The sequence below is a fragment of the Podarcis raffonei genome, chromosome 11 (assembly GCF_027172205.1).
Source record: "Podarcis raffonei isolate rPodRaf1 chromosome 11, rPodRaf1.pri, whole genome shotgun sequence".
Taxonomy (NCBI): domain Eukaryota; kingdom Metazoa; phylum Chordata; class Lepidosauria; order Squamata; family Lacertidae; genus Podarcis; species Podarcis raffonei.
In genome coordinates this window covers 43,821,523-43,965,701 of record NC_070612.1, presented here as the reverse complement: position 1 = coordinate 43,965,701, position 144,179 = coordinate 43,821,523, and the positions used below count along the sequence as shown (strand labels likewise).

Below are 144,179 nucleotides of genomic sequence, written 5' to 3'. Positions count from 1 at the left end.
TACCTGCGCCCTTAAGGAATTGTTGAATTGGGGCAGCAAACATTATACTGATTTCTGTAGTATTTCCATAGAATGGACTGAAGATGTTTCAAAATGAAGGTGTAAGGTGATTTATTTATTTTTTTGCTTACTTCCACAGAAGCTAATATACAACAAAAACTGGGCAGAATTTATAACAATGTTAAAGGACTCCAACGACAATTAAAACATGTAAAGCCAACCCCAGAATGTAAGTCTTATTACTAATGTTTTTGCTAGGAACACAGTTGCAGCCCAGTTTACAAAGTCTGCAGTCCTCTGCTCACATACTAGGGACTTAATCTAATGGAAGTCAGTGAGACTTATTTTTGAGGAGACCTTCATTATATCATGCTGAAGGTCTCTTCTATGTTGGCCTGCAACGTAGAAGAGCAGGGATCTGCCAAACTGCTGTTATTCAATGAACGTTAATTCTGCTTTAGCTGCGATAGGTGGAAGTGTCATTTCGTTATGTGATCAAGCTCACTTGTTTGTGCGGTAATGATGATGATGTTAATAATAATAATAATAATAATAATAATAATAATATTTTGTACCCCACCCATCTTACTAGAACTGGATTATTATAGATCTATTCCTGACATAAATTCACTAGGTGGCTGTTGAAGGATATTTGGAACTGTAGATGATGTTTGCATTAGCAGAAATGTCCTGGTTTTATCTCATTTCCCTTTTCTTTAAATTTGGTTATTTTACAATGTGTTAGTATTTTTAAAGCATCTGGTGTGAGCAAACCTCTCTATCGTAATATATAAACATAACTTTCTCTCTATTTTGTAGTTGTTGACAGACTCAGAGAAATGATGGAAGACGCTGAAATGTCAATAAATGCTTTTAAAGAAGAACAGCGACAAAAGTATTTTATTTTTATTTAAAGCATTAATATCCTGACTGTTTTTGATAGAGCTAAAGTGGTTAATAGCAAAGTTAAATCAACATAACAACACTAGAAGCAGAACAGAGAATAAAAAGTAACTACTAAGTTTCTAGCAGTTAAAAGTTGTTCAGTTTAACATTTATGGGTTGAAATCCGGTCCTTAAAAGGAAGGTTTTAGCAATTTAAGCCTTTTTAAAATGGTTTTAGCAAGCCACTTCAAAAGGGGCATGGTGTAAGTCCTTTTGGAGAGAGTTCCAGATTCTGGGCACAGCTACCATGAAAGCCCTCTTATGTTGTACATAATATGCTCTGGTTTTAAATCTGATAGTTGTTATACTAGAAGAGCCTTCCCCAACCTGGTGCCCTTTAGATGCTTTTGACTACATTTCTCATCAGCCTCAGCCAGCATGGCCAATGATGAAGTATTATGAGAACTTTACTCAAGAAGAGGCATAGGCAAACTCCAGCCCTCCAGACGTTTGGGACTACAATTCCCATCACCCCTAGCTAACAGGACCAGTGGTCAGGGATGACAGTATTTCCCTGTTTTCAGGAATGCATGCCGCCCTACATCTACATAGATAAGAGAGTGTTTATATGACCTTTTGGCATAAATACTGTCTGAAAACTTACTATTCCAAAGTTTTGCTGCCACTGTCAGGCTCCAATTGTTGAACACATCCAATAATGTAGGCATCCTCAGTGGGATTTTTGACTTTGATCAGCTTGCCTTCCAAAACTACTTTTACAAATCTACTCAGTTTCAAACATATTTTTCCAGGCAAGCATGGTTGGTACTAGTCACATAGTTATCCAGATCTTACTGTCTTTAGGATTGTTGGATAGTTATTTTGCTAATTGTTAATGGTTTATTAATTATGCTTTTATTTAAGATATGAGGAGCTTCTGAGAGAGCAGAAGACAGCTACTAATGAGATTAATGCATTGGAGAAAAAATTTGAGCTCTGGGCATTAGGTACTTCAGCAACAGGAAATACACCTAAACAAGGCATGCTTGTAGTGGATAAAAAGACACAAAATCACCTGCCTCCTGGAGTAGTTGAGCTTGATAAATTCCTTCAACAGACAGGGGGCAAGCAAGGAGGTTGGGATGTATATGATCACGAAGAATTTTTGAAATTGTGGACAAAGCATAAAGGAAAACCATCGTACATTGATGAAGTCCTTGATCATCTTCCTGACAGAACAAGGGAGGATATTCTGCAGCATGAGAAATGGTATCAAGAATTTCTGATTTTAGAAGCACAAAAAAAGGAGGTGAGATAATGTTGCTAATTAGCATTTGCCATTTTAACAACTTTGTGTCAAAAACAATGGGACAGTTCACCCTCTTTTCTTCATCTCTAGCTCTGCTGCTTTGGCTTTCTTTTCCTTTGCTGGTAAGCAGGACATGCTAAAGGTAAAAGGACCCCTGACCATTAGGTCTAGTCGTGGCTGACTCTGGGGTTGCGGTGCTCATCTCGCTTTATTGGCCGAGGGAGCCAGTGTACAGCTTCCGGGTCACGTGGCCAGTGTGACTAAGCTGCTTCTGGCGAACCAGAGCAGCGCACGGAAACGTCGTTTACCTTCCCACCGGAGTGGTACCTATTTATCTACTTGCACTTTGACGTGCTTTCGAACTGCTAGGTTGGCAGGAGCAGGGACCGAGCAACGGGAGCTCATCCTGTTGCGGGGATTCGAACCGCCAACCTTCTGATTGGCAAGTCCTAGGCTCTGTGGTTGACATGCTACTTTTTAAATATTCAGTAGGTGGTAGTATTCTGTCATTTTATCCAGGAGAAAACAGTATTGTGCCTTTGAGAGAAAAACGTGTCCTTCATAGGGTTTTGTACAGGGCCACTCCTCCCACCTTGCAAACTTTATTGTTCAATGCCTCGGCTTTGTACTATCAGAGGGCATAACTTTGCAGCCTTAGACACACACTTCGTTGTTTCTCTAATCACCAGCTGTATTGGTATTGACCTGGAGTTTATTCCTTGTTGAGATGTTTAGCCACAGATAGGAATCGTTCTCTGCTCCCTTACACAGTTGTGGCTTCAGTTTATAGGAGTGTTTGCTGTGAGGAGACTCCATATCCTTCTGTATCCTGTGGCGCCATTGAACCTCACCCTGGTTGCAGCTGCTGTTTCTGCTGTTATCCTAGGAGCTGCCTTTTCCGCAGCATTCTTTGTTTCCTTTGCCCTCTTGCCTATTGTAGGGGCTGCTGAGATAGCTGCTGTCACTGTGGCCACCACTAAGCCACTTCCTAGCTTCTTTTGACTTACCCCAACTTCTGGTTGTGGGTGCCCACTCCATAGCTACCACTACTCTATTTTTCTGTTCTCTCCTTAGCACCCCTTGTCCTCAGCCCCTTCTCTAGAAATTGAATGGAATATGAAAGTTACTATTGCCCTCCACTAACATATCCCCAACATCTGTCTGAGCCAGTCAGATCAGGGATGTGCCACTTCATCCTAGTGGCCACTGACCCTAGTCTTAATTATTTATAAAAACAGATTTTTTTTAAAGAACCCAGCTACTCTGTCAATTAAAAAAATTAAAGATTGCTAAAAATATTTTTTCGTCCAAGGATTACATGCCCAGGTTTTTGGGTAACAAAATTGTAAACCTGATCATTTCCTGAACAGTTTACAAAGTAAGGGTCATTCTGTACATTACTTTCACTGCATAGAGGCTTCATTACATGGTCGTTTTTAATTTGTGGGGAACAGCTCAGGGTACAGGTGTGGCAGTTTTTGCCTTACTAGCACATACCTTTTCTTTCTGGAATTTTGTGCTGGCAAACATAATCTGAAATCTCTTAAATTGCAGTGGAATTTAGGCAATAAGTCTAAGCAGGTAACTTGGGAATAAGTATGTGTGGCGTTCGTACGGAGCCCCTGGTCGTCTCACGGACTATTGACCCGTGCACTACTAATCCGTTGCCACCAACCAGGTCCTCCCTGGTAAAATCACTTCAGTCTCAGTCAGCTTTTCAATTAATAAAGAAGAGTGTATTTTATTTCAGACACAAACAAAACTTACAGCATTCCAAACATTGTTGCTCTTTACTTTCTTAGTCTTATTTTCCTCTCTCTATCTCTTTTACCTCGCCACACTCAAGAACCCACTGCCCTAACTGTCTCTCTATTCCCAACTGCCTTTTCCAACTGCCTTTCCCAACCCACTAAAACCAACCAACTGCCCACCAACAACTCCCAACGAACTCCCCCCAGAACTAGTTTTATGGTCTTGACCCACTGACTCCACCCCCTGGGTCCTGTCTATGCAACCTATTTAACTATTTCCCCTCCAGCACTCTTTCGTATATGTTAACGTCACAGTATGGAGTTACTCATTCTGCCTGAACCTTGTGTTAAAGCCCAACTGTTGCTGCTTCTTTGCAGATTTGAATGAGAAGGGAGTAGTTTGCCATAGAGAAGCTTTAGGCAGGTAGATGAAACTTATTTTTCACACAATATGGGGCTTCCCCATAGGTGGCAAGAAAATAGTTGGGTTTTGTGTGTGTATGTGTGTGTGTGTGGAATTGTGATGTTGATTTGAGAACTGGCAACTAAAAGGATTAAATGCCTCCTCCCACTCAAAGTTCTCCCCTGTAAATTGTCCCTGCCTGGCCCAGATTTCCATAGGAAAATTGATGACTAGGCCAGTGGTTTTCAACCAGTGTACTATGGCACCCAGGGGTGCCTTGAATGATGATCAGGGGTGCCACAGGCAACACTGGCCTCTGTCCCTCTCTGTCTCTGCCTCCCAAAGGCTTGCACAGCTGTTTGTTGCAGCAGCCAAGGCCACAATGTGCTCCGCAGGCAAATGGTGCCTCTGGGGCTGGCCAGGGGGTGCTGGTTGCCAGGAGCTGAGGTGACCTCAGAGTAAGCAAGGAAGCAAGCAAGCAGTTAAGGGAGCCCAGGCAGCCAGCCTGCCAGCCCTTGCTGTTGGGAATAGACAGACAAGTCCCAGGTCCTTGTGGGGCAGTGTGAGGAGGCACCTCTCTTTGGGTCAGGAGGGGCAGCTCAGAGACCGGGGTGGCAGCTGCAACTGCTCGGAGGACTCACAAGGAGAAGGGAGAGGAGAGGAGGCTGAGGGAGCCCTCCACAAGGGAGGATGAGAGGCTGCCAGCTCTGCAGGCAAGGGGTACAGTGGTGCCTCACAAGACGAAATTAATTCGTTCCGCAAGTTTTTTCTTCTTGCGAGTTTTTCGTCTTGCGAAGCACGGTTTCCCATAGGAATGCATTGAAAATCAATTAATGCATTCCTATGGAGACCGCCTTCAGACCAGGTCCGGGGACAGCGGGGAAGATGCGCTGCGCTTCCCCGCTGTCCCCGGAGATTGCGGGGCTGGCGGTGGGGAGAAGGGCTCTTCTCCCCACCGCCAGCCTTCAGAAGAGGTGCGGGGACAGCGGGGAAGACGCGCTGTGCTTCCCCTCTGCCCCCGGAGCTTGCGGGGCTGGCAACGGGGAGAAGCGATCTTCTCCCCGCTGCCAGCCTTCAGAACAGGTCCGGGGACAGAGGGGAAGCGCAGCGCGCCTCCCTACTGTCCCCAGAGCTTGCGGGGCAGGCAGCGGGGAGAAGCGCTCTTCTCCCCGCCGCCCGCCTGCACAGGACCAGGTCCGGGAACAGAGGGGAAGGCGCGCAGCGCTTCTCCTCTGTTCCCAGGGCTTGCGGTGGGAGGAGGGTTTTTCCTCCCCGCCGCCAACATTCAGAACAGCATGCTGTTCTGAATGTTGGCGGTGGGGAGGAAAACCCTCCTCCCACCGCAAGTCTTCAAGACAGGTCCGGGAACAGAGGAGAAGCGCTGCGCGCCTTCCCCTCTGTTCCCGGACCTGTCCTGAAGGCTTGCGGTGGGAGGAGGGCTTTCTTCCCCACCACCAACATTCAGAATGCTGTTCTGAATGTTGGCGGTGGGGAGGAAAAACCCTCCTCCCACCGCAAGCCCCGGGAACAGAGGAGAAGCGCTGCGCGCCTTCTCCTCTGTTCCCGGACCTCCCACCGCAAGCCATCAGGACAGGTCCAAGAACAGAGGAGAAGGCGCGCTGTGCTTCCCCACTGTCCCCGGAGATTTCCCTATGGGCTTTCGTCTTGCGAAGCAAGCCCATGGGGAAATTCGTCTTGCGAAGCCGCTAAAAATCGGAAAACCCTTTCGTCTTGCGGGTTTTTCATTTAGCGAGGCATTCGTCTTGCGGGGCACCACTGTAACATCACAGGGCTCCTGAGCCCCACACAGGGGGCTGCGCTGCAGAAATAATGTAGTTGCTTAAGGGAGCTGTGGACTCAAAAAGGTTGAAAACCTCTGGACTAGGCATTAAAGAAGTTGGGGCAAAACCTGTAATTTGCCTTAAGTTAAATGCCAAAGGCATGAATGAGTCAATGCCAGCTACATTATTGCAGCGCTGTTTAAATCAAGAACACAACAACAGTGAAGTGGGTTACAGAACTGCCTCTTATATAGCAAGGCTTTATACAGACTGGTTAAGTAAATACTACAGTAAGCCCACAACTTTCTCAGGAGTTATGTTCCGGGGATTGCATCTAAAGCCAAAATTACATATAGTCAGAACACATTGAGTTCAGTGGCGGATGGGATTGTCGAAGTCATTTTATTGGAACCCTGCCTCCTTTTCACCCCCTTTAATTTTTTTCAAAAATATTTGCCACATAAAGCTGAATATGCACAGGTTAAATGCGCATAAGTTGCAAGCTTCCTATATTGGCATTTGATGCAGAGGGTTCAAAGCATTGTTAAGTGGTTTGTTGAGGAAAATCTCATAAGATTCTGTTAAGAAACCACACCTACTTTTTCACTCTACATTAAAAATAGCCAAGTTCCTAATTGACATGAGTTTCTAATAGTAAGGATTTTGAAATATATTGTTCATTTTTTATAGCCCTCAGAAAGCTGGAACTAATGTGACAATACAATCTGCTTTAATTGGTCTGTTCTAGTCCATTCAAGAATGGAAGAGAAAAAAGCTACAAGAGAGAGAGAAAATCTTAGCCCAGAAGAAGAAGAAGCCAGAGGAAGGGCTCACTACAGCTATGCTACAGAATGCAGCAGCCCAGAAGCAAAAAGTTGAAGAGGAAAGGAAAAAACGACTGAAAGAGCTTGAATTGTGGAAAAGGCAAAAAGCAATAGAATATTCCATGAAACAGGCTGCTCAGCTACAAGAAGAGGAAGAGAAGGAGAAGAAAAAGCAGAAGGAACGTCAGCGGCAATGTCATATAAAGTTGCTGTTGGAAGACTATAGTAGGCAGAAAAAGGAGGAGGAAGAGCTTTTGAGATTTGAGAAGAAAAGGAGAGAGGAAGCTGAAAGGGAAGAGAAGAGAAGAATTGCTGCAGAAGAAATTCTTAAGTTCCAAGAGCGAGTGAGTATTGATCTCTTGCATATTTACTTCACATTCCTCCTTGTGTAGCAAAACAGAACAAAGATACCAAAATACATGGTATCAAAATGCACGACAAGTTTCTTAGCAATACATGTTGATCTTTACACCTGCATTTAATTGGTGCTGTCTGTGGTGCAGCAACAAGTCCCATTGCTTACTATTACAGGTTGATCTCTTTGCCCAGGGTGAATAAGAATTGAGACAAACTTGTGAGCATTCAATTGCTGCATAACACTGGAACCAATACTTGGAGCTGCATGTGTCCTCCTCCCGGAAAAGGGAGACGGACTAGCTACATGTGTGGTTTCCAAAGCATACACCCTCCACCTTCAAGGCTGCATGCTGGGCTCCTTCCTCCTCCCCGGGCAACATTCTTCAAGTGGGCAGACAGAAAAGCAATGGGTGAGACAAATAATTCCAAAGCTTTGCATTGGAAATATGTGCCCCAATTGGCCCTCTCTCTCTGCAGGAGTGGGAAATGGAGAGAAAGAAATGCAAGTATACTGTGGCCAGTTTGTTATCTGTACTTTCTCTGTTAAAGAGGTAGTAGTAGTAGTAGTAGTAGTAGTAGTAGTAGTAGTAGAAGAAGAAGAAGAAATAGATAGATAGATAGATAGATAGATAGATAGATAGATAGATAGATATTATTTATACCCCGTCCATCTGGCTGATAGTGCTGGCTGATAGTTCCCTCTCCCCTTGATGTGCGTTGGAGAAAGAGAATGTTTCTGTATTTTATCTCTGAAATGTATTCGCCACCCTTCAGAGAATTGACACTTATTGGGCAGTTACAAAACAGTAAAAGAAAAGTGAGTATTTTTCTCGGGGTAGATAAGAATTGGATTCAGGCAAGGCAAATGTGTATCCTACTCCTGCTGTAGTTTCACTGGCTGAGTCTTGCCCCTTCACCCCTCAAAGAGACTGCTGGTTGGTTGGTTGGTTTGTGTCAGAAAGTTTACATACCATTTGCTTGTAAGTAAGCCTCTAAGTGGTTTACAGAAGTATAAAATAAATAAAATTATCATTAAAAACAGTTGTTTAAAATACTTAAAAGATTATTAAAATCAACAGTACCTAAAAGAAATAAAACACATGTAACTTCTGCATGTCTGGATAGGCTCACTGAAACAAAAATGTTTTAGCGGCTGCTAAAAAGAGTCAGTGAAGATGCCTGCCTGACGTCAGTAGGTACAGAGTTCTAAAGTAGGTGGTGCACTTTGCACAAGAACCAACTGCCCTGCAGCAGGGGAGGAAAAAATGGTTCATAACAGCCACCTCTTCTAATAGCATGTTTTACTCTCTTAATAGTATGTTCTTGTTCTTACTGATCTAATTAATGTAAGCCGCCCCGGAAGCCTTGTTGGTTGAAGAGGGAATAGAAATAGTTTTAAGTAAATAAACATTACAAAAACCCAGATATTTTAAGATAAAGGTCACTGCATAAAATAACTAAAACCTCTAAAAGTTGGGTATGTTTAAAAGAGTGGAAAAATAAAAGCTTGTTTGACTAGTGCTAAAATGAGGACAAAGTGGGTGCCAGGCAAGACTTCCTGCGGGGAAAACATTCTGCAGCTCAGATTCCACCCTCAAAAAGCATCCCCTGTCTCTGCCTGCCTTACTTGCAAAGCCTGTGACGTCTGGAAAAGAGTCTCTAGAGTAGATATCATAATGTAGGCAGAGTGATAAAGAGAAATTGATTGAGCAGATACAACCATGCAGATCCCAAAAGATGTGCACCAGTGCGTAGAGTTAAGCCTGGAAGGGAACAGTGACCCATTGAGGTTGTGGAGGAAGCACAGTGCTTAATGGCAGCTTGACATTCATGATCTTCTAGGACTTGGGGAGGGAAGTTTGTATAAATGAAAATAACTCCCTCCCTGTGTCCTCTGGGGAATAAATAGTGCAAAAGTGGTCAGGCAAGGGTATGAAGGATGGGGGGGGTGAACTCCCACCCTGATTATTTGTAAGCTTAACTTAGCAGAGGGCTTTGTGTACTAACTTTCACTGAACGTTACTCTCAAAAAGAGTTGGTTGATCTTGGTTATTTAGACACTGTTGCATAAGAAGATGCTTTGTTTTGCTTGAAAATTAGTACTATTAATTCTAAAGAGATTTTTTCCCCACTGTATTTTATTCTTTCGCTGTATTTTATTTAGGATTTATCTAAAGTTGTGTTTAAGATTCAAGAAAAGCAGGCAAAGGAAGACGAAAAAATAGAAAAAGAAAGAAGATTGAGAGAAAAGCTGAGAGAGAAGGTAATACACGAATTTGTCATGCAGCTCATCATAATCCATTTGTTCACACTAACACCCCATTTCACACTCCACCCATTCCCTCCTCCCATTGACTCCATTCAAAATTTCCCATCCATACACCACCACATGCAAATCGCAGCAGCTGAGAGCTGAACTCGGATCAGGACGAGGTATTGGGGACCTTGACACGCCTCTTCCAGCAATGATCCTAAACCATATTAAACCCTTCATACCTGTAGTTTGCATTGCTGAAAAAGGAATGAATGGATCATTTTTGGTAGTATAATCAGGAGGCATTGGTAGTCTGATCTGCTGTAGAGAGTGGAGAACTTTAAGGCTTTGCCTACCTTGATGGCCCTGATCTGACTCAGGGAGGATTCTCCCCTTAGAATTTTTTATTTTTAACTGAAAACCTTAGGGGTTCCCCCTTGAAAATGCTGATTCTTCTTCAGTTCCATTTTTGTTAGAACTCACATTAAATATTTGTTTTAATCACAAAGTGAGTCCAAGGCAAAGCAACATCAACGGAGGGCTTGCATTTTGGCTTCTACATAATAGCTACTGTTTGCAGTTGCCTTTTAGGATGATTTCTTAAGTTTTCACTGTCAACAGGTTGGAATGAATGTTCCTCGAGACCCACGTAGGCTGTTGAAGCCTACAAAAGTTTGGGAAGAACGAACAAAAGAGATTGGACCAGAAGGTTCTGGGCCACTTCTGCATATTCCGCACAGGTAAGGAAACAAAAGCTATTTGTATGTTTTAATGTAATTCATCCCAGAATGTTTACCCTTCTTTATTTTTACAGGGCTGTCCCAAGCTGGCGACAAGGACAATAGTTGGTTGGCTGCACAGTTTTATTAGAAGATCAACAAAGCATGTATAAATTTCCTGAATAATTGTTTTACTATTCCTGTTATTGTTTTTGTAAGACTTTATTATGTAATAAATGATGTATGTTTTATATAGGGTATGAATTTATGTAAATTTGCATTCTATGTCATGTATATTCTATCTTTTATTTAACATCCTTATGTAGATTACACCAAAAATTACTAGTAAAATGTGTAAAAATGCACTGTTTCTCCCTTTATTTTCCCCCTTGAATCTGTATTTAGCAATTTAGTTCTAGGCATGTGACTATAAATGAATGTATTGTTTTATAATAAATTTAATTACATTATAAATTCTTTTTTGCTGGGTTATTGAGTTGATAAGTCAAATTTGTCCCATACTATTTTACTTATTATCTTACATTTATGTATTGACTTCCTTTCAACATGGAACCCCAGATGTTGTACATGGTTGTCAGGCAAACACCTATCCAGGTTTGCTGCTAATAATCAGATTGTTCAAGGAAATTAAAAGAAAGGGCAACTCTAAAAGGATATCTCCAAATTGAGTGAATGGGCTGTAAAATTGCAAAAGCAGTTCATTGGAAGTAAGTATAAATTGATGCACATTGGAGCAAAGAATAATAATTACATTCACATATACACTCATGCGGTCTGAACCGGCAATGACTGACCTGGAATGAGACGGTTGGGTCAAAGTGGAAAGCTCGATTAAAACGTCAACCCAGTATGTGGCAGCTATTGAAGGGACAGGATACCCAAATCCTGTCTGAAATCACCCCAGGCCCTTTCCCGGGCGCAATATTTTTCCCACCCGAGGGCAAAGCCTCATAAGGCTACACTTTGAAGAAGGCAGATTCCATGCTTGGAATTATTAGGAAAGGAATTTAAAATATAACTGCCAATATCATCATGCAGTTATATAAATCTATGGTGCAACAACTCAGTTCTGGTCACCACACCTTTTAAAAGACATCTGAAGGCAGCCCTGTTCAGGGAAGTTTTTAGTATGTGATGTTGTGCTGTGTTTTTACTACTTTTTGTTGGGAGCCACCCAGAGTGGCTGGGGGAACCCAGTCAGATGGCAAGCCAGCAAACTTTCTTTCTTTCTTTTTATTATATTTTATTGAAAGAATATTTTAGAACTGGAAAAGGTTCTGAAAAGGACAGCCAAAATGATAAAAGGGCCTAGAGCAACTCCGCAATAAGGAAACATCATCTGGGGCTTTTTAATTTAGCGAAAAGTTGGGTAAGTATAGTGGAGGTATATACAATTATGCCTGATGTTGAAAAAATAAAAAGAAAGTTTTTCTCCCTTTCTCATAAAACTTGGGAGTTATTTAATGAAGTTAAATGTTGGAAGGCTCAGGACGGGGACACAACATACAGTTAAGACTACGGAATTTACTCCCACAAGAAATAGTGATGGCCACTTACTTGGATGGCTTCAAAATAAGTTTATAGAGAAATTATTGGAGGGTGGGCCCTTGGGCTCCTTTGGGGAGAAGGGCAGGATATAAGCTTAGTGCCTCTGAATACCAGTTGCTGGGAATCATGAGTGGGAAAAGCACTGTTGCATTCAGGTCCTGCTTGTGGCGTCAGAGGCATCTGGCTGGACACTGAAAAGATGCCGGACTAGATGGGCCTTTGACCTGATTCAACAGCACCCTTATGTCCTTAGGGCACCAGACTCCTCCCTCCATCAACTGTCACATGGCAGCTAATACTCTTATCTGGCTGCAGCAAAGGAGAGAACAGAAGGAATGCATGGCCACTGTATCAGTGCAGCTGAGATACCAGCAACTTTTGGTGCCTCCTGTCAGCACTTTTCCATTTAAGATGGTTATTAAAACAACTTGTAACTAAGAACTTGAAACCGGGCTTGCTTGTTTCCTTCTCCCACCACATCCACTTTCCTTTTGTGTTGTCTTTTTATACTGTAAGCCTGACAGGAAGGACTGCCTTTCTCAACGACTTACAAACTGTAAAATGCTGCTGTTGTGACTACTTTGCAGTCTTTTTAGCCGTGGACGCTGCATTGTGCAGTAAATCTTGCAGTTGAATTAAAAAAAAAAAGATTGAGGGAATCCTTCAAAGAAGATCATTTCCGTTCAGAAAGCTAATCTGGACGTTGGGTTCGAGCCATGATTGTCACTGCAGTGATGGAATAAAATGAGTATTAAAAAGCATGGCATTACAGCTGTTGCCATAGCCGTCAACCGCCCCTTATTTGGTGGGAAACTCCCTTATCCCAGCGCCGTGTCCCGCTGCTGTCCCGGATTGATGGTGTCCCTTAAATTTCCTGGGTTTAATGCTCGCCCAGCTTGGGAGGGAAGCAGCAGCTCGGGGTCCTCCGCCGCGCGAAAGAGTGAGCGCATGAGCTGCCGCGTCTCCGTCTCTCCTTTTCCCCCCTTGGGCGCATCGTGAGGAGACGGGTGGTGGCGGGCGGGCAGGCAGCCCCTCTCTTGCAAGACTTCCGCCACGCTGCCAGGGGAAGCCAGAGGCGGCAGCGGCGGATGAGGAGACAGCCTGAGGGAGGAGGAAGAGTGGGGGTGGGGAGGGATGCAGAAAGGCGGCGCTTCAGTGGCCGTGGAGGTGCTGCAACCACCTCATGTCGGGCTCACGGGCGGCGTGGGTGAGAGTCTCCCTCCCTCTACCCTCTCAGGCGGGGAAGGGCTGATGGAACTCCTCGCGCCAGGACGACACCAGCCCCGACGTGCTGCTTAGCATGCCCTCCAACCAGTGCAACATCTTAATGTAGTTATTTCCCCCTCTGCATCCCTTTCATAACTCTCTTTTTATAAATCATTTGTCCATCCATAGTTCAAATTTTTACTACAAGTTTTCTGTCAATCCTGATCGCTGAAGAATTGATGCTTTTGAATTATGGTGCTGGAGGAGACTCTTGAGAGTCCCATGGACTGCAAGAAGATCAAACCTATCCATTCTGAAGGAAATCAGCCCTGAGTGCTCACTGGAAGGACAGATCCTGAAGCTGAGGCTCCAATACTTTGGCCACCTCATGAGAAGAGAAGACTCCCTGGAAAAGACCCTGATGTTGGGAAAGATGGAGGGCCCAAGGAGAAGGGGATGACAGAGGACGAGATAGAAGCTACCAGCATGAGTTTGACCAAACTGTGGGAGGCAGTGGAAGACAGAAGTGCCTGGCGTGCTCTGGTCCATGGGGTCACGGAGAGTCGGACACGACTAAACAACTAAACAACAACATGTAACTCTTTACAATAGCTTTTCAAATAAATTACAAAATTTCCCCATTCTTTATTAAAGAGGTCCTCTTCCTGGTTTCTGATTCTGCCTGTAAGCTTTGCCATCTTGACGTCGTTCATCAGTTTTGTCTGCCACTCTTTTTTAGTGGGAGTTGTAGACCCTTAGAATCATCTAATCCAACCCCCTGCAAAACACAGTCAGTGGCAGCCAAAGCAGCATGGCTCCATGAGTGCCGGATTTCTGTATAAGCTAAGCCAAAATCCCTTATTAGTAACGTTCAAGCGCCTATACAAGAAAACGTAGAATTCTCACGTCAATGTTCCCCAAACCATCGACGCGCTTCCTATTTAAACGACGGCAAGTTTTCTGAGCTCGCCTCTGATTGGTGCCCATGCCGGCTGGCCCCGCCCCTTGGAGCCGCACGCGGGGCGCGCTCGCGCTCCCTCCTCCCTCCGGAGCTGCTTCCGCCGCCCCCAATTAGCGCCGCGCCTCCGCCGCCCCACGTGACCCGCGTGCCGCTGCCGGCGGTGACCGACGCTGCGCGCGCGCGGGGTTAGGGAGCGGTTGGCCAACATGGCGGCGTCGGAGGAGGACGGGGGCTTCGGGGACGGAGAGCGGCTGGATTTCCTGAAGGAGCGGCACGTGCGGTTCTTCCAGCGCTGCCTGCAGATCCTGCCCGAGCGCTATTCGTCCCTGGAGACTAGCAGGTAGCCCTCGCGGGGGTGGGAGAAGGAGAAGCGCCTGCCTCCGGCGGCTGGGCATCCCGTGGCGGGTCTCTTCCTCACGTTCATTCTCGCGTAGAATAGCCCTCGGAGGTTTTCCCCACAGTGTCAGGGAGCGCAACGGTGGCGGCAGCCCCCGGACCTCTGGACTTGCCCAAGGTTTAATTTCGAAATCTGATTTTCTGCTTTCCTACCCCGTCCAACTCTCGACCCCCCCCCCCAATCCATGTTGGTTGTGGTATAGCTCAAAACTGAGGGGAACTCTGTATATGCTCTTTGGGTACTTTTGCTCATGTTAAGCTTCAACCCAATTGGTAAAAGGTAGAGTTTGTTATGTATGTATGTATGTATGCATTCATTCATTCATTCATTCATTCATTTTCTATACTGCCCTTCATCCAAAGATCTCAGGGTGGTTCACAGCATAAAAATATAAACTGACTCTACCCTAGCTTTTCAGATCAGAGCACCGGTGAAGAGGTGAGGAACGCTTTCTCTTAAAAGTCCACTAAATTCATGTGCTTAAACCTAGTGACTGAACACCCGTCTTTGGTGCTGAGTCTTAACCAGCGTTAAGCCTTGGCTAAACATGACATGGTGAGGTCTGTTTCTGTTCTGCTTTCTTGTAAGATGAACAAAAACAGGAAGGAGGTACAGAAAGAATGTGAAAAGTAGAAACTTGTTCCCAGATGTGCCAGCTAAGATGATTATCGCAGCTCAACTTGTTTTGGAGTACAAGTTGAGCTTGTTTTGGAATACAAGTGGAGCTCTCCTTCATACAATACAACTTGTTTAGGAATACAAGTTGAACGCTCTTTCGGAGCCTTGGTCTCAGTTGGGAGCAACACCTCCTTTATGCAAAGAGAAATAATTTGAGTACAGCACAAATGCAAATATTTTAATTGGCTTCACCAGGATCTTTTCAGTTTCTTCCTCTTCTATCTTCTCTATTACCGCTTCCTGACCCAACTTTCAGTTTAGTTCAGTTGTTTCCAAACTGTTTTGCGCCATTGCCCTCTTGGTTCCATAAACTTGGTTCCCCAGTGTCCCCTACTCTATAAAAAGCATTATTCAGAATAGTGGTTTGCTCAACCTACTAAGGAAAGTAATAACACAGTAAAATTCAAAATAGTAACAATTACAGTATTCAAAATTGAATTAGGCTAAATAGTTTTAACTGAACAAAACTGATGAACTTGATCCAGTTCATCAAAGCTTTTAAAAGTCTGATAGTCTCTTGTTCCCCGCTCAGGGGGTGGTACCACCCGCTTTGGGAACCAGTGGTCTAGTTGGTGCTGGAGGAGATCCTGGCAGCTACAACTACATCTACTTAACCAATAAGTAAAAAAATTGTCCAGTAGCACCTTAGAGACCAACTAAGTTTGTTCTGGGTATAAGCTTTCATGTGCATGTACACGAAAGCTTATACCCAGAACAAACTTAGTTGGTCTCTAAGGTGCCACTGGATAATTTTTTTTTTTATTTCGACTGCGTCAGACCAACACGGCTACCTGCCAGAATCTATTCACCAATAAGGTTGCGGCAAGTAAAAAGAGCACTTTAGCTTGGTTGCTTTTAAATATGAGCAATGGTTCTTTTCTTCAGTTATTCTCTTGAACTCAACTCATTTTCTTACTGCACCGATGACCAACCAGATTTTTACTTTATGCCCTACCTTAAGTGTTGCTTTGGTAAAGCAATCAGGTAGGCAGGCCTATAAATTCTAACAGGGCCTACACATACTGCACACCACAGCCCCACTCCTTGTACCCTCAGAATGTGACTTAGATTATATGCCGAACATATTAAACATCATGTTTATGTCTAAGAAACTCAGTCAAACTGGGACAGTTTTTTTGAAGTGTTAGAAACAAAAAAACCCCCCTCAACCCTATTTAAATAGAAGGGCTATTATCCTACTGTAAGATTGTTGAACTTATATAAGTGTAGTCTTATGCACACTTGGGATCAAGCCCTATTGAAAGCAGTGATATTTGCTTTTGAGTAAACATCCATAGGATTGGAAACAGCTTCAGAATTGCTCTTGGAACATGAAGGTCTGGAAGGAGGGGAAACAATTTGCTAGAAAAATTTCTAGAAGTGACAAGAGCTGTGGTGAGAAAAATATTTTAAAATTTATTTAGAAGAATCCTTTATGAGTGGTTCTCATTCTGGTCTGCAATCTGTAGAAATCCCCAGTTGGGTAGTTTGCTGGAGAGCAATGCAAACATTGCAGAGAGCTGCTAAGAGTTTAGAACTTGAATATTAAAGTCATCTTTATGATGTATGAAACAGCTCAAAGAGTTGGAGGAGAAATAAAACCCCTTAGAAAAAAAAGAGGGTGTTGAATTTGGTCAGCAAGAAGCAAATTCAGTTTGAAACCTGATTTCTCTTTAGGAATGAAATCACCATTTAGGAAATAGTTCATTTTCCCCCTACTGGTCAGTTTAAAAGAAATCAATTACTTAAGTAGAAATTATTTTCTAACAGGAGGAATTTGTTTAGTTAGCTAATGGGAATGAGACCCCTCACTTAATATTTTTGTAAACGGTACAGTCGTACCTCAGAAGTCAAACGCCTTGCGAGACAAATGTTTTGGCTCCCGAACGTCGCAAACGCGGAAGTTGTTATTCCGGTTTGCGAATGCTCTTTGGAACCTGAATGTTTGTCGTGGCTTCCGATTGGCCGCAGGAGCTTCCTGCAGCCAGTCGGAAGCCACACCTTGGTTCCTGAACATTTTGAAGTCGAATGGACTTCCGGAATGGATTCTGTTCGACTTCCGAGGTATGACTGTACTATGAAAGAGCAAGGAGAAAAAAATGTTTACTTTCTATGTTGCAGCTTTTCTACCAATGATTGGGAAATGCTGACCCACTGAATATTAGATTTAGGAGAATCCTCAGGGCAGCAGCATTTTTTCCTTTAATATGTTCTCGAGTATATGGAGCCACCTATTAAAGAACCTGTTCTAATAGCTATGCAGGTAATCTGTGCATTTAATTATACCATGGCTCTCAATAATGCTGCAAGCAGTGTGATTAGTTAGTAGTCTGTGATCTGTGAAAAGCAAAACAGGTTACAAGTAACAATGGGTGTAGCAGACCTGGAGGTTGTTGCAGAACCCAGATAGAGGTGAATAAAAGCATTGTAACTAAGACTGCAAAGCAAAGTGTACATTATGCTTAATTATAAGGACTCTTGTCTGACCAAATCATTAATAACTTGAATTGCTACTGGTCTGTGTCTGGTAACTATTATTTGCCACCAAAATGTAATTAGATGACATCTCTGTTTGTAGAGAAAACTGATGTCACGTGAATCCAAGAGTGTATTGCAGAGCTGTCCAAACTTTTCAAGTTGGTGACACTTTTTAGACGTGCATCATTTGCGACACAGTAATTCAGTTTTACTAGCAAATCTTTGCTTGGCTGAACTATCCCCTTTTCAGCCCTGGGAGGAGCACGGGGAGCATTTGTGCGACACACCTACACACTGCAGCTGACGCACTAGTGTGTTGCAACACACATTTTGGAAAGCTCTGATGTACTGCAACACCTCTGTAGGGGTATTGTCAAGCTCAGTAGCAGGTGGTGCAGGTGAAGCTGCATTGCTTTTCCAACACCACACATTGGACACAGCATGGTGTGCAGTAGTGGGAGCATCACACTGGCTCAGCTGCTGCACATGTGCCAAACTCCTACTGCCTTTCTCCTTCCCCTTCCCTTCCCTTCTCTTCCCTACCTTCCCATTCACTGCTATGCACAGCGTTGGAAAGACGCTGTGTCAGACAGGTATACTATTAAAACAAAAGACGTTTGAGAATTAAAGATAAAGTCAGTTACGGAATGTCCTCCTTTTGGAGGCACACCAAGCACCAACTTTCCCCTTGTTCTATTGCAAGGTTGAAACCTAGTTGTTTTCTCAGGTATTTGTGATTTTTTTATTGTACCAGTAGGGAGCAGCTCTGTGCTTTAAGATTACTATTTATTGTTTTATCTCAGGTTGGATAAAAATCAATGGGTTTTTTAAAACAATAAAAAAATTCTATGTCATGTCAAGAACCTGAGACCTAGGTTCCAATGCAGCCATTCAGGCCTCTTCGGCTGGCTCTTGGCACACTCTATGCCATACTCCTACCCACCAATGTTTCATGAGTGTGTGCATAAACGCCTCTGACATTTGTGTTGCTGGAATGTAACCTACTGTACAAACATAAGCTACGTCCTTTCTTTGTCCACTTTTGCCTCTGGACCTGCCTGTCACTTTTATGTGTCCCCTGGATAGTGGCCCTTGGGTTCAAAAGGTTCCCACCCTTGTTCTAAGTGGTCTAAATGTTGAATTTACAACTCATTAAGAAATACAGTTGACTCGCAACTTGTGCTGTGGTTTTAGGGATTGTGTGTAAAGCCAAAATCACATATAGTAAGAACAACCCCAGAACTGTCCCTGTGTCCACCTCTACCTTTCCAAAGGCTCTGGAGGTGCTTTCTGCGAGCTTTAAAACTCTTTCCATGCCAAGTTTTCTTGCTGCAGAAATTGCTTTTAAGCTCTCCTCCTTGCTTAGCAGGCTCTCTTGCTGGAGCTTCCCAGAACCTGGTAACCAAGTATGAGAGCTTAATAGCTCTTTCTGCATCTAACCTCTCCACCTTGTGTGTGTTTAATTTGTGCAGTTGCAGCTGGCCAGCCAAACATAAAGCTGTGATCATTCAAGTTGCAAGTTGATTGTATGCAGCAAAATCAGTCTCCTTACGATTCAGAATAAGGTCTAACAATAAAATGCAAAAATATTATCCTAGTAACAACCATAATAACAGGGCTCCAAAATTAAATCTTCATCCCAACCCAAGTCCTTCAACAGCACTGCATCCTGATAGTTTTAGGCATCATGATCATCATGTTTTTCTGGACTCAAAACAAGATGGTTTGCATCGCTTTCAATAGTAGCTGGAATCAGTCATTGCATTACCGTCCCAGGCCAGGTGGGAATAGGCCCGCAAGGCAGGCCTTGCAGGGCTCACAGTTAAGATGATCTACGGTTTGCATTGTTCACACGCAACTGTATGGAGCCACATTGTAGGGACACCTGCACCACCTTTTTATCTGCGTAATTTCTAGCACCAAAATGTGTCTGATTTGTGTTTGTTACCTGTCAGATTGCATTTTTCTTCCATGGCTCTTGGTGCTGAAGACATTTTTCTTTCCTGATTTTGATGCTAATGAGCCAGTCATTTTACAGCTTCTTGAACATGTTGTTATTCTACATTTATGTGTGGTCTGCTTCATCAGTCGGAGAGACTGGTTGGTATCGGTTTTTCACTCCTTCACTCCAGGTGGAGTTGGTTAGTGAAGCTTGACAGCAACGTGGCTTTCTGCCTGCAGAGTTACATGTAAGCCAGCTCCCTGCAGCATATTGTCAGGTTGCAGCACTCATGTCTGTTTTCAGTTCGTGCTGGAGCTGACACATAACACAGGTACTTCTTTGTGGCTTAGAAGTATGACTTCTCATGCTTACAAACCATTTTATATTGATGGCGGGTAGTAATATCCTGCTTTTCTTCCCTCGCAGGTTGACAATTGCTTTTTTTGCACTCTCCGGTCTGGATATGTTGGATTCCTTAGATGTGGTGAACAAAGAAGATATAATAGAATGGATTTATTCCCTGCAGGTCCTTCCCACAGAAGACAGTGAGTGAGTTTTTAGCTTTTCTCTTACTGACATTTCATTACACTCATTTGTGCTGCTTTTAGCTTTTGATAATAGAGAGCAAACCCTTGTTCATAGAGATGCTGAGCAGTGAGCATCTTACTTGTAACAATTGAAAGTGCTTAGCAGTACTAAAATGTAGATGCTCTTAGCCAGGTCACAGAACTGTGCAGTGAAGCCTGTCAAAGAGCTATAGAGAGTTATAGATGCAGTTGTATTAAGCAAAGTATGTTAAACTTTCAAGTAGGGGACCCTCTGCTTTTTTTAAAAAAAATGTTGCTTTGATGGGTTCTAGAAGGATATGTTGAAATTCTTAATATATTGTTAAATTAGAAATATTCAGAAGGTATTTTGTCTAATCATGACAAAGTATGTTCATAATAGTTTTTTATAAAGCTGCTTAGATGGGTCAATGGTTTTGTTCCTTCTTAATTGTACTGAATTTCCTTGTAAGACTTATTAGCTTAGCTGTACAAGAAATATGCAACTAATATAACTTGCCAGAACTATTATTACATTAATGAAGGTTAAGCCAAACCCACCACTACTATAAGAGAACAATGGAAGAATAACAGGGAAACTCAAACTAATTGATAGAACTGAGTCAGATGTCAATACAGTAATGCACTGTTGCCCTACTTGTTGGAAGTCAGTGGCCTTGTACTCTTGTGCTTTCTGCTCCATCTAGGAGGCAGGCTTTCTGAAAAAGAGAGCAGTACTGGTAGTATATACCCCTTCCTCCTTAGTTCCACATCTTGAAATCACTAAGGCTGCTGGTGTGTGGTAAGATATTAGAAACATTTAAAAAAGAAATATATATATAAAATCAGGATCCTCGTGCCACTCTCTCCCTGATCACCAAAAGCCAACACATGCAAGATAAGGCTATCTAGTTACTAATCATGATGGCAGTTTACTGTTTTCAGCATATCTCTGAAGGCAAGTTTCTGGGGATCACGAGTTGAAGGAGGCTATTGTGCTCTTGTCCTGCTTGCGGGTTTCCCTTAGGCATCTGTTTGGCCACTGTGGGAACAGAATGTTGGACTGAATGAGTCTTTGGTCTGATCCAGGAATGCTGCTCTTAACGTTCTTAAGCCAAGTGAAATATTTAAAAGTCTTGTACTGCTTTCATTTGAAGTTGTGACTTGGGTTTTGGAGAGTATGGTGGAAGAAGACTGTTCCACAAGTGTTTCAAATTAGTTTTGATATAGTTCTGACTTCTTTGTACTTTTTATGAGCCAATACTGAAAAAAGCAGAAGTCTAAAAAGACTCTCTTCAGATTATTGGCAGTTTCACCGATCAGATTTATGGCTAAAATGGGATCAATATTGACACGTGTTGCAAATGGAGCAGTATTATACCACAAAAGCTTAAGAGTTATGAGGTCCATCATAATCTTGTTTTGTTTTTGAACTTACTGCATTCATGTTTGTTAGTTGTGTGGTGGTGGGGATATATTCTCTACAAAATAAGACTTCCTCCCTTTACCCCTGATTTCAGCTGAATAATTCCAGAGGGATTGTGCGTCTGTTAATAGCACACACAAAAATGAGGCTTGCAACAGCTTAACAAACATATTTTTTCTCTTTAAGGCGCCACAAGGCTCTGGTTTTGTTTCCTTAGAGTAATGATTAGTATAACTCATTGGAGTGTATTACATCTTTTTTGTTGTTAAAGCTTCAATTGTTTTCAGGAGTAGTACCATTTAAATGCAGAACAACCACTAGATGGTGCCATTCCATAATTGAAGTACTAAATCCTTCCTGTGACATCTTCCAGAGGGGTTGCTGTGCTAGCTAGTCTGTTGCAGTAAAACCAAGGGGCAAGCTACAGTTAGTTTTGTGACACCTTTAAGACTATCAAATTTATTACTGCAGAAGTTTATACTTTAATAGGTTTCCTAGACTTTAAGATGCTGCAAGAGACTCTTACTTGCTGACAACAGCTTGTTGATTTTTTGCCATAGTAAGTAAAGGATACAGCCAGTTGTGATGCCTCTGACTTCTCTTAACATTTAACAGTAGCTGATTAAAAATATTAAATGATTATGAAACTGTCCTCCCCCCATACTTAAAAATTCAGTAACATGATTTTCGAAGATGTAGTTTTATGTGGCACATATCAATAGTATTGACATATTAATAGATATGCACTCACATGAAACATCCCCACTGAAGCTAAAATACTTCTTATTTTCTTAACATCTCCCAAAACCTGTTTTTAAATTTTGGAGCTTCAATATTAGCCTTAGACAGTCTTCTTGACTAATTACCATAAGACCCATCTATAATAATTGATTCAGAACAGCTGCTCTTGTTGTTTTGAAACTGTTGGATTAACTCCTACTCAATGAATAGTGATCATGGTTTGTCTGTTAATCTCCAATTCTGTGTGGCGTTCTCCATGCTTGACTTAAGAATTGAAGGCTTATGGGACCTTTAAGGTCATCTTGCAAAAGGAAACTTAAAAGTAACAAAGCTAATGAAGGTATTTAAAAAACCAAAACAAACTCTTGACTATGATCAGTATTCTCTTGGGATGGGTAATGAGATGTTAGTGCAAGATTCAAGAAAAGCTCTTTGAGCTGAAAATAGATTTGGCTCTTCTTTCACAGCAGCTTTCTGCAAAACACAATGAAGACAGGCACTGAAATGAAAACCTGCCTGTTAATAGCTAGAACCATGTTCTGAAGCTTCTTCTGTACACTACTTTAGTGTATTTTCTGAATTGAAATACAAGAGCAAAACCAAGGGTGGCAATCGACCAAGTTTTACTCAGAGGAGATCCACTGTAATGACTAAGTTGGGCCCATTAATTTCAGTACTCAAAATAAAATTGAGTCACTTACAGTCCCGGGTTATCAATTCACAGCTGCATTCTTTTCACATATAGGTTTAGCTTTGCTGTATTTCATGGTATTTTGGTATGTCAGGTTAAAAAGAAGAGAAAAATCATCTGTAGATTCTCTATAAATATTTGCCTTTGTGGAGGACAATTCATGGGTTTAACTTATGCCATTATACATTTACTGTGGCTTTGGGGCCAATATGGGAGAGAGATGTTTTGTTGCAGTTGGGGCAGATGAAGGCATCCAGTTGTGCTGCTGCAGATGCACCAGGGTGTTTTCTTCTCTCTGTGCTCTTCCCAGAGCTCATTCCTCCTCTGGTCACTGCTATGGATACACAAGCTGACTGTCTGCAGGCACTGCTTTGCCCCCTTCCCACTTTTGTTAGCCTCCCCTAAATCAAAGAGTCTTCCGTGAATGGAAGGATGCATTGGATACAACCCACCATAAATACTGGAGTGACATTAAAAATTAATAATATGTAGGAGGACCTTCATTATTTAGTATATCTCAGATGGGAAAAAAACCCTCTTTAAACAAGACTTCTTTGTGCAGGATGAATGCTTTGTATGCTTGTGATCCTTGGAGAACCCTCTTGGGGGATCTGACTGGTACTGTTGCATGAATAATAGAGTTTTTCTTTCAGTTTTTAGACAGAGAATATACATAAAAGACAACCAATTGGTACATGAACTCTTTAATATAATTGCTGTAATAAATTTGTTCTTGTATGGTTCTATATGCCTTACTTTGGCTCAAAGTTTATATAGTTGTATGACATTTGTGTTGGAGCTGTATCTTCCTGGCAGCGGACGACAGAACCATGAGACAGGTGTAAAATAACTTCTCCTTTTGTACTCATCACCAGTTGTATCTTATCAGCCCAGTACTCACACCCAGAACTCACAGAAACAGTTCTTAAAGTTACAATCATCTTTTCTGTTTCTTTGCAGAATGACTCCTAACAATTTGTAAAACACGGTTTGTTTTTATTTAGCTGCTGCTTATTACAGCTCTTATCTCTGCAAACGTGTTAGGCTAGATCCCAGAACAGGAGCTATATTTTCCTGGAAGGTCAGTCTGAGGAGGGGATAGACTGAAAATGGCTGGCTGACCATTTCTACATCAACTACGTAGGGTGGAGTGTTTGTAGAACTGAGAAAATGATGAGTATGTAGCAGGGTGGAAAATCTAACCACTCCCATTGGCCTTCTGTGAAAAATGGTTGCAAATGCAGAGCTGCATGTGGCAGAACTGCATTGCCAGCCCCTTTACTCAAAAGTAAGTGGGTTCACAGAGTTCAATAGGAGTTACTCCAAGTTATGTTTGTAGGATAGCAGTCTGAGCTAGGGAATATGATTTGGCATTAATCATGAGCCAGAGAAAGACTTTCAATTTCAGTAGAATTGTTTAAAACAAATAGCTAGTAATTTGAAAATGAATGCACAAAGTTAAACTAGGGTTGTTTTGTTTCCTACAAAGGGTCAAACATGCATCGCTGTGGATTCCGTGGTTCTTCGTATCTGGGAATGCCATTCAATCCGTCCAAGGTTAGTGAATACTACATGAAAAAAATTACAGTGCTTTCCTTTGCAGCCTTTTAACAAATATTTACATGATCATGAAATAAGGCTCTGAGGTGAGCATTTTTTAGAGTAAAAATAGCACTCTATTTTTGTAAATTCTACTCGTAAATGGAAAACATTTCCGCGAGGCAGAACGGTGCTCTTATTAACAAAGCTATATTTTAATGAAAGCTAGAAATGGATGCACAGCTTTTTAATGTGCTTTAAGCTTTTAAAACCAATAAGAATAGAAATTGGGAAATTGTCTACTCAGAAGCAAGTCATCTTGAATTGAATGAGGCTTGCTCCCAGATAAGTAAAGTTAGGATTGCACCGTAAGTTACTAAAGTAACTACATTGAATGTATGTGGGCAGGTAGGATGTGTGGAAGCCTGCGACTTGATAATGTAATGGTTTGGTTGTTCTGTGAACCTTTGTGACCCAAGAATTTCAAGTTGATGTGAACCTAGGGTACTCTGTTCACTTTTCATAGAATCGACTGAGCAGTGAAGCTGTGCAACCTCTGCTCATATCCTACTTGAGGTCTGTTAAAACGAACAGGATCTGCTCAGCAGCAGTGCTTGCTGGAGTATGTGTTCGGTTCAGTTCTTTATTTTGGAACCACAGGTCTTTCAAGATGTGCCCACAGAACACGTAAAAATCAGTGATTTTAAAAGTAGTTCAGATTTTATTCAGGTTTATCTTGCTTTTAACTTTGCACAAATCATGGCCATTTGCAACTCCTTCGGGTCTTTATCAGATGCGAATCTTGCTCACTCTCTTTCCGTCATTCCACAGCCTGGACACGTACATAAAAAAGGTGTTAATGCATGACTTACCATAGTTTTCCATGTATAAGATGAGGTTATTTTATTAAAAAATGGTGCTAAAAATTGGGGGGTGTCAGCTGTTGGCTGTTTTGGTGCTTGCTTTTGGTGAGTGTGGAGACAATTAGTGGCTTTGTCGATGTGCGTGTGATTGGCTGTTGCGGGTGAGCGATTTCTGGCAAAACTCCCCCCTCCAAGACTGTGCAACCCCCCCCAAAGCTTAATAACTGTGGGCAATCTCCCCCCATTTTCTCAATTTTGAGTCCCAAAAAAGAGGGGATGTCTTATACATGGGGGGGTGTTATACACGGGGAAATGCAGCAAATCCTCAGATTACTGCAGCATTGCCTGAACACACATTTGAATGTCGTATTCTAAATGAGGATATTCTTCATAGGAAACCTTCACCTTTATAACATGGTTGTCTCATGTAGTTTGTGGCAGGCGCGAGAAGTGGGGTCCTTGAAGTATGAACAGCCTGTAGGATTGAAAGTGTGTTAGAAAGGGAACACAAATCAAATACATGGAATGCAAGTTCAGAGGAGTCAAATAAGTCTGCAGTGTCAGTGTGCTAGCAGGCTGGCTGCATGGACAGAAATTCCATTCCTAACATTTCTGTCTTGCTGTTATCAGGACAGCATCAGTGTGGTTCTTGTGAGGAAGACACAAAAATAGATGCCCTTAAGATAGACTTAGCATGATGGGCAGGCAAACCAACACGTGTGGGCTTTTCTTTACAGTTGTGAGAGGTATGAAGTCCTTCTTTAAAAATGACAAGACTTTCTAAATACTGCATAACACATCAGACTTACATCATATCCATATTTCCATAAGTTTTCATGGAAAAGAGGGAGAATGCACATCCCTAGAATGTAAGCCACCTGGGCTTGAGTGGCCTCTTTTTAAAATAGGGTTGCCATATTTTGAAGAGCAAAAAAGAGGATACAATGATGGCCATTCAAAGCAAATAAATGCAATTTGTCTCAAAATTTACCTCCTGAAAAAAAGGACATGTCCTGGAAAAAGAGGAGACGTGGTAACCCTGAAATTCTCATAAACAGTGTGATTATTTTTTAGGTTGTCACTATTTATATGGTGTGATCATATTTCTAAATTTATTGAAAGTGATATTAGATGTGTGGTGATAACTCATTGTATCCCTTTACATGGTGCCAGAATTTTGTAACCTGGAATCTCTAATGTAAATCCCAGAAAATACTGAAAGGTATTGTGAAGTCCTTTCTGCAGGACCAGCTTGTTAAAATATTTTATTTATTTCTCAAGCTGTTTGGCTTTCTAGACTGAACGTTTCAGGAATATTTGCAAAGGAAAGTCTAGTTTGGTCATCTATCCTAGTACAGTAGTTGAGATCTGCCATACAGGACTAAACTGGCACACTGGAAGCCGCCATCAGTTCGTAGAAATCTGTGCAAAATTCTTCTGGTGCTGGAAATGTACCCTGGTCTTAAAATAACTGTCACACTTCCTGCTATTTGCATAGCTGCTGCTATGTGTGGGTCATGCAGAGGTGGGCATTTATATATAGCCATTCAGGCAATTCTCCTGCATGTTTCTCCTGCCCAGTGTTAGAAACTGAGATATGAAAGCGAGGAGTTAAATGGCACCTTAAACCTAGGTTGTGGGCGCAACAACAGAATGTCCAGGAGCCCCTTTTTTAATAACAGGAATACAAAGCTGGAAATGATTTTTCACATGGTCTAGTCCTTCCCCTCCCCTCCCCTCTAATATTCTTAAGAGGGTCTCTTCTCCGGTCTTCAGAGAGTAGCTAGAAGTGGGGAGGCAGAAAAAGGTCCTCCTTTCCTTCCACTCTGCAGTTTAAATCTGAAATTTTAGGCTCAGTACTGCGCCCAGAGCTCAGAAACTGTTTGTGCTAATGAAAGTTCCCTGTCGCAAAATGTTCCTAGAACAATGCTCCTGCCCAAAGACACTTCAGGAAAACAATCTCTGTTTTCTGCTAAAACAAATGCTTGTTTTGTTATCCGTTGAGAACTATAAACTCTAATAATAATTCTAATTGCATTTTCTTGTGTTTCAGGGTCCCGGGATTGCTCATCCCTATGATAGCGGGCACATAGCAATGACTTACACTGGCCTTTCCTGCTTGGTTATTCTTGGCGATGACTTGAGCCGAGTAAATAAAGAAGCCTGCTTGGCAGGACTAAGAGCTCTCCAGCTGGATGACGGGAGGTACAGTGAATTCTGTGTTGCCAGGTGTTAAATATTTTTAGAAAGGAAAAACTGGATCCAAATACATAATGCACAGTACAGTAAAGGAGGAACTGGCGAGACTGAATCCAGCGTGAGGAAAGTGAGGGCTTGAGCACAGTAAGCAAGAGGAAGCTTACATACTTTGAGATCTCTTCTTGCCAGGGAAAGCAAACTCAGACTAGGGTATTCTAGCAAGCAGAGATGTCCCCTTCTTCATTTCACATAGCACAGATAGGAAGCCTGCATTCTTGCATTTAATGGTGTTCTTTCACTGGGGGTTTCAGAGCCTAGTCTTTAAACGCCAGTAACTTGTTGTCTGTTCCCTATATTGCCGGCAACTGGTCAAAGGGCTCTAGGCTACCAAAAACAGCATTTAGAGAAGTCAGGAGGTCAAGAGACTTTTGCAGATTTAGGTAGGGAAGAGTACTGTGCTATATAGTTTGCTGAATGTCCTCGGTTCTCCTATCACAGCAACTCATTAAAGGTGTACTGTATATACTCGAGTATAAGCCGACCCGAATATAAGCCGAGGCACCTAATTTTACCACAGAATGGCAAAGGCAGAGGAGGAGGAAGGAGCAGCCTGAAAGGACCCTCACTTGAGTATAAGCTGAGGGGGGCTTTTTCAGCATAAAAAATGTGCTGGAAAATATATATATGGTAATTCCTGCTGATCTCCAGAACCTCTTAATAGACCCTCATGGACGCTCAAATGCTTTTACTGCTGTTCCAGTCTGGTCTAGAGCCCTTTTCCTTGTTCCAGTGTACCCACAGACATGACTTTGATCTCTTTGGCTTGCCTTTCAAACTGAGCATTCCTCCCTCCATTGCTGAGACTGGCTCCTTTCATAGACTGCAGACTTTATATAGATGGAAAAAGTGACTCCTGAATCTTGGGTATGGCTGCAACCAAAGCAGCAACAACCATAATTTGATCTTGCTTGTTTTAATTCTTCTCCATTTAGTAGCTCAGCAATATGCTAGTTTCCATAAGTTCTAGAAAGCAGATGCCACCTGGTTGTCTTAATATATGTGGGGAGGGGGTGTAGAAATCATGAGCTTTCATGAAAAGCTGGAATTACAAATGCAGAATTCCTGCTGATTATGCCAAACCCTGCCTCTATCTGTCACCATTTTGTGACTGGCGGACCTCCATAATTTTCAACAACCTTGGGGGAAGAAAGTTTTATAACCCTTGCTCTAGGAAGCAGAAGGCCTTGCTAATAGGGCACGGCACAGAATAATTCAGTTTAGTCCCTGCTACTCAGGTGAGTGGTGGGTATGCTGGCTGGTCAAAATGGTACTTTCACTAGCTAGTGTGTGTGTGCTGGCTTTGTAGTAAATGACTGAAAGAGGTCTTGTAATCACCTGACAGGGTTCTGCTTTCAGCAGGTAATTAGATCATTTTCCCATAGAAACTGACAGTTTGAAGTAAATTATGTTTTGTTCTAAAAACCCCCAAACAAACCCAGATTGAGATTCAGTTGAACAGAGCAGTAACTGTTGCATAACTTCTATATGTTATAGTTTTTGTGCAGTCCTGGAAGGAAGTGAAAATGACATGAGATTTGTGTACTGTGCTGCTTGTATATGCTACATGCTTAACAACTGGTCAGGGATGGATACGAAGAAAGCCATTGACTATATCAGGAGGAGCATGGTGAGTTTTGCAAATCAAATTTTTTCAACTTCCTCTATTCAGAGAATCTTTTCTTAACATTTCATATGCATACATTTTGTATTACTGTGTTGAATGAGGAACTAAAGCAATAAAGCAGCTTCTTTGCCAGTTTTCCTGCATCCAAACATATTTAATGCAGAATATTATAGCATTAATGCATAGATTTGCCTTTGTAATGAGCAGCGTGAGAGAGACAACATTAGGATTAATGCTTAATGATTTAGGACACAAAGGACTTCTAAAACATGAATTTTTATGATGCTACAGTGATATACGCTACTTAGTTTTTCTTCTTACTAGAAATAATGATGGATTTCATGGCTGCTAAATAGCCTCCACTTTGATATAAATTGTTGCCTATTCTGATTGTGTACAAGAAATACTAAGTATTCTGTGCATTCATTCATGGATAGTATTAGCCCTTCTGGGCAATTCAGACTGCAATCCTTTGTGAACTTAGCTGTGAGTAAGTCTGAACTTAGTGGGACTTATTCCTAAATATGCTTGCATACGGTTGCACTGTAAGGCTCCAACATTACAATCTTGTGTACGTTTACTTAGAAATATGGTACATAGCCATAGGATTTCAACATTCAAAATTCTTATATTGCTGCTTTTTATGATGTTATTGGGACACGGGTGGTGCTGTGGGTTAAACCACAGAGCCTAGGACTTGCCGATCGGAAGGTCGGCGGTTCGAATCTCCGCGACAGGGTGAGCTCCCATTGTTCAGTCCCTGCTCCTGCCAACCTAGCAGTTCAAAAGCACGTCAAAGTGCAAGTAGATAAATAGGTACCGCTCCGGCGGGAAGGTAAACGCCCTTTCCGTGCGCTGCTCTGGTTCGCTAGAAGCAGCTTAGTCATGCTGGCCACATGACCCGGAAGCTGTACGCCAGCTCCCTCGGCCAATAAAGCAAGGTGAGCGCTGCAACCCCAGAGTCGGCCACGACTGGACCTAATGGTCAGGGGTCTCTTTATCCTTTACCTTTATGATGTTATTGGCATATAGACCTTTCAAAAACTGAAAAGCTACCAGTTCATATTTTACGTTAACGTTTTCCATACTAGTGTGATTGCAACGCTGGAATCCTGCCCTGTAGCATGGTGAAAATATAATTGCTGTGGCTAGTTGGGCACAGCTTTACTTAAGGTATAAATCTAGTTTAAGTTCAAATAATTTAAATGTTGCCTTTTGTAAGTATAGAAATACATGATTGTGTTGTGAACAGCATGAGCTATTGCCTATTATCTGTCAGAGTACATGGGTTACAGATTAACAACCCAGGCCCTGAGTTTCCTGTTCTCTTTTAGCTGAGACTATAAATGAGTTAAACTTGCACTTCAGGTTTGGAATCTACACCAGCAGACCATCATTAGCATGCCAGACTGCCACTTCCTAGGCACTGTCTCTACGGGCTTCTCCTAGAGATGCACAGTAACCAGTAGGCTGCAGTTTTGCCACCAGTTATTTCATAAAAAGAGAATCCCGCACTGCACCATCAATCCTGCACAATGCCAAGAATCTGGCATGCTGTATTTTTAGTCTTGATCTGATGTGCAGAAAGCCAGTAGCTCTTGCATAGTTAACACTTGTAGTGAGACACTAGACTTCAAGTACACTTGATTATACACTTGAATGCTCAAGTGTGCTCCAAAATACTGCTCTTGAAAAGCACGTCAAACAGATAGTCCTTTTATGTTTTCCCTCTTTAGTTCAAATTCTGCCAAAGCCGTAAGCAGTCAGCTCTCAACTGCTGTACAGGAATGAATGTGTAGATTGCCATTAGGTAAGCTGTGTCCTGGGAGGCGATTGTGGTAAAGTTGACTTTTAAAAGCTGAAACTTGAAGAATGCATCCTGAGCTGCTTGAAAGGTCAAAAATACTATTGGTAGAATAAGGAAAACAGTGAATGCTATATTTCTGAGAGAGACATATAAAGGGGAGGGTGATTACAAATGTGTTATGTGCAGTGGCGAAGCTGCATGCTCCAGCACCGGGGATGGAGAGCGGCAGGGGCGTGGCACGCCGCCCAGCGTGGTGGGGTGTGTGCGGCTCGTGTCTGGGGGATGGCCGTGATGGGCCCCCCCTTCCCAGGGGCAGTGCACTCCCCCCTCCCCCTGTTCCACCGCCAGTGGCTATGTGAATCTTCATAGAGCATAGCAGAATTTTTTTGTGTACAAGCAGAACTAGGCATTTGGCAGCAAACGTAGGAATTTGGGGCCCTACCTTTGCTTGTGACATATAAAGCAAAGGCAGTGAGGCTTTTGCAGAGAGCCTGCTGCTTTTCCTCTGCAACCTGCTCTCTGCAGTCCCCAGTTGTTGTTGCTGCTGCTGCTGTATTCTACCAGTTGATGCCAAGAAACATCAAACTGGGAGACATTTACTGCACAGCAATATCAGACTTACTCCATCCCTGTTTCTCACCTGGGATAAAAATTCACTCCTTCTGTTCACCACCAAGAAAAGGGCATGGGGCTCCCACATGTAGTTCCTAGGAAATGGGGGGGGGTCATTTGGAGAGTTTTATAAAAGTAATTAAGAAAGGTTAAGCACTCCAGAAAATGCCTCATCCCTACTTTGCATGCAAACACTTTGTCCTACCCTACCCTGTAGTGTTCCATTTCTTTTCCAGCTTAATAGGTTGGAGGATAGAGGTGAATGCTCCGATTATCAAAGTCTGCCCCTTTTTAGATTTCTGTTATACTAGCATTCTCTGAAGACAGTGATGACTTTTGCTTTGTGGTCAGTTAAGAGCAGTGTGAATATACCACATTTTCCCGTGTATAAGACAATGTTTTTTGCTATTATTATTTTTTAGTAAAAAATTGGGGGCCATCTTATACATGGATGGTAGTCTAAACCACTGGGCATCTTGGGCTTGCCAGTCGGAATATCGGCAGTTCGGATTCCCACGACAGGGTGTCCCACACTCCTGTCCCAGCTCTGTCCCAGCTCCTGTCAACCTAGCAGTTTGAAAGCACACCAGTGCAAGTAGATAAGTAGGTACTGCTGTGGTGGGAAAGTAAATGGTGTTTCCATGCGCTCTGGTTTCTGTCACGGTGTTCTGTTGCGCCAGTAGCAGTTTAGTCATGCTGGCTACGTGGCGCAGAAATCTGTCTGTGGAGAAACGCCAGCTCTCACAGCCTGAAAGCATGATGAGCGCCGCAACCCCATAGTCACCTTTGACTGGACTTAACCGTCCAGGGGTCCTTTACCTTTACCTTTCCATCTGCTTGTAAGTTACAGTGTCATTCGTGGTTTTGGCAACCCTAATTTAAAATATTGATTTCTTAAGTTTGCGTTTAAAAAAATAGGTGTCATATACATAGAAAAATATGGTATTTGTTATCTTTGTGCTTGAGATCTCTCAAAATTCCCAGCACCAGAATACATTAGTGGAGTTTCTTCATAGCAGACATGAGTCTCCTAGAAGCAAAAGTATTATATTTAGGAATTAACAAGCACAATTATTCTTAAGCTAGATTAATCTAGAACAGTGCTTTTTCTTCTTCTAGAAAAATAGGTGCTGGTACTCACCATGAAGTTGTAACAGTATGTGTGTTGCACTTTTTCACAACAACAAAAGAGTTGCTGGTACTGCGTACTCTTGAGTACCCAACTGGTCTAGAATATTTTTGCAGCACTAATATTCAAAATAGCAACTTACCTTGCAACCTGAATTTTTCTCAGAAAGGGTAATATGGAAAATGGAAATACAGGTGAAACTCGGAAAATTAGAATATCGTGGAAAAGTTCATTTATTTCAGTAATTCAGCTTAAAAGGTGAAACTCATATATAAAAGGTGAATATATGAGATAGGCTCCTCAAATCAACACAGACTGTGGAAACTTCACACTGGACTTCAAGCACCTGGCATTGTGTGCCTCCCCATTCTTACTCCATACTCTGGGTCCTTGGTTTCCAAATAAGATGCAAAAACTGCTCTCATCAGAAAAGAGATTTGGGGAGCCATGTCGTCAGCTGGTGTTGGTCCACTGTGCTTCATTAAGTCCAGGGTCAACACAGCTGTCTACCAGGAGATTCTGGAGCACTTCATGCTTCCTTCTGCAGACGAGCTTCATGGGGATGCTGACTTCATTTTCCAGCAGGACTTTGGCACCTGCCACACTGCCAAAAGTCCCAAAACCTAGTTCAGTGCCCATGGGATTACTGTGCTTGATTGGCCAGCAAACTCGCCTGACCTGAACCCCATAGAGAATCTATGGGGCATTGCCAAGAGACAGATGAGAGACATGAAACCAAGCAATGCAGAAGAGCTAAAGGCTGCTATTGAAGCATCCTGGTCTTCCATAACACCTCAGCAGTGCCACAGGCTGATCGCATCTGAGGCAGTAATTGATGCAAAAGGGGCCAAACCAAGTACTGAGTACATATGCATGCTTCTACTTCTCAGAGGTCCAATATTGCTCTATTTGCAGTCCTTGTTTTGCTGATTTCATTTAATATTCTAATTTTCTGAGATTGTTAATTTGGGGTTTTCATCAGCTGTACGCCATGATCATCACAGTTATAACAAATAAAGGCTTGACATATCTTGCTTTGCATGTCATGAGTCTATCTCATATATTAGTTTCACCTTTTAAGTTGAATTACTGAAATAAATGAACTTTTCCATGATATTCTAATTTTCCAGGTTTCACCTGTATTTCTTTTCAACACCGTATCTACGTTTCTGAGGTGCCCATGTATTTCATTGTAGTGAACTGTTGGTTTATGTACAGTTCTAGCTTGTACTGATAATGTCCCCTTTATCACAGGCAAAACAGATGCCATTGTTAGAAGGGTGCTATTATTCAAAGATGTAGTTTTTGTTTCAACATCTCCTATGTTGTCATTTGCAAGAAAATAAGGCTCGTTCAAGCTTATATGTTTTTATCATTGCAGTGCAAATTTGAATGCTGCTGAATATAATTTGGTTAGGTAGCAACACCTTTGGCAAGTCAAATATTATTTCAAGTCAGTATTTTCATAGACTTAGATTCTTTTTGTATTTCTGTACCACAGCCCATGCCATTCTAAGGGCCCCTTGACCCTCATGTATTCTGTTTTTTTCCTTGGATTTACTGGTTTGTTTAGTATTGGGATACACAAGCTTTAGCACTGTCAAAGTTGGCTCAGTGAATACTTCGGTACCAAAGGTAATGTGCAGCAAGAAATATTACAGAAAAATCCAATGACCAGGAACTGTTTTGAAAACAACTTTCTAGTCTGCTCTAGAATTGCCCAGCGTCCTAAAGGGCTGTGCTTTAGTTTTGCATAGCTATAGTTTGAGCATAGAGTAAACTTCTCTACACATTCAGTAATAAAATTAGGAATCTGTAATTAAGCTAAAAATATATATTCTGTGCAAACAGCAAAGGCTGCTGTTTGTTTGGCTTTTCACATTTCCTGTCTTGTGTCAGTCAAACATATGAGTGCAATAATTATTGGAAGGGCGGAGGATTGCAGTTCCTCCTTTAAAAGGGCAAAGTTCCCAGTTATCTTACAGGCAAGATGACAACAGTCAGTCTCAGCATCCAGATAAACCTTAGGTCAGTGTTCTGTGTTTTTTTAAGTATCACGAGTTTGGTGCTGGAGTAAACTAGGTCCTCTACCTACCTTCAAGCTAATTATTTTATACTTGGTGTGATGTTTCATTCTCATTGTTTATGACACACCTGATTAGCTGGGCATCCGGTGTCTACAAGTAGCAGATTATTTTGAGTCAGCTGATTAGTTTTTAGGAAAGGGTGGACATTGTTTGCTGCCTGCATTCTTCCCCCAACCCTGACCCACAGCAGTCACAACTGCTTGTCAATGAATTTATTGTCTTTTCATAATGGCATTATCTGGGCTCCTGTATAGAGTGGAAGAACACCACCATCACCTATTATTATTATTATTATTATTATTATTATTATTATTATTATTATTGAATTTGAGCACTGTCTAGCTGTATACATTTGGTTATAACTTTGAAGTTAGTCCAGTGTCTTTGAAAAGTCATCTCCTAGGCTGTGGGAGACTAGAAATAACTTTTGGCCAAGGCCATGTAGTTTTACTAAAATGAAGTGTACATTCAAAGGTCTGCATGAATGCTTACATTTGCCTGCCTTTTGCCTTTTCAGTCTTATGACAATGGGCTTGCCCAAGGAGCCGGACTTGAATCTCATGGTAAGAGTATTTGTTTTCTTAAGGAACACTTTATTACAGTGGTAATGGGATAGAACACTTCTGCAAGGAAGAACTGCATGCACTGAGAAACTTTATTTTTGAGCTTGGCTTCATTGCAGGTTATTGACAAAATTTGGATATCATGAATCTTGTGCTGAGAGTCCTCCTTGTGAAAGTGATAAATAAGCAATAAGGTCATTACTTCAACAAGGAGGTCTCAACACAAGATTCACGATACCCAATTTTTGTCAGTATCTCTCAATGAAACCAAGCGCAAAAAGGAAGCTTCTTGGCATGTGCATTTCTCTTTGCAGAAGTTTTTAAGTGAGCCCAGACTTGGAGGGAAATGTGCGTATGTGGGAGCCTATGATAGCATAGTCTAATCCCTTCATTCTTGTGTTACATCTGCGCCTGGCCTAAAACTACAGGTAAAGTAACACACATGCATACCGTGGTATAAGTGGGATGACAACTGGTTAACAAAACAGTAACATGGTTGAGTGGCTTACCAGTCGTTTTGTTTGAAAATTGTTTGTCCAGCTCTACATGTGCTTAACTCAGTGCCTCCTCTCTCTGCTAGGGTGAATGACAGTGCATCACGTAAAATTGTCTTTTAGATACAGTAGTTTATGTAAACTGAGCTTCCTCAGTAGCTCCATGGAAGACTGAAAACTATGTTTGGGAAACTCTGGTTTTTCAGGTGGTTCTACTTTTTGTGGTATTGCATCCCTATGCCTAATGGGTAAACTTGAAGAGGTATTCTCTGAGAAACAGCTGGACAGGATAAGGAGATGGTGCATTATGCGGCAACAGAATGGTTATCATGGCCGACCTAACAAGCCTGTGGATACCTGCTACTCATTTTGGGTTGGAGCAACTCTTAAGGTAACTTGAAAGTTGAAGGAAGACACTGTCGTTCATAATCTGCCTTCTGACTATTTAACTTCTGCATTAATAAGTTAATTTAGGTTGACCTTTAATATCAAAGGTTAATTCTAGAAATTCATTTTTTTTCTTAAAAAGTAAGAGTATACAAACTTTACAATTCTCTGTTTGTACTTTTGGTGCATGTTAAAACTGATAATGTGTGTTAACACGACAAACCTTTCTTTCAGCTTCTGAAAATATTTCAGTATACAAACTATGAAAAGAACAGGAATTACATTTTATCAACCCAAGATCGCCTTGTTGGTGGATTTGCTAAATGGCCAGATAGTCATCCAGGTAAATGAACTTTTTTTGCCCACCTACATGAGAGGGCGAGGGGGAAGGAAAGGGGGCAGGAAGAGAAACCATAGCCAAATACTTATAACATGAAAATGAAACATTAATACTTTTGGTATGGTATAAGAGAGTAGTGACATTGAACACTAACAGGCTCTTACTAACGCAAATCATTTATAAGAACTTCTTAAGCCATGATTTTCGCTTTACAGATTGTGCTAGCTGGTGTTTTGGTTACATAACCAGCAGTAGATTGGTTGAAAACAATATTGTGTGCTACATCCGTAGCGAAAAAGTAGATGAGAACAAAAGGTGAAGGAAATTGGAAGTAGATATTAGTGTTTGTATAGTGGCGCTGAAGTAGCACATTAAGAAAAGGAGTATGGTGTCCGCATTTGCGTAATTGTCCTAGGGAATGAATCTCTTTCCTATCCATTTTTGTTCTTGTGACAATGTTCCCATTTAGTTACACAACCCATTAGCATAACATCTGTTTTGGAACCATTATTGAAGATAGATATTGATGAGGGGAAATCACTTTCCACAGAGGGAATATATACTGCTTATCTCGTCTTTGAAAGTGTTAACAAATGTGTACCAAAGTTTGATCCTCTATATATTGTATACCTGCACTTCCAAAAAACCTTTGAGAAAATACCTTGCCAAAGTCTCCTAAGTAAACTTACCAGTCATAGGAACCAGTGGCGTAGCGTGGGTTGTCAGCACCCGGGGCAAGGCAAGTAATTTGCGCCCCCTAACCCATGGATTTGCGCCCCCTAACCCTACAAATCTATGCCTATGAATGATGGTCCCTCTCTCTCTCTCTCTCTCTCTCTTTCTCATATTCCAATTGATTCCCATTTCCGCCGATCGATCCCCGAAGCTCTCACCCAGCGAAATTCGTGCGTAATTACGCTTCGCCATCCCTAATCCTGCCGCTTCCACCGGGAAATCATGACGGTGCGTTTCTCCTCTCCAAACTTTCCCCGGCCCTTTGCCGGCCGGCGCAGCCCTTTTGGCTACGAGCTCCCCTCCTTCTCTGCCCGCTTCCGACCCCACCTCCCCGTCCAGCCTCCCTACCTCCTGAAAAAAGGCGCCGGCGCCGAGCAGGACACCCCCCGCGGCCATCGGAGAGAGGCGGGGCCGAGGGAGGCGAGCCAATGGGCGAGGCGGGGCGGGGTAGGTGGCCACAGGGGCGGGCGCTGCCGCAGTCCTCGGGTGGGCAAGGTAGGAGCAGGCGGAGGCTGGCCGGCCGCTCTGACAATAGGGGCGGGCCCAGGGCACGACGCGGCTGGGCGCTCTGGAATCGCGCCCCCCCCAGATGTTGCGCCCGGTGCGGCCGGCACCCCTGGCACCCCCCACGCTACGCCACTGATAGGAACTAACCAGAGAAGTTGTGTTGTTGGGTGGTATGTAAGTATTGTAAATAAATACTAATACTCTTCCTGTTACAGGTTGGTAATGGGTTGTAAAACAGGAACAAGGTAGAGGTAAATGGACATTTGTTACAATTAAGGGATGTAAGTCAAGCAGCCACAGAAGGCTCTGTATGGAGAATGGTGCTGTACAACTTACTCCTGGATGACCAAGTTTAAAGATGGCTTCACATTATTCAGGATGATAAAAATCTAAGCTGATACTGAAGAGCCCCATAAGGTGTCTCCAAATTGCGTGAAAAGCCAGTAAAATAGCAAGCGAGGTTCAGTTTCAGAAAATGTAAAATGATGCAAATTGCGGCAAAAAATCCTACTCAGATATGCATGGGGGTCTGAACTGCTGTGGCTAATGAGGAAAACCTTGGGGTCACTGAAATGTCAAACTGGTGGCAGCAGAGAAAAGATTAAATCATTCTCAGTATTGTTAGAACTGTGACCACAACATGGCTTTTACAGTATGGCTGAATTTGGAATGATGTGTACAGTTGTAAATTTAAAAATATGGCCAGGGGCCAGAAGACACTGCTAGAGGCCATTCTCCTGGAATGACAGCTTTCCTGTCTGCGAGCTCTTCATTTACACCAGATCTGGGCAAGCCATGGGCTGCATCCCCCAAAGCCCTCTAGATCTTTCTACCATTGGAGAGAGAGAGATAGAATTGACAGGCAGGCATTCGTGTGTAGATGCAGAACGCAGCATGTAGAGCAGCACTTTGGAACTCCACTCTCAACCCATCTTCCGTGTGCCGTTGAAATATGGAGGGTGCACATCACCAGTTGAAGCTTTTGTGTGCTAGACTACAAATGGAGGGCCCTATATAGTTGGGACTTGTAGCATGTGCTGTTTGGTATGGGGATGGGGCCAGTAGGTTATGCCCTTGCTTCCACACGCAGCTGTAGGCAGTTCATGGTAGTCTGCCCAGAGCTTTGGCAACCTTGCAAGAAAATTTCTTTTAGGGCTTATTTTGAGCTGGGGCTTAGCTCTGGAATGTATTTTCAAATGCTAGAACTCAGCCGTGGAACCTGTGAAGTATGGTATTAATGCCTCTGTGTTGGTATCTCCTGCTTTAGAAGGACATTCTGACAGTCCCAGCTAGCATCTTTTCCAGACGTCTGCTATTCTACAGGAAGGTAGGATAGAATCTATCACTTGTAGCTAGCAATAAGCTCATTTAACTAGTTTGTTTTTAGACCTAGAGCAATGGAATAGCTTGCTGAAGTTCTCTGTTTGAGCTAGGGCTTTCTGCTGTCATGTTTTGAACCAGAGTCTTCTGTACTATGTGCCATGCACTTACAGAGAATGGCTGAAGAGGTTGGGCTTCTGGATCAGAGGGCCTAATTTTCAGCAGTTTCAAGCCTCTGCCATTCCTTAAACAGCTGAAGGTTCTGATAGCTTCTAAAATTGCCTTGCTGAGTTGAATGAGGGGCATTAAAACTGCTTTTATCCATAGAAGTAGTTGGAAATTGTGCTCAGAATGCTGGTTTAACTAAGCATCATCATTTAACAGCTTGAGACTTGTGGGAGAGAAGGAAGGAACCACCACAATTAAGGACTAACCAGGTATTGAAACTTTGTAAGTCTTAAAGTCTAAACAGCATAAGCAGTAAAAAAATGAGGGTTTTGGTCTAGAAAGATACAGATCAAAGCCCAAATTCTCCTGCTTCCATTTCTATTCTCTTGCCTCTAGGTTGACACCCTTGTTCCTTTCTGTAAGGTAGGGTAGGGAACCTCAGGCCTTGAGAACAAGTTCAGCCTTCCAGGCCTCTCTGTCCAGGCTCTGCCGCTTCCTAAGCCACACCCTTCGCTGTCCCATGTCCCCGAGTGTTTTTGACCGGCTGGAATGTTTCCTTGAATTGTGGTGATGTCTCTTGCTTACCTGAATGGAGAGAGAGACAGGTAGAAACATTTGATTTTCATGTGGCTGGAATGTACTTTATTATCAAAGAATAAAAATCTGTTGCCCCCAACCAGCTTTTGCCCTTGTGGTCCTTGTGAGGTTGTTCATGATGGGATGTGGCCTTTGGGCTGAAAATTTTACACACACACACACACACACACACACACACACACACAGCCTTGATATAAAGAAAATGCTTGAGCATTTTTAGAAAAGAAAAAAACCAGGATAGCTTTTTCTGTCTTATTAATACTTCTCTGGAAGTGTTTCCAGACATGGGATATGACCCAGCATCCTTAGGAAAATGTCTGACATCTAGAAGTTATCCAGATTCAAAGGTGGTCTTTCATGAGCAGGAAGGAACTTCTGCTTTTGGAAGCCATCCTCCCAGGCCTCATCACACTGCGGGGGCTACAGTGCAGTGGAGGAACCAGGAATGCCCAGTTGCAGGAGTAGATTGTGTGTCTCCAGATCCAACACACTGTCTCACTTGGTTGACCAGCTGCACATTTTTAGTATTATTTGGTTGTTGGCATCAGCTCTTCAGGTGTGGTTCTGAGCACACATACAAATTCAACTTCGTAAAGTTTTGGGTGGAATGCCGTGTAACGCTAAGGAAGTCTTTACATTTGCAACATGTTTCTCCCACCACTGTGTACTCCCTAATTCTGTTTTGTAGGTTCCCTCGGTCCTTTGGAGTGGGTGTGTGGTGGGGCAAGCATAAATTCATGTGCTAATGGAATGAGTGCATCGGATACCACCATTTAAATGATCCTTTCCATTCACCAAATATACAACAATTAAAAAAGCAGCAACCACCTTTGTTACATGTGTTGTGGAAGGAGTGGAGGAAGGGATTTTCACTTTGATGGACAGATCTAGTTGTTAATCACAGTGAATTATTTCCTTGGAGCTTCAATTCACAATGATTTGGAAGAGAGAGGTTTCTTCACACTGGTGGTCATTCTCTGAATTTTGGCTCTCAGGTCAGGGCGTTAATGATGAAGTTAGACTATTTGAGTGGCTTCCTTATTTTCTGATTTTTTCCTAACAAAGAATCAAACAACATAATACAATCTCCCTCTCTTCTTTTTCATGGACGGTACTTCCAGGAATGAAGGCAGATGGTGAAAAAATGCAGACTTTTCTGGGTGGGTTAAGCAAGGCACAATACTGTAGGACAGTGGTTCCCAAACCTTTCTCCTCATGGATCGCTTGAAATTGCTGAGGGTCTTGGCAAATCACTTGTTTTTCCACCTGTTGTAGCAACTGACATGCACTGTGCTAGGTTTTTGGTTGAATTTTTATAGACGTGCTGTGGACCACTTTTTTATTTTTTAAGATTCTGCAATATAGTCAGGGTATGTGTGTAGAGCTTCAGATTTAACAGATCAAGTTTAGGCTGTAATAATAGAACTGGAACAACACAGCGGCTCCAAAACAGACTGAGCTGCTGCACACCCCTTATGTTTCTTTTGGAATTGCCATATATCTCTTTGAAGACATGTGATGACTTTAGTCTTTTGACTGTATGACCTGGTATGTGGGATGTTGTTGGGAACTTTAAAGCAAATTATTAGGCACCTGTCCTGTAGTTTAGGACCCTCTAGGTGTTCTATAGGGCTGGGCTACACCTGGTTTTCAACATCACAATATATCACCAGCTAAACATTGCGATAAACTGATACATTACAACGTTTGGAATAAGGATGGAGCTATGTAGAGGCATTGGCTGGCTTCACATTTTTTTCCACATTGTGATTTTTGCAGGACACACACACACACAAACACACACACCATAATTCGCAGTATAGTGCCAGGTCAAAAATTATGAATCTGATATCATGATATGGACTTCAAATTGGTTTTGGATGATATATAGGGTTGTCATATTTCCAAAAGTAAAAACTAGGGTACCCCAAAAGTAGTTGAGCTTTTTAAAGGAAGCCCCCAAAATTGTTGAGCTGTTTACAAAAATGCAAAAAAAAGCGATTTTTCGATTGACTTGCCTTTGGAAATCCCCCCCAGACATCAATTCCGCCTTTGAAATCCCGGTAGTGTCTGGGATAATCCAGACATATGGCAGCCCTACGATATATAAATATATTGCCCAGCCCTAGTCTTCTGCTATTTATAGTATAAAATTTGTCTCTTAAAAAATTAAGATTGAACTCTTCACCAGGCTTTTTCTCATTTCTGGAATATTGTGTGGATTCTGACAAAGTTTACTATAAAAGCAGGTATAATGTGATGTGCATGACTACATGACTGTATTTTGTCCCAGGAGGCAGAGTAAGGTCATGACCTTCAGTGGCATCCCTGTAGAACAGTGGTTCCCAACTGGTGGGCCGTGGACCCCAGGGGGTCCATGTATCCCACCCAGGGGGTTCATGGCACCATGCACATAACAAAAAATACCATAGAGATAACATTTTTTCAAAAGTAGGGGGTCCATGGGTTGGCTTTTGAAAAACGGGGGGTCAATAGCTAATTGGGAACCAGTGCTGTTGAATAATGCAAACTTTTAATAATGGCAAGTATGTATTGCTTCCAGGGGGTGGATCAGTGCTACTTTAGTGGAATCACATGCGCTTGTGTAGCTTGGAATTCCTTGGTACTTGACATCAGGGGTGCCAACTTGCAGAAAATATTGGGGTGGGGAGGTAAGCCCTGCCCCACATAATCAGTCACATGACGTAGCACACGCACACCATGTGAATGGCAATACCCATCAACTTTAGGGGGGCCTGGCTCCCTCAAACATTTTATTGGGGGGCACACCAAGGGACCTTGGCCAAGTTGGCACCTATGCTTGGCATACGTGGTCCCTTTCTCTCCACCTCCACCCCAATTTGTTGTCTCCCATAAGCTTTAATTACTACAGACAGTTTTCAGACAGCAAGAAGGAATATTGTGTGTTGATGCTATGTTTACTATTGGCATGTAGTGAGATACTTTTTTCTTGAGAAAATGGCAATTGTCTACTGCAGAATAATGCACATCCTCTGATGTCTCCTCCCAGATGCTCTGCATGCCTACTTTGGGATCTGTGGCCTGTCGCTAATGGAGGAGTCTGGCATTCGCAAGGTTCACCCCGCCCTGAATGTAAGCACACGAACCTCGGAGCGCCTGCTGCACCTTCATCAGATCTGGGCAACAAAGGACTCTAAACAGTGTTCAGATACTGTGCACGATGCCACATGACTGATTTCAGACTCCAGTTGAGCTTGGTAGCATAATTGTAGCCCAAGGTGAAAAGCCATGTATAACCAATGTGCTCTTTTTAAGTGCTGGAATCATACAATCAAGTTCATGTCACTGGCATCATTCAGACAGCAAATGGCCTTCAGCCAGTTATTCTGGATTGGAATTTTAAAAAATTGCTTGCCCCTACAGATGCTGTCTTGGTTTTAATGAATCCCTTCAAAGCAATGTTGTTCTATTATATTACTTTAAACAGTGCAATGGCAAAGTGTAATGATAATAAAAAGGATATTAAAATGTATTTAAGTATTTTCATACTTAATCCCTTGAATTTACTGAAATTTATTTGATACATTCTTCATATAAAATCTTATAAATTAAGTGTTGATTACTAAAAAAAAAAGGTGTCCTTTTAAGGTAGATGGCAATTCTATAACCTTTGTAATAAAAATAAAATAATAAAAACTATTTTATTCATTATAATGGACCCAATATGTTTGCATTATTTTTAGACACCTTGGCTGCTGCTAGTTGGAATATTTTGAGATAGCATTTGGAGTACCAGTTTTAACTGAACTTTAATGCTATTTTAAGATGTATCATGCTAAGTGAAAAGAAATAACTAAAAGAAAAAAGTATTGCAGTTGATGTGATTTGCTACAAAAAATTGGACAAAAGTAGTCCAGTCTTTCCTGCATTCTGTGATCTTATTTATCCCACACAATCTAATACTTTACTGAAATGAGTGTAGACAGCAGTCTTAACTGCCCTTTGCTTTTGTTTCTGTCACTTCATTTTGGGGCTTTTTTCTGCTTCTTCCTGTATTATTAGGGGAGTTGTCCCACTGTTTCTGTGTGCACATTCAATACCTTATTTTATTTGCCCTTTTTTAAAGCAAAGGAGCCATATTTCATTTCCTCATTTTGCAAATTGCACCACATTTATTTGGGGTTCTCTAAGCCTTCTTGGAGGGACGCGGGTGGCGCTGTGGTCTAAACCACTGAGCCTAAGGCTTGCCAATCAGAGGGTCAGCAGTTCGAATCCCCGCGACAGGGTGAGCTTGGTCCCTGCTCCTGCCAACCTAGCAGTTTGAAAGTACATCAAAGTGCAAGTAGATAAATAGGTACCACTCTGGCGGGGAAGGTAAACGGCGTTTCCGTGCGCTGCTCTGGTTCGCCAGAAGCAGCTTAAGTCATGCTGGCCACATGACCCGGAAGCTGTACGCCGTCTCCCTCAGCCAATAAAGTGAGATGAGCACTGCAACCCCAGAGTCGTCTGCGACTGGACCTAACGGTCAGGGGTCCCTTTACCCTTTACCTTTAAGCCTTCTTGGAGCTAATTCCTGCCTTCATAAACCATGGTATGCAGAGTCGGGAATGAGGGTTGGGGCCAAGCACACTTTTTCCACCCCTTCATTCCCTTTATTTTTGGAGTTTCTTAACTGGCTTTAAGCCAGCATTCCCTGATTTGAATTAACTGGGAATTGTGGCTTAATCTTTGTGCTCAAGCCATTGTGGAACAGGAATGGGTGAAGCTGGCTGTTGTGATGTTCAGAAGGGCTTTTTAAAAAAGCAGACAAGCAAAAAGGCTTGATATCCCCATGCTAAACTAAAACATGAGTGTTTTTTTGAAAGTGTCTTCACTAGAAAAAGAACAATTGTTGGGTGCAAAGGTGGTTCAGATTCTGTTAATATAATACTATGCAAGTCTGAGTTCTGATAAGCTGCAATTTAGACAACAACCTACCTTAAGCCTTCCAAAGGGGCACCAGGGATATACTTAACCTTTTATTTGCTTGTGTCTCTTTTTGCACCCAGTTCATTATATTCTCAAGCTGATGAATCTGCAAAATGCGGATTCTGGGATTTGTTATTTCTTAGGTATCTTTGAAAAGACCATTTGAAGTTTGAAATATGGAAATCAGAAACATTAAACCGATAAGGTAATTTTATTTTAAATCCCTTATCTTTAAATTGGCAGGTTTTTTAAAGCAGAGTTTGGATGGCCACCTGTCAGGGATTCTTTAGCTGAGATTCCTGCATTGCAAGGGGTTGGACTAGATGACCTTTGTAATAAAAATTTTAAGGTCTCGTATATATAATAACTGTTCATAAATGTACCAAGCAAACACATACATAAATATATAAACCACATTCTGAAGCAGCACAGGAAGACAGTTCTGAAACCATTTTGACTCCCAAACTGACCAAATGTTTCTCTGCAAGGAGGGAGGGAGGGAGGGAACCTTCCCATTGTCTCAGGAATTAAGTGATTACCATCTCAAAGGAATGGCCAGACTACCAGAAAAGGCAATCAGGTAAGGCAATCAGGTAATTTGCCAGACAGGAGATAAACAACGCACTCAGATTTCTGTTGTAGACCGCCTTTTCTGTGATGTAGGTATGATGTATCTGGGGGGTGGTCTTGGGCTACACCCCTTCTGTGATGTATGTATGATGTTTCTGGGGGTGGTCTTGGACTCCAGGGCGGGCAGTTTAAAATGTCTATATAAGGGCAGGCACACCTTTGTTCTGGGTGGTCCTCCTCTCTCTTGAATGTGAGGGGAAGCACCCTGTTGCAACAGCTTTAATAAAGATCAGGCTTACTAGCTGCTTTGATTCTCAATATTCTCTGGTTGGCCTCTGTTATTTTCTCCTACAAAGGACTCTATAAGGGCTCTTGTGTACCCCATAAGGGAATAAGGGCAGATTTTGTTTACAACACCCTTGGGGTCCCTACTGTACAATTTTATGTTTCTAACAGATGACCCTTAACTAAATAAGCATATTTAAACAAGAAATAATGTAGTGGTACATTCATTAAAATTGAATTCCTCTTTACCTAATGTCAACATTTTTCTTTTTATTAAAAAATCAAATTTGAGATTGTACTTTTTAAAAACTATTGCTGTTCTAAATATATATTCCTCTCAAGTGTTAGAGCTCATTTGAGACTACTAATAATTTGTAAGGCTCTGCTAGCACTACTTCTGCTGTTCAGACTTGAAAGGTGGGGATGCAATTATTAAATTAGCAGAATGCAGCTAAGCACTGAAAGTTTAACGAATGTTAACTTGATTCCTGATCTCTATATGATCCTCCTGCAGTTTAGCTACAAACATCCAAAGTATATTACCTTTGGTGCAGCCCAACTTAATAGTCCTTAAAATAAACACAGCTACTAAGAAGAAAGGATTTAGTAGGAGACAGATTTTAGATATGGCCTGGAGTATTTGTTGTTGTATCTGTGAGATTAGTATCACTGTGTGGCTCACAGTGCCCTAAAATACAACACAGGGATTCTTTCTAATTTTAAATACATGAGCAGCTTAATAAAATTGGAACTTCCGTTCCACTCCAGTTACCAGTTAATTATTGTTATCTTATTTGTGTGTATGCAGGGTTTTTTTCCCCCCAGCTGGAACTCGCCAGAACCCAGTTCCAGCATCTCTCAGGTGGGTGCAATTGCCATTCTAAGAGAACAAGGGAGGCGTTCATGGTGAGTTCCGACACCTCTTTTTCCAGAAAAATAGCACTGTGTATTTTCCTCTTTTTTCGCATTGCAAAGCAAGCAAGAATTACACCAGCAGTTCGGACCAAATTCAGACGTGCTGTAAAATAGAACATGGTGCCCTATGTTGTAGTCTACAAGTCTAACCCCTGCCCATTGGCCATGTTAGCTAGGGCTGATGGGAGCTGTAGTTCAGTACCAGGTTGGGGTTGGGGAACTCTTGCAAAGCTTTGGAATTGGATCCAGCCTAAGTTAGAGCTTCCCGTCAAAAGGAAAGGGACTTACCGTATTTTTCGCTCTACAACACGCGCCCGACCATAACACGCACGTAGTTTTTAGAGGAGGAAAATCCGTAGGCATGCCACCCGTAGGCATTCCCTCCATAACACGCACAGACATTTCCCCTTACTTTTTAGGAGGAAAAAAGTGTTATGGTGCAAAAAATACGGTAACTAACGTTTCAAATTGATCTCAATGGGACCCAAGTACAGTGATACCTCGGGTTACATATGCTTCAGGTTACATACGCTTCAGGTTATAGACTCCACTAACCCAGAAATAGTGCTTCAGGTTAAGAACTTTGCTTCAGGATGAGAACAGAAATTGTGCTTTGGCGGCGAGGCGGCAGCAGGAGGCCCCATTAGCTAAAGTGGTGTTTCAGGTTAAGAACAGTTTCAGGTTAAGAACAGACCTCCAGAACGAATTAAGTACTTAACCACTGTGCCGTATTTTTCGCTCCATAAGACGCACCTGACCATAAGACGCACCTAATTTTTAGAGGGGGAATGCAAGGAAAAAACTATTCTTTAAATGGAGCGCTGAGCAGAGCCTGTATGCATCCCAGGCTTTGCTCAGCACTCTCTTTCACAAGCCGCATGGAGCATGTGAAAAGCCTCTTGGGGGCTTTTCCCCGAGGAGGGAGAAGGGCAGCCCGTCATTGACCATGCACTCTTTAAAGGGAGCGCTGAGCAGAGCCTCCCGCCTGCATTCACTCCATAAGAAGCACACACATTTCCCCTTATTTTTTAGGAGGGGAAAATTGCGTCTTATAGAGCGAAAAATACGGTATAACCAACTATTAGGCTGTAATCCTAACCCCACTTATCTGGGAGTAAGCCCCATTGAATTAAGTTGAGTAGACATGGTTAGGATTACACTGCGAAGTGTGCCTCCTATCCTTAGACTCTAAACATAATCTCCGAAAATCTTTTGTGAAATCCATGGTTGTATGCCCAGGCTTTTGAGCTACACTGTGGATTCAGATGTTTCAAGTAGTCTTGGAGCCGTTTGTACAAGATGGGTGGAACTCTAGTCTGGCTACTTCTAAATATAAGTGCCTGGGATTAGGACGTCCCATTGCCTATTCCTCCACAGCTCTTGCGTGTGTATATTGCATGCCCCTCCTCCACGTACCAGCAATTTCGTTTTCAATGGTCATATTTCGGCAGTCTAAAAATAGTAGGTTTTACAATTGCACATAAACTTCACTTTTGCTGTGTCGCCTCTGACGTTTGGTGGCGCTTTGGAATCTTGGTATGTTGCATGTTGATCTCAAACAGCACATGCAGACGCTGGAATGCCGTTGGGAGATCAAGAGTTCCCACAGTTTTCCTTCTAAAAAAGGCAACCGAGTTCTGCTGCAGCTGTTGATCTGATACCAAGTCTGCATTGGGTTCTTTTTATTTGCTTTCCCTTTTCTTTCCTCCTTGCCCTCTCAGCAGCTGCAACGGTTTCTGAAGCAAACAGGCAGTGAGGAAGCTCCCCACCCCCATATTAATTCTCTCTTCTTGCTCACACACAGCAGAGGAATGGGGGACTGTGTGGCATGATGAGTGAACAGCTTCAGAGAGGCTATGAATGCTTCACCAACATGCGTAAACCGCCGACCTCTTCGGTGCCTGTCTAAGTTTGCTTTTAAATACCAGCACATCTAAAACATTTAAAAGTGTGTAGCATAGTTAATTTTTAAAAGTGTTTTAACAGTGGTGTGCCTTGTAAATAGTTTTGTCCGCATCTGCAAACATCGCCACCATTTCTCAACAGAAGAGCCAGTGCAGGGCCTAGCGTTTGATTTGGGTTAAAAACAACCTGGGTTCAAAAGTCTGTGCAGCTGTGAAACTTGCTAAGTAACAGGCTGCAAGGTGCTGCTTTGACTACCTTAATATTGAATTGCTGGGAGGAAAGGTAAAGGGACCTAACCATTAGGTCCAGTCGTGACCGACTCTGGGGTTGCGGCGCTCATCTCGCTTTATTGGCCGAGGGAGCCGGCGTACAGCTTCTGGGTCATGTGGCCAGTATGACTTAAGCTGCTTCTGGCGAACCAGAGCAGCGCACGAAAACGCCGTTTATCTTTCCGCCGGAGTGGTACCTATTTATCTACTTGCACTTTGATGTGCTTTCGAGCTGCTAGGTTGGCAGAAGCAGGGACCGAGCAATGGGAGCTCACCCTGTTGCAGGGATTTGAACCGCTGACCTTCTGATTGGCAAGTCCTAGGCTCTGTGATTTAACCCACAGCGCCACCCGTGTCCTGCTGAGAGGAAAAGTGAGCTGCAAATAATGTAAGTTAAGAGGTTCCTTCAGATGCCTAATGCAGCTGCTGGAAGAAGTCCTGTGCATGGAATTCTCTCTCAAAAGTGTCTTCTGAAAATGAGGCTCTTCACATTTGGAATCATAGAATTGTAGAGTTGGACGGGACCCTGAGGGCCATCTAGTCCAGTGTTTCCCAACCTTGGGTCTCCAGCTGTTTTCTTCTAAATTGAATCCATTGGTTCATGTCCCAACTTGCACAGCAGCAAAAAACAAGCTTGTCCCATATTCCATGTGATGGCCATCATATTCTGGATAAAACAGGGAGGAATTTGAAAGTCTGGATAAAGGTGTGGGAACCACTGCTGTAATCCAGGTGCGCTTGACTCGGATCCATGTTTCGCAACCGAGAAATTGCACTATTTTTTAAGAGACTTGGCTACTTCATCTAACCAATCCTTGCATGTTGTGGGTGTGGGTGTTTGGTGCACCCATTGCTACTGGATTAAGTATATGCTTGAGAGAACTGTGGTTGCCCCATCTGCCCAGCTCACAATGCAACCCACATTCATTAAATAAAATAATCCTGTGTGGTTATTCGCCTTCAAGCACCCACCAATATGCAAATGTCTTAAATTGCTTGCGAAAGACATCAAAGCTATAGCTGTAGGGGAATTTCAGTGCTTGATGTGCTCAGAAACATTTGCTCAAGATGCCCTTTGTTCCCAGGGCAATGTAGACAATGTGATGCCCCAAGAAGTAGGAGAGGAGATATTTATGGTAGGTAGAGCGGGGGGGGGGGGCATACCTGCTGGCCTCTCTTGTCAAGCATTTTTCCTTGATAAAAGTGTCCTTGCTGTTTCGTTTCGCCTGAAGAGTCAATGATCGCTGGCCTTTTCTATTTATAGAAGGTATTCAGTTTCCTGAATAATTCTTCTCATCCTTTTCTGCATCTTGAATAATGCTATGGTGTCCTTTGAGAAGCAGGAGATTATGTAGCTGTCGAGTTCCTCTCCAAAACGAAGTAAATAACCTGTGTTGCTTCATGCAAGGAAATATAAAGAGTGTGTTAAGAACAGGTCATAAAAACAGAGAAGGGGTGAATAAAAGCATTGGGGTGGGGGTGTAAATCAAAGAAGGCCCAATAACATAACTCTTTGCTCACTGGAATTGTGCTTCAGCGGAGAAGTCCCAGGGTTTGATGCATTTCAAAGGAAAACTGATTATCTTAGAAAAGCAGCCGAGAGACCCTTCCTTGGCCCTGGGGCACAGCTAATTGCCCAGCAGGCCACTTTCCATAAATCTTTGATACCATGTTGCTTTCTTTTGCACAATTAATATACTCAGCCAACACACATCTAAAGTCGACTCCTATTTTTAACCCTCAGTGCACCTGCAATTTTCTGACAGCAGCCTGATCCGAAGCATATGTACTCAGGAGAAACTCCCACTTATTATTATTATTATTATTATTTTTTATTACTAATATTTATATGCTGCCCACCTGACTGGGTTTCCCCAGCCACTCTGGGTGGCGCCCAACAAAACATTAAAAACTCAATAAGCATGCATAGGGCTGCAGCTCCGGTTAACTTCATCTGCCAAGAAACGGCCCCCCCTCTTTTTTTAATGCTGCTGCGTATGTATGGTATGCCTAGCTATAGAGATGGGGCTTGCTGCTTATAAATATGTAACAGCGCCCTGGAAATTATGCATGAAATATTCATATTGGTCTACATATTTAACCCACATTTCTGACATGAACTCTTCTCGCATGGGCACGTGATAACGGGGGAAAGGGTTTTTCCATGGATGAATGCCAACGTGCTGAGAAGGTTAGCCATGTGAGAAATAGGTTTTAAATGCCAGAGGCTTGACGGCTTTTTCATTACTGTATATAGAACTTGCATTATTGTATATATAGATGCACAAAAGATCTTCCCAGTTAGTATTTTGGTGCCACATCATATACACAGTTACAAGAGCTGCATTAGAAATCACTAGGACGTCAATGTGCTTTTTCCCATTGGTATCTCAGTTTCCATAAAAATGCCAGAATAACCATAAAATGTACCTTAAAAATAACCTTTGATGCACTATGTCACTAAGCATTTCCCAACATTCTGGCCACGCATATTTAGTTCTTCCACTGAGAACATTGTGGTGAATGACAAACAAAACACTTTCAAACTCCAAGCATGTCTAAGGTAATTCTCAGTAGTTACTTCTCTACACATTTCCTTTCTGGGAATTCCCTTCCCACAGAGGTGTGTCTGGCACCTTCATTATGTAGTTTTGACATTATCCTGGTCTTTGACACCTGAGATAAGTGTTTTCAGGAGTCCTCTTGTTCCTTTGATTGTAATTTCTTTAAAGTGTTTTTAATACTGACTTTTAAAACGTTGTATCCCAACCTGTGGTGACTGCTGAAGGGTGAGTGATTCATTTATTATCAACAACAACAACCAACTGAAGCACCCCTTTCAGTTCTGATAAATTTTAGTGGATGGTTATTGTTGGCGTCCATCTGTCTCAAGAGACAATGAAGTTGCCCCTCTCGGGGTGAAGTTGAACCAAACCATTTAGGGACTCCACTCTGGATTTGTGTAGCGTTTACTCCTTAGCCTTTTTTCCTCCTGAAGATAACCCACAAGGCCGCAAAGATTTAGGATCAGAGTTTTCCTCCTTCTAGATGGGTTATATACTGTATGGTTTAAGTAATTGCACCAATGCCTTGAACTATATGGCATCTGGTTGAGATACTGTGGGAAGATACTGTGGGCAAAAACACCAAACAACTACGGCTGCATTCAGATGTGGGGTTTCTTGTGTTAGTTTGGCTGGTTATAATGCTAGCATTTCTCTCCTAGTTTCTAATGCTCCTTTTACACTGCAGTATGTGCTGCATTATGGAACTATGGCTTTTTGATTGCTATACCGCCATGTCACGCGGAATTTAAAAGAAGTGGGTGCTGGGATACCACCCCAAATTTTGCCACATGAAATTACAATGCAATACTGTCATAGGGACGCGGGTGGCACTGTGGGTTAAACCACAAAGCCTAGGGCTTGCTGATCAGGTCGGCGGTTCGAGTGCCTGTGATGGGGTGAGCTCCTGTTGCTCAGTCCCTGCTCCTGCCAACCTGTTCGAAAGCACATCAAAGTGCAAGTAGATAAATAGGTACCGCTCTGGCGGGAAGGTAAACGGCATTTCCGTGCGCTGCTCTGGTTCACCAGAAGTGGCTTAGTCATGCTGGCCACATGACCTGGAAGCTGTACGCCGGCTCCCTCGGCAATAAAGTGAGATGAGCACCGCAACCCCAGAGTCGGCCACAACTGGACCTAATGGTCAGGGTCCCTTTACCTTACTCCTCATTTTTGGAGTTAACAGGTTTGGAAACAGATTTATTCCTGGAAACAACACAGAAATGAGCGTTAAACTTCCCCTAGATTTTCAGAAGTGGGAATTGTCAGGTAAGGAAACATCAGGAAAATTGAATGAAGTGCCTATGTGATCATTGCAATATGGCCTCAGATGCCACTGTTCCTATAACAGCACACTAACCAATATACCTCCATCTCCTACCAAAGGCTGAAATACCCAGACTAACAGTGGGAGCATTGAAGGATGTAGTGGCCAATGAGGAAGGCCACAAGGACAGATTTAGCCCTACCAACCAGAGAAATCTGCATTGCTGTCTTTATTCGTGTTTTCCTGAGCACACTGGGAAAGAAGAGTCTTGTTTTCTTGTGGCTGCTGCCAGTCTCCATCAAAGGCCCTCTACAAAGCCACAATAGTTTATGCAAAATTGATAAGCTACTAATGCGAATGCTCTTATGCTCCGAATGGCTTGGGCGCAGCAGCACAGAACGTTTCTCTTAATGCAGCTGGCAGAATATAAAGCAAACCCATTTCTGCACTTGAGAGTGAAATGTAGCTGTGATTAGATTCAGCTTTAAAATGCTTCACACTGTTTGTTGTTTGAACAGAAGAAAATTCCTAAGTGCAAGAAGGCTGGTTGCACTGAGATACTTTACTGCTTTCTTTGATCCACTATGGGATCCTTCTGTTGCCTGGCAATAACCTAATCCTACACATAAGAGGACAATAAAAACATTTGCTACACCATTATGAATCTTCTGCTCTTGCTTGTAGTGTTTGCCATATTTTGTATCCCACCCTTCCTCCAAGGAACTGGACTGTTCATGAGCCTTTCCTCCAGAACACTGACCGATACTGTCGTTTGACGTACAGTCCTTAACTTTCCCCTGTGCCATCTCAGGATATTTCTGGCCATAAGATCCGGTATGTTTTTTGTTTACTGTTTTTCTGAAGATGCCCAAATGAGCTTTGAACATATTGTTATGAGTTGGTGGGGGTAGGCTGCATGCCTTGAGCCCACTTCTAATTCCTAGATCCAGCACAAATTCAGTTCCTGGAACAGCCAGGCTAGCTTCCTGGTGAGGTAATGGCCCTCTAAGCGTGGGCCATTAAGGAAGTGCCTCTGTGCCAGAAGACAAAGTTATAAAGACAAAGGCTAGAGTTGGGAGTTTTGAGTGATGTGAGCTAGAAGCTGGAAGACTGCAGGCTGGGCAGCTGGGAGAAAAAGACATGCCTGTTTCTTCTTGACTCCAAGGTGGTGGCTATGGGAGAAGAATGACCCACTTGGGGTCTTGATGCTGTGAGCCCATCCTTTGTAGACTCAGTTGTATATTTTGTTGTTGTCGTTTAGTCGTGTCCTACTCTTCATGACCCCATGGACCAGAGCACTCCAGGCACTCCTGTCTTCCACTGCCTCCCGCAGTTTGGTCAAACTCATGCTGGTAGCTTCGAGAACACTGTCCAACCGTCTTGTCCTCTGTCGTCCCCTTCTCCTTGTGCCCTCCATCTTTCCCAACATCAGGGTCTTTTCCAGGGAGTCTTCTCTTCTCATGAGGTGGCCAAAGTACTGGAGCCTCAGCTTCAGGATCTGTCCTTCCAGTGAGCACTCAGGGCTGATTTCCTTAAGAATGGAGAGGTTTGATCTTCTTGCAGTCCATGGGACTCTCAAGAGTCTCCTCCAGCACCATAATTCAAAAGCATCAATTCTTTGGCGATCAGCCTTCTTTATGGTCCAGCTCTCACTTCCATTCAGTTGTATATATGTGCAAATAAACCATATATCATAAGGACACCAGAGATTCCACTGTGTCTTATTCTGAAGAAACACAAACCCTTGGCTAAGTGCCTGGGACCCCTGGGATCTCACACCACTCTGAGATTGGGGTCCAGTGCAACAATATGAAGGATTCCATATCCTCGGTTTGGTATAGGTATTTGAAATTAAAGCAACATAAAAGGGCTCCTTAGCTGCAGGAATATCCCCTCCTATTAGACATGCATTCATTCAGCTCAGATTTCATACTAGGCCCATAATTGACTGGTAAATTTTAGGGGGGTGTATTGCCTTTGAGTGTATCCTGAATAAAGGGCTGAATTGGGCAGGGACTCACATCCTGATTGGGCTGTTGGCAAAGCATGTTTGGGCAGGAGAGGAAACAAAAGCAAAGAAGAGGCAGCGCCGGGAATGCCAAAAGAGAGCAATTGGAGAGGAGGTATGGCCAGGATGGGCAAACTGCCCTGAAGATCTTTGCTTTAGGGCCAAGGCTTGCACCACCTGCAGCTGCTGCACCCATTCTGATGCAGTTGAGCATTAGAGATATTTGAAGATGGCTAGCGTATCTCCTCTCAGTCTCCACTTTTCCAGGCTAAACATACCCAGCTCCTTCAACCGTTCCTCATAAGGCTTGGCTTCTAGACCCTTGATCATCTTGGTTGCCATCCTCTGCACATGTTCCAGCTTGCCAACCACCTTCCTAAACTGTGGTGCCCAGAAATGGACAGAGTATTCCCAGTGTGGTCCCACCGAGGCAGAATAGAGTGGTACTATTACTTCCCTTGTTTGGACACTATACAGTGGTACCTCGGGTTAAGTACTTAATTCGTTCCAGAGGTCTGTTCTTAACCTGAAACTGTTCTTAACCTGAAGCACCACTTTAGCTAATGGGGCCTCCTGCTGCTGCCTCGCCGCCAAAGCACGATTTCTTTTCTCATCCTGAAGCAAAGTACTTAACCTGAGGTACTATTTCTGGGTTAGCGGAGTCTGTAACCTGAAGCATATGTAAACCGAGGTACCACTGTACAGTCATACCTCATGTTAAGTTTGCTTCATATTACGTTCTTTCAGGTTACGTCTTGCGGTGACCCGGAAGTACCGGAAAGGGTTACTTCTGGGTTTCGCCACTCACGCATGCACAGAAGCGCTAAAACGTGCTTCGTGCATGTGCACAAGCGCCAAATTGTGCCGTGCACCTGTGCAGATATGGCACTTCAGGTTCTGCTCTTTTCATGTTGCGAACGGGCCTCCGGAATGGATCCCATTCACAACTAGAGGTACCGCTGTACTTCTGTTGATGCAGCCTAGAATATGATTATTTTAATCTTGCATCTTCTGTTTACTTTTGTTGACTGTTTGACTGCGATGGCATCTTTTTATGCTGGGGTCGTTAATCAACGAGGGAGTGGGCTAGAAATTTTAACAAGCAAACAAAATGCTGTTGCCCAATATTCCTCTTGTGGCAACTTTGCCTCGGGCCCAGCAGGAACTGTTGTAAGGAGAAGAAAGCAATTTGTCACAGGTCCAGCCGCTCTGACCACTGTCATAGGTTAGAATGAGGTGACAGGACTTTAGCAGAGGAAAGGCCCCCACCTCCCTTGTGGGAGAGAACTGCATCGATCTGCTTTGCCGTCTAGGTCCAAACACAACGAGCGGTATAAAGTTACCGCCTTTATGAACGTCTTTTCCTCTGTGTTGGTTGAGGACAGTTCTTCTTTCTCTCTGTGCTCATGTTGTTAATCTGGATCCTTTGTCACAAAAAGAAAACACAGAAGACAGTGTTGAAAAAAAGTACTGGAGATGTGCCGAGAGATTCAAACAGCAAGCTATTTAGCTAATGAATTATCTAATGGAAGCGCACAGTATCTCGTAACAAATGAGCTTGATAGCTATTCATGCACTCAGTTTCCAGAGAAATAAAGGGTATATTGTGTCAGGGATAACCTGTAGAAAAGATCTGGAGTAATGTTACTACAGTAACCTTAACCACAAGAGCCTCTGAAAAGGGCCATTCTGCCATTCTAAAGTAACCTGTGGACACACTCCTTGGATAGATTTAGAGAGGTTACATAATATGTTCGGGTCAGGTTTTCAACTCCCAGTCTCTGAATAAGCTATTTTTCTACAGAAAATCTGAGGCTATGCAGGCATTCAAACCTGTTGGGAAAGTTATGGTACTGCATGTTCAGATTCAGAAAGGACAGAGAATAATGGCACTTCAGAAGGCAGAAGACACCTAGATTCTGAGCATGGAAGAATCAGAGCTGTTGTTGTTCTTTAGAAATCTACTTTTTAAAAGAAACAACATAATTGGAATGAGGTAGGTGAGGAATGAACAGTGGCTTACTGTTCCTTGTATATTTCTTCTATCTTTTCTCCCTGTGAACAACGAAGAAATATCCCCTCTAACACCAGATTCAGGAGGCTGAGGGCCAAAGCATGGGAGTCTTCCATTTCCTTTTTCATTGCAGGGGGTTGGACTAGATGATCCATGGGATCCCTTCCAGCTCTACAATTCTGTGTGTCTAAAATGCATAAAATACACACCATTAATGTATACATAAAGTTTGTCCTTCCTGGCTTATAGATACAGTGGTACCTTGGTTCCCAAACTTAATCCGTTCCGGAAGTCCATTCTAAAACCAAGGCGTGCTTTTCCACAGAAAGTAATGCAAAATGGATTAATCCGTTCCAGACTTTTAAAAACAACTCCTAAAACAGCAATTTAACATGAATTTTACTATCTAACGAGACCATTGATCCATAAAATGAAAGCAATAATCAACGTACTGTACTATAAAATAAATAAGACAGTATTGTAGATGATAAAAATTAAAATATTTTTTTCCCCTTACGTGCACTGATGATAGTCCTTGTTTGAATGGGGGGCTTTTATCCATTTCTGCAGTCAATCTGTAGCTGAACTGGGTTCCACACAGTCGCAAAAACAAGACACAAAAACGAAGCCACAAGCCACAGTCACAAAACGAAGTCACAAGCGACACTCACATGTCAGTCCCATAAAACGAAGAACAAGTCACAGTCAAAAAACGAAAAGCCACACAAAAATGCAGAACAACAACAACAACAACAAAGAAGCTCAAAATATCACTTCTGTGTTGTGGGTGCTCGGGACTCAACAGTCAACAGAAAGCCTGATTAGCAACGGGGGACTCAATTTACAAACGGAACGCACTCAACAGGAAGTGGAACATGTTCCACTTCCAAGGCAAAGTTCACAAACTAAAACACTTCTGGGTTTGCAGCGTTCTATTTCCAAGTTGTTAATAAACTAAGCTGTTCTAAAACCAAGGTACCATGGTACTGCCAAAGGGAGACTCGCCAAGGTAGTAAGGGTCAATGTTCCTTTGAGAGGGAACTGTTCCATTCAGCCTTAAAGAGCTGGTCCAGGTAAAGACTGAGTTAACAAAGTCCTTTTTGAACTCCTTTGTATCAGGCAATTTCTCCAGTGCTCCATTCTTGGGCAAGGTGCTCAGTGGTTTGGTGGCATCCCAACTCTTATTTCCTACTTCCCCGGATGACACAAATTATCTAGATTCCTTGCTTTCAATCCAGTTTCGGGTCCAGTTATGGGACAGAGACAGCTCTTCCCACAGTGATGGGCACTGCACCAGGAAGTAGATATGGGGAGTGCATCCTTGTTGGGTTTTCTTGGACCTCTTGGTGGCTTTTGATACCATTAACCATGGTATCCTTCTGGACTGCATAGCTGGGATGGAAACCAGGTGGCACTGTTTTCTGATGGTTTCAGGCCTTTCTGGAGGGTTGGTTTCAGATGGTTGTGCTAGGGAGCTTCTGGTTAACACCTTGGCTATGGACCTGTGGTCTCCCACAGAGTTTCTACTCTATCTTCTTCAAGACTTACTAACTTCCTGCAGCAGTTGAATGTAGATGTTATCTAGAGTTTGGAGCCGACCCAACTCTATCGCTCCTTTCCATCACAATCAAGGAAACTGTCAATGTTCTGAATCAACTTCAGTTAACAGTAACAGACTAGAGGAGAACAAATTAAAGCTTAATTCAGACAAGATGGGTTACTTGAAGGATTTATTTATTTTATATGAGCCTGCCCAGCTGTTTGTTGAGAACAGAAGTGTGTTTGTAGGGAATTTTGTTTGTTGTCTGCAGAACATTTGGGAGAAAACATTAAAATTGTATATCTTACCTGCAGTCTGACATGGTACACCCCTTCGTTTGTTCTAGGAGTCCATCGCCTCTAAGCTCAGCCTTGGTGATGGTTCCTAAGATGATGACTCACCAATGATGACAAGTAACTGTATTATAGGATAAGCTTTTATGGACTCGTACTCACTTTGTCAGATGCATGTGATCAGGTAGGCCTGAGTCCATGAAAGCTTACGTATGTCCCAATACATTTTCAGGTGCTACATCTGAAGAGGTGGGCTTAAGACAACAAAAGCTTAGGCCACAATAAATGTGTTTGTCTTGAAGGTGCCATGGGACTCTTGTTATCAATACCAGTGTCTTTTACCAACCTAGTTATATTTTGCTTACAGATGCGTATTTGGTTCAGCTTTGCTCTTGACGCCTGGAAACTTCTGAGTGTTGCTAAAGTGCAAATAATAATAATAATAATGTAATACTTGTACCCCGCCCATCTGGCCAGGCCTCCCCAGCCACTCTGGGCAGCTCCCAACAGAATATTAAAAACATGATAAAACATCAAACATTAAAAACTTCCCTAAACAGGGTTGCCTTCAGATGTCTTCTAAAAGTCAGAATCCCATCTGTTGCTTATAGTTCAAATCCTGCTCCCGAGTTCATCATATTAGAGTACAGTGGTACCTCAGGTTACAGATGCTTCAGGTTACAGATGCTTCAGGTTACAGATGCTTCAGGTTACAGACTCTGCTAATCCAGAAATAGTACCTCAGGTTAAGAACTTTGCTTCAGGATGAGAACAGAAATTGCGCTGCGGTGGCGCAGCGGCCGTGGGAGGCCCCATTAGCTAACATGGTGTCTCATGTTAAGAACCGTTTCAGGCTAAGAACGGATCTCCGGAACAAATGAAGTCCTTAACCCTAAGTACCACTGTAGTTGTTTATTTCCTTGACATCTGATGGGAGGGCGTTCCACAGGGCGGGCGCCACTACTGAGAAGGCCCTCTGTCTGGTTCCCTGTAACCTCACTTCTCGCAGTGAGGGAACCGCCAGAAGGCTCTCGGCACTGGACCCCAGTGTCCGGGCTGAATGATGGGGGTGGAGACGCTCCTTCAGGTATGCTGGGCTGAGGCTGTTTAGGGCCTTATTATTTACACAAACAGCTTGAATTCTAGTTCTGCAAATTTGCATGGTACTCCTTTGGATGCAAATATCTTTCAAATAAAACAAATAGAGTTTGATTTGCAAATCTGAAAAAGGGAAGAGGAAGTTTCCTCAGGGACAGGGCACCTTTCAACATAACATTCAAATACAGCTGAAGTATTGATGTAAACCCCACAACACAATGGACTTGTGTTCTTAAAGGATAATATTATGAGGAGTCATCCTTACTGTGCAGTTCAAACATATGTATCTGGACATAAGCACCATTGTATACAATGGGGCCTTCTCATAAGGTAAGTGACCAGCCTCTTTGAGATGGCCTTGGCTCAGTTCTACAGATTCCTCCTTGTTAGTAAGGAATGCCCACTGAATCAGTGCTAGCCATCCATGATAACTGAATGGCAAGTTCACAAAGAAGAACATTTTCAGCGGCTGCTCCACAGCTCCATGCTTTCTTCTCTATGAGGGTCACAGCAGCCTTAACAAACTACAGTTACCAGGATGCTTTGGAGGAAGTTGTTATTTTAAAGTGATATAACAGACCCTCCAAGTGTCCCTATTTTCCAGGGACTGTCCTGGATTTACAGAAGCCATCCCGGTTTCTGATTTGATCCCACTTTTCCTTTGGACGTCCCTATTTTCATTGGAAAAGCTGAGGCTCCAATACTTTGGGCCACCTCATGAGAAGAGAAGACTCCCTGGAAAAGACCCTGATGTTGGGAATGATGGAGGGCACAAGGAGAAGGGGACGACAGACGACAAGATAGTTGGACAGTGTTCTCGAAGCTACCAGCATGAGTTTGACCAAACTGCAGGAGGCAGTGGAAGACAGGAGTGCCTGGCATGCTCTGGTCCATGGGGTCAGGAAGAGTCGGACACGACTAAACGACTAAACAACAACAACAAAAGGCTGAACGTGGGCATTTTCTAGTCACAGTCTTGATATCTAGGGAATTCGTTTTTAAAAGCGAACTACCCACTCTGGGACTTTAATCCAAAATACCAACAACCTTGCAATTGCTTATAAGTTGCATGCATTTTGGGAGGATGAAAACACTCATTTATTGGAATGCACGGTTCATATAACCATCTGCTTGATATTGCTCGGTACACTGGCTACTTTCCCTGTGGGTCATGTACAACTGATGTCATTTGCATGCTATTTGCATACTTCTGCAAACCTGCATTCTAGAATGTTAACAGTCGTATACAAGCAACAAAACCAGTTCTGCATGTGGCAACATCTGTGTGCAACCTGCAGGTTGCAGGCAGGGAGGTAACCTATGCATCTGTTTCAAGCAGCCACCATGAGCCTTACTGGTTATTATGGGAATCAATCCTCACACACCCATTATGTGCAGTGAAAACTAAGGATGTCCTCCTCTTCTACTATAATCCTGTTCCTAGGACTGAAGCTGTAACTGAACAGATTAAGAATATAAATTAGGGCAGGGATGGGAACTTGCAGTTCTCCAGAAGTTTCTGGACTCCAGATCCCCTCATCTCTGATCTCTGGGTATGCTGGTTGCAGAATATAGGAGCAACATGTGGAAGCTCGTGGATTCCTCAACCTGCTTTATGGCATTGAGTTACAGTTACAGTTATTCTATTATCTAGGTAATTCCAGCAATGTTGCATATATAAATCTGAGGCTGCAAATTTACCTGGGGACAGATCCCATCAGTGGGATTTGCCTCTGAGTAAACATGGGTAGGGTTGGGCTGCAACACTCTTTTCGAGCGCTGTCTCCATTTTGCTGTAGTGCAGAGACAACATCATTACACCCAGCAGCAGATAATTCTATAAAAGCCATTTGCTACAGTATGTGTGCCTAAAAAAAAAAAAAAAAGGACAAACCACTTTCAGCTCCCAACCATTAAAAGATCTATTCAATCAATACAATGCTAGTTTGACTGCGGTTAAGTGCCTCGTCATTCATTGTGACCTTGTTGTTATTTACTGAATCTTGTCGCAGAGCCAGCTTTTGGGGGGTGGTTGGACAACTTGCGGCATAGTAGCCCCGCTTCTGTGTCTGTGGTGGGCAGCAGCACCATCACACACACCGCGTGGCTGAGGGCTGCATTTTCATTTCCTACAGTGCCCCAGGCTGATGCTACACCTGGGAAACTGAACAGTGGGGAATTAAAATACCAGCTAGCTTCAGCAGTCTGGTGCTGCTCAGATCACTAGGCCGCCAGTAAGAGGGGTGGGGCGCAGGACAGACATTAGCGGTGGGCCCTGGCAACTGCCCCGCTTGTCATCCTTAAACTAGGAATCCTGAGGTAATCTACAAATTCTGAACTCATCCAGAGTGTGAAAGCACGTCAAAGTGCAAGTAGATAAATACCGGTAGGTACCACTCCAGCGGGAAGGTAAACAGCGTTTCCGTGCGTTGCTCTGGTTTGCCTGAAGCGGCTTAGTCATGCTGGCCACATGACCCAGAAGCTGTCTGTGGACAAATGCCGGCTCCCTTGGCCTATAGAGCGAGATGACCACGCAACCCCAGAGTCGTCCGCAACTGGACCTAATGGTCAGGGGTCCCTTTACCTTTTACCTAGGGTGACCATACGCAAAGGGGCTTCTGCATCTTTAACAGCTGAGTCATGGAAGCCACCAAACCCTGGTTTCTGTTTTGATCCTGAAATGTCCCACTTTTCCTTAAGAGGGTCCTATTTTCATTGGAGTGTATGGAGTTATGCAAAATGCACCCACCCCCCAGCCAAGGTTATAAGTAACCATATAAGACATCTGAAGGTAGCCCTGTATAGGGAAGTTTTTTTAAAAAATAAATAAATGTTTTAATTTTTTTATATATATGTTGGAAGCTGCCCAGATCGGGAGGGAGGATAAATGATGATGATAATAATAATAATATGCCCTTTTTAAATGTGTTTTTTTTGGGGGGGGCTATTGGGTTGTTGTTTTTATTTTTATTATGTATTTTGTGCTTTTATATCTTGATTTTATTCTATGAACTGCCCTGAGACCCCTGGGGAATAGGGCGGTATATAAATTCAATAAACAATAATGCAATAGGACATCCCTATTTTCATCGGGAAAATGTTGGAAGGTATGGGGCTGTAGACCTATGCACATCCCTTACCTGGGAGGAGAGTGGCCTGATCCAATGGGGCTTCTGCACCTTTAACAGCTGAGCCATAGAAGCCTCACCGGCCGAAATTCCCCGCTTTCTTAAGGCGCCTGTTCCGCCTCTGGGCTACCCTTACCTGGAAGGAAGATCCCCCTAGACTTAAGAGTGAAAGTTGCTTAGGAGTAAACATGAATCGGATCGGGCCGATTTGGGTTCTATATAAATGGGCGCCTATAGATGGGATGCCTCGACCCTCCTCGCCGCCCCCCTCCGCTTGATCCCCGCTTGGCGAGCCCCCTGCCAGGCTGGCGGGGCAGCGAAGAGGATCCATCATCTCGTCGCCTCGAGGCGGAGCTTAAATATCCCGAGATGGGAGTTCAGCTTATGAAAATTTCACATCCCTCCAGCCTCTCGTGTGTTCCTTCTTTCCGTTAGCTCAGCCTTGACCGGCTCGCAAATAGAATCAATTAAGGCAACGGCGTCTGGTTTCCCTCGGAGCGGCCAGGGCGCGCGCGCGCTCTCTTCCGACGGCGGGGGTGGGTGGGAAGGAGAGAAAAGAAAAAGAGAGAGAAAAAGAAAGGAAGAAAGAAAGAAAGCCCCGCCAAGTGAAAGTGACGAAGGAGCCTGACTACAATATTTTTATTTTTGTGTTGGGGAAGGACGTCGGGGTTGTTTCCTAGCCGCCTCCTCGTTTCTTTCCACTGACGATGTCCGAGCCCGAGGAAGGGAGTGAGTTTGGCTACATAGTGGATCTGCTGGAAAAAGGCAAGGTAAGGCGACGAAACCAGGAACCCCGATTCCTCTTCTTTCCGAGTCGGGAACCTTGCAGGCACTCCCCCTTGCAAAGGCGGGACTGGGCGCGCGCCTTTCTTGCTGCTCCGGCCGGGATCGGGCGCATTTGTTTATTTTCTTCCAGTTTGCAATGTGCGACGGGAGCGGCAGGACTTGCCGAGTTGTTCCCCGTGTCATTTTCCCCCTCGAGGCTGGGAATACAACCCGAGAGGAGGAAGGGTAGTCTGTCTGGGTGCAAAAGAACGACTTGTTCATCGTTGTCGCTTTCGTCTTCTTTTTTTTGCCGGGCTGCAAGCGGGCGATTTGCATTTGCAAGGGGGCTGGCAGTGGGCGGCGGAACCGGGCGGGCGTGGCAGGCGAAACGGGAGCGCCGATCCCGTGCAAAGCGAGGGGATCAAGCGAGGCCGCGCTGTTCCCTGGGGCAACAGGTTGGGCGCTGCCAAGGAATGGATAAGCCGCCAGACTGCAGCCAAGCCCCGGCTGGTCTCCCTGCTGCGCCCCGCTCGGCCCAGCCGGGGACTAGACGTGCGGTGGCCCCTTGAAAGCCAAGGGAAAGGATCCGGCCTGTCGAGTTCCTTTATAGATATGGATATATTTGCATAAAATAACCTGGCGGATTGGACATTGCTCCTGGTGCATATATCCGCCAGGTTATTTTATGCAAATATATCCATATCTATAAAGGAACTCGACAGGCCGGATCCTTTCCCTTGGCTTTCAAGGGGCCACCGCACGTCTAGTCCCCGGCTGGGCCGAGCGGGGTGTGTGTGTGTGGAGCTTTGCTAATCTGTTGGAGCGGAGGTCTTGTGGCACTTGCTGAAGCCTTTTCGCTCACGGAGTTTATTCCATAAGAAAAGGTGTTCGGTCTTTAAGGCAGCCTTCCCCGACGTGGCGCCCTCTAGGGGCATTTACATATTTGTCGACTTGCCACCCCGTTTTCCATTGTTTTTGTTTTAATATTCCCCCCCTTTTCTGCACCCTTTCTTCTATCTCTTATACCATAACAATACTATAATCTCCAATCCCATCTGTTGCTTATGAACTGCTCCCTAGTTCATCTTATTAGAGTACAGTGGTACTTCGGGTTACATTCGCTTCAGGTTACATACACTTCAGGTTACAGACTCCGCTAACAAAGAAATAGTGCTTCAGGTTAAGAACTTTGCCTCAGGATGAGAACAGAAATCGTGCTCCCGTGGCACAGCAGCAGCAGGAGGCCCCATTAGCTAAAGTGGTGCTTCAGGTTAAAAACGGACCTCAGGGTGGCGCTGTTGGTTAAACCACTGAGGCTAGGACTTGCCAATCAGAAGGTCAGCGGTTCGAATCCCCGCGACGGGGTGAGCTCCCGTTGCTCGGTCCCTGCTCCTGCCAACCTAGCAGTTTGAAAGCACGTCAAAGTGCAAGTAGATAAATAGGTACTGCTCCTGCGGGAAGGTAAACGACGTTTCCGTGCGCTGCTCTGGTTCGCCAGAAGTGGCTTAGTCATGCTGGCCACATGACCCGGAAGCTGTATGCTGGCTCCCTCGGCCAATAAAGTGAGATGAGCGCTGCAACCCCAGAGTCAGTCACAACTGGACCTAATGGTCAGGGGTCCCTTTATCTTTACCACTGTATTTAAGTAGTCCGGGGGAAAAGGCTTCCATTCTTATGCCAAACAACCATCGTTAGGGTCCCTTATTTTGGCTGTTAACTTTGCCAATTCCGAATAGTCCATAGGCTATAATTCTCAACATGCTTGGCCGTTTGGGCATGCCAATAAGTTGATGGGATATGTAGTGCAAAATATATGGAGGACACTGGTTGGGGAAAGCTGCTTTAAAGTGTACCAAACTCTCTCTTATATCCAGAGCCAGCCCAAGACATTTTGCTGCAGGCAAAACGCCCAGTGCTGCCCCTGCCCCCACAATGCCCCCCATGCAGACATGGGCCCCCTCTCTCCACTGTAGCAGCCACACTACCATCAGCCTGCAAATGTACCCTCACCTGTGGATGCAGTGATGAGAGTGAAGCCCTGGTGGGGCTGGCAGTGGTCTGATGGCGAGGGTTGGATCCGCCGCTGGAGGCGGAAGGCTTCAACTCACCTCATGCACGGGCCAGATTTGGAGGTGGAGACAACCTGAAAACCGGATAAGAACATATCTTCATAATAAGATCTTCATTGGCTCCCAGTACGTTTCTGAGTACAATTCAAAGTGTTGGTGCTGACCTTTAAAGCCCTAAACGGCCCTGATCCTGTATACCTGAAGGAGCGTCTCCACCCCCATCATTCAGCCCGGACACTGAGGTCCAGCGCCGAGAACCTTCTGGTGGTTCCCTCGCTGCGAGAAGTGAGGTTACAGGGAACCAGGCAGAGGGCCTTCTTGGTAGTGGCGCCTGCCCTGTGGAACGCCCTCCCAGCAGATGTCAAGGAAATAAACAGCTATCTGACTTTTAGAAGACATCTGAAGGCAGCCCAGTTTAGGGAAGTTTTTAATGTTTCATGTTTTTCATATCCTGTTGGGAGCCGCCCAGAGTGGTTGGGGAAACCCAGCCAGATGGGTGGGGTATAAATAATAAATTATTATTATTATTAATATAATTGAACAATTCAGTTGTTGCCAACTCACAGGGTTAGTATGAACCTCGCATCCCTGAGAATAAGCCACTTAGTTTATGCTGCAGAGGTATAGACTGGGGTTCAGAGAAAAGCAGACCACTTGGATCTATTTGAGAGAGAAATCTGGGTGCCAGGTCTGCTCTCTTGTACTGGGAAGGCTTTGGTCAGAGAAAAGTGTCAAGGAAGGTGGCTGCTGTCTCTAGAGTCTTGGTTTCTAGTACAATGGTACCTTGGTAGTCAAACAGCTTGGCTCCTGCACAAATTGGCTCCCAGTTGCCACAAACCCGGAAGTGAGTGTTCTGGTTTGCGAACGTTTTTCACGGGTGACGTGGCTTCCGATTGAGTCAGGAAGCTCCTGCAGCCAGTCGGAAGCTGTGCCTTGGTTTTCGAATTGTTTTGGGAGTTGAACGGACTCCCAGAACGGATTAAATTCAAGAACCAAGGTACCACTGTATTTTCTCCAGCACCCCAGAATTATCTCATCTGAGGGGGGGGTGGAGGAAACAGCAGCGATTACTGGATAGTTTTGGGGTGGGACTGGCCTACCTTTCAATATGGTTGTTGTGTGAGGGAGGTTGCAAACAGCTTCTCCTAGCCTCTCGCTTCCATTACTGGGGCTATTGGGGTGTTAGCTACTGTACGGTTTCTTCACCTTCCCTGCTAGTCAGAGCCTGTTCTGTGCTTTTCATGCATTCAAGGGGAACTTCTCTGTTTGGAGGGACTGGACTATTAAAAGTGACAAATCAGCATGAGGCAGACTTGTGCTACTAGGCAAAGGAAGATCCCATTACAGTGGTACCTCGGGTTACATACGCTTCAGGTTACAGACTCCGCTAACCCAGAAATAGTACCTTGGGTTAAGAACTTTGCTTCAGGATGAGAACAGAAATTGCACGGTGGCGGCGCGGTGGCAGCAGGAGGCCCCATTAGCTAAAGTGGTACCTCAGGATAAGAACAGTTTCAGGTTAAGAACGGACCTCTAGAACGAATTAAGTTCTTAACCTGAGGTACCACTGTAGCTGCTTTCTCCTGGACCCATACTTACCGTAATTCCTCTGTTCTAAAGTGTTGACTGTGACTGCTGGATTAAATTAGAATTAAGCAGGAATAGATGTAGTTTATGTTGAGAATAAGTTGATTTGAACATGTCTGGGGTGGAGGTTGACAGAGAATATTCCTTAGCCCGAAGCAAACATTATTTAAATAAATCTTAGCTGGCTGAATTCTGATTAGGTTAGGAAGAGAAATTGGAACCCTTCTGCTCAGTAATTTGATTACTGCAAACTCAAGACCCACGCTAGCTAAGAGCTTTTGGCAAAGGGGCAAAGCTTCTAAGCAAGGAGGAGTCTATATTTGATCACATAATCAGAGTTGGAAGGAACTCTGAGGGTCATCTAGTCCACCCCCCGCAATGCAGGAATATGCAGCTGTTCCTCACGGGGGTCGAACCTGCAACCTTGGCATTATCAGCACTATGCTAACCAATTGGCTATTTAACTGTTCTGTGTGTGCCCCCTTTCGAATCTGACTGGCTGTGTTTACTTCAAGACACTCTTAAGACAGCACAGATTGCAGGGCTTGGAAATGCTCCCTCTCAATAGTTTGCATGTTCCTTACAAACCAGGGAGATAAGCACCTGACAAATGCATCCTTCCAACCCAGTATATCTTGCAGGTATAGGCACCAGCGGGGTGGGATTAGCCATGGCTCCTTGTTGCAGATGCACGCAGTGGCAAATGTGTATTTTGTATTGCAGGTAAGGTAAAAGGTAAAGGACCCCTGGATGGTTAAGTCCAGTCAAAGGCAAGCCAAAAACCAAAAACAAGTCAAAGTACAGTGGTACCTTGGTTTGCATACGTCTTGGTTAGCATATGTTTTAGATTACAAACACATCAAACCTGGACGTGCGTGTCCCGCTTTGCAACCTTTTTTTTGATTACAACCCTTTTTTTTTTTGAATTACGAACAATGTATTTTTAGAGCCCCATTGGCGAAAGCGCGCCTTGGGTTACAACCTGTTTTGGTTTACAAATGGACCTCTGGAACGGATTATGGTTGTAAATCAAGGTACCACTGTATTGCATAACACAGGGGTTGCCACCCTTTTAGGGCACATTTGTATAAAGCTACGCGGGTGGCGCTGTGGGTTAAACCACAGAGCCTAGGACTTGCTGATCAGAAGGTTGGCGGTTCGAATCCCCGTCACGGGGTGAGCTCCCATTGCTCGGTCCCTGCTCCTGCCAACCTAGCAGTTCGAAAGCACGTCAAAGTGCAAGTAGATAAATACCGGTAGGTACCACTCCAGCGGGAAGGTAAACGGCGTTTCCGTGTGCTGCTCTGGTTTGCCAGAAGCGGCTTAGTCATGCTGGCCACATGACCCGGAAGCTGTACGCCAGCTCCCTCAGCCAATAAAGCGAGATGAGAGCCGCAACCCCAGAGTCTGCCACGACTAGACCTAACAGTCAGGGGTCCCTTTACCTTTACTAGTGAGGAACTCAAACGATATCATTGTTCTTCCTGTGTGTGGCAGTTATTCTGTCCGTGATATTTCTTCCTGTCCTTGTAAAATGTTATGTCTATCTTTTCCTGGTTCTGCTCAAAAACCTATCAGTCCTAACGCTTCCCTGAACACAGCTTGATTTCCACAGAATATGAGGTTAAAAGGGTGTGTTGGACACAGCAGAAACACTGTTGATTTAAAACTTTTCTGGCTGGCTAAATTTTCTGCTATTTTCATGCCTACAAATTCGTCTTAGCCTGTGGAGGAGTTGTGTATAAGTTTTGTTAGCGCTTACCACTCCCAATGGAAGTTAATTATGGCTATCATGAGGATTAGTGTATGCATAAGCAATAGTCCCATGTTGCTAAGTGACACTCCTAAAAATAATTTCTCATTCTGTGGCAACAGATAGGGAATATGTTAGGGAAAAGTTGTCATCTTTCAGGAAATGATTTGTAAATGGAGCTCCAGGGGGGAAACTGAGGGTGTTTGCATCTTCTTCACACTCTGAAAACCAAACTCCTCCTAGTGTGATATCACCTATTATAGTAACTTGGGTTTTCTCTCTTCGCTGCTTCACAAAGTGTGCAACCAGCAGCCTATAAAACCTGGGGGAATTGAAGTTGCTTTCAATACTTTGCTGCCGCATCAATGCCCCTGAATCTGTTCTTGCTCCTATTGCTTGGCCAGTGAAGGGGCTCAACCTGTGGCCCTATTAACTCCTTTTAACTCTGACCATTGACTATACTGGTGGGGCTGATGGAACTTGAGAGTCCGGCAACATCTCCAGGGCCCACTCCTGAACCAAACATTTCTTGTTGAGGCTCAATCACCTCCACTGGGGCTCTCCATCATTCCCAAAGGGTGTGTTTGTCCTATGAGGGCATTCTGTGCCCTCTTCTACACTAGTTCTGCTGACTCTAGTGAAGCGTAGGTGTCCTAGCGAATGGACTCGCCTTGGTGCAGTGGTGTGTGGTCAGTAGACTAAGGGGACTAGGCAAGTCCTCTAAATGTTCCTGGTAAATTAAAGTATTAAAGCTTGGTGCCTCCTTCCCAAAGTCTGGGAAACCTGTGCCCAGCTTAGGGAGGGGGGCGCGATGCTTATGCATATAGAATAAGGACATCGTGAGGTCAGCTTCCCCCCCATTGCCCCCATAAGCTGGTTCCTCTGGCCCTAACTGCCCCCCCACGCCACTGCTGGTGAGAATGTGAAAAATGGGAGCACTGCATCCCAGTCTGAAAAGCGGTTGAAGCACTTCCCCTGCCCAGTTTAATGAACAAAGTCCATTGGTAATTGTTTGGTAATTGCTCCTTTAGTAATTACATTTTTAAAAATGAAGTTTCTTGTGGGGGGAGCCCTTTGAACATCCTCTTAAACATGCCTCAACTGCACAAATTCATGTAAAAGAGGCAGCAAGGCAGCAGGAGAGACTGTAACTAAATGGGAATGAAGCTCTCAGCTAAAATAACCAAAGTGATTTCATTTCAAGGTAGCATAATGATACTGCTGACATTAATTTCTTTGATATTTGTGTGCGCTGTTACAATCTGGCTCTATATATCTTGTCGTCTCTGTGTCCCGCTCTGAGTTGTCTGTCCATTGTCTAAAAGTCTAGGCTTTCGGATCAAGGGATTGTAGTAGATGGTGGTACTCTGTAGAGCAGGGGTCCCCAAACTTGGGTCTTCAGCTGTTTTTGGACTGCAAGCCCATTGTCCCAGACCACTGGTCCTGCTAGCTAGGGATGATGGGAGTTGGAGTCCAAAAACAGCTGGATACCCAAGTTTGGGGAACCCTGCTGTAGAGAAACTAAGACCCAAAATAAAAGACAAGCAAGGTCTTGCTTCATGTTGGAGAGAACATGTCTCTGATCAGCAGCTGCTTTGAAGCCTTAGTTTTTTGATGTTAGTCTTCAATATGAATTGTGGCTAAGAGGGCTAAGGGAGAAACCACTTCCTCAGCTTATTCATAAAGTATACTTGCAGGGAAAAAAAGTTTGCTTGTCTGGAATGTTATTTAAAATTAATGCTGCTCTTTGTGTTGCAGCAGGAGTTTAAAACGCACACCATATGATATGCACTGTCTTGTGGAATGACAGCTCATATTCCGGTGCACTTCAGGATAGAGTGCTTAACTTTGCAGCACAGAGAGCAAAAGAAAAGTTTTGCATAATGTTACCAGCAAAAATGCAGCATATTTCATTTATTATTATTATTATTATTATTATTATTATTATTATTTGGTAACTAAGATTTTACACCCACAAGAAAATTCTGTCCACTTCTGCAGGAGAGAGAAGCTGCTTCCAAGTTTTCCATATCAAGATTGGGCATGGGCTTATGGGGTTATGATGCCGGAAGTAAAACTCTTGACAAAATATTTTATTTAGGGCATGTGTTAAGCACAAGCCTAACTCTATCCAGTAGGAACCAGAAACAACAGTAGCAGAGAAGCTGAAAAAAAGTTGTTTCAAATACAGGAAGCTTGGTTAAGGCTTCTGGGCTATAACAGCTTCCCCAGTATTATGCAATCAATTTAAATATTTTTAGCGGACGTATTGTGAAATGTTGATTCCAAATATTAGAGAAATAGGATGTATTCTAAAATACTTGTGTACTTGTGAGGTTCTTGAACAAACAAGGGTAATAAACAAAAGAGCATAGTAAACTGGCTACAAATAGAAATGATGTTTACTCCCAATTCTCTGATGACATTTAGATTAATATTTCAAAATCCAGCTGAATATATGAATGCAGAATCTCTTCCTGAGTCAGAGACGCAAGATAGAGATTTCCCCCCTTCAGACTTATGTCAAAATGGAAAGTTTATTTATCAAAGGCATTTTAAATAATTTCTTGCTTACTCTTTGTGACAATATAATATATCCAAATATATAATAAAATAAAATAATATATCCAAATAAATATATTGCCTGACAGTAGATCTTGGATTTTTTTCCTCATGAACCAACACAGCTACCTTTGCTTATTGTTCCTGTAAATAATTAAGTTACAGATACAGCTCTCTTCAAGAACTTTGCAAGAATCCCTTTTCCCCTCAAATGGCTGGTGCCCTGAGACTTTTGAGTAAAGATGGGCAGATTGTGCTGTCTGTGTGTCTTCTGCCCTGGATGGAGTGTGTATTCTGTGGTTTTGTGTCTTCTTACGCCAGCCTTCCCTTCCCCCAAGAGATATAAATGCTGCTCTTAATGTAATCATTACAACAGAACAATCAGTGTATGTCTCCAGGACCTTTGCTGAATCAGAATTGCTTTGTCGAATCCCAATGGAAATTAGATGTGTGTGTCCAGGGTGGGAGCTGAACTTTAGCCTGCAATTCTGTATATCTATCTATTTTTACCTCTGAGTAAGCCCCATTGACCTCGGAGGGGCTTGTTTCTATTTGTAGGATTGCACTATTCATTGTATTCTTAAAGCTTTTGCGAGATTGTACTGACCTCAATGGTTTTACAGCTGCTGCTCTGATATTTTGTATTATTTTGGGGGGAGGGGTTATTGTACAGTGGTACCTTGGTTCTCAAACTTAATCTGTTCCGGGAGACTGTTCGATTCCCAAAACGGTTCGAAAACCAAGGTGCAGCTTCCGATTGGCTGCAGGAGCTTCTTGCACTCAATTGGAAGCCATGGAAAGCTGCACTGGACGTTCGGCTTCCAAAAAACGTTCGCAAACCGGAACACTCACTTCCAGGTTTGCTGCATTCGGCAGCTGATTTGTTTGGGAGCCAAGCCGTTTGAGTACCAAGGTACCACTGTACTTGTTCTGCTATTTTAAATTACTGTATACATCTTCCTGGGAGTCTTGTGCTGAAAGGTGGTGTTATTTATCCCTACATAACAGTTTGCTGTGGACTGGAAGATCAACCTGCTGATTAAAACCCTGAATTGGTTTCAAATATGACACTAAACAATAGACAATAGAAGTATTCCGTCAAAATGCAACCCAAGGATGGTGCCTTTGTTCTTCTTAGGGAAGTTTTGTGGATGCTTTGTTCTCCTCGAGCAAAACAGGATAATTGACTATCTGGAGCATCTGAGAACAAGAAAAGAATTTGTAACTACTTGGCTTGTGCTTAGTCTTTCTGCTGAGATAATAATGGATTGCCAAACTTTTCAAGGTATTATATTACAAGTAGCTTTGAAATTTAAATTATATTACTGCTGAAACAGTTAAGAATAGCAGATACTTACACAATAGCCCTGGTCCTAGGTGGTTTAAAATATGCTTCTGTTACCTATGAAAGTAAAATGACCTTTAATTCATTGCAGTTTTAACCTGCGTAGTAGAGCAAGATAATTGAGCTCCTTAAATCCAAAACAAACAAACAAACATATCAACAGGTTAATCCCTTTGATCTGTTAGTGACAGGACTGAGCAAGCAGTTTTTCACAAAGGAGTTTTGACAATAACAAAAGTTGGGAGGGACCGCAAAGAAATCTGCCAGTTTTATAATGAATCTACTTTGTGCCTGTGTGCGTGCAAAAGCAGCTATTGTTGCCTTGTGGTCAGTGAATAGATAGATACTGGTTGTGTTAAGGCTCAAGCAGCCTTTGTGCACCCACCCACCCTGCAGTCTAAGAAAGACTTGTTTTTAATGGTCCCTAACAACTGAGCAATGATTCTATATCAATTGATTGTTGCTGTTAACCTTGAATATTATTGGTAGCTCAAAAACTAACAGGCGGCGTATGGTATCTATGGGTACTACTTATGTACAGTGGTACCTCAGGTTAAGTACTTAACTTGTTCCAGAGGTCCGTTCTTAACCTGAATCTGTTCTTAACCTGAAGCACCACTTTAGCTAATGGGGCCTCCCGCTGCTGCTGCGCCGCTGGAGCACAATTTCTGTTCTCATCCTGAAGCAAAGTTCTTAACCCGAGGTACTATTTCCGGGTTAGCGGAGTCTGTAACCTGAAGCGTATGCAACCTGAAGCATCTGTAACCCGAGGTACCACTGTACTATGAAATAATCCCACTGGGATACTCTGGCTATTGGAATACTCTAGCATTCTCAAACTTCTTGCAAGTTCACAAGTAAGACTATATGCACCAGATTTTTGGGAATGGGCTGCTTGTTTTTCTTGAAATTAGCCATAAACTAATTTATTTTTGCATATGAAAGATTAAAACTTCGAGGCTTAATGTGGAAAGTCTTTTTCCCCAGCCTCTTCAGCCCCCTCCCCCATTTTTTTGAAGCAGTGGTGACTAATTTCATTCTTCTGAGACTGAACATGTCTCTGGAGCCAGTAATATTTTTAGTTCATCTCTTTATATGTATGTAAACTTTCAAAAACAAACACAGTGCTGGACAGGGAGCTTTGCCAAACAGACAAAATGTTAATAAGAAAGTTGAAGTGCTTTGTTGCAGTGTGGAAAATATAAAAAACTACGCCATCTCTTGTGACCCTAAACAATGTATTTTTAAAAATCATCGTCCTGTGGTCTAGGTAGGAATTGCAAAGCAATGGTGGAATCAAGTGCCCCTACAAACTTAAATACCGTACTTCACGGAGCAGGCCCTGATCGAGTGGGGCAAGGGGGGGCATTTGCCTCAGGCGGCAGGTTGTGGGCGGCAGCAAAAGCAGCATCCTGTTCTAATAGGCAGAACCCAGCTGGAATGTCGCTGAGCATATATTGCAGGCCAATGGAGTGACACTCACACGCTGTAGTGCTCCTTCACTTTCTTGCTGAAGCTGCAGGAACATAAAGGGGAAGTGAGAGGGTGGCTGGTGCTTAAAAGCGGTGGGCTGCCCCCTGCCATGATGAGGATGCCAGGCATGCAGCCTTTAATGTCTGCCATGCAGGAGGTAGCCGCCCCTTCTACCACCTGGGTCACAAAAATGTCCCACAGCCTGACAACTGTCCCTCCCAGCATCTGTCCTGTCAGGATTCCCACAAGCTCAACTGTCTTGCCCTGGTCTCATCTGTGAAAACAATGAAGGCAAGAAAGAGTTTCTGCCTTTGCCCTTTGCTGCTGCTGCTGGCAGCTTCTTGCCTTCCTTTTCCTCTTTTATGAAAGCCTGCACCTCCAGCCCTCCCCTTCTATGCTTCTTTCAGGGGCAGACGGGGGAGGGCAGCTAGGCAGAGCTTTGCTCCTTAAGGCAAAATTTGTAGATCCAGCGCGGCCAAGGAGTGTGAACAATCTGAATAGTTGTAGAAGGAAAAGAGAAAACTGGCAAAGGAAAATGCAACGCTATCAAAACAATGAATTCCATAAAGAAATATCTAAGTCAAGATGAGTAGTCAAGTCCGCTTTGTGTTAAGACTCTAATTCAACATGCTTTAATTAAGCCTTTCCCAAAAATGTGAGCCAAACACAATGGCTCTCAGTCTAAAAAGAAAATCTATCCAATGTGATTTTAGAAGCTGAACCCTATGGAAGCACAGATGGTATTTCCTTCTCCTTCTCCTGATGGAGAGACTCAGTTTGCTAGATGTAGATAAAGGAGAGGTCTGCTGCCTAGTTTCAGATAGAGTTCCCTGAATTTGTTTCCCTCTGTTTTGAATGGTTAATGATAGCTTAAGAATTAATGTAATTGAACTGACAGTGATAGAAACAGACAAGTACAGCCCATTTGCTCCTCATCCTCCTCTTTTTGGGCTCTCTGATGTTGGTAGCCCTGCAAAACTACGTATGTTTACTTAGAGGCAGGTCACTAGATACAGTAGGGATCGCTCCCCGGGAAGCATTGTTGAGAATACAGTCTTATCAGTCTTAAGTTTGTGTGACTCACTTGAACCAACTCATTACTCTTGTGCAGACACAGCACAAACTGTTATTTAAAAAGCTTCACCTTTGCCTCCATGGTTCCATGATCATTCTTTTGTGCTTGGAAAACGGGCTTGCCAAAATAATTTGACTTTATTTGCAGAGGAACTACAGCAAAGATAACCCGCCACCTGGGATGTATTGTCTTGAATGAAGGGGAACAATCCCCATTGCCCCTAAGGCAACCGAGCCCTTGTGGTGCTTTCCAGCCAAGCAAAGTCGATGGCTCACCATGCCCAGAAGCACCCATTTTGCATGGGGCTTTCAGGGCTGCGCCAATTTCCCCAAAGCCCAAACACTACAACACCCTTCCCCTTGACAAGTTTCAAGCCTAGAGACTTTCCTAGGCCCCTAAGCCATTCCGGGCTTCCTTTTACTGTAGTAGTAACGATTGCAGCTCAGTTCACGTTTATATATCGCTTTTATATGTATATCACGTTCATATATCGCAAAGCAACCTGAAAGCAGTTTATGTGGCTTGAAAAGCTCCAGCCCCCCTCTGCGTCCCAGCTCAGCTCCCCTGCAGTCAACCCAGCTGCACGTGGCGTCAACTCAAGAGGTGAAGAAGCAGCCCTCCCTGCTGCAACTCAAGGCCGGGGAGAAGCAAGACTGGCCGGCATCTTGCTTTGGCTACGAGTCGCGTGTGCACGTGCGTTTGGTGATTTGAGAGCAAGAAAGAGCGAACAAGCAACTTTTCTCCGGAGTGAACGTGATTCTGGCACTTGTTTTTGCGAAAGGGGACAGACGGGGCGGGCCGTAGCTCGCTTCCCCTTTCCCGCCACACATTTGGCGCCTGTGTGTGTACGCGTGTACACGTGTCGTCCCCGCCCAGCCTGCCTCATTTCCCCTCTCGAGGAGTCAAGTCCCTCAGCCGCCGCCAACCCGCCTCACGGCTGAGGTGGCCAACAAAGGTGCCAGGTGCCGCCCCTCCCACATTGTGTCGTGGGCGTGGTTGCCAGGCGGCCCCCGCCGCCGCCCTGCCCCCGCCCCCTCCCGCGCCAGGCCCCTCCCCCTCCCCTCGCGCCCCACCCTCCAGGCCAGCGCCGGAGTTTCCTCAGGGGGGTAGGCAGCAGTCGGGTGGCAGCTGCTGGGCGCCTCGTAGCCGCTTCTCGCGCGCGCCCCTCTCTCCTCCTCTGTCTTCCTCCCTCGCGCCGCGCGCTCCCCAAAGCGGGGAGGGCGGACCTCGCCGGTCCCGAGAGAGGCAGCGAAGCGAGCAGAGAGAGAAGCAGGCACACGCGCGCGCCGGGCACCCTTCGGGAGCAGCGGAGGCGGCGGGGGGCGGTGGCGTGTCCAGGATGGAAGGGGACCGGATGGAACCCGCCGTGAGTAACCCTGAGAGAGGGAGGGAGGGAGGGGGGGCTGGCGGGAGACGGGTGGGCGGGGTGGGGGGCACGTATGTATGTGTGTGCGCGCGTGTGTGTGAGGGAGATTTGCAGGGACTGAGGAGGAAATGCTCTTCTCCAGTTTTAGAGTAGTTGAGCTACCTACCTAGGTGCCTCCCTCAAAGCCATGGGCAAGGGGGGGGCCTCAAAGGGACAGCTGCCCTTCTACCCCCAAATCAAGCGAATAAATAAAAAATACTTAGGTTCTGCCCCCGCCCTAATATGAATCCTGCCCCCCACCCCACGACATAAACCCCAGCTACGCCCACGTGCCTTGCTTCTTGATCAGGGGTGCCAACTTGAATAAAACATGGGGGGTAGGTATGACCTGCATAATCCATCACAAGACACAGTGCATACTATTTAAAAGGGAATAATGACCATCAACCTGGGGGTGGGGGGAAGGTGCTCCCATCAAATATTTTATTTGAGGTGGGGCTGGAGGGATCTAGGCCCCTCGGAGTTGTGTTGGGTCCTCTGCTCTTGAGGCAGGAGGAGAAGCCCACTCCTCAGGTGGAGTCGTATTTTGTCAAGCGAATCTCTTCCTTGTCTCCTTTTAGTGCTTTAGCCTTCCTGGTCTGCCTGCAAAAAGATATCCCAGCCTCCTCCTTTCAGCATTTGCTTTACAGCTGCTGGTTTTGTCATATATATTTTGTCATTCTCTCCTACGTGGGACGTGACTTCTCCCCCTCCATCTCTTCTTCGATTTGACACGTACAATAAGCAGTACTTGGGTGTGTAACCTTTCGCTATATGTACCGTGCGCCCAGAGCGTTGTGCAAACTCATGCTTGCTGCAGTTGACCGCTGGGTGGACTCTGGCCCAAGGAGGAGCTGTCAGCTGCTGCAGTCTGACCAGGGGTCTCTTCAGATCTCTTAAGGGATTTCTGGGCGTGGGTGGGATCAGACAATGGTGCGCATTGGAGAGGACGAGAGGCGTGCCAAAGGTGCTCGCTGCACATGCTGAGAAGCTGTGAACAATCCCTGCTTTTCTCTGTGTGCGGAATAAAGTAGATGCATTTGTGTTAGGGTCACCTGTGGAAGCTTCGTAATTGAGAGTGGCAGGCATGGGGGAAACATAGCAGTGATAATGCAGCCTGATCTGGTATCCATGGGCTGATGTCTGTCATCCACGTTAATTTGGAATGTCCTGTACAGGCTGCATTGTCTCCCCTCTGCCCCCTTTCTGGGATGTACTGAAAATGTAGAGGGGGGAGAACACCTCAAAGAGCGGGAAAGTATTTTGACTAATGAATCCATATTAAATTATCTTGTGTACCTTGATAGATGGGTGGTAGCTTAGTAGTCACTTACAGTTGGATCTGGAATGATCAGTGTTGAACTATGACTCTGGAATGCTTCAAAAATCTTTTTAGCTAGAACAATAGTACCACAAGAGAAATGAGTCTGTGCAGCATAAGCAATGCTACTCCAATCAGACCACTTTCAGCTGGCTTAAAAACTACTCTCTCTCCAGTCAGTGTGTTACGACTAATGTTCAGCGCCATCTCTCTTCTCCCTCTTTGGATGAGAGGAAGGTGCAGCTTTTGTTTCTGAAGAATGAATGGAGGGTTGATCATCACTCACTGTGCTTTGGCAGCACAGTTCGCAAAGCCCTATTCCCCAAAGGCGAAGAGCCGGGCATTGCGGAGTCTGTCTCCTAATTTATTCAACCAGGCTATAACTTATTCTGACTGAGCTGTAACTGGGACAAACATCTCTTCTCTCTTACCTAACAATGTGCTTTTTTGTTCTTCAGAGTCCTTTTGGAAGAGAGGCAAAGCAAACTGCAGCATGCACAGTAGTGTCTATTTAAGGGGCAGTTTTATTTTAAGTGCTTTGGTTACCAAATACAACTTGCCTTGCAAGGAAATAAAATTTAATGAGATAATTTACTATAATTGCATAAATGGAATATTTGAAGAGTAATTGATTATACAACTGCTTTAATATATAAAGTTGTTCCTGTATGTAAAAACATTTTGGTAGTAACTTCTTACGGTATTTACTGACATACCATGGCATCACTGAAAGTGCAACCCTCAGAATACATAGGAATTGCTGAGATTTTCCTTTGGATATTTGTCCTGTCTGTGGCATTAAGATTTATTTTAGTGCACTCATATCCATAAGTTCAAGGGACACGGGTGGCACTGTGGGTTAAACCACAGAGCCTAGGACTTGCCAATCAGAAGGTCGGCGGTTCGAATCCCCATGATGTGGTGAGCTCCCGTTGCTCAGTCCCTGCTCCTGCCAATCTAGCAGTTCGAAAGCACATCAAAGTGCAAGTAGATAAATAGGTACCGCTCTGGCGGGAAGGTAAACGGTGTTTCCGTGCGCTGCTCTGGTTCGCCAGAAGCAGCTTAGTCATGCTGGCCACATGACCCGGAAGCTGTATGCCGGCTCCCTCGGCCAATAAAGCGAGATGAGCGTCGCAACCCCAGAGTTGGCCACGACTGGACCTAATGGTCAGGGGTCCCTTTACCTTACCTTTACCTTTTATCCGTAAGTTCAATAGGACCCTGTGTGGTCTTTCTGAACACCGAATCTCAAATAAATATAGTTTAATATATTTGCTCTTCCATTTTTTTTTAAAAAAAAGCTCTGTGGTTGAAATAGCAAATGAAATGGGTATATGTATTTTGTTTGTTTATGTAGTTGCCTCACTGCTGCTTATAATTTTTTTCATTCCTTGTTGTTTGCTTCCAGGTTACCATTAAGAATATTGAACGAGAGCTCATCTGCCCAGCATGCAAGGAGTTATTTACCCATCCACTTATACTCCCTTGTCAACATAGTATCTGCCACAAATGCGTAAAAGAAATCCTTTACTTTACGCTTGAAGATTCGTTCAATGATGCTGCCTCAGAGACCTCCAATCAAAGTAGCCCTCGCAACCGAATGCATTCCCCTAGCTTGGATAGAATTGACAGGGTTAATAGATCAGGTATGTAAAAGTAACGCTGTGATTAGTGGATTGCAAAAATTATTTGGAACAAGCCAAATCTTTTTTTTTTTTAATTGTAACATTCCTTAGTGTTCTATAGGTAGTTCTTATTATAGTCAAGATGTATTAATATTAGTATTAGATTTGCAGTGAAGTGGGCCGGATCACATATGTAGTGGTGGCTGGTCCCCAAAGGAACAGAAGGCAGGGAGACCAAAAGTAATGAAGTCAAGGCCAATGACAGGCCAATTTTGTCCCCATCCTCCTCCCTGCTGAAATTTACAAGAGCATTGCTGCGACTGGTTGTAGGTAAGAAGATAGGCAGGTAGAGACTGACTGAGGGCAGTCCATTTTGGCAGTTCCCCATTTGCCCTAATAAACCAGAGCCCATTGTATATTTCTAGTAGTATTGCAATTGGGTTTACATTCCCTATAATTGACTTTGCTAAGCATATATTTTGTGTTTGTGCTGATTTAATTTCTATACCCTTTATAGCACCTCTAAATCCATCTTCCTGGAAATAAGCCCTGCTCATCAATTATTCGAAAAAGGAGTGTTTAGGATCATGGCTTTAATCCCCCACTCATTTCTACGCTCCACTATATCTGGTTTGCCGTGTGATGCTGGAATTGTTCACAAAGCCAACTAAAATTGCCAGATATATTTTAGACATGTACTGTACTGGGTAAGACAATTTGTCCACCTGCCATTTATGTAGACAACAGTATTGCCTACTTTGATTTGCAACAGTTCTTCAGGATCTGAGGCAGAGGTCTTTCCCATCACCTGCTATCTGATCCTTTTAACTGGAGATTTCCCAGGGATCTTGCGTTCTTCCTTGTACTTTTGGTAGTTGCAGTCCTGACACACCGGAAACTAAATTTTACTAGTATTGTTACTGGGGTAGATGCCATAACTGGAATACCTTGTGTTTTCAAAAGGGCTTATATGACTGTTTGCATATGTTAAACTTTTACTTAATAAATCTATATGTGCTGCTGCTGTTATAAAGTGCCTAAGTAGGGCTATGAACTATTGGCTAGTTAACTGGTTCTGGGTTTGTGTTTGGATATAGAGTTATGAATAATCACCTTATGGTAAGTAAGTCTGAGGTTACATTGATTGTCCAAGACAATATAAATGGTATTATAATTAACCAATAATAAATTCTCCAATTTATTATTGACAACTTGATATTAGTAATCATGATAAGATGAAATCAAGTTCTCTTCCCCCCAATGCCTCATAACAATTGTGCAGCCTGATCTGGTCCTTGTTTACTCAGAAGTAAGTCCCCTCAAACACAGTGGAACTTACACGCAAGTAAGTGTGCATGCAGTTACAACCTAATCCATTTTTCTGTTCTGCAGTGGGAAGAAGGGCACCTGACCCATTATTTTAAGTAAACCAGCTTCTAAAAACAATTTTCTGTTCATTGTTTACAGCCTCACAGAGGAGGTCTCTTGGGTGCAGAGGTAGAAATGCTTCACTTTTGTATGGCAATAGTTAGTATTTGGCTTTTGTAATAAATATGTTTGCCTATACTTCTCTTAGACATCAGTGGTCAAGTCCAAGCTTAGTGGGTGGATAAAGGTAATATTGTTGAGGAACTATTACTCTCATCTTTGTGGAACAGATACGAAGGTCAACTGGATTCAAGAGTGCAACTTGGTAGCTCTTATTGCATGATCTAAAAAAATCAATACAAATAAAAGAATATCCTTTAGGAATAACTATAACCACAATGCAATTCTCTGTGTTTCTATACTGAGGAGTAAGTCCCATTGAATTTAATGGAGTTTACTGCTGGATAAATGGTATAGTATTGCAGCCCCATTGGCAAGGTCACACTTAGATTGCTGGCTAAACTTAAAATAATATTATTGTTTGTTGGACAAACTCTGCTTAATCTTAACTATTTTTAGTGTACACAAGCCAACTTAAAGGGTGGAATTCAGCATAGCACTAAGGAAATCATTCCATCAGAATGGAAGCATTTCTGCTTGCCCAGTGCAATGTCCTCCGCCAGCATGCTATATTGGGGCTTCTCCTCCTGAGCAGATCTGGGGAGGGTGCAGGGGGAGCTTGTTGCACTAACCCCACCTTCTCCACAAGAGGTCTGGAGGGTGGCAACAGGAGAACAGGCATTTTTTGCTATGGCTCTCTGTTTGTGGAATGCTCCCCCCCCCCGGGAGGCTTGCCTGACACCTTTGTTACATATCTGTAGGCAAGCACTTTTTCTCCAAACAAGAGAATTGCTTGTTTTTCAGTCTCCCCTTACCATTAAAGACTGTCAGAAGTACCGTATTTTTCCGTGTATAAGACAATGCTTTTTGCTAAAAAAAAAAAAATTGGGCAAAAATTGGGTGTCGTCTTATACACGGATAGTGAATGCAGAGGTAGGATGTGTGATTAATGGGAGCAGCAAGCAGGAGATTGGCAGCGGCGATTGGGCGGGTGATTGGTGGCTGCGGCAAGGCCTGCTGGCGATTGGATGTGGCTGTGGCGATTGGGGGCTTTGGCGAGGCAGGCAGGCGATTGGCTGTGGCAAGTGGGGGGGGGCTGTTGGTGGCGGTGAGCAGGCAGACAGTTGGTGGCTGCGGTGAGGTTTGCGATCGGCAGTGGCTGTGGCAAGCGATCGGCAGTGGCAGGCAGGCGGGCAAGCGATTGGCAGAAGTGACCCCCCCAGCTAAACAACTTAATTTCTTAATTTTGGGTTAAAAAAGCCAGGAGTTGTCTTATACATGAGGGCATTTTATACACAGAAAAATATGGTACTTTCTACTTCACTGATATTCCATGTTGTGCTTGAAAATACAGATTACAAAATATTTGACTTACCGATACATATATATTCTCCTTTTAAAGTGCATCTTGTGAGGATGAATGCATTCCAGAGTGACATGAATGGAACTGGAAAAGGGTTCCAATGCTAGATCGATTAGTAAAATTTATTAACCTTCAAGGAAAACAACATCGCCATAATGTAAATAAAGGTTTCTCAAAGTTTGATTCCTAAACTGTCACTGAATACCTGCGTATCCTTAAGGGAAATATTTTATCTGAGGAGAGCAAGCATTCATTTTTGAACTTGAATCCAGCTGACCTTAAAACATACTTTTGTTTCAAAACACACCCTGGAAATTTACTCTTTATTCTTCATTATGCTGGTGATATTGCTTAATAAAAAATGTAAGTTGAATTAAAGATGTGTTATCCCTTTTCTAGTTCTTCTGGCTTTTGCTGTAGGAAATCATGCTTTTAAACAGCGATAATGTTTTTTCTTAAGAAAAAAACACCCCCTCCCACAAACCTATTGTGGGGACAGGAAGACTCTGTTACTCTCGTAAACTCATTGCATATGTGTAAAAGAGCATGAATTGCAGCTATTAATACTACCCTTGCCATGCATGTGGGAAGAAGATTAAAGTAGGTGGTAGTAAGGACCTATTTGCAGCAAAAAAAGGTTTTTTTTTGTCAAATTCTGCATTTATATTTGCATGGAGGAAAAAAGTGGGGAGAGTACAGTTATTGCAATATTTTTTTCCTGTGTTTAAAATATGTACATAGTACTTTTCTAATCAAATTTCCAAAGCAATTTACAGCAAAATTAATTATAAAACAATAATAAAATTGGCAAAACAAAACCCTGTAAAAAGTGATTTAAAATCATATAAAGCAGAGCAAGGCAATAAAAGTAGTAGTCACTCAAACTTTGGAAAATAAAAAGGTCTTAGCTTGTTGCCTAATGATAAAATATTTGTTGCCAGCCAAATCTGTCTGCAAGAAGGGATGACATTTGAAAACTTCCTCCCTGGTTGCTACTTACTTAACCCCTTGAAGGTTGGTGCACCTGAGGATATCTAACACAGTAGCAGTACTCATAAATGTTAGACAGGTCCATACGGATGAAAACAGTCTTTCAAGTACTCCATCAAGATCCCAATATGACATGGCTTGCCTAAGTTAAAAATAGGGCTGCTGTGTTCTGAACCAGTTGAAGTTTCTGAACTCTCATCAACCAGATATGAAAAAAGTTTAGCCTTGTTTTGGACTACAACTTGCATAAAGGTAAAGGTAAAGGGACCCCTGACCATTAGGTCCAGTCGTGACCGACTCTGAGGTTGCGGCGCTCATCTCGCTTTATTGACCGAGGGAGCCGGCGTACAGCTTCCGGGTCATGTGGCCAGCATGACTAAGCCGCTTCTTGCGAACCAGAGCAGCACACGGAAACTCCGTTGACCTTCCCGCCAGAGCGGTACCTATTTATCTACTTGCACTTTGACGTGCTTTCGAACTGCTAGGCGGGCAGGAGCAGGGACCCAGCAACGGGAGCTCACCCCGTCGTGGGGATTCGAACTGCTGACCTTCTGATCGGCAAGTCCTAGGCTCTGTGATTTAATTGGCCATGCTGCCTGGGGCTGATGGGAGTTGTAGTCCAAAGTACCTGGAGGGCGCCATGTTGGCTAGCCCTGGTCTGCAACAAAAGTAATGTGATACTTAAAGAAAAATGTACCCGTTTGTTATGGCATAAGGATTTGTGGATTAATGCCCACTTTGCCATTAAGGTGTCACAGATGCTTCTGTTTTTGGATATGAAATATGATTGAAGGCAAATAAGGCAAATATAACATGAGCAGTGCATATTAACACTAAATTCTACCACCTTAATCATATCATATTCTCAAAAGCAAATAACAAAGCAAAGGAAGTAGCCAGAGGCTTCCCTACTAAAAGTGGAGGATTGCCAATTCTGGTGCTTTCCCCCAATTTTTTTTTATTAAATGGGCTCTTATGCAGCTGTGTGAACCAGAGTAAAGTGCTATGTAAAAGTTTTGTCTAAGCAAAGATAAATAGACTACATGAAAAGGGATGGAACATCTTAGATCTTTTATATTTACGAATCATCAGCATGGTGTCACCAGTATGTATGTAAAAGCATGCCTTCATTATCATGCTTCTCCTTATTTTTAATTAATTGATATAAAGGCCACATAACTGTAATCTAACTCTATATTTTAGCCTGAACTATAGGGTTCACACCTGCCAACACTTCAGAAGCATGCTACTGGCTACGCATTTCAGATTGCATTGTTTAAACTTGACCACTGCATCACAGTTCTTTATTTTTTTAAAATCGGATTCTGTTTTTTACATTTGCTTGCTTAATTGCCATTTTAAATAGTCAATAGTTTGAATATAAGTGATATTAGTTGCCTGCCGTACTAGCCAACATATGACTGCTGCTTTTAATTGCATGTTGCATGTTACATTCTTTTTTTACTTTAAAGGTCTTGAGTTATTCAGTGTCTGCAATTAATATACTGCATGTATGCCTTGTAGGGCATGTGGCTCTTGAGATTAAACTTGTTTAATGTACGGGCATGCTTTAGGGTTTCGTGATCAAATTATAATGCACTCATCACTATAACTGCACATTTGTCTATGAATCTAAGGATAGACATCTTTCCCTGGAGTGCGGTCTTGGATGAGCTGTTTTCACCTTTTTACCCTTGATAATTCACATACAGGGAGTTTTGAGTTCTGAAGTGTACCTACAGCTAATAGAAAATATTGTTTTGAGGAGTAACTTTCTACTAAAAAATATTTCATATGGCCAATTCTCTGTTATAGGGTTGGATCCAGATTTCTCTTTTTGTGTCGGGGACGAAGGAGCCCTCAAGATAAAGCCTAATGTTCTTAAAATATAGCTTTAGAACTAGGAAAAAGTTATATTGGCTTATACTCTGCATACTTTAACCAACTAATTTGGAGGTAGCCACTTTGTGGCTGTGATACTACTATGCGTAGGGGTGACAGTATGTTTCCTGTATATAGGGTTGCTGCAGAGTCACAGAAGCCAATCCTGAATTTTATTTACTTTTACTATTTACAATTTATATACCACTTTTATTTAAAGTAATGTTTAGCCGGGTTGCAACCTAGATTTAAGACATTTTAAATAAAAAACTAACACAAAAATACCAGAGAATTTACACATTATATGAGACACAATTAACTAAACAGAGTGTCTTCTTTAGCATAGAAATCAGCCGCAAAATACAAAGAAAAGTGTATATTGTAAAACATTTGTTGTTGTTGTCGTTTAGTCGTGTCCAACTCTTTGTGACCCCATGGACCAGAGCAGGCCAGGCACTCCTATTGTAAAACGTAGTAAATGCTAAATAAAGTATTTTCTAAACATCAGCAGATAGATTGCATCTGAAAATAAATATAATGTCCAATAATGATATTTAGGCAAAAGATAAATCAACTCATACTTCCCAACCACCATACGCCAAATCAGTTAAACGATTAAACAAACCAACCCCATCAAATGCCCAGCCCCATGGAATCTAAATGCAGTTTTGTCCACCTTCCTTGCAGGATCAATGGTCTTGCATCAAACACATAAACACTCGAATTCACAATTCTAGCACATCCTCAATCTGCACTGCACACCGCAACCACTACCATAATTCACTCTTGCATCCCAGAAGCAGAGCATAACAACTATGTGTCTCCTGAACCCAATGTAGTATCACCTTCATTTTCAGTTGGCTGAATCACATGATTTTTGTACAAAGTTATATCTTCGTTTTTGAGAAATGGCTCCTCATTTTTGAGAGATGGCTGCTATGCAGAAGAAGCAGAATTGCAAAGCATCTGCACTCTTCTCAGTACCTCAGCTTGCTTTGGAGAAAGATTCTTATGCAGAAATGCTCTATATCTGAGAAATATTTCCTGCCAAGTTTTGACATCCCGAGACCCCAAGTTTCATGGTTTAAGGAAATAGAGCCCTTACGATTAAAGAATGTCTAGTTAATTTTTGGAAACTGGTAGAAATGTATAAACTCAGAGTTGGTTCGACTGCATGATGGAAGACAAAAGAGGAATTATTTTAAAAATGAATGGATCCTGTTGATTGAATATATGAAAAATAGATATAATATGGATATTGAAAAATATAATAGCATCTCTATATGGTAAGAATACATTGTCAAAACTGTATTGATTATTGACTGTGATTGTGGATTTGTATATATGCTGAGTTGGTATTTATTTTTAATGTGAAATAGTGTTATATTTATTTTTTGATATCTTGAGATTTTTGTAAATTTTTTGGAAAAAGAAAAATAGAACTTAAGTGCTATGGGAAAAACCAAAGAGAATGAAAAATAGGACTCCACAGGGCTTTTGGTGACAACTTCCTGATTTATTTTCATAGTATACATCATTCATTTTAAGATTAATTTATATTCTTCTATTCTCCTATTCCCCCCCCCCCCCAATCCAAATTCTTTGAAAACCTTGATCTTGGAAACAAATTGTTTAAAATGTGTGAAAGTTGGTGACACCTATAGAAATCTGCTTATAGAATTTAGATGTTTGTAATGTGTGTTGGAAAAAGTCAGGGTTTTCTCTTTGCATAGAGAACATGTGTCAAGAGCTTAATACTGAAGAGGGCTCTGTTGCAGTTTGTTCCAAGTCACTATTATTATTGCCGAGCCAGAATGTAGTTATGAAAGCGACATATGAATATTTCTCATTTATGTATAAAAGTCTATTCTCAGTTGAGGTGACTGAGACATCCAATCATCTGGATTAATTCTAGGAAGGCAGGGAACACATGACAAGCATTTGGGCCAGCCATGTAACCCTAAGCTCATCCCTCAGTTGGTTCCCTGCCTTGACCCAGGACCCATTTTCCTTGCTGCTCCTTTCTCTCTCAGCACTTAACTATTATCTTTACTCTTTTCTGATTACCGTCTCATGGCTTGCTCATTTGCCTAGCCTACTTCCATGTTCCTCTCTTCAAAAGGAATAGTTTTTTTTCCTTTTTGCTCTGTTCCTCCTCCTCCTCTTTCCTTCCTCTTCCACAGCTCCCTCAGCCAAGCAATTAACGTGAGCTACAAAGAATATATTAAGTAAATGAAGAGTAGTGATGCAGGAAAGATAAAATATGCCTACTTCAGCCACAGTGGAGCCAGCAGCTGAGATTTTCTTTCATAGATACAGTAGGTATCAAATGTGCCTTTTCCCAGCAGATCCTCAGTGGGCCACAAAAACTTCTGAGGGCCCTTTATGGACTACAGGCTTTAGCCTTCTTCGTCTTCCTTATGGATAAATGTTTTGTTCAGTGCATGAAATAGGCAGTGATTGATGACCTTGCGTATTAGTTTGTCAGACAAGCGAAGGAAATGGGATGTCATTAGAGGTGAAAAAACTGTCCTGTTGGTTCTAAACCTTCTTCCTTCCCCCAGTAGATACTAGCAGTTCCAAAGCTTTAGGATCCCATCCACACCTATGACGCTTCATGAAGGAGGCATCTCTCCTCTGCCCTCTGGTGGTGCACAGATTTCCAACTTGTACCTGCATGTGATTGTCAAGGCTCTCACAGCACCTCCCTTTGCAACTCTGAAGGATGATCCATTAAGACTGCTGTCCCCAAAGGTCTCCTTTTCTAATGGCAGTTACCACCACTTGCAAGTTCTTAGATCTGGAAGTTCTTTTGGTCAAAGAACATTAAGCACATTTTTCAGATCTTTCAAATGGATCCACTGATGGTTAACTCTGCCTTCCTTAGGGAACAAGAGCTGAACTTGCCTGCAACCCTCTCACCTAATGGAGAGAATTTGGGACTAGCTAGGCATTAGGAGGGGCCTACAAACTTCTATTGAACAAATGCAGCCGATCAGACTTGCTCTTTGTCTCTTTCCACTAAAGGTCATTGGGGGAAAAAATATCTAGTATTGCAGTTGACCAGATGGTGCAAAACATGCATCTTTTTGCCTTACAATTCACAGCACCTCCCAAAACCTCAACATATCAAGGTCCCCTCCAGCAGGACAGCATACTCTTTGGCGACATTTTACACTAATGATCCCTACCTAGAAATCTGCTGGGCAGCCCCATGGACGTCCCCACTGCCTTTACTAAACAGTACATATCTTGGTGGTCATTGTCCCTCAATCTCCAGCTTGTATTGGGTATTCTCCTGTGAACGAGGATTCTGCACCACCTGTTTTTTCTAGGTTCACATTGTGGTTTTGTTTCTTTTTTGGTTTGGACTCTTCTCGGCACTTCTGTCTCAAGCTTTGCTATGAGATGGAACTGGTGGAGAAGCTTAGGGTGACATGGCTGGCCCAAACGTTTGTCACGTATTCCCTGCCTTCCAGGGTGATAGGAATAGGAGAATAGGATAGGAGAAATTAAACCCAGCCAGCATATTGGATGCCTGTTCAACATAACTAGAAAGAACCTTCAAGGTAAGTGTCCGGTGTTCCTTTTCTCTTTCGTAGTTGCAATTGTTTTTATTATGCTTCAGCCAAGATTTGCAGTTGGGAATGAATTTAAACTTAAGCCTGCTGAGCATGCTGGAAGAGCTAGCCTCATCTTGCTATTCAGGATATTCTTACAGTTGGGTTTACAGTGGTGCCTTGCAAGACGAAAAGAATCCGTTCTGCAAGTCTCTTCGTCTTGCGGTTTTTTCGTCTTGCGAAGCAAGCCCATTAGTGGATTAGCGCTATTAGCGGCTTAGCGGGCTTAGCGGATCAGCTGTTAAGCGGCTTAGCGGATCAGCTGATAAGCGGCTTAGCGGCTTGGGAAAAAGGGGGGGGGGGAGAAAAAAAAATCCCTGCAGGAACTCGCAAGACATTTTCGTCTTGCGAAGCAAGCCCATAGGAAATTCGTTTTGCAAAGCATCTCCAAAACGGAAAACCCTTTCGTCTAGCGGGGCACCACTGTATTTTTTGTTTAGATTTGCATCCTGCCCTGTCTTGCACTCAGCATGTGCTATAGCAATATATTCATCAACTCACCAAAACAGTAATGGATTATGGTGGGAGACAGTGAGTTACAGAGGATGTTAAGTGAAATTCAGGCTGAGCAAAAATTGAACAGAGACTTGCCATTCCCAGACCTCTCTCCCTTGAATTATAATGTCTCTTCCAGTAAGGTTCTTACTGAACAAAAAAACAACTCCAGCATTTTTCAAGTTGGTCTGAGGATTGTCAGAAGATGAAATGTCAAACATTTTGCTCTAGCTTCCATATTATCTTTCTTTTGCAAAGTTGTGCAATTTATTTACAACCTTACTAAGTATGGCAGCCAGATGGCATATGCATTAAAGGAAATTTCTAAATAAAGATCTAGTAGCTTATCGTTTATTCACCTGCCAAATCATTTTCCTTATCAACATTGCAACTCCTGCCATCTGCACAGGTTGGAAACGCAATTCCTTGACTCCTAAGACAACTACCTTCCCTTGTCCTGGATGCCGGAATGACATAGACCTGGGAGAGCGTGGCATCAATGGCCTATTTCGCAACTTCACTTTGGAAACTATTGTAGAACGATATAGGCAGGCAGCAAGGGCAGCTACAGCCATTATGTGTGATCTCTGTAAACCTCCACCGCAAGAATCCACAAAGAGCTGCATGGATTGTAGTGCAAGTTATTGCAACGAATGCTTCAAAATACATCATCCCTGGGGAACTGTAAAAGCGCAACATGAATATGTGGGACCAACTACGAACTTCAGGCCTAAAGTAAGTGAGTTTGTTTAATGTGTAATAGAACTGGCTTGCCTTTGTGCACATACAATTTGTATGCTAGCTGTTGCTGCATAACAATTACTTCAGTATTCTTGATTTTAAATTCCTGAATTTTGTCTTCTGATTCTGTTGCTATGACTGTTGATGAGCTGCATTTTAGAGAGAACTGTGTAATGTAATTTCCAAACAGAAATTGGATGTTGAGCATAGCGCTGAACAGGTTTTATTTTGAAAATAGTACACCATTGTTACTGTTGAATTATTCCTGATAACTGTCTTCAGATATTTTCAAGTTTTGTAAACTTTTAAGAATCTACTAAAAGTTTAAATTTGTTGTAGTTATTACTTATGTTGGTATTATTATTATTACGCATCTAGCATAGCATATAGTTTATGCTGAGTGGGATATTTTGGGGTGGTGATGGTAACTCTGTAATTTTAAGTATTTTACAGGTTTTTTTAACCTTATATATGAGGATTGGGCAAACTTTTTTCTGTATGAAGAGCCATATTCCCTCCGAGGTAATCAAGTGGGCCAGAGCCACATGACTCTCTTTAAGACAGGTTGGGAAACCTATGGCACAACCAGATGTTGTTGGGTTGCAACTCCTGTAATCATCTCTGACCATTGACCATGCTCATTGGGGCTGATAGGAATGGAAGTTTGAAGAGCGACATGTTCCCCACCTCTGCTTTAGGTCTTCCAAGTTGGTGGCAACCACTACTACTTATAGGAGCCAATTCCATAGTTTATGGACTGTGTGAAGAAGTGCTTTATTTTGTCTGTCCTGAGTCTTTCAACATTCATCTTCATTGGATATCCATAAGCTCTAGCATTATAAGAGAGGGAGGAAAGTGTTTCTCTACTTTCTCGGGACGCGGGTGGCGCTGTGGGTTAAACCACAGAGCCTAGGACTTGCCAATCAAAAGGTCAGCGTTTGAATCCCTGCAAAGGGGTGAGCTTCCGTTGCTCAGTCCCTGCTCCAGCCAACCTAGCAGTTCGAAAGCACGTCAAGGTGCAAGTAGATAAATAGGTACTGCTCCGGCGGGAAGGTAAACGGCGTTTCTGTGCGCTGCTCTGGTTCGCCAGAAGCGGCTTAGTCATGCTGGCCACATGACCCAGAAGCTGTACGCCGGCTCCCTTGGCCAATAAAGCGAGATGAGCGCCGCAACCCCAGAGTCGGTCACGACTGGACCTAATGGTCAGGGGCCCCTTTACCTTTACCTTTAAGGTTATCAGGCTTTGCTGCTGTCACATGGTGTTTTTAGTATCTGGCTTATGGTCTGACTTCTTCACCTCATTTGCAAAGTCAGTTGGTAACTAGCCCCAAGGCTCAAGTAATCAAGCTATGTGGTACATGACAGGGAAAGCAAAACTACCTCTAAGTTGCTGCTCAGCATTCGTTTGGGTTGGCTGACTTTTTTCCCAGCTTTGTAGTTGAGAATGCTGTGTTATATGTGCAGTGTTTAAAACTAATTTGACACAGGTCCTCCCATTTTCACATTTCTAAATGTGACAGCGTTTAACGCCAAGGAAAAAAAAAGAGAATTCACAATCCTATTTGGTGCCTCCACTATAATTGCTGTACCCCATGGGCATAGCTGGATCTTAATCATTTATTTCACTTCAGGAGTTTTCATTGCTTGTCACCTTTACTGTATTACTTTCACACAGTATATGGATATCTTTACTTGGGACCTAATTTAATGTCGGAAATGGCTTTGTGAATGAGAATGAGAATCATTCTTGCCCTAAGAGGCTGTCTCATAACGCCTGAGGTTAAAATTGGCTGTACAAAACATATAGCCTATTCAGCTTAGGAAAACAAATGAGGTTATTTGCTTTTAGCTTTATTGGGGCTGTGTTCCAGATTTTAATTCCCTGGATAGTTAACAACTTCCTTCCAATTTCCAGCTTATAAATCACTCAGAGTTTATTTATTTGTGTTTGCTTTCTGCTTTTCCCAATCCAAACATATTCTTTAGACTAAATATAGGCTTGGGTCCCAAAAAACCCCATTGCAAGGCATGGTGTGAATGCAATGGTGCTTTTCTATCCACTGAAAAGCTGAAAAGTTCTGTGAGAGTTGGGGAATTCTTCAGAATGGAGTGTGGTGCAGTGCAGGAGTTACAGTTTGTGTGTGTGTAAATTGGTACATACATTTGTGCGAGTGAGAGTGCCTTTCATTTGCACAAATAGAGCATTGTATTCAGCCCCATCGTTGTAAAATTATAATTTTAATAGGAAAACTATTTTTAAAAGAAAGCTACCTACAGTATTTCAGGCAAGATAGTGGTATTGTTGAGCTAATTCCCATCCATAGCACCTGCAGGAGAACTGTTTTAAATGGTTATTTGTCCTTTCTTCTGTGAAGAAAGAGAAGCAGATGGAATCCTGTAATTGCTTGTAATCTTGTTAAAGTGAATTAACCTTAAAATGTTAAATTCAAGGCTGCTGTGGGTTTTTAGTCCAATCTAATTATAACGTCTCTTATATTAGCTGCTATTTAAAATTGTAAACAATCATATGAATCGCTGTAACTGAGTAAGGTGAAAAAAGCAAATCTTTGTAACGTGGAAAACAAATAATTAGGTGAAACAACTAGCTTGAATTTTGCTTTACTTTTTAAAGAAAACCAAATGCAAGAAACAACATTTTCCATCCCTTTGCACAGCCAGATGGCTTGCTTCTAAAACACTTTTTTTGGCAGTTAATGCTTCCATTTATTCACCAGTTTTCCTTCACAGTCTTTTAACTAATAAGCATCCAATGCCATCAGCAGTGATATCTTTTAAAATTGTTTGGCAGAGTTGGCCATCAAATCCTTTTGGATGGCTTTTTATGGTGATTCCAGTTCTTTCTGAAGGCTTGATTTCAGAAAGTGGTGCTGAGGACTCTTGTTTGACTTCTTGGCCATTGGCCTATGGCAGGGTGTGGCAAATGTTAAGAACATGGAAACTGCCTTATACCCAGTTATATTTTATTATTATTCCATTATACATATATTTAAAAATACACTCTTTTATTTCTCTTTCGCCTCTTTTCCACCCACTCTTCCTCTGGCCCTTTCCCCTCAGGGGATGCCTGCCTCCCTCACTCTGAATTTCAGATCCTTTGCCACATTTGTTCAGCATGCTGGGAATTGTAATACTGGCATGGCTTCATCCAAAAGACTGTGACAGGACCAGGGGACGAGGCAGACAAGTGAGGAGGCATTGGTTGGCTGTGGCAGTGAGGCCCACCTGAAAGTGAACTGAGACTCGTTGGCCAACCCACTGCTTGAAAAATGTTGGCAATATGGCAGGCTTCCTCAAACTCGGCCCTCCAGATGTTTTGGGACTACAGTTCCCATCATCCCTGACCACTGGTCCTGCTAGCTAGGGATCATGGGAGTTGTAGGCCAAAAACATCTGGAGGGCCGAGTTTGAGGAAACCTGCCATATGGTATCTTACAGGGGTCGGTTTTGTTCCCCACGCTGCTTAGCATATATGGTGAACAACTGGAATTTTGAGTTGTTGTTGTTTAGTTGTTTAGTCATGTTTGACTCTTCGTGACCCCATGGACCAGAGCACACCAGGCACTCCTGTCTTCCACTGCCTCCCGCAGTTTGGTCAAACTCATGCTGGTAGCTTTCAGAACACTGTCCAACCATCTCGTCCTCTGTCATCCCCTTCTCCTTGGGCCCTCCATCTTTCCCAACATCAGGGTCTTCTCCAGGGAGTCTTCTCTTCTCATGAGGTGGCCAAAGTATTGGAGCCTCAGCTTCAGGATCTGTCCTTCCAGTGAGCACTCAGGGCTGATTTCCTTAAGAATGGAGAGGTTTGATCTTCTTGCAGTCCATGGGACTCTCAAGAGTCTCCTCCAGCACCATAATTCAAAAGCATAAATTCTTCGGCGGGAATTTTGAGTGCATTGCCATTAAAATGCAGTTCTGTTTCCCTTGACATCAGATTCTGGAAAAACTATTTGGATTGTATTCAACAGTGTTAGCTGATAAGGCTTCTGTCAACAGAACAGAGAAACTTTTGGCATCTCCACCTCTCCCTTGCCCCTCCACCTCCCAAATCTGCTCCAAAGGGCTGGGGAATCTCCCACAGCAGGGGGGAAATCTCTGAAGATTGCTTCTCTTTGCTGCTCTGTTGACAGAAGCCTGGCAAGTGAGCAACACCATTGGATACAACTATTCATGCTTCAGAGCAATGCCTGGGGGCATTACTAGTTGAGGGCCAATAAAGTGGGGCTTAATCCAGATAAGGATGTAAGTGCTACTGATTAGGGAATAGGGATTCAGTTTGTCTTGAAAGATGCAACACTTTCTTTGGAAAAAAAGGGGGGTTTTCAGTTTGTAGGTAGTGGGCAGGGACTTAACAGACCTGGCCTTGTATTTGGATGTCCAGATTGCAGCTGTGGCTGGGGGTCCTTTTGTCCAGTTTAGGCTAGTTTGTCATCTGCACCTATTCCTGAAAAGATCTAACATGCCTTGTTGATACATACCTTCTTAAGCTGATTTTGAAACAGAGTTCTGGAGTCCACAAGAGGGAAACACTTCAAAATCTAGTTGAGCAATTAAGGCTGGCCAAAAAGTTGGTTTTTGAGTTCTGCAGAACTTTTCATTCAGCTAGAAGTTACTCAAAGCAGGGATAAGAAATTATACTGGATGTTGAAGCCTTGATGTATGCATTTAAACTCGATCAGGAGGTGGAGATTGCAGTCTGGATTGATCTCAGCTAGCTTGTTGCAGGTATCAGGTATACCTAGGATCCTGGAATAAGAGCAGCTGATTCCCCATTTTTGTAAACACAAAGCCCATCTCTTATCCAGATTTCTCTCATGCATTTTGTGAAACACCGAGGCTCCTGGTAAGGAAAAACCACAAGTAGAAACAGCAAATTGATTTTATTCCTAAAGTTCTGTTGCATTGAGTGTAAGTAATGTCCGTTTATGTGTGGGTCTGTGGGGTCTGATTTTGTCAGTCCCTCTTCCTGCACATAGCATCCTATTCACAACCAAGCCCAGTGGATTTTCAGTGGGCACAGGGAGCTGCAGATAGAGAAATGAGGTGGGAAAGCCATGTTCTCTGCATGGAACAAATAAAAGAATCCAAACCTATGTGGCTGTTAAGAACACACAGTAGTTGTAGTATGTTTTATTCCGCTATTATTTTTTCTCAACTAGTAAATAGTTGAATTTCAATAAAATTAAATTCGCTGCTATCCTTCAAAATTCCTAGTTGTTACAGTGGGTCATTCTCTAGGCAGAAATTATGACATTCAGTTATTTATCACATATGGTTGGCTTAATTTGATTGAAACATGTTTGTATCTCTTCCCCTCCATATTGCTGACTTTTGATGGCTACTAGACTTAGCCTTTTAAAATCATGTTTCTGAAATGTTCTTTTTGCAAGAAATTGGTTGGATGACTGAGGTATGATAGCTATATGGATTCTTGACTTTGTGCTTTTTAATTAGCTTTATCAAAAACTAAATATATTTTAAAATCTTGTTTTTAAGTTACATTTCCCTGATGCTGTGTGCATAGTTTAAAATATGAGCACAGTCATACACAGAAGAGTATATATAACATACTGAATAATAAATAACCCGTGTTGCTGGGCAGTTTGTGAAAGACATCTTATATTATTTTATTCTTGTCAGATTTTGATGTGTCCGGAACATGAAATGGAAAGAGTAAACATGTATTGTGAAATATGCAGAAGGCCTGTTTGTCATCTTTGCAAATTGGGTGGCTCACATGCAAACCATAGAGTGACTACCATGAGCAGTGCCTACAAAACACTCAAGGTAAGTGGGAATGCTCTTTTTTTTCATCTTTGGTAACAAAAGCATCATGAAGTTTTTTTCCTGGTGTATTTTAACACAGACACACACACACAGATTATTTGCATACAGACTCATTTTTGCAAATGTAGGCGCCATCTGTTGAAATGGCACACTTTTCGTTTCTTTTGTTTATCAGTTTGCTTTTTATAACAAAAAGTCTCAACGCAACATGACAAGAATAAAATGCAACACACAAAAACAATTTTAAACCTGAAGTATTTTTAATCACCGATAATACGCAGTACATAAAACGCTCATTAGGATGATCAAGGGTCTGGAAACCAAACCTTATGAGAAACGGTTGAGCGAGTTGGGTATATTTAGCCTGGAAAAGAGGAGACTTGAGAGGAGATATGATAGCCATCTTCAGATATCTAAAGGGCTCTCACATGGAAGATGGAGCAAGCTTGTTTTCTCCTGCTCTGGAAGGTAGGACATGAACCCATGGTTACAAGACAAGAGATTCCAACTAAACCCCAGAAAGAACTTTCTGACAGTAAGAGCTGTTTGACAATGCAACAGTCTTACAGAGGTGGTGGACTCTCCTTCCTTGGATGTTCTTAAGCAGAGGTTGGGTGGCCATCTGTCATGGATGCTTGAGATAACCCTCAGGATCCCTTCCAACTCTAGAGTTCTATGATTCTGTGATCCACAACATGTTAATAAGAACCAAGTCCCAACCCCCACTAAGATATTTGCACCACTATAGGAGGCAGCATTAAAGGCCTGGGTACACAGAAAGGTCTTAGCCTGGTGCATGAAACATGGCAAAGGTGGGGCCAGGTGAGTCTCGCTGAGAAGGCCCTTTCACAGCCCCAGGGCTACCCTGAAAAGGCCCGTTCTCATTAGGTTACCCTTGGCTGGGGCACACTAGGAAGGGCCTGTGTTGAAAACCACGTCGGATTCTATTCTTGAGATTATTGCTCCAGTGGCAATGGGAGCCAAAGCATCCACTGGGCAGACGTCGTGTTTGTATTAGGCAGTGGCTCTGAAGAACAGTCCGCTTGCATAGCATATCCTTCCAGAGCCAGTACCTGGCATTGCCTCCTATGGCAGAAAGCACTGCCATTAGCCGCCTGGTGTCTTGTAGGAGATTTATAGAAATGGGTGATAGCATAGATAGATGGGGCTGCAGAAGAACAGATCTGGTCTCTGGGGAACCTTAAGGCCTAGGAGCAGCCCTGGCTGCAGCCTGCCCAACACATGCTCTTGAAATAGCCATGGTGGTGCCATTTTGATAGCTTTAGAGGTAAAATCGTTTTTGGTTTTATTTAACTAACCAAATTACAATATTTTTTTTTACAATCAGACATTTTTAATTGGATGTTGCCAGCCTTAACCCATAAAACAGAGGTAGTGGTTATTGCTCATAAAACGTTTAATGTTCTTGAAGCATGGAAGTTTAAATTTGATTAACACTGTTGACCATTCCTAGCATGGCTCATACCAGCTGTTCAAATAGACAAATGTTTTATGATTGTGTTTGTGGAACAAATGACATTTTAATTATTGAATTCAATTCATTCTGTAGGGACTTTTTGTCACGATGAGTTTTTATGTATGAACCATACTTTGAATAAAGCAATGTTCTGATGACAGGAGTGGATTGGTACTCCTTTATTCAGACTCTCAGTTACTCTTGTTTCAGACTGAAGCAGTTTGGTGATTACAGATGTTCTGATAGAATGAAGTGGCATTGGTTTCCATGAACGAAAGCTGGTTTTCTTCACCTGTACTGCAGTTGCAGAAATGACTTTCAGGGCGGTGCACATGTGTATCATGACCAGTTCTACCACACACCCTTTCCCATCATGCTTTAGCTGTACTTACTTGAATTATACATTGTTTGTATCTCACAGACAGTGGCAATTAGCTGTAGTAGCACCTAAACACTCGCTTGAATGGGATGGTATTTTGCACGACACTGTTGCTTGTTGAAGGGGATTTGCTTACTTATTTATTTAATATCCTGATATTCCTCTGAAAAGAGCCCCCAAATTCCCTGTTTGCTTCAGAGATTCTGCTTCAAAAAGCAGCAGAACATTTAGCCTTAGAATTCCTATGCAATGTTTTTACTTCTTTTCTAACCAGAATTGCTGCTATTTTTAATAGGAGAAACTTTCAAAAGACATAAACTACCTCATTAGTAAGGAGAGCCAGGTGAAAAGCCAGATTACAGAACTTGGTCTTTTAATGAAAGAGGCAGAGGTAAGAATTATTTATTGGCATGTGTTAAACTCTCTTGTGATGTGTGTTCATTTTTAACAGTGCTCATTTTAATGTTAATTTATGCAAGTTGGCTAGGTGTTGTGTTTTGTTCAAGGCAGTAAATAAATGATTTTTAATAAATAAGCTTTCCCTAAAAAAACCCCCCATGTATATTAGCCATAGATCAGGCATTTATATTTAAAATACTTGCATACAAATTTCTTTAAAAGTGGAGTGGTTCCTAGATAGGTACTGTATAATTGTTAAGCTGTTGCGCTAGGAGTGATGACACTCTGGTTCAGATCTCTACTCAGCCACAAAGCTCACTGGATTACTTGCAACTCAGTCGCTATCTTTCAGCCTAACTTAAGTTTACACTACAATGTATTTACACTACCCTGCCCTCCTTGGAAGACAAGTGGGGTGTAAATGCACCTAATATGAATCCATCAGCCATTCTCCCTCCGTCTTCCTCAGGTTTTACTTGGTAGTTTCAAAACTTACTTCCCTTTCCCAGTTCTGTTTTGTCACAGAGATCCAGTTATTCATCCAGTTATTTGGCAGAGTTGCCTATAAATGTGTTTCTAAAGAACATAATAAACAAATTACGTAAACTGAATAAGAATCTGGCATATTTGGTTAGTAGGTGGGTAGAGAATATTTATCTTCATTCTAGGAATTGGGGTGAAAAGATGTACCACAGTAGGCTGGCATTTATAATGCAGATTTTTTTAAAAAAGGTTGACTGTGATGAAGGATATGCCACAATGTGGTATTGCATGCAAAGTGTTCAGAAAGCAATACAAAATTGTAACATGGGTTAGAGGAAACCAATATGCATTTCTTAAAAGCAAGTAATGGTAAGTTACATCCTGAAGCAGACGAGACTGCGGGGAGAGGCTTATATTGGTGATGGTAGCCATTTTGCAACCATTTTGGCTGAAGGCAAGTTTAACATTTGGAATACTGGAATTTTGGAGTTTCTAAGTTTAAGAAAGTGATGCTTCGTAAAGAAAGAAGTCTGAAGAGTAATGTGAGACCAATGTTCCAAGAGCAACAATGACTTTAAATAAATCTTAAGGCAAGAAAATATGTAGAAACATTCTCCATGGAGCCTTTGTACAGATTCCATCAGATATTGATGTTGTTGCAAACAAGAGTATCTGATGGAAAAGTTGCATTCTCACAAGGAAAATCATTTCACCTGTGTGTGTGCTCACATGAGATATTGGAGACAATGGCGGATTTGTGAGAGGTTGTACCCAGTTTGGGATCGTGATGCACCTTTGCAAGCAAATTCCCTCCCCCTCCCTGATACCACCAATTTTGGCGGCAGTGACAAAATGATTATAATAATGTAGACACAGTGGTTGGGGGTAGGTAGAAGTAGAACCCAGAACCTGATGAAGATCCTTCATAGTCACCACCAGATCAGGCATTTGATGAGCAAGGAGGGGACAATAACCTCTTCTCAGCTAGTCTGCATTGATAAGCTGAAGATGGTGGATTGAGCTCTGTCTGTGCGTATATCTTCCTGTGTGTCCTTTGTGCATGAATGTGAGAGTGCAAGACTGGGCAGCACACATCCACTTTTGACCACCCTCCACTGTTGCCATGAGATCCCCAGAGGGTTGTCCAAGGGTGAATGTGACCATCTTGCCCAAAAAGGTTAGCCACCCCTGTGCTTAACCAATCCCTCCATGCATTTTTTCTAGTGTGAATCCACTACTTACCACCTGGTATTTGCCCTGTTAGGTAAAAAGCGTAAGTTTAGCTTGGCGGGTGGCACTGTGGTCTAAACCACAGAGCCTAGGGCTTGCATATCAGAAAGGTCAGTGGTTTGAATCCCTGCAACGGGGTGAGCTCCCGTTGCTCGGTCCCTGCTCCTGTCAACCTAGCAGTTCGAAAGCACGTCAAAGTGCAAATAGATAAATAGGTACCGCTCCGTGGGAAGGTAAACGGCGTTTCCGTGCACTGCTCTGGTTTGCCAGAAGTGGCTTAGTCATGCTGGCCATATGACCCGGAATCTGTAAGCTGGCTCCCTCGGCCAGTAAAGTGAGATGAGCGCCACAACCCCAGAGTCTGGACCTAATGGTCAGGGCTCCCTTTACCTTTACCTTTAATTATAATGTAATTTTCCATTTAGGTTGGAACCAGTATTTTCAATGAGGTCAGATACTTGCATATTTGAAAACCCTCCCAAAACCAACTCAAAACAAAAAAATTTTTTCCTTCCAGTAGCACCTTAAAGACCAACTAAGTTAGTTCTTGGTATGAGCTTTCGTGTGCATGCACACTTCTTCAGATACACTGAAACAGAAGTTGCCAGATCCCTCTATATAGTGAGAAGGTGGGGAGGGGTATTACTCAGAAGGGTGGTGGGAATGGGTGATTGGCAGATAGCTGTGATGAGCCTGTTGACGACTCTTAACGACTGCAATAGGTCTTACAGGAAAAAGCAAGGGGTGAGAAGGTGAAAAATGGCTTTGTCATGTATAATGAGATAAGAATCCAATGTCTTTGTTCAGACCAGGTCTCTCCATGGTTTTAAGTTTGGTAATGAGTTGCAATTCAGCAGCTTCTCTTTCCAGTCTATTTCTGAAATTCCTTTGTAGTAAAACAGCTACTTTGAGATCTTGTATAGAATGTCCTGGGAGATTGAAGTGTTCTCCTACTGGTTTCTCTGTCTTGTGATTCTTGATGTCCGATTTATGTCCGTTTATTCTTTGGCGTAAGGTTTGGCCTGTTTGTCCAATATAGAGAGCTGAAGGACACTGTTGGCATAAACCACAAAAACCAACTGTTTTTGTGTAACAAAAACCAACTGTTATTGAAATAGTTTTGAAATCAGTACAGTGGTAACTTGGTTCTCAAAATGGCTTGGCTCCCGAACAAATTGGCTCCTGAACGCCGCAAACCTGAAAGTAAGTGTTCCAGTTTGCGAATGTTTTTTGGAAGCCGAACGTCCGACACGGCTTCCGCAACTTCCGATTGAGTGCAGGAAGCTCTTGCAGCCAATTGGAAGCCACGCCTTGGCTTTTGAATGGTTTGGGGGTCAAATGGACTCCTGGAACGGATTAAGTTTGTGAACCAAGGTACCACTGTATCTGAGTTATTATTTTAGCTTTATTGTAACCAAAGGGACAATGAAAGTGATTTTAAAGTCTTGCATTATAAATACTGCTATTTTTTTAAAGTCCCACATCTATCTCTTGATAAAACAAAATAGTAAATTTAGGAGTTTTCTTTTAGTTTTTATTAGAAATTTATAATTAGATGTATTTTCACACAACTAACTTCAGGTGAGCCTCACTGTCACCTGAAAATGAGAGCAGCTCTTCACACATTTTGTAACATCTGACTTGTCAATAACAGCTCTTATATTCAGGCCAGGACAGCTGTGTGTTTAGTGAAGTGTTAATTAACCTGGCTTGGAAGTGGTTCTTTGTAACTTTGAAAATACAGTATGTAAGTGCACTTTGCACCAAAAGCTTAGATTTTTCAATGTCATTGTTTTGCTAAAAGCAAGAACGAGTCTTCCGGCAGACTACAAATTTTATTACTGCTCTTCAGATCCTTGAAATGTTAGCAGGTATGGCCTCTTGTTTTTGCTGCAACAGACTGACCTAGCTACCTTTGGAAATTGTTCTGGTAGTTATTGAAAAGTATGTTCCTGTTTTTCAGCATAATGGCGAAAGAGCTAAGGAAGAAGCATCTCACAGCTTTGATAAGTTGTTCGATGTTTTGGAAGAGAGGCGAGCAACTGCACTCAGGGCTATTGAAGCTTCCAAAAACCTAAGACTGGAGAAATTGCATTCTCAGATAGAAGAGTATCAGGGACTTCTAGAAAATAATGGCCTTGTAGGGTATGCCCAAGAAGTTCTTAAAGAAACAGACCAGTCTTGTTTTGTTCAAACAGCGAAACAGCTTCATGAAAGGTATGCCATTTATATTCTAAAATGTTTAGATGATGTACAGTGGTACCTCAGGTTACATACACTTCAGGTTACAGACTCCGCTAACCCAGAAATAGTGCTTCAGGTTAAGAACTTTGCTTCAGGATGAGAACAGAAATCATGCTGCGGCGGCAGTGGGAGGCCCCATTAGCTAAAGTGGTGCTTCAGGTTAAGAACAGTTTCAGGTTAAGAACGGACCTCCAGAACAAATTAAGTACTTAACCCGAGGTACCACTGTACTTCAAAACATGCCTTGTTCTTCACCATAATTTGAGTATAGAGATCTGCTTGTGGGGCAACTTCCCTCATGTGGAAGTAAAATTATTTTCTGCCCACTTTTTGTATTTTGGATCTAAGTGATATGTTTTGAGATCATGGGTCTCAAGTAGCTCCAATACACTTATAATTTCTTTGCAGAGGAGAACATCCTAGTAGATCGTGTCCCTACTTTCTTTCAAACTAGCTTATGTCAACTATGCATCATAAAGTTTCTGATTAATTGAATAATCAATATATAATAAAATACAGTGGTACCTCGGGTTAAGTACTTAATTCATTCCGGAGGTCCATCCTTAACCTGAAACTGTTCTTAACCTGAAGCACCACTTTAGCTAATGGGGCCTCCCACTGCTGCTGCGCCGCTGGAGCACGATTTCTGTTCTCATCCTGATGCAAAGTTCTTAACCCGAGGTACTATTTCTGGGTTAGCGGAGTCTGTAACCTGAAGCTATATAACCTGAGGTACCACTGTATTGAGGATTTCAATTCCACTGTTGCATAGGAAAGTCAAAGAAAAAGTATACTTTGGCAGGTGACTTGTTTTATTCATTCCCAGACATTAGCAAAAACTAAAGGATTGTATATTTTAGTATGGGTCTCTGGAAGGTATTGTTCATTTGCAAGATCTTTTCTTTCTCTCACTTATAAGAGGCTAAAGCAGTCGTATTCAAAGAGTGTGGTGCGCCAGCCACACTGATGTGGCAGTAGAAGATAGCAAGTGTGCTGGGCAGATTCAAGGACAATCAATATTATATTTTGTGAATGATTCATGTTCTTATGTAGCTGCATTGTTTTATGCTTTCTGAATGTCTTACAAGCACATATTACAAAGTAGTTGTATTATATGTTACAAATCAGACACTGCTAGAAGTTGTTTCTTTTCCTTTTCCAATGCATTTCTTATCAGTAAAAAAATTGGTGTGGCGTAAGCAAATTTTCATTCTGGAAGTGTGCCCAGAGAGAAAAGTTTGAGGACCACTGGCTAACTTGTTAAGAAAGAATGCATATGTATATATCTAGCTAGTAAAACTTTTCCACATACAGAATTCAAAAAGCAACTGAATCTTTGAAGAGCTTCAGACCTGCAGCTCAAGCTTCTTTTGAAGATTTTGTTCTTGACATAGCAAAGCCACAGGAGGCTCTTGGGGACATGTCTTTCCTTTCGAGTGGTAAGTTGGAAAGGAAGCTCTGCTTAACCCCCCCCCCCAACATAGTCTTTCCAAACACAATTTGCTCTCAGCTGAGTTTTCAAAGTTCTTGAAAAGTCAGTTGTATACCTGTAACAACTATGGGAATTTCTTAGTACTAGAAAATACCCTAATAGGCCCTGCTACTATTGGGCATTTTGGGAGAGACAGAACAGATCCTTTGTATTGAAGAAGTAATCATAGTGTGGCAAAGTCAAGTCAGCATTTGACACAGCTGTGTGTGCTGTCTGTTATGCACATGCTGGAGTTGCTTTTTCTTGTAACCTAGTTGATCTCAGAGCATATTTAGATTGGGAATGAGTCCAGGAAAGGTGTTAGCAGGAGCAGCCAATGATTTCCCTGGAGTTTAATGTATTGTTACCAAGGGATTTGGTAGACGGTATGAGCAGCACTGCTGTTGAGTGAGTGACAACCAAGGATGAATAAGGTCCAGCACGGATTCTGTAGAATTCCCTCCCACCCCAACAGCTATCAACTTGGAGAAGTCTTTGTTTTAATTTAGTGAAGTTAAAAGCTTGTTTGCAAATCTAAAAAAATTATTCTTGTATGTTTAATTCAGGTGTTGATATACCAGAAATCAATGAGGAACAAAGCAAAATGTATAACAAAGCTTTGATCTGTTGGGATCATCCACAGAAAGCAGGTTCAGCTGATACTTACATCCTTGAATACCGTAAACTGAACAGAGAAGACGCTAACCCAGCATGGCAAGAGACTGAAGTCTTCGGCAAGAGTGAGATCATCTCTGATCTTGACACTAACAGCAGCTATGCCTTCAGAGTCAGAGGATATAAAGGATCTATCTGTAGTCCTTGGAGCAGGGAAGTTATCTTGCACACACCTCCAGCTCCAGGTACAATTCACGTATTTTTGCAACTCCCAAACTGGTGGCTGTGGAAGGTTGAGGTCTTGCTGTGCATACATATATGAACACTCACATAGAAGTATATCCATCACCAAGTTATAATAAAATTCCATTAAATTAATATTTTAAGTTCCCCACTCTGCCTGCTTTAACCATGAGCCCCAATATTTAGCCCAAACATGTAGCTCTAGCAATATTTCTGAAACGCGCACAGGTTTGCTCTTTGGCAAGCTTTTAAGGTGAACTCCATAAATGGGGGCAACTGCAAGAAGTGTTTCCATATCCTATTTAAACTTGACGCAGTGATTTGTATTGTTGGAATGACACACTTGGTTGATCTTAGGAGGAGGCAGTCTTAGCTTCTGTTTTATAAACCACTTAACATTTACAAACACTAAAAATACAGCATCTCTTTGCAGAGATACAACCTGATAAACAATACCAGAGGGGCAAGGGACATGAAAACAAGCAAATACAGATACTTAATTGTTTAATAAAGCTACGTAAATGTGACCAGGTGCAATGGCTATTGAAGGAGACAGAGGAAGGACCAAAAGACAAGTATTCATAGTGGAACAAATGAAATACAAAGGAGAAGTTACGGTAGCCATTTAGAGCTCTATTAATAAAAGCGAGGTCTCTTTTGATCACAAAAGCATTAGTACAATGTGCCCCTGATGACTCAGCTTTGTTAAAAGGTGGACAGTTTCATTCCCCTACACCAAGACTTCTGAATAGTTTCCAAGGTCAGCTCAGTCACCATGTCTCAGGGTAATGACTGATGAACACCAGGGCCTCATCAGAAAGAATAGGCTGCAGTTTTCTTACCATGCGTATCTGCAGTGGAAGTGATGCCCTTGGCTGCTAGTAACATCTGAGCTTCCAGGTACAACAGCTAGACCTGAAGCACTCAAGGCTTCTGGGTGTGAGGGGCTGGGGGCAGGCGGGTGGTGAGGTTGGCACTGGCAGAACCATTCCAGCACTATCACCAGTGTGCCCTGAGATGGCCACTGTCCCTTCAGGTAAGTGACAGCAATACTGCTGTGGGGAGGGTGGCTTCGCAGCACCGCCTTACCATGCTGGTTACCCATCCCACATAAGTCTTGTGGTCTGCTAGCCAATCTTGTTTGGATTCAGTTTTGAGTTGGTAGTAACCAGTAACAAATGCAGCTGTCACTACACAACGGCAAACATTGGAAACATATTCAGATAATGTGTTTATGTCTAAAATAACACATTCTATTTGGTCAGTGTGTGTACCAATTGTGCATTCCTTCGCTGTATGTAGTAGAACAAAATCTAAACCTTGAGTGTTGAAAATTAGTCTCAATTGGTCTTCATATACTTGAATTTGAATGGTGCCTATAGATGTTCCTCTATAGGTACTTCCTGAAAGGAGATAAGTAGTGCCAAATGTAAAGAAATATGACCATCAGATTGAATCATTTGAATCTGGAAGAAAGAAAACATCCTTAGATGCCAGCCGAATATTTTTTTAGGGAGAAACGAAACGAAACTAATTATATTTAATTTAAAGAGCATAGAATGCACAAGGGATGAAGAAACAGATTACTGAAAAGTTCACTCTGCCAAAAGTTGATCCATAATAGGAGGACTGGGTTATGGAACCAAGGGAATGGTTCTCTGAATGAGAGGAAGAGCCGGAGCGTCGTACCACAGAGATTATTTATTAGTAGAAGGCTACATTAATTGTGAATATAAAATTAAGTTAGTGCTGATGGTCTTCAGCACCTGAGAGCTCATACTGCCTTTCCCTTCTTGCTAAAGAACCAAGGAGGAGATTGTAAACCATAGCAAGCAAAACTATTTAAAATATTAGAACTTCGTAGCAATCACAGTTTCTTAAAATATCAGATATTTAAGGGAAGAAGGGACAATGTAGTGCCCCAGTTGTTGGCAATTTCAAAATTACGATATAGAGAAGCCAATACCATTTGGCCCACAAAAGGAAATGAGCATAATTATGGTGTCTTAAGGAGAAGGGCATCCTTAGCATCAGGCTTATTAAAACTAAACAAAACATTGGGAGGTGACGTTAATTTCTTGCACTTTAGTAGGAGTCATGGTGCCACTAATGTGTTCTAGTAATTATGTCTGAGATTCCTTGTCCAGTCTGCTGATAGAGTAAAAAAGTGATATTTTTTATAAAAAAACTAGGAATATCTCAATCATTAGATGCTGATCTAGGATGCATATTTTTCAGTTTTTAGTTTCCTTTTCGATGACAAGTGTGGCTACAATAGCGAACACCTCATGCTGAATGCGAGGAGAAATGCTGTGGAAAGCAGGGCTGGATTTCCTTTGCTTCTGGGAGCTGAACGTATCCAAGCTGGTTGCTACACTACATTAGACTATGTTGTTGGAGACACCGGTATTGTGAAAGGGAAGCATTTCTGGGCTCTCCGCGTGGAGCCCTATTCATATTTGGTGAAAGTAGGAGTTGCATCTGATGCTAAGATCCAAGAATGGTTCCAAAATTCTCGTGATCTAACAAGCCCAAGGTAAGTAATACTTTCTTACGGCTCTTTCTTACGGCTAATGCAAAGGTTATATAAGATAAAAGCCATATTGGTTGAAGTAACAGCTGGATTGCTGCCTCAGCTGCCTTCACACGGGGAAGGCAGTCTGCCTCTTTCTCCTGGTTTTAAATTCTCAAGTTTTAAATAAAACTTGGGATTCCCCCAAGCATGCTGATACACCCTGCTTGCTTCTCGGCAGCCCTTTTTCTGGTTCCATTTCCAAGATTTCACTATTAGAGAGTGATTGTTTCTTTTTAGAGATTTTGTTTCAAGTGATTTCAATTGGAATGGGTCTCTAAAAAAGCGACATGCTTTTGATTGCTTACTCATGCACATGTCAACATGACATTTGTTCCTGCCTTTCCCCCCTTGTGAATATTGGTCACTGTAATGTACAGTTTCCTACAACTTGTGTAGGCAAGAGGAACACAGATTTGATGCTAGTACTTGTGTATCAGAGTTGGTGCTCGCGCTTGTGTATCAAATATCTATCTGCATTTCCAAGAAGCACATGGGCATAAAAGGACAGATTGCTGGTTTCGTTTTGACTTGCGTGCTTGTACAAGCCAAATTTCTATTCAGTGCAGCAGCAGCAATAAAAAAAGCATTCAGCTCAGAAGTGCGATAGAGTGTGATTCAAAAGCAAACTGTTACAGATCATTGCTCAGCACTGCAGCAGCTCACACCAGCAGGCAAGAAGCCTCCTTTTTACGGTATTGTATACATTGCTTAAATTGAGCAGAAATAATATGTGCATGCATGCAGACAGCAATGCATTCACGGCTACTCTTCTAACTCAGCTCAGACCCTTCAGGTCAGTCTCCTTTGACCTCCTGCTTCTAGCATGAGGGGTGGAAATGAGGAGGAAAGGATCTAAGCTGCCTTTTCAACTTCTATTAGCTTCTTTTCATGTTCAGCATCTGGGGAAACTAATCCTTCACTGGATGATGATTCCAATGCGGCTGCTGTGATGGGTATTTTGCTAACGCTGGCTGCCCATATTTGTCCTGAATCAGTTGCTTTGTTCATAATCCTTGTTTTCCCTCTTCAATAGTACTGACAAGTGCCGTTTTAATTTTTTTTTAAAGATTACAGTTGCGTGACACTGTCGGGGAGAGAAAAATCTTACAACATGAAGAAAAGGGCCAGAAAGAGGAGGAGGGGGGAAGAATGGAAAAAAGGTGGACAATTTTTTAAAAAATTAATACAGTTTGAAATTGCACATTTCTCAGAAGTACAGTCCAGATTGTTGCTAGTAGATATATACATCTGCCCAGCTACTTTACATCCAATGTAAAGCAAAGATGCAAAGACTGGTCTCTTCAGCATGTGTAGATGGGGGCTATTTTGACTTCCCACCTGTTGCTTGATTCCCAGGGTTGATTCATGCCTTAGGCGCAACCTCTGTATACCTGCATTTTTTGCTGACTTTAAATATCTTCCTTCATAGCCTTGGTTCTTCAACTTACAATGAACTACCCAAAGCAGGAATTTGAAGGGTTTGCCGATCTCTATTATACTGCCATCTTTCCATCCCTCAGACAATTTTCCTTCAACCTCCTTCCCTAAACCTGAAAAAAGGAATTACTATTATTTGCAGAGTGCTTTCTTCTTCTTTTTGAGAGTCTCAAAATGATTTCCTCCCCCAAATCCTGACTCAACTGAGGGTGGAGGTGTATGTTAGAAGAAGGTTCCAACTCTCTCTATATATGATTTTGTAAGGCGAGCATGGGTGCATGGGATTTTGCAAGAGAGAATTGGAAGGTGAAATGGAGTATTAATACTTTCTAGCTCTCAAATGCTGCTGCTAGTAATTACTACCATTACCGCTACACTCAACTGCAGTGTTTTCTCCTGTTGCACACTTAAAAATGGAAGTGAAGCCTGTTTGGGAAAAGAACTGGAGGCCAAAGAGATTTCATGAGTGTGGGAGGTGTTACATCAGCAAGTGTGAGCTTGGGAAAATTCGTCCGCAGGGATATAGATGGAAACTCTGTAACCAGTATGTGGGTAATAACCTGCACAGAATAAATCCATCATCATCATCATCATCTGCCTTAAGAAACAAAGAGTTGTATCCAATGGTGACTTTGCATAGAAGTGCTTCTGCTGGGGCCAACCAAGGCTAATCCTTTGTGCTAATCCCCCTTGCCAATTGCAGCCCTCTAGTCCAGGCTTCCTCCAACTCGGCCCTCCAGATGTTTTTGGCCGACAACTCCCATGATCCCTAGCCAGCAGGACCAGTGGTCAGGGATGATGGGAATTGTTGCCTCAAAACATCTGGAGGGCCGAGTTTGAGGAAGCCCTCTCTAGTCCATACCATTCTAGAGTGTCCCATAACCAGTTCTTTTTTATGGGGACGACGACGCAGGGGTACGCATACCCCTAAACACTTTGTGAATCTCTGTTTGGCCTCATTGACGGCAGTATTTCAGTATGGGTAGGAAAATGAGAGTACCCCTAAACATTTTTTAAAGAAAAAAAGCACTGCCCATAACCCTTGGGAAAAGCTTTTGGGAGTCATTGGATAGGGGAGGATCAGTGAAAATTTTGAGAGAGAAAATGTGAAGAAGTTTCGTTACGACACACAGACGCTTATAATTTCCAATTTAGACCTGGTCTTTCTGCTCTTGGCAGTTAAAGTACATGTTTTCTGGTAGCCAATATCCAATGGCTCACTTCTAAGAGTGTAGATTCTAGCATTAGGGTTTCCTGCTTGCCAAGAATAGGATCCTACTTTACCTGCTGGGGATTCCTTTGTTATTTGCTCCACCTCAGTTCACAGACAGCAGTAGCTTCTAGCTGTAAGGTTCTTGAATCCAGATAATTACTCTCATTTGTGCTCAATTATCTGGAAGCCGTGTTAGGGCTGACCTAGTTCATAGTGATTTTTTGCAGAGGAGAACTTATCACTGGAGGCCTGCATATGGTAAGTTCAGCAGAATTACAAAGGAAAGGTGTATAATATTTATAACATTTGACATAGAACAAAATGGTAAATGACACTGCAAATTTTAATCCAAGAAAGTTTCTTTGCACAGAGGAAATAGTTCAGGGGACGATGGTGACCAGGTACATGCTGTCTATCAAATAGAAAGAAACAACAACCTGTTGTTGTCATGAACTGTACCATGTCAGAGCCTGTTTGGCTTCACTTCCTCAAACATAAGAATTGTGCTGGTTAACACTGTCACTGAAATACTGTTTTCAGAAGAGGAATTACCGTATTTTTCGCCCTATAGGACACACTTCCCCCCTCCAAAAATGAAGGGGAAATCTGTGTGTGTCCTATGGGGCAAATACAGGCTTTCACTGAAGCTTGGAGAGCGAGAGGGGTTGGTTTGCACCGACCCCTCTCGCTCTCCAGGCTTCAGGAAGCTATCAGCAAGCCTGGGGAGCCTGCGGGAGTTTCCGCAGGGCTCCCTAGGATGCGGATAGCAGCCTGCCGCCCGGCGTGCGGGGCGCCCTGAAGCAGAGCGCCCCTTGTGCTAGGCAGACATCCGCAGCGTGGCGAGCCCTGCGGGACCTCCCGCAGGGCTCCCCATGCTGCGGATAGCAGCCTGCCGCCCGGCGCGCAAGGCGCCCTGAAGCAGAGCACCCCTCGCGCTGGGCAGAAATCGGCCAGCCCCACAAGCTCGGGGGACAGCGGGGAAGGCGGAGAACCGCCATACCGCTGTTCCCTGACCTGGTTTTGGGGGGGGAAATAAAGGACAATTTCCCCCCTTTATTTCCCCCCCCAAAAAACTTGGTGCGTCCTATGGGACGAAAAATACGGCACTTTAACTGTTTCAGAAGGTTAGAATCCTCTTTGATTTGTTTCTTTTGCTGAACATTGCTGATAGAAGTTACCCTGTAGCATGGTAGCATAGTCCTCTTGATCTCAGAAGTACCAAAGTTGCTACTTTACGCAATGCCTCAAACTTTGACCTTGTATACTATTTTCTCAACTGTTTACATTTGTACTTGGCCTTCCTCAGAGGAAATCAAAGCAGCATTTTAGTCTTACAACAGCTCTTGAAGCTGAGAGACAAGTGACTCTCGTCCAAATTTCCTGAGCTTGCTTCACAGTTGACTTACCTAGATTTTCATTCTTCAAACACATTTTGACTTCTTCCATCCTGTGGAAGGCACATCAAACAAGATGGGGGGGGGCAGGATGCCCTATATGCATTGTAATTGCTGCTTGCCTTGAGTCTTGGCCTTCGGCAGTACAGATCAATTTAAGAATGTGGTATCACTTGAGATGGATGTAATGTATCTCGAAGGACACAAGCCAGGATCCTGCTCCAAGGACCTTGCTGTGGTTGCAAGCCATACTGGCAGGAGGAGGGCCATTTTTCCAATGTGAAAAAATGTGGTTAACTCACATGATCATGCACGCAGTTCTCATTTAAATCTGCACACATCTTCCTAGTGTTGATGCTATGTAGATTCTCGGCACACCTTCTCGCTGCCCTCTAGCATACTATGGGACTGCATGGCAGAGAATCTGGCTTCATGCACCATGTTTTAAGGGTCTGTGTTTTATTGTGTGAAATTTACTGTACTGGACTGTGAGAAAACTTTGAAGATTTTAGGAGATATTCCAGTATTTCTAGTGTGCATCAATCAATGTTGTGTTCTTCTTCCAGATATGAACAAGACAGTGGTCATGACAGTGGGAGTGAAGACATCTTTGTCGAGTCCTTGCAGCCTTTCACACTGGTAACCTTAGGCATGAAGAAATTCTTTATTCCTAAGGTTTCTCCTGCTCCAGCTGCTTCCAAAGATTCTATGAACAGAATTCTTCCCCTGCCATCATGCATTGGAATCTGCCTAGACTATGACAAAGGCAAAGTTGGATTCTATGACGCAGACAGGATGAAATGTCTTTATGAGCGTCAGGTAGACTGTTCTGGTAAAATGTATCCAGCTTTTGCATTGATGGGGAGTGCAGGAATTCATCTGGAAGAAACGATTGCAGCAAAATATTTGAAATACGAAGATGAGGACATGTAATGCCCAAGGACCCATCTTTAGCATTATGTCTTAATTACATCATATCTCCTAAGTGCTTTTGCTGCAACCCTGCTTTTGAGTCTTTCTGTTTTCGTTTCGTTTTTTAAGTGTCACAGAAATTTTTCCATCTCTACCAGATTTCTTTTGTCCAGAAAGAGCTTTCTGGAGTCACCCCTTGACCTGCCTTTTGGCATGCCTTTGGAGCCTTCAGAAATCAAATGGATTCGCAGTCTCATTGCCTTTCATAAGCTGGAAGTCTGATGGCTATCTGGTTTTAAATTTTTACTTAGCTGATGCTTGCTGGCACTCACCTTCCATTTTAAAATGGAAATGGGCCCTGTGTAACAGTGCATTTCTTATGCTTATGTATTATGTATGCTCCTTGCTTGAAAAGGAGCTTATTTCACTACATTGCGAGTGGTTAGGTGTCCTGGTTACTATATTTGCATGGGAGCAGAGTACATTGTGAATCCACACTGCAATAGAAATTGGGAGATAGATGTGAATCACAATGATTGTAGCCAAGATGGATTTATTGTGACTCACGCAATTGACTTTTACAAACCTGTCTGTCTATCAGTGATCAATAGCAAGGTTCTTATGTGTGTTTTCAGTGTTGTTGGTTATTTCCTACATACTGTACTTCAGTATATTTAAATATAAGTGCAATTTCTCTTGAAACATCAGACCTTGCTGTTGAAAACTGCATATAGAGAGATTTAAAAAGCAGGCCCAAATGGTAATATTATAGATTTTTTTAAAAAAAAGAAAAAGTGAACATTTTTTGTTTGCGTAGTTTATACTGTAACTTCATTTTTAAAAATGGTTTTTAGTGTGTTTAGAATAAAGTGTACTGACCATTAAGTTTGGAACAATTTTGCCTTAGGGTGCCCTTGTCAATTAGATGTGTTAGCTAGAAAGCAATCCATACAAAACTGACTGAAGCTCCATATAGTCTGCTTAGCTTGTGGCAAATGTCGCTCTTAAGCAGAGGTTGGTGAAGCACTGCACTTCTGATCATCGTTTTCTTTTGGTGGAATTAAATTTGTGTAATATGTTTTGCTAAGTACTGTTTAAAAATACTGCAACAGGTTCCCCAAGGTTTGGCAGCTGCTGATCATTTGGGATCATAAAACTGTAGCCCAAAGCGTTACTTTTAGCTTGTGTTTATTTATGAGATGCTGACTAAGCCATAACTTATTTATTGTACAGTGAAGTGATATTCTGCTTTTTAAAAAGAACCCCCCCCATCATAATTTAATCAACAAGTGGATTTGGACATTTCTGCTACTTTTATGCACCATACTGTTTCAATCAGTACTGAGAATTAGTGGATCGTTTGGGACCTATTCAATATAAATGTGATGCTTACACTTCAGTTGAAGGGACCAGGGGCAAAGATACTTACCTGTCTATGCAGAGCTTCTTGCTTTAAACTAAAATTGAAAAGTTTTAAACCACCCAGGAATGTTGTGTCATGGTTTCGTTTGGTCTTTTTTTAGAAAGGGGGGGGGGACCCATCCAGTTTCTACTGAAAAGAAAGAGCACTTTACATTCAGACTAAGTGAAACCTTGTGTGGATCATTCATATATAGCTGCTATAACTAACAAACCTGTTAGGGACTACTGTGTGATCTGCAAAGCTCTATACAAGTGTACATCATGTAGACAATTTTCAGAAAATAATAATATTTGAAGCTTTAATGCAAACCGTAAGGCCTTGTTTGAAAATATTGTGAAGTGGAAATGTAACTTTCTCAAGATTTTTAAAAAATAAAGTATGTCAAATAAAAATGTCCTTATTAAACACTCTTTGTTATTACTATGATAATGGCAACTCCCTAATAACAGTTGACAACTGGATTTTAGGTGTGGGGAAAGCTGATATCGTATTGCTTTCTGGCTGCATTTTCAAAATGTGAATGGTATGAAAATGAAGTAAAGCAACTGATTTAATTAGCTCAAGACAAATTTCCAAAACACATTTCAAACTTGCTTATTATTTTGCACTGATTGTGCAACATTAATTGTGATTCATACTTGTTTTTTAAATGTGTAGAAATAAACAAGTAAAATATTTAAAACAACAAAAAATTAAGGACAATCACATACTCTCACAGCTCATAATTTCAGGGTTACCTGGAACAGTATCAAATGTAGCTCTCAAATGCTTGCGTAAACAAGACAATTTAGCAAGTTCCTCCTGAACATTAATAATGAGAGAGAGAGGTGCATATAGCCAATGAGGACATTCCACAAATGGGGAACTACCACTGATAAATCCCTGTAATGAGTCAGTGCTAGCTGAGCAGCAGCCTGTAGTGTCACCGCCAAGATGACCTCCCTTGCTGATTATAGGGCCCAAGTTCACATTTTGGGAACTGCTCTTTTGGATCCTTGGGTCCTAAGTGGTTTATGGCTTCTGAGCTGGGCTCACTGGCAGCCAATGCAGCACCTTCAGGGTCAGTGGTGCAAGATCTCGACAGGTTCCTGCTACTTACCAACCCAGCAGTTGCAGTCTGCACTTGCTGCAGCCTCTAGACTATCTTCAAGGGCAGTCTGATGCAGAATCTATTACGGTAGTCCAGGTGGGATGTACTGAGAGCATGGGCAAATAAGGTCAGGCTACTGCACAGCTGTAGCTGACAAACCAGCCTAAGTTGGGCATAAGTACTCCTAGAGATTTCAGTGCCAGTAGGAATCTGGTACTCCTAGACTGCACCCCTTTCATTCAGGTGGAATGCAACTTTCCCCAAAATATTAGGAACTCCAATTCCTGGACATGAGAATTAGCTATTCATAGCGTCCCAGTCTTGTGGGGCAGGGGGAAAGCTTATTCCTTCCTCATTGTTGGCCTGCCAGCCCCAAACCTACTGATTGGACCCATAAAAGAGATGTTCTTTACAAGTTTGGGCTTGACTTGAGCTGGAGACTATTTCTAGATCCATGGCCCTGCAATAAGGCCTTCTCTGTGCACACTGCCAACTCCAAACAGTACATCAAACCCGTCCAACTATTTATGAAAGGATTTGTTTGTTTAGCTAGCCCGTATGGTTAGACATGCCCTGTCCCAGAACTCTCAACCCCCTTCCCTTCTCCATTTGCTCAGATAATCCCCCTGGCTTGTCTTAAAGATTCTAATATGCAGTTTTATTTTGCTCTCAATGCATAAAAGCTTTTGTTTGCTAGTCCCGGTTCTGACACTATCTTAAATCATTTGCAAAAGATGATTGCACATTTCCCCTTGTCCTATTAAGAGTTGGTTTTCAAGACAATGGATGTTCTGAATTGGTGCTGGTAATGTTCTTAAAAGGGCTAAATTTTGAGAAGCTGGGTTTTTTATATATATAAAATATCCTTTTATTTGATCAACATAAAAATTCCACAAAGATGAACAATTAACAGTGGGAACATATAGAGTTGGGGAAAGCTAATAGTGATGTCCTGTCAAGTGATTTGAGTACAGTATTGGATGAAGAAAGCCCATCTCAATAAATTATCCAAACTGATTGTTTCCTGAAACCCAGCCAGATGGGCGGGGTATAAATAATAAATAATTATTATTATTATTATTATTATTATTATTATTATTATAGCTTTTTGTAGATATGCTAGTTTTCATAGATATGCTAGTTTTGTCATTAAAGCTTTCGCCCATATTTTTTTCTTAACTAACTTGTTACAATTGAAGGGTTTTTCCTTTTCCATATTGGGGCAATGCAGAATTTGTCTCCAGTCAATTGGCTTCTTATATGCTGAAGAGCTACATGTCTTATTTATTATAGCAGAGGAAACAGACACTCCCATTTATCTATTTTCCCAACCTGTGCAAAGCTGCGGAAGCGGACTTACTTGGCTTTGGGAAGGCATGAGAGCTCTGGCAGCACATTGGGAATAATGCTTGAGGGCTCTGGCAGGGTTCTAGAACCTGCATATTTCCCAAAGCTGGGCAAGTGCTTCGTGGGATTTGGGAAGGTGGTGGGAGGGCTCTGGAACATTGCCAGAGCCCTTGACCTCCCCAAAGCCAGGTAGGCAGACCTCCACCTTGTGGGGGGTGGGGTGGCGGTTGGTTCCAGGTGTTCTTGGCTTTACTTTTTGTGTGTGTACAGTCGAACCTCCGTTGTCGAACGTAACCTGTTCTGGAAGACCGTTCGACTTCTGAAACATTTGACTACCGAGGCACAGTTGCCAGTCAGCAATTAAATGGAGAAAATGGAGAAATGTGCCGTTCAGCTTCCGAGGTGCGTTCGAAAAGGGAAGCATTCGTTTTTGGGGTTTTGGCGTTCAAGTTCTGAATTGGTTGACTTCCGAATGCTCGAAAACCAAGGTTCTACTGAATATACATGGATTTCTGGAACTGAACTGTTGCGTAAGATATCTTAACATTGGGAGAGCATCGCAGAACAACTGATAAAGTGCGGATAGTCCAGTATAAACCCACCTCTAATGCACTATTATTGTGTCAATGATATGCCAAATAATATACCCACAAAGCCATCCCAGTCTGCAGGGGCACTTATAGCAAGTGTTCATGGAGGAAGAGGACAGATTTAAGTTTGGGGAGTGTCCTGTGAACTTTAAAGGCTCCCTCATCCCATGCAAGATGTTTCAGAAGGAAACTCTTCAATCTCTTCTGAGATTAAAACTGAGGCACACCTGCACAATATTTTTAAAGCACTGTGATGTCACTTTAAGGGTCAATCCTGGGAATCGCATGCTGAGTGTTGTTAGGCGACCCCTATTTCCCTCACAACAAAACTGCAATTCTCAAAAGTTCCCTGCCAGGAGTGTTAAAGCACTCTGGAAATTGTAGCTCTGCGAGAGGAATAGGGTTCTCCTGTTGACCCTAAGCATCCTTAATGAAGCACAGTTTCCAGGATTCTTTGGGGGGAATGCCATGGTAGGATAGTGCTTTAAATGTATAGCACCCCCCTCCCTATATAGCTCAGCTGCTCTATAGCATCTGCTCACACATAAGGGCTCCTTTTCAGGTGTCTGAGCTTAAGGCCTGGATATTAGGGCTAAATCAGCCACATGACAGTGGGGCATCCTCATTCCTCCTGTGCCTGAGGGCCTCCATGTGAGTAACAACTGTGAGGAGAGCTTCTGTCTTCACCTTCAAACATCCTCCATGTAACTTGCCCAGTAATATTGGCTCAACAACCGCAAGATGCTTTTCTCTGCTGTTCTTCGGTCTTGCCAGTAGATGGTGACCATCGACCATGCAGCAAGTAAGGAAGAATGATTTTCATTCACAGCCATTCCTTCTGTCTAGCAGAGTTGCTGCTTTTTGGTATTTATTACCGCACGGAAGAGAGAAGCATATCTCAATCATTTCGGGACAAACAAACACAACTGGCAAATTCTAAAGCAACCATTGGGGTTAGGTTGCCAGACAAAAAAATCATGTCCTTTAAGGTTTTTAAATAGTCTGTGGAGAAATCATAGCAACAAACAACAAAGTCTCCCCATATTTTATTTTTTAAAAAAGGCCTTTGTAGTAATAGCATTTCACTCATGATTAATTTTCAGAAGTTGACCAAGGAAACTTGACTAGATGGTTTTATGCTAGATAAGGGAGCTGGGAAGGGAGGTCAAAATCCCAGAACACTTCATAGCTTGAACGTTCCCATTTGCAAAGTTGATCAAAAGAATAATGCAATCCTATACATGTCTATGCATGACATACAGCCAGGAAACTCTGTGCACAGGACTATGCAGCTTTATAGTCTCTTCATTGGAGTCCAGGATGAAAAAGGTTTTGTTTATTTCCCTGTTTACGGCTTTGTGTGTAGTATAAAAAGTGCCTGCACAACCTCTAGTATAGGGGCAACCCTCCAATAGTTGTTGGACTGCATTGGCCTTCAGCCCCAGCCAAAATGGCCTGTGGTTGGGAATAACGGAAAGTAGTTCACAAACATCTGAGGGAGTCACACTGATTATCCTTGCTCTAGTACAACCACCACTAGGGGCAGATGGGGATTGTCAAACCCATCTAGGAGAAAGAAAACTCTGATCCTTAACCTCCACTACCTTGCGGGATATCTTTGGGAGAAGAAAAGGCTAAGGTGTAAACCCTATACAAACCCTCAGTGGAGTCCCTAAGACAACAGGATGGTGTATTGTACACCTCCCTCTGGCAACTCCTGCAGCCAAGCTGGTGCCAAAAGTATTGCTCTGCTTTCCTTTGGACCACATCAGCGAGACCGAGAGAGGGGTCTTGTTGTCTGCCAGACCAGGACCTCCATGAATGCTGCCCAGACTTGTGCCCTGGTGAGGTCACTTCAGTGCTGCTAACACAGTAGTTTGACTTCACCTCCATTGTCTCTCAAGATGGATAGATGCCAACAACACAGTACACCCACCACATTCTGAATCCTATATCCTACCAACCAATGAGATCCATGGGCTCTTTCAGTTAAACTGAGCTCTGCTCCTCACCCACCCCATCCTAATCTACAGCATCTTCACCATGGACCCAAGCAGGTGAAGAACTATCTGCTATCTTTGTGACAGCCCAGAGACAGCATCACTGTCCCACTGTGAAGTACAGTGATACCTCGGTTTACAAACACTTCAGATTACAGACTCCACTAACCTGGAAGTAGTACCTCGGGTTAAGAACTTTACCTCAGGATGAGAACAGAAATCGTGCGGCGGTGGCATGGTAGCAGCAGGAGGTCCCATTAGCTAAAGTGGTACCTCAGGTTAAGAACGGTTTTGGGTTAAGAACGGACCTCTGGTACGAATTAAGTTCGTAACCAGAGGTACCACTGTAACTCTTTAACAAACCATTTGGTGGCTTTTCTAACCTCGATCTTTCATTACATCTGGCTGCTTTTTTCCACCAAACTATTTGATTGCCTTGGGGCCAAATTTCACTCTCTGCTTAATGTGTAACATTCAGCCATCTTGTCTTGTTTTTCTTTAAGTGTGTGTGTGATCATTTTCAGGCTTACCACATCCAGGGCGGGGAGGGCACAGCCATTAAGATTGCGAGACCAAAGAACTAGGACTATTAATATTTAGGGGGAAAAACTGCTGTAAACAGCTGTGAGACTATGGGAGAAAATAGGAAACACATCAAACCAACCAAACAGCCAACAAATTCCTGTATCGTTGGGCGTCAAATCAAGTGTCCTTATCAAACAAAACAGCCAACCTGCTTAGGGCAAACTCAATTCTTGACCCACATCTGATGTCAAGCCAACTTTTTTACTTTTTGTTGTTGTTCTAAATGTGGTTGGCAGGATTCATTTGTCCCGATGTCCCTGTAATACAATGTTTGGATCTAAACGCGCCAAAAGTGGAAAGAGTAATAGGGCTTTTTGCATGCTATAAACCCCGGGGCCTTTTCTGTGCCCCCACCTGGATTATCTCTCTCATCTCAAATGCATTGGCATCTGATGAGGTTGCTCTCTTGAACCTGCCTCTTTCTCTATTGTTACACACATTGCAAAATTGGAGGGATAACCTCTGTGATCTTGTTTTCCTGCATGAATGCAACACCTATGTTTAATTTATTATTCTTTGGCTATTGCTGTTGCTTCTGAATGTGACGTGAATATTTCGCGCCACAGTATTTAAAATAGTCTCGACGTACTGAATGGCTACTTGCTTTTCTTAAATACAGAAATAATTATTGTTATTCCTGATTGGCATGCTATCTTATGCTGAACCAGGAAATGGAACTTATTTTAAAACGTCTCCTTAAACTGTGTATCTTTTCTGCACTTTACCTTTTTATATGCAGACTTATAAGACCTTTTAGTGCCTATGTTAAAAAGTTTAAATACCAGCAACTTTTCTTTTTTAAATTGTTTATTAAATTTTCTGTTTTACAATTTCAAATACTCATTTTACATCCTTAAAATATCAATGACTTCCCTTCTTCTCTTTCCATGGTTCATTTTACATATCTTAAATCCCTGCATATTTTACAAAAACTATACCAATCAGTTTTCCATTATTGCATCCATCAAAACTTATCTACATGGTTGAATTTATCTTAATGCTGTCAGCGTTTTCAGCTGTATACAATTATCTTCCATATATTCAATAAACGTTTTCTAATCTTCTTTAAACATATGTTCTTCCTGTTCTCTTATTTGATATGTTAAGTCTGCAAGTTGTGCATATATTGTCAACTTAAGTTGCCATTCTTCTTTGGTTGGGATATGGCAATATCAGGAACTTTTCTATCCTCTGTTATCACAGACCCTCCCAAGTGCCCCTATTTTCCAGGGACAGTCCCGGATTTACAGAAGCCACCCCGGTTTCTGGTTTGATCCCCTAATGTACCACTTTTCCCTTAGGACTTCCCTATTGCAATTGGAGAAATGTTGGAGGGTATGGTAGGATGTCCCTATTTGCCTTGGAGGGTATGGAGTTAGGTGACCCCCAAGCCAAGGAGATAAGTAACTGACTTCTCTGGTAGCATAAACAAAATGTCTAAGGAGGAATTTTATTCTTCTAAAGCTCTAGTGAACTCAGAGAAGAAACACTAGGGGGCACTTTAGTCCATGTACAAAACATTACTTCTGTCTCAGCTTTCTTAGTACAGGTGGAAGTGCAACCACAATTTCTTGCCACAATTTCTGAATGCAGCTCATTTCAGTTTCTGCAGATGTAAAAGGCACAAAGCTGAAATACATATCAAGAAGAGTCGGACTGAAATATCTCAATGGAACAGGAGTCCAGCATCCTCTATATCTGCTGATATTTTAAAATATTCACAAATTTACGTAAAACCACTAAGTAGAAATGTGGTGTGATGGTTATAGGGGTTGCTCGTGCATAAGTTGCCGCCACTCCTGGCTAGGTTGCCTGGTTAAACCTTTTCTGGCTGGACAGCCCTTCACTTCGTGGCTGTTTCAGTCGCTAGCAGAATCCGTCAGTGGCACCTCCCCTTTTGGCTCCACAGCGATCCCAGCCACCCTGGCCACGGTCATCCTTGGGTTTTCCCCCCCTAGACAGTGTTCCAAGCAGTAAGCTGACCCAAAGGTGACCGACCGCTGATGCCATGCCACTACTGGATCATGTAGTGCCAGCCAGCTCATCCCTAATATTATTGGGGGTCCTGCCAGTGTGGCTACGTGAAAGGCAATGGTCTCCGTGTGCCTGGAAACCCTCATTCTCATTGGTGGGGTCTGGTGCGTCACTTCCCCTCCCAGAAGTTCCCTGCCATCGATGGTGGTCACTTGCAAGGGAAAATCCAGGGGCAGCAGGTGGAGTTGGTGCTCTAGAGCGAAGTCTTTGCTGAAGAAATTGCAGGAACTGCCTGAATCCAGCAGCCCCTTCACCTTGACTGGGTGCCCATTCGGGAGTTCTAGCACCACTTCTATGGCTATAGCTGCCCTGGGGGGGTCTGGCTGGGGCACTGCTATTGGTTGCTGGCTTGGCTGCTGTGCCCGCTGATTGGCAGCCAAGCGTTGGCGTTTCCCTGTGCCTGCCCCCTTTCCCCCTCCTCCTCACAGCCAGCAGCTCCCACCATCCCTTGCCAGGCCTTTCTTTGAGGGCAGACCCTGGCAAAATGTCCTGGCCGTTGGCAGAGGAAACACTTCTTGGTGGTTTTCCAATCCTTTCCCTCCCTCTTGCGACCTTCACTGGAGTTTGAAACCTCGCGTGCGCGCCATCTATTTCCATTGGTTCAGCCGGCTGGGAAGGCTGCCTCGGTATTTCAGGAATGCTGTAGCCATGGCAACGTTCCCCTCTCCCTTCGCGCTTCTCCTGAGCGTGCGCTTCCTGTCTTACTCCAATCGCAAGCACAGCCTTGGTCAGCTGATCCATCGACTGCGGGTGGGGCACGCGGGAAAGCTCGTCCTTCACAGTTGGGGACAACCCCTCCTCAAACAACATTTGAATGGGTTCAGAGTCCAGATTCCACCCTAGCCGGTGGATCAACATCGCAAAACGCGACCAGTAGTCTCTAACTGATTGGCTCCCCTGCTTGCACCCCATCAGTTCCCGTCGAGTCACATTTTGCTCCACTTCACTGGAATACATTGCATCCATCGCCTGATAGAATTTCCTAAGGTCCTTCAAGGCAGCATTTTGCGTCACCATTAGGGGCCTGATCCATTCCCGGGCCCCATCCTGTAGATGCCCGACAATATAGGCCACCCTTTCCCCATCATCAGCAAAGTCATTATACTGCAGTTCCAAAGCGTACTCTATTTCCGTTCGGAACGTGTTATAGTCCTGGGGCTTCCCCCCAAACTTGTGTACCAGTCCCGGTACCTTCCTTGTGACGGGGGTGGGTCTGACCTGTGCATCCTGAGTCTGCCTTTCGTCCAGCCGCGCCGTCAGGAGAGCCACATGCTGTTCCAAATCTCGGTTCCTCTCCACCAGATTTTGCACTCCAGCTGCTTGCTCCGTTGCGGCGGCTTCTCCGGTTTGGCTCATCATGCTGCCTGCCTGTCGCTGCACACAAGCAACATCAGAGACTGATGGATTGCTGTAATGGCTATAGGGGTTGCTCGTGCGTAAGTTGCCGCCACTCCTGGGTAGGTTCCCTGGTTAAACCTTTCCTGTCTGGACAGCCCTTCACTTCGTGGCTGTTTCAGTTGCTAGCAGAATCCGTCAGTGGGCGTTTCTTGAACTTCTTCCAGCAAAGAAGTTCTTTGACGCCAAGTCTCCGCCTACTTTCCCTGCGCGGAAGTCTTCCGCGCAGGGTGGGTGTGGGTAGCGGAGGACCCGTGCTCTTCCCGCTGGTCTCCGGCGAGGAGTCCTGGAGCCCCCTCGCCGATTCCCCCATCTGCCCCCCTTTATCCCTGGTGTTACGCTGATTTCCTTCCCCAGCCGATGAGCTCCCTCTCTCCCTGCTGGGCCCTTCTCCAGCATCGCTTGGGAGCCTTGCCTCCGCCTCTGGCTCCGATGGCAGTTCCCTGACATGTGGTTTCTGGAAAAATGGCCATGAGAAAAAAAAAGAGGAGGACGATTGACACATAGGTGGCTGAAAACTCCTGACTAGATTTTTTCCTAAGATATTGACACAAAGGTTGACATTGGGTAATAATAATAATAATGCCCATTATTATTATTTCTCCAACTACTCTGGGCGGCTCACAACAGAATATTAAAAACACGATAAAACATCAAACACTAAAAACTTTCCTAAACAGGGCTGCCTTCAGATGTCTTCTAAAAGTCAGATACAGTGGTACCTCGGGTTACATACGCTTCAGGTTACATACGCTTCAGGTTACAGACTCCGCTAACCCTTAAATAGTGCTTCAGGTTAAGAACTTTGCTTCAGGATGAGAACAGAAATTGTGCTCCGGCAGCACGGCAGCAGCAGGAGGCCCCATTAGGTAAAGTGGTGCTTCAGGTTAAGAACAGTTTCAGGTTAAGAACGGACCTCCGGAATGAATAAAGAACTTAACCCGAGGTACCACTGTACTTGTTTATTTCCATGACATCTGATTCTACAGGGCAGGTGCCACTACCAAGAAGGCCCTCTGCCTGGTTCCCTGTAACCTCACTTCTCGCAGTGAGGGAACCACCAGAAGGCCCTTGGCGCTGGACCTCAGTGTCCGGGCTGGACGATGGGGGTGGAGACGCTTCTTCAGGTATACTGGGCCGAGGCTGTTTAGGGCTTTAAAGGTCAGCACCAGCACTTTGTTGTAGCCAATGAAGTCATTGTGCTCATGGAATGGAGGGTTAGGGTTGAGGGAAGTCCCAGAGCAGATTTGGGGGTGAGGACATAGAAGGGAAGTTTGTTTGCCTTATTACATTTATATTCCACCTTTCCTCCAAGGCCCTCAAGATGGTGTACATGGTTCCTCCTCATTTTATCCTCCCAACAATTCCATAAGATGGGTTAGGCTGACAGACTGTGCCTGGCCCAAGGTCAGTTTCAAGCCTGTGTGGAGGTATGAGCCCTGGTCTCCCAGCTTCTCACTTTAACACTCTAACCATTATATACCACACATTGTGTGAGCACTTTGACTTCATTGGATACAACCAGTTGTCTCAGTTGTGGGATTGCCCCTATCCAGCAATAGGAAATGGGTTCAAGAACTGGGTCTTGCACTCCGCATGTAAGTGGGGGAAACCCTTTCACCTGGCCTTAGGAAATGGTGCAAATAATTGTCCTATCTTAAGCAGAGCTGTGCACACCCACTGAAGAAGTGGCTGGCAATGTTGGCTGTCAAAGCACCAATCACCTGATGAGGAAGTAATGTAGGAGGAAACTATCCTGGCACTTCATCAACAGATTGACACCGCAACCAAAGCTTAGAGAACTGACCTCTTTTTCAGGGAGATTCTGTATGTAACCTGATACAGAAGTTCAGCACTGTACCCGGCCCTATATATTCAGATATAATAGTTAAAGAAGGCTCAATATTTCATTTAGACCAATATGTTTGCAGAGTTACTGGTATTTAAATAGGAAACAAGACTATAAATTCCCTCTCAGAGGACAGTAATTAAAAATGGTTGGAAATTTTTTATCAGTTCCTAGCTGGAAAAATGAGCAGCAAGAACCACCTTCTTCATCTTACTAGGTACTTGACATCCATCTTCCATTAGTGATATTAAATTAATGGAAGCTGATTTGCCAGCAGTTCACTTGCTGAGTCAAGACTCTGAGTGTTTAGTTTAAGCTTCCTTGCAAGGGATTTTGCACTGCGGTACTAAAACTCAGTCAGCTTAATCTAAAAAACCGTTTCATCTGAAGGACATGGAGCCAAGCCTATGCTCACTCACTGAAATCAACAGCATGGAGGCACTGTCTCCTCGATAAGAACCAACCACAGGGAGCCAGTGGTGTAGTGGTTAAGAGCAGTGGACTCGTAATCTGATGAACAGGGTTCGCTTCCCCGCTCCTCCACATGCAGCTGCTGGGTGACCTTGGGCTAGTCACACTTCTCTGAAGTCTCTCAGCCTCACTCACCTCACAGAGTGTTTATTGTGGGGGAGGAAGGGAAAGGAGATTGTTAGCCACTTTGAGACTCCTTAAGGGGAGTGAAAGGTGGGATATCAAGTCCAAACTCCTCCTCCTCCTCCTCCTCCTCCTCCTCCTCTTCCTCTTAGCACATGCACAATACTTCCATAAATCTCACATCTGGCAAAAATGTTGGATGGCAGAGGGGTTGCTGTACAGCGTCCCATGAAACACAATTTATTCTGTGATGCTATCGTCTGTGCTTCTGAAATCTCTGAAAACTAAAACGTCTGATGCTTTATTAAAAAGTGTGTTGCAGAGAGGCTGTTTTTGTTTTTATTTCTGTTATGTATTTTGTACTTTTATGTTGTGAGCCGCCCTGTGGCTTCGGGTATAGGATGGTATACAAATTTAATAAATAACAGCAGCAGCAGCAGCAGCAACTTGAATGGCTCTTTCCTCCTAATAATGGAGCCCAATCAAACTTGAAAGTTTTCCTGCTGAAGCACCGTGTGAAATGAATACCAGCCCATATGGCTGATCTGTACCACTCTGAAGCCTGCTGCATGCATTACTTACATGAAGGGGCTTTACCTCCCCAAAAAGGAAGTGGGGCCCTGATTCCTGGCCCCACCCCCAATCTGCCATGCTGGGCTGGTCCTGGTCTTCAACATTCACATGTTAAGTGTCGATGACTATAGCTGCTCATACCCAAGTACTCCATGCAATCAGTACCCCAAAATTATCCCAGTTGCATGGAACATTTAAAGGTGAGGAACAGCTCATGTAGATGCCCTTCTGCAGACTTCTGTGGTGAGTATGTGGAATTCCACCCTTACAAGTGATTTTGAGGTGGGCCAGGAGATTCCCTTCCATCATGCAGAGCCCCCAGTAATGCATGAAGGGGACTTGAGGGATAACCTAAATCTGCCAATCTATGCATTATGTCTTTGAATAGCATCTAGGGGGGAACAGAGGGGTCTCATCCCCTCTAAGGGGAACACCCCAATAGTCTATGGCCTGCAGCAGGCCTCACAGGGCCTACTCATAGCCTCGGCAGGCCCCGTCTGGCCTCCCTGCAGCCACAATGGGCCTCACAGCCTCCTTTGGCTGCATGATGTCACCTCACACACTCATACTGGGTCCCCCCAAAGTTGGGTGGAAGCCGGTGCCTGTGGACATCTGGTCAGCCACTGTGAGAAGAGGATGTTGGACTAGATGTTGGACTATCTTTTCTAGATAGATCCTGGATGACTGTGGCAAAGCTGTAACGGACAATACTAAGTCAATAGACTCGTGACTCAGCCATTCAAACACTGTCTCACTGAGTGGAGTGGAAGGAAGGAAGAAACATCACCTTTGGTCTATAAAGAGCTTACACTGATCCCAGTTACAAGTATTCCCACCTAACAGCATTGTTTGTGGTTTGACCTGAACGGTAGACCTTGCTTTCCCCCCACATGTAATGGGGACCATTCTAGTTTTCCAAAATAGCTCTGAGACACCAATTCTCGGCTGCTATAAGGTTTTTGTTTGTATTACGACACAATGGCAGCCATGGCTGTCTGTGGAACAGCACTTCTTTACGCAGATATGTAATTCATTCTTTCAGAGCGTTACTGAAAAGGAACATCATAATACAAAGCAATCTCTCTGCGGCTTTCTCCGAAGTGAGACGGGACTACTGCTGATCGTGATTAGCTCCCTTTGTGTGCCACGTTGAAATCAACACAACCTGGTCCATTAACTCTGTGAGAACTCTTCTTTATTGAGTCGCCTTCCTTTCAGCTGTGGGGACCACAAAACCCCCAACAACCTGGCATTCAAATAAAAGCGAGGTTTCGATGGAGCTGTGGCAATGTTGAGCAGCAGAACTTGTGGGCAAAGTGCATTTAGTCGTAATAGGAGACCATGTGGATTGAAAAATTCAAAGAAATGGAATGAGAAGAAAAGCAGAAGAGAAATGCAAAACAGCAGTGACTTTTCCTATAACAATTAAGCCCTGTTCATTGTAATTATAGCTCCCAATCTGTCCTCTGCCCAGTTCATAAAACTACTGGGGTGATGCATCCCTTCTCCTGAACCAGGCAAATACCATAAAGCGTGACAAGATGGCTTCAGGCATGTGACTGTACACATGTTGGACTGGTTACCATAATAGTTCCTGTTAAGTTGTGGGCGAACATATCAGACGACACAGCGATTCTTCCAAAGCAGCTCTTTATTTGTAAGCTGGAACAGAACTGACTGAGGAGCTCAGTCAGCCTGCTTATATAGAGCTCCAGAACAATGTAACTGTTGCCATTTTCTAAAACTATCCAATCACTGAATGTCACTTTCGATCCTTCATTTGCATACAAACTATCCAATCACTGAACGTCACTTTCGATCCTTCATTTGCATAACTATCTACAGTATCCCCCTGCTGGCCCAGGGTGAGAACTTCAGTACATAACTGTTCCCATATTTTTTTAGAGGGTGAAGAATATCACAAACTGATTCTCTGTGTCCAAGGTCTCATAGGCAGGATATCTGTGAGAAGGGAAGGAAACAACATCTCTTCTTCTACACTGGAAGGGATTTGATAAACTGGTAGTGTATGAACCTGTCTCCATAATTTGACAGATAGGGCCTATCCTATCATCCATCCATCTATATCTCTATCATCTATCATCTATCTATCTATCTATCTATCTATCTATCTATCATCTATCTATCATCTATCTATCATCTATCTATCTATCTATCTATCTATCTATCTATCTATCTATCTATATCTATCATCTATCTATCTCTATCATCAATTATTTTATACAGTTTTCATTTATTTTTGTTCTCTGGATAGCTAACAAAGTAGTTAGAAACAATAAAAGTACAATAAAAATTGAAAATAGAATTAAGCACACAGACTACCACAACAAACTAAAATAGCAACAGTCCATAAATACAGACAATAAAATTAAAAGGGATATACCTTTCGGCTCAGGTGAACCTTAACTGCTTGGGATAAACCAGGGTTGGGTGTTAGCAGTATATTGTTGCATGCCACCCCAATCTCTACAGCAGTTCGAGATTTCACAGGTTCCAGGTGCTTACCCAGGGTCCATGCTTCCTTTGGAAATGAGGCACAACAGAGTCTGTGGTGTCTTTATAATAGATGGTTTATTTGCACATATACTGCATCCAGGCTGCATCTAGGTGGAGAGAGTTCATAGCATTCACATCCCAAAAAGGTCCTGTTCCTCCCATTGCTGCAGCCTCAGATTCCAAGAGACCCAAACATGATGCCTTACCTTCTCTGCAGCATAAAACAGACTGTGTGCCCTGTGCTCTGTCCCCGCCCCTCCAGTTTGCAAAAGGGACACTGTTTCCTGTTTGATTATTTCAGGCCCACAGTAATTCTGAAACATCTCCTTCCCGACTCTGGTATTGTCTTTGCTAACTATTTGTGGCTGGCACAGCCTCTGGTTTGCAGATATCCAGTCTTGGTTTCTTAATAGCTTATCTGCCAGGGGATTCCCCTTCTGGAAAGAAAAAAAACAGAGTTAGTTGTATTTTTACACTGCTAAATTAAGGGGTGGGGATTTGGCACCAAGGAAATTATGGGAGCCAGGACACCACACACACCAATAACATTATATTGTCTTGAAGCCTGTTGCCCTGAAGAGAGAAACAGCATGTCCCACCTATGTCTCTGGCGCTGCCCTGTTTATCTCAGATGAGAAGAGGGTCACTGGAGAAGAAAGACGTCTGTGAAGTTTACAAGTGTAGATGCTCAGCAACATGTTCTCCCCGCAAGTCCACTCATCTGTTCATGCAAGAGAAGAGACACAGAGTTGCATTTAATGGGTTCATGTGGCAGCAGTCTTGCTTTATAAGAGTATGGATTGAAGAGTGGGGCTATTTTAACACTATTTAATTTGCAGTAAAAGCCAGTTTATTTGCTACCTGCCAGCACAATCAGATGTGTCTATTGATACCCAAATCCATAAATTACGCCCCTGAGAGGAGGTGAATGGAAAGCTAACAACCCCCAGAATAGATGATGGCGTGATTTGAAAGATAAAGTTTTATCTCCCCCACCCCCAGTTTATGAATAATTTTTATTGGCTATGGGATGAGCCAAATAAAACGTTGAAATAGATGTTTGGAGGTAAAACTTCAAGCATTTGGGCACAGTCACAAAGACCTCTTAAGATTGATAACTATTAAATGAATATTATCGCCACAGGCATTTATTTAGCTGAATGTTGCTATAATTAATTCTAGGTGCACACAGGCAGATGAAAGTGGGAGAGTTGGATAAAAATCAGCCAGATGCAAGACTTCTGAAACATAGATTGGCACAGATCTGTAAAAAGAATTTCCTAATTAATAGTTCGTGATCGCTTGCAGTCTATAATTATGTTAGGGAGACCTCTGTATCCTGGGCTCAGCACCAAGCTGTTTAGCTGGGGCTTCCTCCAAAACTAGCTTTGAATAATTCCCCAACTATGTTGGGCTACCTGTTTCGTGTCATCAACCATGGAGTCGGCTTGAGATATCGGTGGGTAAGAAGCTAACCAACTTCACAGACAGTTAGTGATGCATAACTGTAATGGTTATAGGGGTTGCTCGTGCGTAAGTTGCCGCCACTCCTGGCTAGGTTGCCTTGTTGAACCTTTCCTGTCTGGACAGCCCTTCACTTCGTGGCTGTTTCAGTCGCTAGCAGAATCTGTCAGTGGGCATTTCTTGAACCTCTTCCAGCAAAGAAGTTCTTTGACGCCAAGTCTCCGCCTACTTTCCCTGCGCGGAAGTCTTCTGCGCAGGGTGGGTGTGGGTAGCAGAGGACCCGTGCTCTCCCCGCTGGTCTCTGGCGAGGAGTCCTGGAGCCCCCTCGCCGATTCCCCCATCTGGCCCCCTTTATCCCCGGTGTTACGTTGATTTCCTTCCCCAGCCAATGAGTTGCCTCTCTCCCTGCTGGGCCCTTCTCCAGCATCGCTTGGGAGCCTTGCCTCTGCCTCTCGCTCCGATGTCAGCTCCCTGACAATAACCTTCTCCTCTTTGTTCAGTTCCAGATGCTGCAGGCATCACTGCTGAACGAGACCCAGTGGGCAGCCACTAGGAGCAGAATGTTTTCAACAATGGCACCCATGTTAAAGGTAGAGGTAAAGGGACCCCTGACCATTAGGTCCAGTCGTGACTGACTCCGGGGTTGCGGCGCTCATCTTGCTTTATTGGCCAAGGGAGCCGGCGTACAGCTTCCGGGTCATGTGGCCGGCATGACTAAGGCGCTTCTGGTGAACCTGAGCAGCGCACGGAAACGCCATTTACCTTCTCGCCGGAGCGGTACCTATTTATCTACTTGCACTTTGATGTGCTTTCGAACTGCTAGGTTGGCAGGAGCAGGGACCGAGCAACGGGAGCTCACCCCGTCGCGGGGATTCGAACCGCTGACCTTCTGATCGGCAAGTCCTAGGCTCTGTGGTTTAACCCACAGCGCCACCCACATGCACGGCACCCATGTTGGGTATCCCTAGAAAGGATCACCAGGCCTTGACTCTTTATTCATTCAGGCATCTGTTCCAGAAGGTTTGTACCTAATCACAACACCACCTTAACCATGTCTGCACTGGAGTAAACCCTGTTGAATTCAATGGGGCTTCTTCTCAGGTAAGGATTGCAGACTTAGTAGTCTTATATGTTGATATTTTAGCGCTTTTGCCACCCACCAGAAGGATGCTGAGTGTTTCCGTTGCATGTGTTTTTTTATGGCATTGTTGTTTTATTACTTCTGCTGCTTTGTGAAGAAAAGAAGATGCAAGTTACTAAAATAAAAGCAAAGAAAAGAACACTTCACAGGCCTAAAGTTGTCCCTCTAAAACTATGCACGATGTTTTGGGCTAACTGCTAGGGGTCGGCAGAGGATCTGTATGCAGGCTGAATGAAAAGGGTTGCCTGTTCTCCACACAGAGCAACGATTTGCATATTCCATAAGTTTTTGTATCCATTCTTCCTTCTCTGGGACTTCTGCTTCTTTCCATTTTGGGGCAAGAAGCATTCTTGCTGCTGCACTGAGGCCATAATCCAAACCTATTTACTTGGGAATAAATTCTATGAAAATTAACGAGTTTTTCTTCTATTCAAATAAGTTTAGAGTTGGGCTGAATGCTTTGGGGTTGTTGTTGTTGTTGTTGTTAAAGCAAAAATGAGCGTGCCCTGTATTTCAATGGCATAATAATTTACTCAACTGAGAGGAATTTGATTTGAAGCTCTAGGCCCACAGAATGAGAGAGAGAGAGAGCGGCAAGTACTTCTGAGGATAACAGTTAATATTTTTGAAAAACCCAAACTCTGGCCACCAGTAAGGATTTGTTTTGCTTGATCAAAGTGCTCCATTCCCATGTGGCGCAGTATTAACATGGAATGCAATTAAGAGGGAGGCCGAATTTGTTCTGAGGCGTTTCAAATCTGGAAATATTTTTGGCATTTACCCCTCCCCCCAAAAGGGATATGAGATCCCACACCATTGCACTGATTGTTCTAAACTGTGGAGGATTAGCACTCAGTTTGAAGTGGTGTGCCAGCCACTGGATTTCTTATTTGGTTCCTGGAATGTGAAGTGCGATGGCAAAGAAGCCTTGAGCAAGAACAAAGTGCTCTACATGAAGAACCTTGCAGGCTTCAGCACTAACCCAACAAGCGCTGATCATCCCTCTTAGCTCTGGGTGGCAATTTGCAAGCAGAGAGCAGGAATCCAAGAGGATTCTGTGCAAAGAAGGGCCTCTAGAAACCAGACGCCTATAAAAAATCATTGCTCCATTAAATATTGGGGTGAGGTCAGCATACTGCATACTATCCTCAAGGCACACAAAAATGGAGGCGAGAAGAGCTCTCTGTGGTGTTTGTGTGTAGCATCCTCAAACAACTTGTTGCCTCAAATGAGACAGACTGGTTTCCGCAAACCTCAACTGTCACTTCTTCACCAGGAGGTTAGTCATATGCAGTGCTTTTTTTCTGGGGGGACGCAAGGGTACGCATACCCCTAAACATTTTGTTTGGCCTCATTGAGGGGCAGTATTTCAAAATGAGTAGGAAAATGAGAGTACCCCTAAACATTTTTAAAGAAAAAAAAAAGCACTTGTTATTTGTACTTTTCTGAGGACAAACTGCTCCCACTGCACCCAAACTACATATTACGTATAAAAACATTGACCAGAAACCCCCATGACAACTTTTGGTACAGGAAAAGCTGTTTCCAGGGAGTGCAACTATGTTTTTGTGTGTGTGTGTGAGAGAGAGAGAGAGAGAGAGATTGAGAGAGAGAGAGGGGGGGGGGAATGGGTTTGTGTTCACAACCCTTTTCATGCTCCTTTCTCCTTTCCAAATCATATTCTCAACAGATATTCTACCACCTTCTTTAACGTGCATACCTGGAGGCAACTGGAGTTTCCCCTCAATATCTGATCAGATAGATCAGAGAAGTTAAAATTATTTTAAGATTTTGTTAAGCTGAATTGGGACGTGTATCTCTACTATAGCTTATAATGTGGAAATTCATTAGCATCCGCTGTAAATTTTAACTAAAGTTGATGGAGTAAAAGGAAGGCATCCATCGCTTAGAATCACAATTGACTTGGAAAATTAAATGTACACTATGCTAGCAGCATTCTTTTTAAGTGACTAATCTGTTTTGTTTAATTGAATTATCACCAACAAGGAAGTAATCATTCTTACTTGTGTATGTCACTCTGCTGTTTTAACAGTTTAGGTGACTCATTCAGAAGAAGTAGAGCAAGAGATATCCATTTAATATTGTCTCATTCAGCTGTAGCTGTAAGCCATTTGAGTTTCCTAATTTGGAAAATTGTTAGGGAGGGGGAGAGAGTCATCTCTCCTTCACTGTTGTCCTTTAAGGGGGTTGCAATGAGAGCTGATCACTTAGCAAAAAATAATCACCCATCCTCTGAGCTAGTACCAACTCTGTAGGGTGATAATAATTATCACGTTATTTAAAAGTGTTGAGTCTGTTTGCCACAACTCAAGTTTGTATCTTTAGCAGACAGAATATGAAGAAATAACACAGCGAGTGGATGTAAGACCTGGCCTAGCATTTTACGGAAGTGCTAACATAATATTTACAGTGTGCGCTTGCAAGTGGTACTTGCCATTGTTTCACGATAAATATGGCTAGGGTGCACTGATGCACTAGATAACTGGACTCTTAAATCTTTAACAGTTATACAGAAGAGGAAATTCCAGCAGGCCAGATTCTTAGATAATAAATGCTTTTTGGGGGGCGGGTTGCGGTTGGACTCAGAAAAGCTGCACCTGTTAAAATTCCTATTTTTGCAGGCCAGACTAGACTTTGCATAGCCCTAGTTAGCAGCAGAGTTCACTTGCCAATATTTTCCTTTAGAATCATGGATTTGCTAGCTTGCTTTTAAGTTAAGCTAAATCATCCCATGAACCTCTGTTTTCGTGAAGACATGCGTTGCCAGTTGAATTATATTTCATATCATCTTAGAGTTGGAAGGTCTCTTGCAGGTCCTGCTGGCAAACCAGTTTTCATATAGCAAGAGATCCTAACTCTATGATGCATGACAGATACTCGTCTATTTATTTTTCTTTTAAAAAAATCCATAGTAACAGTTTGTACACCTCCCTAGCTAGTGTGTTCCATGCCTGTCATGTTTCCTTGTCAAATAAGTCAATCACACATTTTTGTTTTGTTTTTAGATTTAGATGACATCTCATCTTTGTTTTGTTTCCCCTTTACTGTCTCTGTCTCTTTTTAGGAGACACAATATAGTTGCAGTACAAATTTTTATTTCTGCTCTTTCTCAGTGCAGGAGCCAGTAACTCAGCAGGAAAATGTAGTCACCTTTTCTTTATTGTTCTCTGGAGCTTTTGCACAGCTTTCATCTGGCTGTTTTGTCTAACTTCCTTACTGCTAATAGTACAGCAGGTACAAGAGCTGTACCACAAGAGTTGGCTTGAACCACTATCCCTAGTGCTGGGAAGCAACCTAATTTGTTTCAGATCCACTCTACGTCTTCCTGACTCATTATACAAAACCAAATTAAATCTATTGAATCTGAAGTTCTGCTCTTCCTCTATTCCCTATAGGGAATGTAAAATGGTTATACCTTTTTTGTGTGTTCTGAGCTGAAAGTTTGAAAACTTAAAACAAAACCAATGTGAACTGGGGTGAGGGGAGGTGAGAATGAAAACAGTTTGACCAAAGGGTTGATTTTTAATTGTTTGTTAGAAAGAGATTGGGAAGGAAGCCAACAGTTCACCATTCTTCTCAATTTTTCTAGCCAGATAGTTGGAAGAGAACAATAATCATGAAAAACAAACCCTTATTATTTACTTCGGCATCCCTCCCCCAAATCACTGTGATTGGAGCATCCTGGAGAAGACGCTCCCTGTGATTTAAACCTAGACCTGCCTATCAAAGTGAAAGATTTCCCCCCTTCCCCCCCTCCCCGCTGATCCACTTTGAGTTGCCTTGTTAACTGTGAAATCCAGCTCCGGCATGTGAAAACTTCACCCCTGTACACCTCGTAATTTGCACTGCACACTCAGCTGATGCACTCGTCTTCCAGATATATTGTGCAATATTATCCAAGGGATGTCAGCTGCGTTCAGCCAAACAAAGTTGTCAGCCACTTCATAAGGTCCCTCCCAGCCCAGCAGAATAGCGGTCACTGATGCATTGCCCTAGTGGTCTATCCTCACTCTGTTGGCACAGATATGAGGGCATTTGCATGGTAATAGATGAGAGTTCTCTTTTCTGTTGACCTTTGCTTATTGGATTCAGAATCCATGCAGGTATTGACAACTTAATAGATTTCTTTTCTTTTCCTTTACAAGGTTATGTATGGCTTCCTGGAAGAGGGCTCTTAACACAGTTTTTTACCCAGAGTTTTTCCTGGCTGAAGGCATGGGGAGAGGACATGTCTGAGGGTTGAGCTGTATTTAAGGGGACAATGAACTACTTCACTATGTTTGAATAAAACAGGGAAGGGCTGGGGTCTGTGTTCAGAATTTAGAAAGCAAACTTTGCCAATCTGGCGAGCTCCTGATGTTGTGGGTGGCAACTCCTATTAGTCCAGTCAGCTCAAAATTATGGAGGGTTCATTTTAGTTTTGAGTGGAGTGATAGGTAACACAGAAGATCCATCAAAACTTGCTAAAATGTATAAGACTAAATCAAATAATTCCTGGAGATGTAAATCAAATAATTCCTGGAGATGTAATGAGGCTGAGGGTATGTTCCATCATATGTGGTGGACTTGTAAAAGTGTAAAAGAGTATTGGGAAATAATTTATAATGAGTCGAAAAAAGTGTTTAAAAGTACTTTCCCAAAAACCCAGAGTCCTTTTTGTTGGGGATAATTCAGAATGAAATTCCCAGGTGTCAAAAAAGATTATTGATGTATGCCACTACTGCGGCCCGTGTTTTGTTAGCCCCCAAATGGAAAACGAGCGAGGTCCCAACTAAAGAAGAATGGCAACTTAAGCTGATGGAATATGCACAGCTTGCAGACTTAACATATAGAATAAGAGAACAAGAACATACGTTTAAAGAAGATGGAAAATGTTTATTGAATATATGGGTGAAAATAGTGTACATTTGAAAACGTTGGCAGCATTAAGATAAATTCAACAGTGTAAATAAGGTTTGATGGATATGGAATGCTGAATGGTTTAGTTTATGTAAAATACGCAGGGATTTATGACATGTAAAATGAAGCATGGAAGGAGAAGAAAGGAAGTCATCGATATTTTAAGGTTGTTTAAATGAATATTCCAAAATGTAAAATAGAAAAACTTAATAAAAATTATATACAGTGGTACCTTGGTTTTCGAACAGCTTAGTTCCCAAACAACTTGAAATCGAACTCTGCAAACCCAGAAGTAGGTGTTCTGGTTTTTGAACTTTGCCTTGGAAGCTGAATGTGCTCCTGAGCTTCCGTTTTCACTGTTGCGCAGCTTATTTGAGTCGCCCGCATAGTAAGGCTTTTTTCATCCCATTTTACACTTGCGCGGCAAATTTAAGTCCCCCCCCCCATTGTAATTAAAGCCTTCTGTTTTTGATTGCAGTGTTCTGAGGTGATATTTGGTGCTTTTTTTGCTATTTTTTTGCATTTTTGTTTGTGTGGCTTTCTCATTTTTGTGACTGTGGTTTCTTTTTCATTTTATGATTGATTGATTGTGTGACAGTGGAAATGGATAAAAGCAATGACGATAATCCAAACAATAACTATCATCATCATCAAACCTTTATTAGGATGTCCATAAGCTCCTCAAACCAAGCAACTCTAGCTATTAGAGAAAGATCCCTACCGAGATAAAGTGAATCACACTATCAGAATACACCAAGGTTTGGAAAGACGATAGAGTATGTGCGTTAATCCAAATCCTTATGTACTGAGGATGCGGTACCTGGAGGAGTGGATTGATTAAATTTTCTGGCACTCTTGTTGGAAAGACAAATTTACATTGAAGGGGGAGATAGTCACTAAGCATAGGATCTTCTATGTAGAACTCAACCACGTGGGGCAGCAATGTAGTGGGGACCAGAACATAGCCTACCACACTATTTCCTTGTGGGGAGAGGAAGGTAAAGTTCCCAGAACCTTCCCAATTTGGTGCTTTTGTTTTTGCTATTTTTTGCATTTTTGTTTGTCTGGCTTTTTCATTTTTGTGACTGTGGCTTGTTTTTCATTTTATGATTGATTGATTGATTGTGTGACTGCAGAAATGGATAAAAGCAATGACTACAATCCAAACAATGACTATAATCAGTGCAGGTAAGAATTTTAAATTTTTTTTTTTATCATCTCCAATACTGTCTCATTTATTTTATAGTACAGAACATTGATTATTGCTTTCATTTTATGGATCAGTGGTCTTGTTAGATAGTAAGATTCATGTTAAATTGCTGTTTTACGGGTTCTTTTTAAACGTCTGGAACGGATTAATCCGTTTTGCATTACTTTCTATAGGAAAGTGTGCCTTGGTTTTGGAATGCTTTGGTTTTGGAACAGACTTCCGGAACCGATTAAGTTTAAGAACCAAGGTACCACTGTATATAAAAACAGAAGATCCATCAAGAAAGCATTGTGCCTATCATCATAATGGCACTGCAACTTAAGTCCTGTTTTTATTTTTTAAAGACAGGAGAGGGACTTGGAAGGCTTTTCTTTTCTTTTCTTTTTCTTTTTATTAGTTTTCAGATTATTATGGAACCACAGAGACAAGTAAACAATAATAAAAAACTCAATAATATGTCCAACTGAAGGCAGGGAATGCAAAATCTAAACGTATTAAATAATAACAGTCAATCTAAAATCACGACACCTATATTTCTCTAGAAGGCAAACAGAGAGATACCTGTAAATCTGAAACTAAACTTCATGAAATAAAATCCCACCATACTGAACAGAGGGCACTGCAGAGCAACCAGGAACCAGCAGTAGGAAAATGGTGTTATTACGGCGAAAACAAGGTCTGAATTTACTTTTAATTTACCAGGATGCCCTGCGACGTTTTAGAATGATGTATCCAATGCTGTTCTAATAACGTTAAAAAGGTCAGTGTAGATCCAGTCTTTGTGTCATTTCACTCCCCTGCCCACCAACACCCACTCACAGCCCCTCCGCCTGTGCCAGTGATCCAATCAGGTTAGGCTACATAACTGAAAGCAAATAAACAGATTGTTCTCCTTCAGAACGGCTGGTAGAGAACAGAGAAGAAATGCATCTTCATTGTTGACACAACAGATGCTACCTAACCTGAAGCGCTGTGCTGTAATTTCATTTCTATAGCACTTCGTGACGCACCAGAATCAGTTTCCTTTCTCCGACACCTGTCATGAAAGAGGGGTCCTGTGTAAGGGACAAGCAATTCTCACTTCCTTTTGGGGGACCCCCTGGAAGATTGCTGAAAGAGGGATGCAAAAAAATACTTAGGGGAGAAGCCACCCCCTCCCCTTCTAGCCTAGCGTGAATAATAAAATTAAGATATGCTGAAAACCTTACTGTTCATTATCTCCACAGTAAAAGAATTGCGCTGAAATAATTATAGGAATGCATCAGAACTACAATCTAATGAGCTCTCTCTGTGGATGAAAAGCATCTTCTTCCATTGATGGCAAGAACATGGGACAACACCCCTTGTATTCATGGGAGCGCCATTCATCCATGATAGTGAGCAGCCAGAGCTTTGTGCGCAGTGCTGTGTATTATAGCCAATCGATTTCAATGATTAACACTGAGAAATGTGACAAAGCCTGGACTTCTTTGAATCGGCCAGCAGTATGTTTATATTTGATTGGTATTCAGCATGAAAAACGCTGGGGGAGAAGAGGGGGAGACAGCTTACTATGAAAGCTTAAATACCAAGCACTCTTTTCTGTAATTTGACTGTATTGTGACTGATCTGGACGGTCTCTGCTTGGCCTTTGAATAAAGTTCAGATTATGCAATTACAAATAGTGGAAATTGGCACAGTCTGCCCACATATTGTAAATCATAGAATTGGGCCCTCGGTTTCCATGTGTTCTGATATGCTAAGCTCTTTCTAGATAGCTGGGATAGCTCAGCCAGTAGAGCTTTAAACTCTTAATCTCAGGGCCTCATGTTGGGCAAGATTCCTGCATTGTAGGGGGTTGGACTAGATCAGGCACCCCCAAACTCGGCCCTCCAGATGTTTTGGGACTACAATTCCCATCATCCCTGACCACTGGTCCTGTTAGCTAGGGATGATGGGAGTTGTAGTCCCAAAACATCTGGAGGGTTGAGTTTGGGGGTGCCTGGACTTGGGGACCCTTCCAACTCTACAGTTCTATAATACTCTGAATCTTATGCAAAATAACTTTGTTTGCATCCTCATAAGAGGGTATGTAGCAGAGGCATCACCTTGCCAACAAAAGTCCGTATAGTTAAAGCTATGGTTTTCCCAGTAGTGATGTATGGAAGTGAGAGCTGGACCATGAAGAAGGCTGATCGCCAAAGAACTGATGTCTTTTAATTATGGTGCTGGAGGAGACTCTTGAGAGTCCCGTGGACTGCAAGAAGATCAAACCTATCCATTCTGAAGGAAATCAGCCCTGAGTGCTCACTGGAAGGACAGATAGTGAAGCTGAGGCTCTAGTACTTTGGCCACCTCATGAGAAGAGAAGACTCCCTGGAAAAGACCCTGATGTTGGGAAAGATGGAGGGCACAAGGAGAAGGGGATGACAGAGGACGAGATGGTTAGATAGTGTTCTCGAAGCTACCAGCATGAGTTTGACTAAACTGTGGGAGGCAGGGGAAGACAGGAGTGCCTGGTGTGCTCTGGTCCATGGGGTCACGAAGAGTCGCACATGACTAAACAACAACAAAACAAGAGGGTATGTTGCCTTAGTTGCTCAGCATGTGATTTTTATTTTATTTTTTAACAGAGGGGACCACAATAGCTCTATCTGCTGCTCGTGGTCCAATATAATTGCTTTTAATTTATTAATTTGCACATTGGCCTCACAAAGTATCAAAGAATTCCTGTCATCTGGACGGTAATAATCTACATCAGGAGTGGGGAATCTGAGGGTTGCCCTCCCCTCAGGGCAACCTGCCACATGCCATGTTTCTCAGGCAAAAATGGGCATGGGCAGAGGCAAAGGTGGAAGGAGCAGGAAATGTGAATGTCACTTTTGTACAGTAGGGTAGTTTCACACAAACTCACACCTCAACCCTTCAATATTCTCCATCCAGACAAGAAGAGGCATTATCAGAATTCAATGACATTTTTCAGAGTGAAACAGAATCAGTCAGGGGAGAGTCCTGAGAATCAGGTAGAGGAGTCTAGTAGGCCACGTTTAGTCATCAGTCTTGAGGTTCCAGTCTCTGGCCTAAATTATTTCCCTCATCCCAGTCAACTTTTTCAATCAAAGGGCATAGCAGTTATCCAGCAAAACATCCATTTATAATTGAGAGGCCTTTAGGTGCAAGAAGACCCAGTTTTCAGAGATCTAGTATTAGCATGTTTCTCCCACGTTGCCATAGATTATGCAAATGCATACCCTCCAACATTTCTCCAATGAAAATTGGGACGTCCTATTGAATTATTGTTATTGTTATTGTTGTGGTTGTTTTATTTTATTACTTATACCCTGTCCATTTGACTGGGTTGCCCAAGCCACTCTGGGAGGCTTCCAACATACAGTGGTACCTCAGGTTAAGTACTTAATTCGTTCTGGAGGTCCGTTCTTAACCTGAAACTGTTCTTAATCCGAAGCACCACTTTAGCTAATGGAGCCTCCCGCTGCTGCCATGCCGCCAGAGCACGATTTCTGTTCTCATCCTGAAGCAAAGTTCTTAACCTGAGATTCTATTTCTGTTAGCGGAGTCTGTAACCTGAAGTGTATGTAACCTGAAGTGCATGTAACCCGAGGTACCACTGTATATAAAAACATAATAAAACATTAAAAAAACTTCCCTATACAGGGCTACCTTCAGATGTCTTCTAAAGGTTGTATAGTTACTTATTTCCTTGGCTTGGGGGGCGGGTCACAAAACTCCATACCCTCCAACATTTCTCTGATGAAAATAGGGGTGTCCTAAGGAAAAGCAGACTATTCGGGGATCAAATCAGAAACCAGGACATCTTCTGTAAATCTGGGACTGTCCCTGGAAAACAGGGACACTTGGAGGTTCTGTGAATGCATCTCCTGTGAGCCAAGCTTTTCATAACCCAAATATTCAAAGCTTTCCGGCCGCTTCAGATAAATGAGTGTTTTGCTGCAAACAGAACCACATGAAACCATCCCATTGTAGCCCAGTAAACCAAAGAATCCAATACATTCCACAACAGCTTCACATCGGGGACTCTTTAATTAACAGAGGGCCACTTATCATTTTAAAAGCAGCATCACAAAGTAATAAATAGCTCCAGGGACTTCTGAAGGCTAATTGAAAGCAGTTTAGAACATTAATCACAAAATAGTTCAAAAGCAATTTCCAAATTGCTTCCTACAGAGGTCAAGTTATCGATATACACATTTGAGTCAGTTGGCCTGTGAAGAAATCAACATTGGGACTAAGATCAATGACAAAGCATTTAGCTGGAGTACCTAGCAGATGATTTCAGTGGCAAATGGCATATGTTTTTTGTTTTTTTTACAAAGTAATCTTAAAATACATTATAATCAGTGTTTTTTCTGGGGGTACGCAGGGGTACGCATACCCCTAAACATTTTGTGAATCTAACGGGAGAAGAAACTAATTTTTAAAATTTCTTTAGTTTTTCTCTAGTGTGGTGATTCGTCAGTTCTGTTTCTACCCCTGATGGCGGCCTCATTTCCTGTCACGATGTTTCCTGAGTCTCAAACGGAATGAGAGTACCCCTAAACTTTAGGGGGGAAAGCACTGATTATAATAATTATTATTATTTATTAGATATATTTTATGGTATTATTTCTCCTATGTTTTTGTTGTTGAATAAAGCACATCTATGATGGATGTGGCTATAAAAGCCATAGCTGAGGTAATCTGCATCTGAAGGTACCTTTGCGTTCCTCAGAAGAATTTCTTCTACCTGACTTGCCTTGCACAAGTGTGTTAGCTATTCACAGTCTCCATGAGAGTCCCTTTTAACTCCCAGGAAGTAAAGACAATCATTAGTTTTTTTTCTTTTTCATTCCTTAAAGAGCAAACATGCAGCTCCAATTATTAAAATTGGCTGCAGTCCTGTCCAGGTCCGGAGCGTGGCAACACAAGAACGGGGCCTTCTCTCCAGTGGCTCCCTGCCTGTGGAATACTCTCCCCAGGGAAGTTTGCTGGCGCCTTCATTATACACCTTTAGGCACCAGGCAAAAACATTCCTCTTTAACCAGACCTTTGGCTGATTGACATCCAATGCCCTTTTAAAATGTGTTGAGGAGGGGAGGATATTTGGGTTGTTTTTGTTTTTATTGTGTATTTTATGCGTTTATATTGTGATTTTATCTTGTGAACCGTCCTGGGACCTGCGGGCAAAGGGCACTAAATAATAATAATACACACTTAATTTTGAATTAGTCCCACTGAAATCAGTGGGGCTTTCTTCTGAGCAGACATGCATAGGATTAACTTAATTTTTGACCCATTAAATGATGCAGCACGGCAGTTTAGACAGTACACCCATATGTCTCTGGGGGCCGTGCGCTCTACATTTCAGAGCAGGGCTGCCTGCTCCAAATCTGTTTTAAAAATAAAGGGTGGGATTCAACTAATGAGTCTCATCAGTGGAAAGTCTGTCCATGTGCCCCAATACCCAATACCCTCTGAAATTGGCTCAGGGCATAGAGAGCTCCCAGAACAGTGAGCAGGGGGGAGAAAGGGGAGGTTGTTCCATTTGGCAATCCAAAATGCTTGCCATCGATTGAAATAATCAATATACTGTGGTACCTCGGGTTAAGTACTTAACTTGTTCTGGAGGTCCGTTCTTAACCTGAAACTGTTCTTAACCTGAAGCACCACTTTAGCTAGTGGGGCCTCCTGCTGCCGCCGCGCGGCCAGAGCACAATTTCTGTTCTCATCCTGAAGTAAAGTTCTTAACCCGAGGTACTATTTCTGGGTTAGCGGAGTCTGTAATCTGAAGCGTATGTAAAGCGAGGTACCACTGTAGTGCAATTCTGAGATCCTCCCAAAGAATGACAGGAGCTCTCAGCTGCCCATCAGCAGTTTGCACTTGGACCACAGGCTGAGCAGAGACACAAATCACCGGTCACTGTCTTACCCATTATTTATAAGTTTGCATCTGTGCATATACATGACGGGTGGAACTTGCAAAGCTCTGGCAACAGCTGATCATCTGAGCTAGTGAAGCCAGGTGCACCTCCATGCCTGACAATCAGCTGATGGTTGGAGCTTGCAAAATCCTACCCACAGTGTAATGCAAGACCTGGCAGTCAGCTGATTTTGGGGGTTTGCAAAGCCCAGTACAGAGGGATTTTACCCAGGGCTTGCAGGTGCACCTGACCAGCTGATCGGCGATGCTTGCAAACCCCTTTCGGCTAAGCCGTATCTTTACCTGCCCCAATACCATGAGCAGAGGAGAACGCAGACTTCTAGAACAGTTCCCTTCTGTCTCTTTAGCTTTGTTGTTCTGTTTCGTTAATGTTATTTTAATGTCAACTGCTTTGTGAGGTTTGCCCCAAAAGGTATATAACACAAAAAACACTCACCTGGCTTGAAGGCTGTAGTAAAGATTCCTGACACAAGCAAGTGAGCTGTCCAGAACACTCAGAAAGTGCTAAATATTGTTCTAAGTGACAAGCCTTCAATGCAATGGTGTCAGTTTTATTATTATTATTGCTCATAATTATGGCAAACGAATTAACCTGTTCATAAGAGCCGAGCACTAAACCTTGGTACAGATGCTGTGTAAAAATGAATAAATCAGTGGGTAAAAGTGAAACAAGTTATAGACAGTAAAATAGAAGAATTTGCTAGAAGACGCTCGATTTGCCACTGGGTGCAATATCTTTCCCATTTCCTTCTGTTAACTGCCATGTTGAAGCCTTATGAGAACAATGATTCAGGCCCATTGGCAGCCATTTATGCACCCTGACAGCACACACTTTCCTCCTGCCTGTTGCCTGCACACCTTCTGTGAGGGTGTTCATCATAATGACATTATGAAGTCTTTTTTCTGGTTTTGTTTTTTTGCTGCCAGGAATAGGATGGCATGCAAATTGCCCCATAAATTGTGTGCATCATAAAAACGGAAAGCGGAGCTTTACAACCTATTCCATATCAAGAATCCACGACTACCACTATCACCACCACAACCTCTGGAGTTTTATGAACACAGAGATAAGACATTTGCATAACAATTTTTGAAGTGGGAATGGGAGGGAGGCGAAAAACATAAGCTATTTAGAGGAAGTCATTATAGCCTGTAATGTTCCACTGTGTTGATAATGGCAGATAAATGATTTGTACGAACCACCTAAAAGCTGGTGCTAAAGCACTGTGGGTTCTGTTCCCGTTTGCCTCTTTAAAGTTGAGTGTTTGCACTGTTGAAATGCTTTTGTTTTGGGTGCGCTTTTGCATTTATATTCTCACTCTC

General features: G+C 42.9%; 3 protein-coding genes across 12 annotated transcripts in view; all 3 read left to right on the top strand.

Moving 5' to 3' along the window:
* CCDC112 (coiled-coil domain containing 112) overlaps positions 1-10,628 on the top strand; it is a 21,835-nt gene extending 11,207 nt beyond the window's left edge. For all 3 annotated transcript variants that reach the window (XM_053407972.1, XM_053407973.1, XM_053407974.1), the window contains 7 exons: positions 140-229; positions 820-895; positions 1,810-2,194; positions 6,878-7,297; positions 9,475-9,573; positions 10,186-10,304; positions 10,379-10,628. In XM_053407972.1, coding sequence (XP_053263947.1) covers positions 140-229; positions 820-895; positions 1,810-2,194; positions 6,878-7,297; positions 9,475-9,573; positions 10,186-10,304; positions 10,379-10,409 — 1,220 coding nt within the window. In that variant the 3' untranslated portion in view covers positions 10,410-10,628. The remainder of the gene's footprint in view (positions 1-139; positions 230-819; positions 896-1,809; positions 2,195-6,877; positions 7,298-9,474; positions 9,574-10,185; positions 10,305-10,378) is intronic.
* Positions 10,629-14,169: 3,541 nt separating this feature from the next.
* PGGT1B (protein geranylgeranyltransferase type I subunit beta) lies at positions 14,170-43,648 on the top strand. Of its 4 annotated transcripts, none has more exons than XM_053407976.1 (10): positions 14,170-14,359; positions 19,941-20,059; positions 24,407-24,474; positions 27,373-27,524; positions 29,073-29,205; positions 35,355-35,400; positions 36,101-36,285; positions 36,516-36,624; positions 39,131-39,190; positions 42,980-43,080. In XM_053407976.1, the coding sequence occupies exons 1-9, from the start codon at positions 14,226-14,228 to the stop codon at positions 39,154-39,156; spliced, it is 972 nt and encodes a 323-aa protein (XP_053263951.1). In that variant the 5' UTR covers positions 14,170-14,225; the 3' UTR covers positions 39,157-39,190; positions 42,980-43,080. The 4 variants fall into 4 exon arrangements, with proteins under 4 accessions (XP_053263951.1, XP_053263952.1, XP_053263954.1 ...); XM_053407977.1 differs by lacking the exon at positions 42,980-43,080 and adding an exon at positions 41,070-42,418; XM_053407979.1 differs by lacking the exons at positions 39,131-39,190; positions 42,980-43,080 and adding an exon at positions 38,079-38,101 and having other exon boundaries at positions 14,171-14,359.
* Positions 43,649-63,361: 19,713 nt separating this feature from the next.
* Positions 63,362-113,721, top strand: TRIM36 (tripartite motif containing 36). Of its 5 annotated transcripts, none has more exons than XM_053407963.1 (12): positions 63,362-63,521; positions 79,515-79,752; positions 81,199-81,228; positions 89,978-90,303; positions 95,968-96,114; positions 98,266-98,361; positions 102,046-102,299; positions 103,641-103,765; positions 104,364-104,657; positions 106,894-107,191; positions 108,298-108,390; positions 111,841-113,721. In XM_053407963.1, the coding sequence occupies exons 1-12, from the start codon at positions 63,459-63,461 to the stop codon at positions 112,205-112,207; spliced, it is 2,331 nt and encodes a 776-aa protein (XP_053263938.1). In that variant the 5' UTR covers positions 63,362-63,458; the 3' UTR covers positions 112,208-113,721. The 5 variants fall into 5 exon arrangements, with proteins under 5 accessions (XP_053263938.1, XP_053263939.1, XP_053263941.1 ...); XM_053407965.1 differs by lacking the exon at positions 63,362-63,521 and adding an exon at positions 76,474-76,746; XM_053407964.1 differs by lacking the exon at positions 81,199-81,228 and having other exon boundaries at positions 63,364-63,521.
* The last annotated feature ends 30,458 nt before the right edge of the window (positions 113,722-144,179 follow it).

Coding starts and splice junctions, on each gene's coding strand:
- TRIM36 (XM_053407963.1), top strand. CDS start 63,459: ATGTCCGAGCCCGAGGAAGGGAGTGAGTTTGGCTACATAGTGGATCTG. Junction 90,304..95,967: donor CTACGAACTTCAGGCCTAAA/GTAAGTGAGTTT, acceptor TATTCTTGTCAG/ATTTTGATGTGTCCGGAACA. Junction 98,362..102,045: donor TTTTAATGAAAGAGGCAGAG/GTAAGAATTATT, acceptor CCTGTTTTTCAG/CATAATGGCGAAAGAGCTAA.
- PGGT1B (XM_053407975.1), top strand. CDS start 14,226: ATGGCGGCGTCGGAGGAGGACGGGGGCTTCGGGGACGGAGAGCGGCTG. Junction 20,060..24,406: donor GGTCCTTCCCACAGAAGACA/GTGAGTGAGTTT, acceptor TTTCCTACAAAG/GGTCAAACATGCATCGCTGT. Junction 36,625..42,979: donor ATGGCCAGATAGTCATCCAG/GTAAATGAACTT, acceptor GTCTCCTCCCAG/ATGCTCTGCATGCCTACTTT.